The sequence below is a fragment of the Culex pipiens genome, chromosome 3, assembly GCF_016801865.2.
Source record: "Culex pipiens pallens isolate TS chromosome 3, TS_CPP_V2, whole genome shotgun sequence".
NCBI lineage: Eukaryota > Metazoa > Arthropoda > Insecta > Diptera > Culicidae > Culex > Culex pipiens.
In genome coordinates, this window is record NC_068939.1 from 129,517,191 (window position 1) to 129,624,473 (window position 107,283).

Genomic DNA, 107,283 nt, shown 5'->3' on the forward strand with positions numbered 1-107,283 from the left:
ACAGACAAATCTGTGTATCTGGCATCATTGGGTTGGTCACTGTTTCGTTTGACACTTTTTTAGTTTGTACCCCGTTGGTTGGTCAAAGTCAAACTAATCCCGTAAAAAATTTGACAGTTCTCGACCTGACGAAACACCCTACGAAATCGGGTAATCAAAAACAACCAACCAGTTGCCGATTTAGTCGGGATGCGTCAGGAGTAAGATTTTTAGTTGCCCTACGAATAGACCGACTAAATTGGGTTGAGTCAGATTTTCTTTTTTTCACAGACTAAATCGGTAAAAAATCGGTTGTTTTTATAACCGATTCCGTCGGCCGATTTCGACAACCGATTTTCCACCAGACGCTTATGTAAAGATTACACAGAAGTCTGTTGCCCGGTCGGCCGATTCGATGGCCAACGAATCGGCCGAAACCACCCGACTAGACCCGACTAAGTTATGCGAATTGTCGGATTTTTTTTACGGGGAAAAAGTGACGAACTGTCACTTTTTACACGGCGCTCACGCACACTATCAAAACAAACGTTTGGTAGTGTGTGTGAACTCCGTGGGGGGTGTCAAACTAAAAAGTGATCGTCCGTTTGACATAACACGATTAGAAACCATTTCTGACAACTTTTTCCATTTTAATGCAAAAAAAAAAAAAATTGACAAGTCAACATTTTTTCGATGGATCAACTATGGTCCCCTTGGAACGAGCTGTCAAGTAGGATCTGTCAAGAAGGGCCGCGAACTTTTTTTTTTGTAATTGATTCATTTTAAATTCTTTGCGGTCATACTTTATTGTGGATTTAGTTGGTAGTTGGATTTTCTGGCATCTTCTCCCGGTCACTGGAAACGGTAGTGGATAGACCTAGGGGTTCTCAATTGGAGTGAAAAAGTTCAAGATATAGAAAATATATGGCTTAAAATTTTGATTTTTAATCACTTTTCCGACATTAGGAATAATTGTTTGAACATGGGTCGCAAATTTTTTATTCAGTCGGAAAAATATTATTTTTCTTGAATATAGTTTCATTTTTAACCACATGATCACCCCTAATTCTGGCTCGATGCCGCCATCACGCAACCGAGTGCTCCGTTTGTTTGTCAACAAAGCTGCAGCTGGATGGTGAGACGAAGTGAGAGGGGGACAGTTTTTGACATTTTTATGCCCGCATCTGACCCGCCGCCTATTTCGTCGGTCGTTGAACCGACGGTCGTTTCCAACGACCGAGTCTAGCAAGGTACTGATCGTACAATATCTTTATGAACAATAATATCACAAATTCTAGCCTAATTTTTGGACCCAATTGGCATTGGAAACCATGCAGTTTATCAAACTAATGAATGTAACAAAAATGCATTTTCGGTGGGCACTCAGGGGCTTGTTCCTGTTTCGTACAATCAAGCTCATGATTGGGATTTATCTCAGTACGCCCACCGGATCAAGCCCCTCATTGCCCGCCGAAAAGCCATTTGGGAGCGTTCTTTTTTTACGTAAAGCAAAAATTTTGAATTTATTTTTTTGAATTTTAAAGTCAATTCTTATAAAGATTAAAGAAAAGTTTAAAAGGTGTTTTCTCTTGGTATTTTTTTCCCAAATAAATTACAGAGTGGATTCGTCAACTTGAAATTTGCTAACTTTGCTAATTTTGGGAACAAAAGAAGTAAAAATCAGTTGTAAAACTGATAAGACCAAAAAAGCTAAAGACTTTTTCGTGCTTTGACATGCACTACAACTTCTTCATGGCCTACTTTTGGTGAAATATGTTTTTCAAAAAAGTCATCGCAGCAGGAAATGGACCTGTTTTAGACCACCTTTTTCTTAGAGCTTTGTCATCTTCGGCAAAGTTGTAGGGCCTAAAATGTCCACAAACTTTATCCAAGACGTCAGAGCTCTTTGCGTTGAATACGAGTTTTGGGACCTTTTTTACAAACCCCCACCAAAAATAGTTTTTTGTCTAAAGCTATGTTAAATTTTGATTTTAGGCGATTACAATGTTCATAAGAGTTGTCAATTATAACAACAAACTATTTTGTCGAAGACGCCAAAGTGATAGGAGTTGTATGTGATGAGTTATAGCAAGAAATTGTGATAATCCTGGTATTCTTCGTACACTTCTCGTAAAGTGTTACAGCCTAGGAGGATTCTTTTTTTGAGGTTGCCAGGGATTAGAGTTTTGAGGCCACTGAGTTGGCTGGGACGTTTTGAATCTTGGTTTGGAGATTGGTTTCAATAGCTTTTAACCCTCTAACGCCCATGGTTACTCCAGAGCACCACTAATTTTTGTATTCTAAATTAAATTTCTCTGCAACCATGCATTTTTTCAACCTGGTTCAACCTGCATTAGTTTATATAGAATATTAGCTTATAACTATTAAAATTTCATCCAATTTGGTCGATCCAGTTACGAGTAATGGTTAAAAACGTAAAAAATCTCGATTTTGCTCTGGGCGAGAAGGGGTTAAGGATAGGTGCTGTACCTCGCGAAAGTGGTACCGGCGGGGTTGTAATTTTCTGTCTCGATGACCGTTTCTCATATTCAAATTTGGACTTCTACGCATAATGATAAGTCTGTAGTAATCATATTATAAAGGAAATGTAATTTTGAATGCCCTGATTTTTAAAACGCTTAGTTTGGGCTCACATCAACCCTTGATGTTTTTGCCAATTTACATGTAATTTGAACTATCGCCTCACATCAAATATCACTACTATCTCAAGCCTGGCTCTCTATCCCTTAATCACTACTGTTTACTACTATAGTCAGCGCCGTACCTAGGGGTTGGCGCAGTTGGCGACCGCCAAGGGCGCCAGCCCTTGGGGGGCGCCGAAATCGGTGATTGAACTTATTTTTAATGTCAGTTATAACATCCTCATTAGGTATTTAAAAGAGAAAGGGCGCCAAAATATAAAGTATAACTACAAATTCCTAGATAATATGGTTTAACATATAATAAAAAAAATGATGCAGGGGCGCCAAATTAATTGTATGAATATTTCTTCCGAAGTGTTCTTGAAAATTTAAATTTAATGCTAAATTTATTTTGTCATCAAAGAAGGGGCAGGGCACTGAAGTGGCAGAAAGATCAAGGAGTTATAGAAGAGCTTTTCAAAATTAATACAGCGTTAAAGTTTGGACTGTTATACAATGAAGTTTACGCCATACCTTCCAGACTAAAATATTGTCCAACTGTATGTTATTTTCACGTTGTTGTCATATTTTGAACTTCTTTAAAATATGAATTATTTCTAGAATTTTTTTTTAGGTAATCCTATACTGCCCATAATTGAAAATTCGGCTATTATGCCAAATCAAGTATTCCGAGAAAAACGCGTTTTAGTGTTTGACACAAAATCTCTGTCAAGGCAATTTCCCATAAGAGTGGCATATTAGCCGTTTGGTTTTTCGCATCGGCAGCCAAAACTAAACACTATTTTAGTAAAATTCATGTTCCAGAAGATGCGTTGGAACATCCTCTACCACCTGGTGCTAATAAATCGTTTTTGCCAAAAGTGGATATTAGCCGTTTTTTCAATGGTGGGCAGTATAAACAGAATGTAGATTTTTTGCTTTTTGGGTGTTTTTAAAACCGCATTGAATCAGAGGTATTTAGAAACATCCAAAAAGTTAAAAATGAATATTTTGTTTATAGGATAGAACCTTTTAAGCATTGAAACACATAATTCTCGAGATTGAAAAAATGGCATTTGAAATATTTTCAGCACTATTTCCCTTTTATGAGCAACTTCGTGCATTGAAATTTGCCTACGCTTTTTCGAAATACTAGAGTTTTAAAATAGGAAAACTGCTGTAAATTTTCACCAATAATATCAACAATATTTTTTCAAGAAAAAAAATACAGAACACACAAGCTTCTCTGCATCTCATTTTCTATTTTTAGCTTAACCGGTGTTGACAAATTTCTACACACTTAGATTTATCACAATTTATTGATTAATTTTTCTGGCTTTTCAATAGCGTGGCTCACGGTTATATGAAAAGGCAAAAGTATTCAATTTCGAACGCCTCTACTGGAATTTTGAAGCAATATGGCCCCAGAAGCTAGCCTGAATTTTTGAGCGTATTTGGTTAAGGTTTAGTACTTCCACCATTGACCTGAAGTAAGTATGGAACTTCAAAAATTTACTATGGGAATGTCCCACACAGAAAAAAATAATGTAAATTTGGAAGCTTTAATTTTGGAAGGTTGAATATTACCTCTTTTATGATGTAATTTTACCTCAATTTAGACTGAAAAAGTGACATTACACCAGAAAAGTGGTAAAATTACACATTTTCAGAGGTAAAATTACACCTTTTTACTGACATAAAAGATGTACCTCTTCCCAGATGTAATATTACCATGATTTTTTTTCTGTTTTCTGTTTTTCTCTTCAAAAATTCTTCAGGAGTTTGGAAGAGTACTTGAAGAGAGTTTTATCCTACCGCTGCTATGCTGTAGCTATCTTAAAGAGCTTTTGTAGAACTCCTGGAAAAAAAATGTTACTTGGGGTTTCAGTTTCAACCTCTTCTTAGAGAAAGTTTCTCAAAACCTTATCAAACTTTCCTATTCTTAGGTTTCTTACGGATTTTGATCCAAGGAACAACTTTGTAAAACATCGTAAAGCGCTTGAAATTGATCCTGAAAAGATACAGGATATTTGTTGGAGTATGGAACGTGCTCTAAAAATTTGTGATGTTCTACTAAGTTGTTCCTCGGTTCAAAACCTATAAGAAACCTTTAATTTGAGAAAAAAATCATAAGGTATAGGAAAACTTTCTCGAAGATGAGTTAAAAAGTGAAAAATAAATTAATTAAATTTACACAGAAAAAAAATGATGGTTATATTCATCAGGAAATGGTGACAGATTTTTTGGCTAAAAAAATGATGAATTTTACCCTAGAAAATGATGAATTTTCATCAGTTTTTGATGAATATTCATCAGGTTCACATTTTTACACATTTTTTATTTAATATTACTCAAAAAAAGAGGTAATATTCAACCTATCAAATTTTCAACATTCCAAAATTCAACTTTTTTTCTGTGCATTTAAGTTTCATTATAACTTCAGGACTAGACTGGAACAACTAAACATTAACCAAATGCGCTCAAAATTTCAGGATAGTTTCTGAGGTTATACTGCCGTTCTACGCATAATTGTCCCATGTCATTTTTGGTCGATTCTGACATTTTGTCATTTTTGGGTTTAGTTTGACAATTACTTTTCAAAAAACACATAAAATCTAGTACTTTGTTCGGAAACTCATTGAAAACAACACCAAGTCTGTTTGTCCCATCGTTGAACTTCTACGCATAATTGTCCCACGAAGTATTTTCATTCAAGAAATTATCAGTTTTACGACGTATTGTGTCTTGTTCACCTATTGTATAGCAAGAAGATTACAAATAAGAGTGATAAACTGCTAACTGGCATGATTAGGGACTTATGCGTAGAAACACAAAAAACGGACGAAAAATTTCGATCGCGTTTTTCTCAGTTGCACTTTTTTGAACATGGGACAATTATGCGTAGAACGGCAGTATAGTACTTGTAAATTCCATTTTAGGCACTAGAAATTAAATATTTTTGTCTTTTTCATTAATCCGTGAGCCACGCTACTGTTCAAGTGTTATTTCTCCTAAATTTACACATTTACTTTTTTAATCGTCTAAAAAGCTCTGATAATGAGAAACTACGCATAACTTTATATTCAGAAAAAATAGTTTCAGTTAAAACCATACAAATAATATTTTATCAAGGTTAGGAAATATTCATACAGCTTTGTTAAAAACAAACAATTTTCTAGAACATAAAATTTAATTTTATAAATTAAAAATAAATTTAAAAAATATCAATGAAAAATATCAATGAACAACATAATTTTACAAAAAAACATAAAATATATTCCAGACGCCCGAAACGAAACTATTGGCACTACGCCCCCCGGGGCATGGCCTTCCTCTAACGTGGGATTTCTGCTCCAGCGCCTCTGACGAGACAGGAGAAACCGGGACCGACGTTTTACTTCACCATCCGATAGAAGCTCAGTGGATAAGGCGGGAATCGAACCCGCGTCTCATAGCATCATCGGGATCGGCAGCCGAAGCCGCTACCCCTGCGCCACGAGACCCACACCCAGACGCCCAGTATGGGCGAATCTATAAAAAATAATAAAAATTACTTATCTTCATATTTTTCACCAAATATAATGCTATTATTATTATCATCAAAATAAGTTTCATCATGAATTGCGCTAGATTTTGAATGATCATTAATTGATTATGACGGAATTTGGTTCTGCCGCTGCATGTTGAAAAATTATACTTATTATTTTTATAATTTTGAAGAAGGATTTTTCTTTATCTAATTACACCGAAATGAAAACTCATCAGGATTGAGTATTCAATTCTGTGCATTTATCAGAAAAATAAATTAAGAAAAATAAAACCGTGCTATTATTATCGATTTTATGAAATCTGAGAAAATATTCAGCCAACTTAATTCCTCCAATAAATTTTCAATTCAACCTATCTCAAATCAATTTGAAAAACAAAACAATAAAAATACTGTGTTTCTGATTTTAACCATCACAAGGTCTCCAATTGCAATTATACAATCAAAACTCATTGAAGCAATCATTGAAAAATAACATCAGTTTATCAAAATGCTTGTAATTTTGGGTGGGGCGCCAAATTGATGCTTCGCCAAGGGCGCCGTGGAGCCAAGGTACGGCTCTGACTATAGTCTACAAAATCTACAATTGTTGAAAAAACAACAACCCAAACTTAGCCAAAATGAAACAAAATAATCCCACAAATAGCAGTGAGGCCCAGTCTTATGATTATCTGAAAAAAAAAAAAAAACAGATATCCTCTAAAGCAACCCTCGAGAAAAAAACAACTGTAACATAAACTGAATACTGAATTGTGATTTATACAACAACAACAAAAACTACGCTGAATAATGAATTTGTGAATTTTATTTTTGTTTTTATTTTGCTCGTTGCACTACTTAGCCACCCTTCGTAAATATAAAACACAAACACACCAACCAAATCTTAGCAGAGATGCAACTTTCCAGTTTAACATTCTGCATTGAACGTACTGAACAGAAGATGACAACACAAAAACTAGGTGTGCGAACGACAACGTATCCAACAAACGGATCAAATATTTATTAAATTATTTTCTACACTTATATATTGCTAAAGAAAAGAAAGAAATATGGAAAACAGATGACGAATATAAAACAGTTATTTATATTTTAAAGAGAAAGTAGAGGAATAAACAAGATTTTACATTGATTTGGCGGTAATCAAAAAGCTATATATTGTACATTGATCGCGCATAATACATGTAGACAGCAAATAGCGCAAACATGGCCGGAAAAAATACAGATCTGACTGCCGTTCTATCGAATAACATATTGGACTGTGTTAGCGCTAAAATACACACTTTTTAATAAAAAACAAAATCAAATCGACACACACTTATTCCGTAGAACACAAAAGAAATGCCCGCTCTTAAAATTCTACTTTCCCTTTTTGCCCTTTTTGGACGCCTTCGGTGGTTTGGATTTCTTCTTCTTCTTGAACGGCCCCAGTCCCTTGCGGACCATGGTGCCGCGCCACCAGGCCTGAATCTTGATGGCGGACCGGAGCTGCATGTCGGCGAAGGCCATCTGCTTTTCGCGCTCCTTGCGCGACTCGGCGCAGATTTTGATCTCCTTTTCGCGGTGCTTGTACAGAATTACCATCTCCTCGTACTTTACCTGAAAAAAAAATCAGTCGTTCTGCATTTCCAATAGGTTTGAAAAGTTTAAAAAGCACATAAAAAAAATTATTTTGCCTCTAAAGGAGGTATAAGACTGCGGCAAACAAACAAACTCGCACAATTGTACAGTTAGTCTGCGTTGTTTGTTCGCCAACATTTGTTTGCAGAAACGCCAGCTTGCATACATTTTGTCTTGTTTGCGAGTTTAGCGAACTTTCAAGTGCCATAGTCTAATACCTCCTTAACTCAGAGTCATCGGTTCTATCTTTGAACGCCCGCAGTCCCCAAATCTGGCAAAAAACCACGCTCCTTACAAAAAATTGAAATTTTGTATGGAGAAATAACCACGCAAAGGAGGGCCACGTGGTTTATGCACGATCCCTATTATCAAAACATGCAAAAATACCGATTTTCATCCAGACCACCCTCTTTTTTGACTCCGGCCGAAAGTTTCGCTCATTTTTCTGAGTACAATCTTCCTTTGTACGACCGCAAAAGAATTTAAAATGGATTTTTAAATTATTTTTTCAAAATTATCTCCCTTGCCCTTCTTGACAGAAAGCATCCTAGGGTCCTATGGGGACCATGGTTAAAAAAATGTTGTCTTGTATTTTTTTTCCTTGGAATGGAAAAAGTGATCAGAAAAGGTAAATTCTTAAATTCTTAAATTCTTAAATTCTTAAATTCTTAAATTCTTAAATTCTTAAATTCTTAAATTCTTAAATTCTTAAATTCTTAAATTCTTAAATTCTTAAATTCTTAAATTCTTAAATTCTTAAATTCTTAAATTCTTAAATTCTTAAATTCTTAAATTCTTAAATTCTTAAATTCTTAAATTCTTAAATTCTTAAATTCTTAAATTCTTAAATTCTTAAATTCTTAAATTCTTAAATTCTTAAATTCTTAAATTCTTAAATTCTTAAATTCTTAAATTCTTAAATTCTTAAATTCTTAAATTCTTAAATTCTTAAATTCTTAAATTCTTAAATTCTTAAATTCTTAAATTCTTAAATTCTTAAATTCTTAAATTCTTAAATTCTTAAATTCTTAAATTCTTAAATTCTTAAATTCTTAAATTCTTAAATTCTTAAATTCTTAAATTCTTAAATTCTTAAATTCTTAAATTCTTAAATTCTTAAATTCTTAAATTCTTAAATTCTTAAATTCTTAAATTCTTAAATTCTTAAATTCTTAAATTCTTAAATTCTTAAATTCTTAAATTCTTAAATTCTTAAATTCTTAAATTCTTAAATTCTTAAATTCTTAAATTCTTAAATTCTTAAATTCTTAAATTCTTAAATTCTTAAATTCTTAAATTCTTAAATTCTTAAATACTTAAATTCTTAAATTCTTAAATTCTTAAATTCTTAAATTCTTAAATTCTTTAATTTCCTAAATTCTTAAATTCTTAAATTCTTAAATTCTTAAATTCTTAAATTCTTAAATTCTTAAATTCTTAAATTCTTAAATTCTTAAATTCTTAAATTCTTAAATTCTTAAATTCTTAAATTCTTAAATTCCTAAATTCTTAAATTCTTAAATTCTTAAATTCTTAAATTCTTAAATTCTTAAATTTTTAAATTCTTAAATTCTTAAATTCTAAAATTCTTAAATTCTTAAATTCTTAAATTCTTAAATTCTTAAATTCTTAAATTCTTAAATTCTTAAATTCTTAAATTCTTAAATTCTTAAATTCTTAAATTCTTAAATTCTTAAATTCTTAAATTCTTAAATTCTTAAATTCTTAAATTCTTAAATTCTTAAATTCTTAAATTCTTAAATTCTTAAATTCTTAAATTCTTAAATTCTTAAATTTTTAAATTCTTAAATTCTTAAATTCCTAAATTCTTAAATTCTTAAATTCTTAAATTCTTAAATTCTTAAATTCTTAAATTCTTAAATTCTTAAATTCTTAAATTCTTAAATTCTTAAATTCTTAAATTCTTAAATTCTTAAATTCTTAAATTCTTAAATTCTTAAATTCTTAAATTCTTAAATTCTTAAATTCTTAAATTCTTAAATTCTTAAATGCTTAAATTCTTAAATTCTTAAATGCTTAAATTCTTAAATTCTTAAATTCTTAAATGCTTAAATTCTTAAATTCTTTAATGCTTAAATTCTTTAATTCTTTAATTCTTTTTTTTCTTATTTTTTTAATTGTTTTTCGTTTTTAAGTTCTAGAATTTTTAGGGATTTGAGTAATTAAATTTGGGTACTTGAATTTAAATTTATTTAATTTTTTAAATACGTGCATTTTTGAATCAGATTTTTTCTATTAATTAATTTAAAAAATAGAGTTAAACATTTTTTGATTTTTTACTTTAATAATTAAACATTTTGGAATTTTTTAATTACAGTTTTTTTTTCCTTTTTTGAATAATTGTTTTTTTAAATTTTAAGAGTTTTTGAATCTCTAAATTTTTAAAATTTTAAGATTTTCGAAGATTGGAATGTTTTTTTTTGGAATTTCAAAATTTCTTGATATTAGATTTTGTTTTCCACAAATTTAACTGATTATGTTTATGGCTTTTCTCTAAATTTTACTTCATTCTGAGAAACCTTCAAACGCTACTTTCTAAATCTTTGGATAATCGAATCTTTGGTTAAACTCGGAATATGTAATCCAATCTGGTAAAATCATGCCAACAACATTTTGCGATGTATCAACTACAGTCCCCTTGGAAAGAGCTGCCAAACAAAAAAATTAAGAGGCAGTATTTGTAAATATTGCTCGGTTTGTTCTAGAGGTCGTATCGAGGTGCTCCGATTTGGATGAAACTTTCAGCGTTTGTTTGTCTATGCATGAGATGAACTCATGCCAAATATGAGCCCTCTACGACAAAGGGAAGTGGGGTACGGGCTTGGAAGTTTTAGGTCGAAAAAACATAAAAAATCTTAAAATTGCTCGCATTTCCGTAAAACTTCATCAATTTCAACTCTCTTAGATGCATTTGAAAGGTCTTTTGAAGCACTTCAAAATATGCTATAGACATCCAGGATTGGTTTTACTTTTTCTCATAACTTTTGCAAATTACTGTTAAAAATGGATTTTTTTAATACCTTAATATCTTTTTGCAACAGCCTCCAACACCCATACTCCCATAGGTCAAAATATAGGTAATTACATGGACTATAAGCCTACGGAAATAACTTTTTGGCCAATCGCAGTTTTTCTCATAGTTTTTAAATTTTTCTAGAATAAACATTTTATAACGTTAGTTTTTGCCCTGTAGGCAAAGAAGACGGCACTTTTTGGTCTCAATTTTGTTATATTCGGAATCCTTGGACAATTTCACGTAAGTAAGAAGTATTGGAGTTGTAAATTTGATTTAAAAAATAATTAAATAAAACAATTTTTAAAAAAGAAATAGATCTTATTTACCCTGTGATCAATACGTCAAATGCTGTATCAAGTAGGCCAGCGATTCTCAACGGGGGTACCGGGCCTACTTGATTTACATGACAGGGGGTACCAGCCTAGAAGAAGGTTGAGAATCGCTGAAGTAGGCGAATATCTGTTTTACCCCTAATCCGACAAAATGTTAAAAAATATTTTAATTCATTCTAAATGGCATTTTTACCAATCAAATTTACAACTCCAATACTTGTAACTTACGTGAAATTGTCCGAGGATTCCGAATATGACAAAATTAAGACCAAAAAGTGTCGCTATGACGGCCTACAGGACAAAAACTAACGTTGTAAAATGTTTGTTATAGAAAAATCGAAAAACTATGAGAAAAACTGCGATTGGCCAAAAAGTTATTTCCGTAGGCTTATAGTCCATGTAATTACCTATCTTTTGACCTATGGGAGTATTGGTGTTGGAGGCTGTTGCAAAAAGATATTAAGATTTTAATAAAATACATTTTTAACAATAATTTGCAAAAGCTATGAGAACAAGTAAAACCAATCCTGGATGTCTATAGCACATTTTGAAGTGCTTCAAAAGACCTTTCAAATGCATCTAAGAGAGTTGGAATTGATGAAGTTTTACGCAGTTTTAAGATTTTTTATGTTTTTTCGACCTCAAACTTCAAAGCCCGTTTTACCCCACTTCCCTTTGTCGTAGAGGGCTCATATTTGGCATGAGTTCATCTCATGTATAGACAAAGAAACGCTGAAAGTTTCATCCAAATCGGAGCACCTCGATAAGACCTGTTACACATTGGTGAAAAACTCGCTCTTAACTATTCGTGTCTGTACTCAAAACAATAAGTTTTATCGTTGGGTATAATAAAATCATCAATCTTAACATAATTTTAGAAACCAATTATAAACATAAGTTATAAAAATTGTTACCTTGAGTTCAGCAGTATGATCACGATGGCGCGCAATATCCGCATCGAATGCCTTCACCTCCCGCTGATACTTGTCCGTCCAGAACGAGATCTTGTCGTTGATCTGATCGATACAGTAGTTAATGTAAACTGGAAGCAAAGATAATTTTTTTTTAATCGCCATTCGATCATCAGAATTCCAACTCAGACCATCGATTTCACTCTTCAGCCTCAACTCGCGATCAATATCATCCCTCGTCTTTTTCGAACTGCTCAGCAGCCCATTCTCCTTGTTCTCGATCACAAACTGGGCCTGCTCGTGCCGGGTGGCTTCCCACTTTTGCACCAGCCGTGACTTGACGTCGTTTTCCACCTTGGTTTCCTGGGCCCGTGTTTCCAAGTCGAAGATCTCGTCATCCAGCTGCTTCAGCAGACTCCGCTTTTCCTTCGTTTCTCCGTCCAGCCGGGCTTGCAGCACCTTCAGCTTCTTGTCGTTTAGGATGCTGTCCCGGATCAGCTGGTGTTCCTCCTTTTCGCTCTGGATGTCGTTGTCCATGAAGGTTTGCAGCGTTTCGAACGTTCCGTACTCGGCCATCTCCACGTGCGTGTCCGACAGCAGCTTGCGCAGATTTGATCTAAACAGAATTGGGATCGTCAGTCAGAAACTTAAATCAGACTCAGAATACTCACATGTCGTTCTTCAGCTTGACCAGTATCATCATTCCCATCGCGACCACCATCGACTGGTTTTCGTTCTTGTTCTTGTAGCTCGGATCGAACCGCACGTGCATCGGAGGTTTCTTCGCGATCGGCGTACTGCCCTGATCGTCCTCCATGTTGACGATGATCAGCTTGAAGATCGTTTCCTCGATCACCGAGTTGATGATGGCGCTTTCGATCTCGTTAAACTTTGGGCGCGGTCTCGTGCTGGCACAGCTGAACGAATCGTTCGTCGAAGCTGGAATGTGGTTTTAATCATATTTTTTTATAGAGAGCATTTATCAGTTCGGCTTGTAAAAGATGTTACCGATCGTGTACTCGCTGCCATCGTCGCTTTCGGAAGATTCGGATCGTTTTCGCTCGACTTCCAGACCGCTGGACATTTTTTCGCGACAGAAAGATTGAAAACGAGCGTCGTATTAAAAAACGCCGATAAACAAATGTCGGTTTCCAAGGCAAGACATGTGCGTTGAAAAGCGCATGCGGTTAACTATCATTTGGACAGATTTGAAATCGAAATGTGTGTTGAGGCGAGGTTTCTAATGGTTTTGTCGAATTTTTATATTTTATTCGATTAAGGTTAAGGTAATTTAAAAAAAATGTCTCTATAATTATTAGAAATGTTCATTTTTTGGTTTTGGTAGTTCGACTTGTTACAAAAAAATAAAATAAAAATAAAACTATGGGAACATAGCTAATACAGTCCAGACTCGATTATCCGAAGCCTCGTGTATCCGAAGTTTCGATAATTCGAAGTTCGGTTATCCGAAGGTTTGTGTGGGACTTCGAGTAATCGAATCACGAACAATTTTTTTTTCTTGTTTTTTTCATTTTCTTACTTTTAACATCAAATTCGAGTTCTGCGACCCCATTTTAGTCAAATTTGAATGTTTGATTGCTCAATATTTCATCACCGCCATTTTGGCCGCCATCTTGGATTTAAAAATTCTAAATTCTCTCTTCACTTTAGAGAAGTTTAGAGGTAATACAGTCATCCCTCATATTCGGAACAGTTTACAGATCGGCCAATGTTCAAAAAATCAAAGCAAATCGATAATTGGGTCCTAAAATGAAGCTTAGATTGCTGATATTATTGTTTACAGCGATAAAGCTTATTTTTCTGAGTACAATGACCCTTTGTACGACCACAAAGAGTTTAAAATGGATTTTTAAATCAATTTGGAAAAATTTACCTCGCGGTCCTTCTTGACAGAAATGGTCCTACTTGACAGCTCGTTCCAAGGGGACCATAGTTAATCCATCGAAAAAATGTTGTCTTGTCAATTTTTTTTTTTTGCATTAAAATGAAAAAAAAGTGATCAGAAATGGTTTTTAATCGTGTTTTTTACCGTTGTACATAAAAATTGACATAGGGCTTTAGTACCCAATTGAACTCAATGACCCGGTTTTACCTTTATTTGAAAGCTTTTCTTGCGATCTTTCGAATGCTGTATCGAACAACTGCAAGTTTTTCAAGAAAAACTTTGACCCTTGAAATCCACAAATTCGGAACACTTTTTTCTTACGGATGTAAACAAACTTTGGTTCTCTCCATGAGTAAATAATTTTTAAAAAATAATGACTTCAGGCACTGAAACCAACGAAACTCAAGCATAGTTATGTTTTATGAATGGTCTGATAACTTTTTTTGTGAAAATATCAGTTAAATTCAGGTGTTTCACAATTGTGGGAGGCACAATAACATCCCACAATTATGGAACAGGCAATTTGGAGGCAGTGTTTTGCTGCTCTGGATAAAATAGTCTTGAAATGCAGTTTTTTGTTCAAAAAGTACTACTTTTACTAGTGAAATAGCAAGATAATGTCCAAATAAAGGTCCTAAAAATAGTAGGGTCGACAGAAAAGATGCATTTGGCATGCTATTGACAAATTATCACAAAAGTGTTCCGAATTTGTGGGTGTTCCGAATATGTGGGATGACTGTACTAAGATCAGCAATCAAGAATTAGACAACAACAAAAAAAAATCCGTTATTCGATTATCCGAAGTGAATTTTTGCTAAGGCAATTTTATTTATTGGTTTTGTCTCCCCCCCCCTTCAAAGTTGGCCCAAAAAATCCGGGGGCAATTTTTTTTTTAAACCTTCAAAATTTCAATGGAAATTTAAGTGCAATCAGCTGAAATTGATTTAAAATGCATTCCCCTGCGTTTGAAATCATTTTTAGCATGTTTGGGTTGATTTAAACATCTTTTGAATTTTTGAAAATTTTCGATGTTTAGTATCGCAAAAAGTTTTATTTCGTATTTTTTTTGTTTTCGTCAAATCTTACTTTTTTTTGAAAACTAATGATTGCAAAAATCTAAAATCTCTAAAATTCTTTGTGTAAATATGGGTATTCGGCGCCGTCGCTCCGTGCCATACTTTCATACACTTAGGAGCCCAGGGCGGCGAAGTCCTTGTAGACACTAGTGGTTGGTACTAGCAATGGTGGCCGACAGCTATAAAGTCAACTTCGTTTTTTTTAATGATTGCAAAACTTCTGAACTAGTGTAAAATGCATTTTAAAACACTTTTTGCATTCAAATGTTGAGACTATGGCTTGTTATTTCAACTTTTATATTTTTTAATTCCAGGTGATTAAATTAAAATTTAATCAAAATGACATTACAAAATATGCATGGTAAAAAATTAAAAAAAAAGACTACATAAATCCATTCTGAACTAAAGTACCCACCTCGGTACCCACTCTCCACATTCTCCCCTACGTTAATCAACAGACCGGCTGTCATTTTCTTTTATTATTGCTTGCTGCAAGCCAAGCAGTTTATAAACACTCATTGATTCCTCCTGCCAGAACGTGCTGGTTGATGTGATTCTTCCGCAAAATTTCCAATTTCATCAGAAAATTACGCTCTAACAATGGCGCAAATTTTGTTCGAAGTGACCCGCAACGCGGCCGCCACAAAGTTGGAGGAAACCATCGACGGAACCACCATCGGAGATCTGATCAAATCGTTGAAAGCGGCCAAAGAGTCGTCGAATGCGACGCTCACCAAGCTGCTGGAGGACGAGAAAAATGCCCCCCAGAAAGGTATCAATGCGGATTGTTTGGTTCTGTGGATGTTTGGAGTAACGCGGAAATTTCTTTTTTTTAGAAACCGCCACAAAGGATGCCGAAGGTGACGAGGAAGACGATGACGACTAGAACCCGAATCGGAATTCTCATTCCTTGAATCATCTCTCATGCCAAGAAAATTGTTAGCAATACAACTGTTTGTTGTAATTTGTTAAATTTGAATAAATAATATGTTTATATAAATCCGTTTTTCGAAATAAACCAGCATTTTTTCTAAATTCAAAACAATCAATACAGCAAAATATAGTTTTGGCTCCAGAGAGGATCGAACTCACGACCTTCGCGTTATTAGCACGACGCTCTAACCAACTGAGCTATGGGGCCTCTATATTTATAACACGGTTAGTCTAAAGGTTACAGTCGACTCTCTGGTTGTCAATATCCAAGGGACCGTCGAGGAAGAGAAGCATCAGTTTACAGAACGATGCAAAATGAAGACTCGATTGAAATTTGTTTTTTTCTTGCTGACCAGCTATAGGAGAGAATCATGGCAACGTCCAGCAAACAAAAACAAATAAATGTCAAAAACCCTTCAAAGCTTCGTTTCTCAAAGAATAATGTCTATGCAAGCCATGAGAAAGTAAAATTATTGACAACCGGAATAGATATTTAAAGCAAATAGAATCTACCGGGACCGTCGAGGAAGAGATCCTTCAAGCAAGAGAAAATATCGAGGATTAAAGACAATCGAAGTATGCTTTTTTTATTTACCGTTAAATAAAATTTGTTTTATTTTGTCGCCAGTCCAGGGAATTTTTACATTTAAAGGGATTCAGCAAATTTTGCTTTTCAGTCTTAGGTGCGTTGTGGGGCTCAAAATGAACCGGAATGCTCAAGATTTCTCTAGTTTACATGGTGCAAAAAAATTTGCCGAGTGTTAAATTATTAAATAAATATCCTACCTAGCTTAAATCGAAGTATGCAGTTTGAAGGGACTGAAGAATTCATTGGTACATGGAGCATTATTGATATCGAGAAGATCGACAGCCAGAGAGTCGACTGTATTTTTATTGAACTTGAGTGGGAAACTGTTTCTTAAGATCTTCTATCCTGCCGCTCAAAGCAAGTCCGTCCCATATGTTACTTCGTCAATTTTGAGGTAATGATGCAGTTTGGTTAGAAATCATGTAAACTATCAGAAAAACCAGAAAACCGTAGAAAATCCACTTTTTCGTAAAGTTTTAACACGTAGCCCTATTGGTGGGACATATTTGACTTACGTTTTTCTCGGCTTGCTGTTTTTACATATGGGACGGACTCGATTAGAGCGGCAGTATCGGTGGAAATTGATTTTTTTTCTCATTTTGAAGTTTGTATACCAAGTAGGGATATTAAGCCAAAATCATAAAAATGAATCAATCATCTCACTGAAATTAAGATATTTTTTGGAGTAATTGCATCGAAACATCAGTTTGGAGTTTCCTAAACATGTCTCCAATACGCCAAGTCATGTGTTTTCTAAACATTTTTCTAATTCATCTGCAAATATCAATTTCATTGCTGTTTTTTCAAAACTGATTGCATGAATTTGCAGCAAATATCACCTAGAATAAATTAGAAATAAGAGATTTTAATATACATCGAATCTCTGAAAAATTATTCCAGTTCTATTGTACAAAATACTAAACATTTTAAAAATTCTGTAATTCTGTAATTTCGGAATACATTCGTCCGGCTTCAGCTGAAGATTCATGCTGTCCCATGTTGCATGTTCGAGTGTAGACCTACGGAAAACCTTGCCGCGAGGAGAGGTGAGTGAACCTGTACACGAGCCACCTACGACATAATTCCTCGGGCGGCCCAGGTCAACTCGAAGTTACCCCAGGCACCCCCAGTGCAGGACACATTGGGGGTAGAAAGCGGATAGATATTTCAGTGAATACAATAATTATGACAATATAGTTTCATATAATCCTTATTTCTTGATCTTACCTTTTGACACTATCAAACCTAGCAATATTACTATTGCATCTTACCATTCCCTTTTGATAGTGTCAACTTCAAACCTTCATCCATTGTGCAATTAACACATAATTTCCGCTATATTCTTCATGCGGAATCGTCGTCTACTTTCTTCGCCACTTAACCACGACGCGATATTGTTCTCACATTTTTTTGAGCTTCAACGACCGATTGTTATTCACGCACTTATAAAAATACTTGTTCTGTTTCGCGGCTTTGTGAAAAATACACGTGTGTTGGCTGATACAATGACTTTTTCGGTCATCGTATGCTCGCAAGGTACATGAAAGAGAAAAAGAGAAAAAATGGGATAAGTACAATGTAAAATAAAATCGAACATTGAATAACAGACTAACACAGAAAGAAAGAATAAAGAAACCTTATTTTGCAACTAGACAGAACTACCAACTTGTAACGAGAAGTTTTCGAGAAAACAACTGAAGTTGTGAAATATGGGACAAGACAAACAACTTGAATAGTTAACATATATAATAAAACATATTGAACGTACCTTTAATCATATTAATAACAGTTATGCCCAAATTTCTTACCAATTTTTTCAGCAGTTACATTTCTACAATAATGTATTGCGATTCCAAGATTGAAGAATAGAGTACTTAAAGTTTGTGAAGTAAGGGACAAGTTATAGCAATAGCAAAAAATAGATAGATAGATTTTACTAAATTTTATCTTAAAATAATAGGAAAAATCTAGCTTGTTTTGAAAATAGCCAATGCACCAATTGCAAACATACAGCATTTCACGTTCACACCATATGGAGTAAGTGTGATAAACTATATGTCCACATTCGGCGCATCACCTTTTCCAAAATACAGGAAATGATAGAAGGAAGACCCCCTTTTTGTATAGTGGAAAATTTCTGCAACACCTTGGATTCGGACCAGACATTTTGTCTGAAATAAGAGAGAAAGACCAATATTAAATTGTGGTATTATCACTAAATCCTATCATCCTTTCACCCTCCAAGACATGGTCTATCCTTCGTGCCTTCGTGTCTTGGGTGATGGCGAATTCTACCTTCTTCAATGATCTTCGGACCACCTCCAACTAGAATTCACAACAGGACCTCCCTCGGCTCCAGTTTACAACATGACAGCGACGAGAACACAGCCGAATGGGAGTTGACAGTATCAAATGCTATACCCTTTGCTTTGCTGGATACTTACTAATAGCAAAGGGCGAGAGTCCTGCGACTCTCAGCAATCATGAATACTGCCCATTTGCCACCTAAACATTTTAAAAATTCTATACATTTATTTCTTTCTTTCTTGTTATAAACAGCTACTTTCATGATTTCCAGTTCGCCTTATCAAAAATCCTAAAATTCACTTAAAACGCATTTTATTTGTAAAAAAAAGCTGAATTCTTAACTATAGTATGTGAAGATGTGTTGATAAAACCCGCAAAGAAGCGAAAATTTGGATATGGTTAACTAATAATTTTCTATTAAATAACTTTTTATATGTTGTTCGAAAGTATTCTGAAATTACAGAATTACAGACAATAACTTTTACATAGCAATAATTTTGCACAAAAACCCAAATTCCTTTTGAAAAAATAAGCGGGATTTCTTTGATTTTACACTCAACCGCCGGTGGTTGGTCACTTTTTCGTTTGACACATTTTTATATAACGTTGGTTGGTCAAAGTCAAACTAAAAAGTGACGACCTGTCACCTCTTACACGGGACTCAGCTCTAAAATTTCTAAAATTTGATTTTTTTTATTATTGGGATACTAGAATTATGAAAAAAAAAACAAATCTTTTAATTGTCAACTTTTTGAATAATTGATTTTTTTAAATTTTCAAATTGTATTCCTGAGTTCCTAAATTCTTAAAATATTAAATTGTTAAATTCTCCAATACTGCCAGGCATTTTTGGAGTCACATTTTAAGTAAGAAACGATTCCTTGATTTTCAAAGTTCTTGATTTATTGATTTTTTTTTGAAATTTAAGTTTTCTAATTTTTGCAATTGTAGCATTATGAAATGTTTGAATTTGTGAACTATTGAAATTTTCAATTTATAAATTTTTATATTCTATATTTCTGAACCTATGATTTTTTAAATGTTTGAATCTAAGATTTTTTTTAATAATTTGTATATAGAATTTTCAAACTAAGGATTTTCCAAATTTCAAAAAAATCGGAATTTTAAATTTTTTGAGTTTTAAATTTTTTGGATGTTTTTAATTATCTAACTTTTGAATTTTTATTTTTGAATGAATGATTTTTTTTTATTTCTCAATTTTAAAATTGATATTCAATAATTGATTAAATTTATGGTTTTATAAATTTCTATTTAATTTTTTTGAAGTTTTTGATTTTTGTTTCTTTTTTTTTTCTTCCTGAAAATTTAATGAAAATTATTAGGCTGTTCGTTTTGGTAAACTCCATTTTAAGCAAAAAAAAAAAACTAAAACCGAGACCAGGGATGGAATAATCGCAAAAAAATCATTTTCGCTTGCGAACTTTTTTCACCCGCGAAAGAGAGAGGAGGCAAATCACGCAAATAAAAATCGCTCCCGAAATTCTCCAAGAAAATCAATCTGCTGATGATCTTTCGTGAATTTCCTTGCCAGCACCACTTAAAAATATTTATTTCACTTTGTTTACACATATTGCCCATCTACAAAATTTTACAGGTCATTTTTCGACGTGTGACGTTACACTTGCAACTGTAGTAGTGAAAAGATGTTCCGCCGAAAAATCATGATGATGATTTTTTTAGAATCCTTTTACCGATCTTTCGTGCGCAAGAGAGGAGAGCCATGCTCCCTGCGATTTTTTTCTCTTGATGAACGTCCAATGATTTTCTTTTGATGATGATTATTCCATCGCTGACCGAGACTAAATATTTCAACTTTCATTTTATTTTTTTAGGATGAATTTTGATTTCTAGATTAAATTTTCAAAACAACCTATCCCTCATGGGTTTCCTATGCAGATAGGACCTTTTGAAAATTTAATCGAGATTTCACTAATACGCCATCTTTGTAAATTGAATGCGGAATTCATTTAAAAACTAACTTAATCCACCTATGTGGTTGGAGCCTTCCTCACTCATTACCATCAATGGCTGTACACAAATTTCATCTATTTTTTAGATCTGGATTAAAAAAAGAACATAAATATCACTTAAGTGGCCATATCTCGAGACCGGGTTGCCAGATCTTCAATGTTGTGGACTAGATGGAAAGGTCTTTTGATAACCTAACCAACGATGGGTCGGATAATGGACCCGGACATAGTTTACATACATTTAAGTGAGATCCGGCTTCCAAAAAGTACATAAATATCATTTAAGTGGCCATATCTCGAGACAGGGTTGCCAGATCCTCATTGTTTTGGACTCGTTGGAAAGGTCTTTTGATAACCTAACAAACGATGGGTCGGATGGTGGTGTTTACATACATTTTAGTGAGATCCGGCTTCCAAAAAGTACATCAATATCACTTAAGTGGCCATATCTCGAGACAGGGTTGCCAGATCTTCTATGTTTTGGACTCGATGGAAAGGTCTTTTGTTATCTAACCAACGATGGGTCGGATGGTGGATCCGGACATAGTTTACATACATTTAAGTGAGATCCGGATATATGTGAAAACACATTTTTATACATAACTTTTAAACTACTTATCGAAACTTCAATCTGTATAAAACTCGATCTATGGGACCCTAAACCAAGTCGAATGCAACAAGTTCGGGTCAAATCGGTTCAGCCAGTGCCGAGAAACATGAGCTAGTTTGTTGGTCACATACATACATACACACACACATACACACACACATACACACAGACATTTGTTCAGTTTTCGATTCTGAGTCGATATGTATACATGAAGGTGGGTCTTCGACGTTTTTATACAAAGTTCATTTTGAGAGCAGGATTATAGCCTTACCTCAGTGAGGAAGGCAAAATTGGTCACTCTTTTAAAAGTCCATCGGAAAAGTCCAAAATAAAATGCAATAGTTTGTGATATTTTTGAAAGTAAACCCATAACCTGTCGAACCGAAGACACACCCTAGCTGTGTGTGTCGTTTATTTATTTCAATTAATTTCAACTTTGCGAGTCAGTTTTGAACTTAACACGATACGGAGAGGAGCACAAATGTTTTTTTTTTTTTTCAATAAGAAGTTGATCGTAAAAATAAAACATTGAAAAAATGTACACTTTTTGTCATTTCCAAGCACTTACGCACGCGGAAGTGGTTTAAAAAAGTTTAAAGTTTTAGTCAGCTTGTGAAAAGTTGGCCGCTATTCTCATCTGGCGCACCTTCGGCGGCTTGGGACTGGTGCTGGCCTGCTGAAAAAATTACAAAATTCAATCATCTTTGTGTCGAAATTTGTAAAGCTTGAAATGCATACCTTTTGCATACCATCACCCCCGTCGTCCTTTTTCCGCTCCGGCTTATCACACTTTTCGTCCCCGGTCGTAACGACTGCCGCCGCCGCTGCTTCCACGGATTTCCCAGCACCCCCCAGGAAGGACGCAAAGTCCTGCTTGTTCTCCTGCTGCTTCTGCTCGACCTTTTGCCGCAGTTCGGCGTTTTTCTGGGCGAAGCCCGTCGAGTTGGCGTTGCTGCTTCCCGCTTTGTTGCTTTTGTTTCCTCCTCCGTTGGGTCTCGTTTTGGACTTGATGATCGCCTGCAGGGGGACGAAGGCTCCGGTGCCGGCGGGGGTGTTCCGGTTGAAGCTGAGATTTTGCGGGCCGTTTGGGCCACGCTGCCTCGGGTGATGCTGGTTGTTGTTGTTGTTGTTGTTGTTTGGGCCGTTTCCGGGGTAGTATTGGGGCCGGTAGAGTTGCTGCTGGAGCTGCTGGTGATGTTGGTTGAACTGTTGGTACGCCGAGTGGTTGTTGTTTTTGTGGGGCGGCATTGGCATTTGCGGCTGGTAGCGGGGCATTGGTTGGTACTGGTTTGGGAGGAATTGGCCGGGGGGTGGCTGGTATCGGTTCTGCTGGTGGGCCAGCTGGTACGGTTGGAACTGGGCGAACGGTTGGGGCGGCATCGGCATTTGGTGATTTTGCTTTTGCTGGGGTTTGTCCGCGGGGTGTTGTTGCTTTACGGTGTCCTTGGCCGATTTGTGGTCGGAGCGCCAGGAGGACGGCGGTTTTGGCAGGTTCTTTGGCATGGGAATGTTGAGCTGAGGCGGCGTTTGGACGGCTGGCTCCTGGTCAGCACTAATTTTGAGCATTTTCTTCAGCATGTCTGTTGGGTCGCTGGAAGGTGCCGGCGGGTTGGTTGGGACTGGCGCCGATTCCTGCGCGGCAGGAGCCGCATTCGCGAGGAAGCTCTTGATGTCCCGCTCGTCCAGCGTGGTCGTCGTCGTCTGGTTTGGCTCGCGCAGCTTGTTCCACACCTTCTCAAAGTCACACCCGGCCTGGGAGTTTGCACCGTTCTCCTCCAGTGGCTTCCGGTTGGCCATCACGAACGCCTTCATCGGGTTGGGGTTCTTTTCGATGCGCTCGTTCAGACGCTTTTTGATGGATTCGGATTTTGCAGTTGGTTTGGAAGGTTTCACGCGAACCGTCTCGACGGAGCGTGCGGTCGAGGGTTGCTTGCTGGCCAATCCTCCGGGGCAGAATTCCTCCGCCGGAAGCATGATCGGTTGCGCCGGATCGACCTGTTTGTACTCAAAGTCGGCAACGCCGAAAGATATGTTCAGGATGGCGCCCTCGGCCACTCGTACGACCCGATTGCGCGTTTGCTCGATGCCGAAGATGTGCGTTCCGTTGGGGAACTGTTTGTCAAACAGAATGTCAAAATATTTGTCCTCTTTGGAGACGCTCTCCTGCCGAACGGGATTTGGATCCTTGGCCAAGTGGATGCCGATGATGGTGCCTCGATAACCGAGCGGAACCACTTCGGTTTCACGCGCAATGATCACCCGATCCAGCAGCTCGTAATTGGCCATGTAGTCGATGCTTCTTGCCTGCTTCATTCCAGGCTTGTACAGGTCCTTCGGATGAACGAACATGGTCTGCATCGTTGGCAGTTGGCGCACCGATTCAGCCGTAATTTTGACCAACTCCTCCACCGCTGCCGGTTCCAAAATCTTCGTCCCACACGATCGCTTCTCCGCCTTGGCGTGATCCTGAGCCTTTATCCACGCCACCAGCTCCTTCAACCCGGAACCTTCCTCCCTCTTCTCGCCGAATATTTCATCCTCAAACAGCACATCGCGATTTCCAAACGACTCGAGCTTCTCGAACACTTGCGGAACCTTGTCATAATACGCCTTAACCAGCTCGATCGCCTTGTCCGAGTACATCCAATTCTTCGCCATCTTTCTCGTATAGCCAACCGTTTCAATGTCCTGCGACACCAGCCTCAACTGCAGCCCAATGTTCATCTTGCCCTTCTCGTCCACGTTCAGCGACCTCCGCCCACCCGTCACCATGTAGATCGTCGACGACAGCCGACTCAGCAAATTCGCCGAAATCCCAATCGACGAGGCCGCGTCGTACGTTGTTAAGTAGTGACTCCGCGCCTCATCGTCAATCTTCAGCACCGTGTCCAAATTCGGCTCCTCGTAAATCTCAAACCTCGTCTTGATGCGCTTGTGACCGGCCGTCACATCCACGACGTGACCCATACTACCATACCACTGCGTAGCCCGCAAAAACACCACGCAGTTCTCCGGAAACATTTCCTGCACCTCCTGGTAAGGCTTCAGCGTCCTCAACGCCTCCCTCAAATCCGTCACGATCGCCTGCACCGGATACATCGTCTCACCCTGGTTCCACAGCTTGTTCAGCACGTACCGATCGTCCTTCAGCACGTACTCGCTGCCCACGCACGTCTTCACGTGCACCAGCTGCCTAATCTCGCCCAAATCAATCGCCAACCGATTGCAATGACTGAAACAAACAAAACAAATCAACTTCCGACCCCCAAAACTCCCAAAACCTCAACTCACTGCTCCACGATCGCCTTCACGCACGTGCCGAAAAACTTTTCGTTGTTCGGCCGCTCCTCGCGATCCTTCTCGTAGACCGTCTTGGCGTCCGCCACCTTCACCACCTTGGCCTCCGTCAGGTGCGGCCAGCTCACGTACACGATGCTGCCGAGCAGTTCCTGGGCTAACTGGGCGGTTGATTTGTCATCCCCCTCCTTGTCGATGGCCACCACCATGCTGGCGTTGCGGCTCGGAAAGTTGAACACCTTGACGCGGATCTCCTTCAGGATGCCCTGCAGAGTTTTGAGAAGAATTAGAAATCGGCCAAAAGGCTACATTTACGTGTTGAGATCATTGGATCGTCATTTCTCGATCCACCATCGACAAATGGTCGTGATCGTGCTATCATGTCGCACGTCGATTTTGGGTCAAATTGAGTTAAGAACGCCATTTTGTGCAGCTCTAAATGCCTCACCTTCACAGATCCCCATAATTCGATTTCAACTCTAAGATATTCAACAAAAATCGGGGAAAAACTCCATGTTCTCTCCGTAGTCTTGATATGACAGAAGTTCCGATCTAATAGTGCTATTTTGATACACCTTGCAAATTGCTGTAAGTGCGACAACTGGTCAAAGGGATTTTTTGTCAGAACGCGTTTGACACACGTACATGCCCGACTACTGTGAACATAGTTAATTATAACTCAGAACTCCGGCAACCAAATTCAACCAAACTTCGGGACAATGCATCGACAATGTTCGAAGATTGTTTTCTAAAATTCAACAAATTAAAAAAAAAACAATATATGGGTCATTCCATCTGAAGCGGAACAGCATTTGAAAATTACCCTCTCCGATCCTGCTCAAATTTGGCAGAGCTGTTGATACTATCAAAACATGCAAGAATCCCGAATTTCATCCAAATCGGACCACCCCATCCATTTTTGTACCTCCCCAAAAAATCGACTTTTTGGCGATTTTTGGCCAAACCTCCTAGTTTCAAACGGCGATAGCTCAGGAACCACAAATCTCAGAAGGTCGGTCTTAGACTCAATTTTGAAGGAAATTGGACGTAGAATCCATTTCCGTGATCAAAATGTTGATTAATTTATTTTTTCTACCTGCATTGCGCAACTGAAAACTTTAAACGGCCGTATCTCAAAACACCCCAACTAATTTTTTTTTATTTGACCTCACCATCGTGTTCCCCGGCCAATTTTACATAAGAATCACCTATCGACAGAAATGAATATGTTTCGTTCCAGAGATATCGAATTTTAAAGTTTTGTGTTTTCGAGATTACCTGCATCAGCTTCATTCGCCGCATCTGCTAGAAGCACACAGGCGGGCTGATCAATAACTGCTACCTGGCCATTTATTGAAATAATATTTCATCATAAATAATCTTCATCAAATTGAGCAAAAATTAACTGTATAATACTGTAGGAAACTGAAGTTTAATCGCAAATGTTTATCTGCTCAAAAAAATTAATGAAGTGAATTTCTGTGTTAACCCACTGGACAGAGCAATGACGACACACAGTAAAGGGCAGAATTGGATTCCGACGGAGCGAGAGGAAAATGCAATTGGGTACTAAAGCCCTATGCCAATTTTTATGTACAACGGTAAAAAACACGATTAAAAACCATTTCTGATCACTTTTTTTCATTTTAATGCAAACAAAAAATTTGACAAGACAACATTTTTTCGATGGATCAACTATGGTCCCCTTGGAACGAGCTGTCAAGTAGGAGCTTTTCTGTCAAGAAGGACCACGAGGTTAATTTTTCAAAATTGATTTAAAAATCCATTTTAAACTTTTTGTGGTTGTACAAAGGGTCATTGTACTCAGAAAAATAAGCTTTATCGCTGTAAACAATAATATCAGTAATCTAAGCTTCATTTTAGGACCCAATTCTCGGATTAGTTTTCAAAAAGCCGTAAGAGCCATTGTTAAACAAAGTCCTTTTTGCATCGGTATTCGACCTACTTACGAAAAACCAATATCAAAATGCTCGAGATTGTTCATCTACACGTCCTTCAAGTGCCCCAAACTTAAAATTTTCAATTCAATTCGGTTTTATTGGTGAATAATCAAGATACAATAAGTTCTTTTGAGATACATAACAGAGTTTTGGAGTTCCTTTCAGCTGTGTGTTATACAAATCCATTTTGGAACAATTATTACTAGTAAATAAAGGTGTCACCAAGAGTAAGAAAAAATAAGAAAAAACTTACTAAAATTGCAAGGGAAAGGGGATAGAAATAGAGAAAGCTTAAAACTAGATCACAGTTTTTTATCCTTTATAGATGTGCTTGATCATCAGCTCCCCAAGGGCCAGGAATTGATCCGCCTTGTTTCGGCAGGTCCGAAACCGCGTCATCATCTCCCCTGCGAGAGCAAAGAACTCTGGCAGGGTAAAGAGATCTTCCCCGGTAACTTCTTGCTGGGCTGCATTGCCGCTACCGGCAGCGACCACGCTTGCAAACGATCGCCCCCATCCAGGAGGGAACGCTGAGTTGTCCACTGGAACCGTACGATGACCAGCTGCCGGCACGGTTACGCTCGTACTTCGCTGAAGAGGGTGGGATGCTGCTGCTTTCTTCTTCCTCTTTTCCTGCTCCTCGAGGTAGCTTTTCCGTGCGCTGCATCCACGGTAGTTGCTGGTATGGTTACCTCCACAGTTAGCGCACTTGATGCGCGCCTTGGTTTGCTCTGCTTTGTCCCCCAAGTCCGCCTTGCACGGCAGTGCGCACGCCTCCGAGAGGTGTGACTCACCGCACTTCACGCAGCGGGGTGGGAGGTTGCAGTTCCGCGAGCCGTGGCCAAATTTCTGGCAACGGTGGCATTGCGCTGCGTCCGTCGGGTTCTTTAAGTAAAACCGCCAGTTTACCCAAAAACCGTCCAACGCCTTAGTTTTCCGCAGGTCTTGTATTTTGACGGTGCCGCGGTCGAAGTACAACAGGTACAGTGTGTGTGTACCTGTGACTGTTGTCTTCCGCGAGAGGACTTTTATGTCACGCGGCGTAATTCCAGCACCCGAGAGGTCCTTATTGAGGTCGGAGATCGGGCGGTCTTGGTACCCCTGCAAGACGACCTTAACGGCTGTCTTCTGCACGGGGTCGAACGTGTAGAACTTGTAGTTTTTATTCTTCAATTTCTCCACAACCAGGTCGAAGTTCTTGCTGTCAAATGTGTAGACTTGCACTGACGACTTACCGATTTTCAGACAATATCCGAGGCCTTCCAGCAACTCGTCAATATCGTCCGTCAACGTGTCCAAAACATAGATTGGAGGTGGTCTACGTTCTTTTGGAGGATTGTTCGTTTTTGACGTCGACACTTTTTTCCGTGCACGTCCATCGTATTCGTCGTCGTCGGTAGTGCTGCTACCGTCGGTGTTGTTGTTGTTGTTTTCTTCGTCGTCGCTCAGCATCTGGAACTCGTTCCTGATGGGAATGTTGGCGGATGTTGACGTGTTGGTCGTGGCACCGGAAGTACCGGAACGGGTTCGCACTGGTGATCTTGGAACATATCCGGGGTGTAGTAACTTTTTGTCGATTCCATCTGCGCTCACGCTCCCCTGCGCGATGGCGGTCGACACGGCGTTGGTTTGTTTACCTTTTTGCACACGGCCGGTAGACGAACTTCGCGGGTTTTTCGAGGCCGCACTCGAACTGCCACGGCCACGGCCGGCCTTTGGCATGCTGCAGGAGCAAACTCGCGGATAATCACGGTAATTTACGGCGAAAAAATCGAAAAAACGATAGAGCACTGAGCACTTGACTGCTGCCTGCTCTCGTGCTTACACGGAGGTGAAAACTTAAAATAAATGAAATTTTGTTTCATTTTCTAGAAAAACGAAAATTAGTGTCAGAGGTCACAATGGCTCTTACGGCTTTTTAAAAACTCACCCGAGAATTAATCTTGTTAGTAACACTGAAAAATAAGTGCACGATACATTATTGAGTAAAAATATGAATTAAAATGAATAAAATTTGTTGATACGTTGTACTCTAGTGAAGGACGATCACAAGGAGTAGGAAAAGGATTTCTGGAATGTATAAAACTGAAAAATGTAAGAAAATCACAAAGTTTGATCTGCTGCAAAGCGGCTAATCAGGGTGGCCACCTCGGGAAAAAACCGGGAAAACCGGGAAAAACCCGGGAATTTATTCCACCGGGAGAAAACCGGGAAAAACTCGGGAATTCGACTGACAAACCGGGAAAATATTTTAAGTTTAGTTAAAATTCGACAAATTCCTCTTAAATGAATGTATACTTTTCTCTATTAGAATATTATTCAAGTTATTCTTAATGAAGAATTCGGGAAAATAATGTTTAAATTTGTGTAATAGACTCAAGCTACTAGGCTTTGGTTGTTTTTTTTTTTTTTTTTTTTTTTTTCTGTTGAGTATTCCATGATATATTTCTTTGGCGAGGGGTTAACTACAATTACCACTACACCACCGGACCCGGTTTAAAAAACAAATGTTTGATAAGCTGCAATTTTTCCGATCAAGTTCGCGTGTCAATAGAAAATTTACTCAGCGCTATGATTTTTGAAGTCTTATTTCAATAAGTATTGAATTTCATAAGCACAATAAACAATTTATTTTTATTTTATTATTTATTTCAATATCAACTTGAGGGTGCACAGCAGCCAAGGAAGTTGTTGCCATTTTATTCCAAAATTGTCAAACTTACGGATTTAACCCTTCAACAATATGATTGTAAAAAGAGTCAAAATCTGCTTTATTTTTTTTTGTAGACAGTAACTTTAGGGAATAAATAACCGATAGTTCCCATAATTTCGAAGATACTAAAATTTGCGTACCGAAAATCGTGGTGCTAAAAGCTTAGCAGAGAATACAGTTCAGACGCGATTATCCGAAGGCCTCGGAAAAAAATTGAAACAAAAAGCCACAGTTTCAACATTTGCATGAAAAAAGTTTTTTTAAATGCATTTCACACTAGTTCAGTTGTTTTGCAATGTAAAATGTAAGATTTGACGAAAACAAAAATTTTAGCGAAAAAAAAATTAGCATCGAAAATTTTTAAAAATTCAAATGATTTTTAAATCAACCCAAACATGCTAAAAATGATTCTGAACGCAGGTGAATGGATCAAAAATTGATTTCAGTTGATTCCACTTAAATTTTCATTATAATTTTGAAGTTTTTTGAAAAAAAAATTGCCCCCTGATTTTCGGGCCAAAATTTTAAATAAAATTTGTACCAGCCTAAACTACTTTAAATGATTTAGAATTATGAAATCCAAGATGGCGTCCAAAATGGCTGAAATGAAATATTGAAAAAATGCATTTTAAAAATTTAATAGGCAATCAACCACTCAACAGCGACTTAAATTAAGTCGCAGAAATCGAATTTGATGTTAAAAGTAAGAAAATAAAAAAATACGAATTGTTTTTATTGTTCAAACCTTCGGATAATCGAGACGGACTGTTTACAATTTTTACTGTAAAACATTTGGTGGAATTTCAAAAATCTATTTTCAGTAGTATTTTACATCCTTACCAAAAATCATGATTTTCTGAGTTCAATATTCCACTTTTCATACGAATTTTTCAGTTCAACCCATATAACCATTTTTATGGTTGTAGTACCTGAACTCAAAAAATCGTATGAAAAGTGGGATATTGAACTCAGAAAATCATGATTTTTGGTAAGGGTGTATAAGATGATGTTTGGCTTTCTCAGTCAAACAAATTATTAAGGACAAATTGCAATGAACTTTGTGTTTGTGTTTTTAAATCAGATTCGAGTACTTTTGTATAATTTTAAAATGTCGGAAATATTTGGAATTTAAGATATTTTTATATAGTTATTTGAGAATCTTTCAACAGTTAAATGCCTATCAAATTGTGTTCAAATTCAGAACATTTGAAAAAATATCTTTCTTTTAAAATTTATTTTAAAATTGTAATTTAAATTTTAAATAAAATTTTCAGATATTTTAAAATTACAATATTTTCAGAGTTCAACTGCATAATAGTCATTTCAATACAAACAGTCACATTTTATTTTTATTCAAACACAAAAATTTAGTTTTTGTTGGGTTTTATTTAATTCTCATCTGAAAATTCCGTAAAAAAAGATTAACTGAATTTTGACTGTTTCGGTTGTGTTGTTCAGAAAATCGCAGCACGATCAATTGATTTTTTACCATTCTGTGTTACTCAAAAATTTCAAAACATCCAAACATGTTTATTTTTTCTTTTTTCAATAAATTTGGCACGGCTCATACAAAGGATGTATTGAGAATTATGTTTATGTTTGCGCGATCTGGGAGTCGCGATGAGGGGTTGAAGTACAGGCCAACTCAGAGGGTTTTTTTTGGACAGTTACATTTTTTCTAGAAATCGAATCAGCAAAAAAAAATTAAGGTACCGATTGTTTATAAATATATGGCACTCTTTTTCTGGAAGAATCGTTCTTCTTGAACTTAAAAAGCTTTTTCAATGAAAACTGAAGAGTATTTGTATAAATGTTGTTGTCTTTTGCAAATCTTTTCTACCCATACTCATACCCAACATTGTAAATGCTATTTCCTGCTTTCCAGTAATAATTTATGTAATTCTTAAATTTAATACAAAACGATTTTTTATTGATTTTAAGTTAAGAAAAATTGTGGAGCATGGAGATGAAAAATCACAAGCATTATGGAAATTAAGGATTTGGACTAAAAACTGTTAAAAACGGCTTCTTACTTTTTGTACTCAATTTAAAAGCTTTCTTGAGAAATAAAAATATTGAACCAAATGTATACGTTGCGTATGCGTTCAAAAAGAATTTTGATACTAACGTCAATCTATAAAAAAAAACATTGTAATTTGATTTAAAACTATATGGAAAAATTCCTTCTGGCCTCGGGAGAAAACCGGGAAAAAACCGGGAAATTGAAAATCCAAATCTGGTGGCCACCCTGGGCTAATTCTCCAAATTTAGTTGCGATGATTTCGACACCGTCCGAACAACAGTGTTTTTTTTCATCTATCATTCTTGGATTCTTGGAACACAATACGGCTGCTGTCCTCACGTATAAGGATTTTTTTAATTAAATGTACCTTGACCAAAATCATATTTTAATGAAATGGAGCTGGCTCACTATATAAAAATTGATTTAATATGATCAATCTAAACCATAAATCAGAATTATGGTAAAGTGTCAATAATAAACTATAATAATAATAATTATAAAGCAGGTTTTGGGGTTTTTGCTAAATGGCACTATTTTGCTCCACTTCATTAATTTTTTTGAGCAGATAAACATTTGTGATTAAACTTCAGTTTCCTACAGTATTATACAGTTGATTTTTGCTCAATTTGATGAAGATTATTTATGATGAAATATTATTTCAATAAATGGCCAGGTAGCAGTTATTGATCAGCCCGCCTGTGTGCTTCTAGCAGATGCGGCGAATGAAGCTGATGCAGGTAATCTCGAAAACACAAAACTTTAAAATTCGATATCTCTGGAACGAAACATATTCATTTCTGTCGATAGGTGATTCTTATGTAAAATTGGCCGGAGAACACGATGGTGAGGTCAAATAAAAAAAATAAGTTGGGGTGTTTTGAGATACGGCCGTTTAATGTTTTCAATTGCGCAATACAGGTAGAAAAAATAAATTAATCAACATTTTGATCACGGAAATAGATTCTACGTCCGATTTCCTTCAAAATTGAGTCCAAGAACGACCTTCTGAGATTTGTGGTTCCTGAGCTATCGCCGTTTGAAACTAGGAGGTTTGGCCAAAAATCGCCAAAAAGTCAATTTTTTGGGGAGGTACAAAAATGGAGGGGGTGGTCCGATTTGGATGAAATTCGGGATTCTTGCATGTTTTGATAGTATCAACAGCTCAGCCAAATTTGAGCAGGATCGGAGAGGGTAATTTTCAAATTTGCACTTTTTCGTGCACAGTTGAGATGGAATGACCCATATTTAAAAAAAAAATTTCATATTTCAAAAATTTAGGAAATAATTTTAAAGATTAAAAAACAAGATTCTAAAATTAAAAAAAATAATCAAAATTAAAAACATTTTTTTTCTAAATCTATTTTTTTTTTAATTCAATAGATTTAAAAAAAATGAAAATTAAGGGATTTAGAAAAGCTTTTCGTTTCAATTTTTTAAATATTTTTTTATTAAAAAAAACAAATTTCTTAAATGTAAAACTTCTAAAACTTCTGAATATTATTTTTTTTAAAATAAATTTTCCTTTTTTTAAATTTTAGTTGAAGAAAAATCTAAATTTCCTACAATTTTTGAAATAAAAAAAAAAAACAAACAACAAACTAAAATTCAAAATGGGGCATAAGCATTTTGACATTTAGGACTATTTTGCAAATACTAAGCCAACAGATAACTCACGGCGTGTTTTCTAGAACAACCTTATCAAGAAAAAATAGTCATCGCTGTTTTCAAATGTGTCTTATAGGAAATTTTCTCAGCTTTCCAATGCTTCTAAGAGCGAAATGTTTCATCGGGAAATTTCTGAGATATCTTTATTTTAAGTTTTTTTGTTTAAAAATCCTTCATCATTTATAGAAAACTTTTTAAAAACAGTTCAGAAAACTAGTCAAATGACTTGTTTTATGTGTCATTTACTCATCAAAATGGGCAAAATAAAACAAGAAACAAATTTGTAGAATGTTGCAAATCGCTAAACATTTTTAAAATTATATTTTAACTGAATTTTGAACTTGTTGAATTTATTCAGTAATAAGAATTATAAAACCGTATTTAAATGAAATTTTTACTACAATTAATAGATTATTACATTATTTTTGTGAACATATATCACGTGTCTGCTCTGATTCGGCTGATAGTACCAAATTTTTTGTTGTGTGAGATTGTTATTGCATTTTTATAAATAAATATGGTATTTACTTTGTTTAAGGAAATATCACCAGGATTTAACCATTAATCAGGAACATAAATACAAAACATGATTTAAAATCGGAAATGTACTACAAATTACTGTTGCATGCTTCAAAAGTCATATTTTCATAGGTATATATATATATATATATATATACAAGCCTTACCCGAAAAACTTCGTTCTGCCTTTTTTCGTTTGTTGACGTTTTTAGCTCTTTGGCTTTTTCAGCCTTCTGCGATCAAAATTTGATTATACGTAGCTTTTCTCATACAATCGGCAGATTTTCCGGAATCGGTTCCAGAGTGGCCAAAGTTGTAACTTTTTGGCGTAAGAACCTTCTTTGGGCTTATACGAACCCAATGCAACAAAAAGCACCTCGATCCGACGCTCCGTATTGAACTGATTCGCGTTCGAACAAAACCGTCGAAATTTTTTATATATATAGATAGATTATTTTTTATTTTTTTACTATTGAAAGTATCATTATAATTTTGTGTTTCAACTGAGAATGTTGAAAACACCTTATTAATTATAACAAAAATCAAACATAAGCCTTCATTACAAGCTATTTGAACAAAACTCAAGATACTTGTTAAACGTTTTTAAAACAGATAAGACTTCTATAACATTGCTGATTACTTGATCATTTCATACAAAAAAAAAGAAAACAAAAAAAACCTTTCATACTCATGAAAAGTATTTCTCCTGAAACTCTACACAGTAATTTGTAGTTCAATTTCAAGTAAATAACATGTTTTGGTATCCATGCAACTGGTTAATGTTTGGTTAAGGAAATATGATATTTATTCATAAAAATCTAATTACCCTTAAAAATCTCAAACCTGCAAAAAAATCGGTTGTATCAGCTAAATCCAAGCTAAATCAGAGCAGACGGCTGATATTTGTACACAAAAATTTTGTAATAATCTATTAATTCTTGTAAACATATATTTAAATACGGTTTTCTGATTTTAATTTCTGAATAAATCCCGCATATTCAGAAACTCAATTAAAACTTAATTTTTAAAATATTTAGCAATTTGCAACCTTTTACAAAGTTGTTTCTTGTATAATTTTGCACATTTTTATGAGTAAATGACACATAAAACACGTCATTTGACATGTTTCCTTAACTGTTATTAAAAAGTTTCTAATAAATGATGAAGGATTTTCAAACAAAAAACTTAATATAAAGATATCTCAGAAATTTCTCGATGAAACATTTCGCTCTTAGAAGCATTGGAAAGCTGAGAAAATTTCCTATAAGACACATTTGAAAGTAGCGATGACTATTTTTTCTCCTTAAGGTTGCCCAGAAAACACACCGTGTAACTATTTAACAAACCCCGCAGCCTAAAAGGTTTAAAGGTAAAATGCCAGCTAGGTATATACATTCCAAGTTTTGTGAAAATAATACTTATTTTCTCGGAATTTGTTAAATAGTTCCGGCAGTCAGAATGCTTTTCCAATTTTTTTCTCGTGTTGCTCCAAAAATTTCAGAAAATTTCAAAATACAAAAAAAATCAAATATCGAAAATTTCAAGAAATTACAAATTAAAAAAACCTTCGAATTTGTTTTAAATGTCTAAAATTTCAAAAAAATCAAAAATTTCAAAATGTTATAATTTCTAAAATAAAATAAAAACCTAAACTAAACATGAAAATTTAGAATTCTCCAAAAATTTCAAATTCAATAAAATTAAAATTTTCTAGAATTTTTGAATTTTATAGATTAAAAAAATAATTTAAAAATTAAAAACTATATTTTTGTTTCTCAAATTGTAAAATTTTAAAATTTATTCTTTTTTTTATATTTTTAAATTTCCTTTGTTTTGATATTTTAAAACTTCATTTGCTTTGATATTTTTAAATTTTCATATTTTGAACTTTAAGTTTTTTATGTTTTTATTTTCCGATCTCACTAGGTTTTTTGGCCAAATTTTCCCTAGTTTTTGTTTCATTGCATTTGAAGAACCTTCTGTTGCCAAACGGTTATTGAAAAGGAAATAGTTGCAATGAACACCAAATCTCTATGAACCAGTGATTCACACAAGTTGTAAAATTGTTATTTCGGTAAATAAAATGAATTGAATTGAAAAAAAAAATGTTTTTATTCACATTTTTAAGCGAAGATGGCGTTACGAACGGTGCACGCCCAAATTGTAAAAATCCTGCAGTAGTACCAACATTACAAAAAGCAAGTGTGCCATGGCATGACAGCAACACTTTTTTTCTAATGTTGATACCACAACACGATTCTGACATTTCGGGCGTGCACCATTCGTAACGCCATTTTCGCTTCAAAATCTGGATATTTTTAAATGTTATGAATGGCCAAAACCCCAGAGTTTCTAAAATTCCTCAAAATCCTGAACATAAAAAAATGAAAATAGAAAAAATTAAAAAGCTGATTTTATAATTTCTAAAGTTTTAAAAAAATATTAAATAATTTCAAAACTAAAAAAAATAAAAATTAAGAATATAAAAATTAATAAATCTTAAAAGTAAAAAAAAAGTTGCATTGCTAAATTTTAAAATTTGGATGTTTTGAAATTTTTACGCGAACTATTAAAATTTTTATGATTTTAAATTTTGCCAGTGGTGGCCACGCTGTTAAAAAACCAGAACAAAAACAATTGCTTTAAAAAAATAAAAATCAATTGTTTATAATTTCTAAATATTCAAAGATTTAAAAAAAATCAAAATACAAAAATTGGACTATAAAAAATTAAAATAAAAAAATCAAAACTATAAAAAGTTTAAAATTTTTTATATTTTTTTAAATCTCAAATTTCTACACGTTATAAATTAATAAGTTTTAAAAAATTCTAAAAATCTGATTTTCGTGTTTTTTTATTGTTACATTTTTATATTTTAACTTTTAAAATTTTAAGGTTTTTAAATTTTGCCAGTGGCGGTTCAAAAATGTTTGAACATTATAAACATTTCACGGTCGGAAATTGAAAAAAAAAATCTACTTGGTTTAGGGATGGCCCCATATCGAAGCTCCGGATTATCGATGTTTTACTGGATTTATACACGATCCCATATCCGAATCCCGTATCAAAACCCAAGTCATGATTTCTTTTTTTTTTTGTTTCAATAAAAACGAACGCAAAAGTGCTATTATAAATCAGATGGTAGATCAAAATCTTAAAAACTCAATCGTGAGTCGAGAAATTACGATCGAGTACAATGAACACCCCGTTAGAATATAACTTACGTGATACTTGAGGTGCTTCATCGTTGGGAATCCCTTGATGTATCCGTCCAGAATGGCCCCCTTCGACGGACCGAGCACGAGCTTATTCTCCGGCACGTACAACTAGCCAAAAGAAAGAAACCGATCAAAACAGGCGTCACCACGCGGCACAAATTCGTACGTCATCGCGGTAGATTGGAATCTCCTTCACTTTGAGCTCCGCCACGTCGTCCAACCCGTAATTCGCACCCAGGAACGCACTGCCCTGCTCATCGTACTGGAACAGCATCATCGGACCGTGCACGTTCCGCTGCTTTTCCTCGTCGGTCAGGAACGCGTCGCACGGCTCCATCGCCTTCAGCAGACGCTTCTCGTCGATAAAGGGGATCAATACGACCGCCTCCCAGGCCTGCTGCTTGCCGTTCAGATCCGTACCGAAGTTCTCCGGGTAGTAATCGATCACGCAGCTTTCGGGGTCGGTCATCAGCTTGTGGTACGCAGTCGGGAGGTGGTCTTTACTGGCCGCCGGCAGCACACTCAGCAGCTGCTGGAACGGGAGGAACGGTTTGCCCATTTCAAAGTTCAGCTTGAAGTTTTTGAAGTTTTGGACGTCGCTGATGAAGGGCGCGTAGTGATGCGGGTAGTACCAGGCCCAGGAGGACACTCCCCGGTAGTAGTAGAGGAGGGTCCACTGGAGAGCGCGAATGTAGCATTCCGCCTGCTCGGCGCGGGTCTCCCTGAAAAGAAACAACTTGATTTCAGGAACGGCAAAGCAACAGATTTAAACCCCGATCCTCACTCGTTAAATTCGCCGTAGCCCATCTTGGTCATGTAGTAGTTGCGCTTGTACGCGGCAAATTCCTTCTCGAACAGCTCCGGATCGTTCTCGATGTCCTCGGCCGAGTAGCGTTCGCCGCCGCCGCCATCCTCATCGTCATCTAGGAACATGTCCTCCGATGCCTTGATCAGCGCCGACAGGTCCATGTCCATGTCGGCCTTGATTTCCTCGAGTGTCACGTCGAAGGCCTCCGTCTGAAAAGGGATTGTGTTGAATAGGCTGGAGATTCTACCAACGGATAGCTACTCACATCATTGGCGCCCCGCTTTGCCTTAAAGTACTGCAGGTCGGTGTAGTTCTCCAGAAAGATGTCCCGATCGAACCGGGCCAACCGCTCCATCAGCACTTCCAACCGCTCCAGGTTCAGGATGCCTCCCTCGTTGATGTACCCGTCCAGCCCGGGCAGAACGTCCATGTACGCTTGGAACAGCGTCGGCAGCGCGTTCTCGTTGATGTGAAGGTTGGGCAAATGAGGAATGAAATCGTTGCCAACCATGTAACCCATCAAGACCCAGTCGTCGATCAGCTTGTAAGGGTTGAACTCGAACTTTAGTTTGTCTCGCACGGGGGCAAACTCCAGCTCCAGATACTCGCGGAGCAGCGTCAGATGCAACAGATAGAAGCGCGTCTCCTCCACGATCGACGACTTCTTGTCGTTCTTGCCGAATTTGACCTCCTCCCGAAGCAGCGAAAAGTGCCGCTCGTGGGTGCACAGGCCCAGCATGATCAAATCCGCATCCAGCCCGTACAAACAGTGGCGCGTGTTCGAATCAAACCCGGGCGATGCTTTCGCGTGCCGAATGTACTCCATGATTTTGTGCTCGCCCTCCCCTGGCGTCTCGTGGCCACTCAACACCACCTTGCAGTGCTTCCACAGCGGATTCGTGCTGACCTTTACCTTGATAAAGTGCTCCAAGGCGCGCTGCAACCGCACCATAAAGCTCGTCCCTGGCGTGATACAGTTACTGTCGAACCGGGCCTCCAGCGGCAGCACATCGCCCTTCTTCTCCGCCTGCTCAACCTGCTCCTGCGCTTCCCGAGCCGACCGGAACCGCCTTCCCCGCTGCTGGTTCATCTTGGCCCGCGGTGCTACCCCGTCAACCGCGATAAAGAACAACTTCTGCGGACGGATCATCCGGAACAGAAACTCCAAATAGTGAAAGATGTCACTAAAAATCTGCTCCTCCGTGATCCGGAAGAACACGTCCGAATCGTTCGGATGCGAACAGTTGTGAATAATTCCGTTCATGTCCAGATACAAATTGTCAAAGTCCGGCACCTACAATCAAAATGCATCAATTCTACCATCCAACCCAATCCCAATCCAAAAATTACCTGATTCTCTCGAACCAGCTCGCTCAAGCACGGATACCGTTCGCTCATATAGCGAAAAAACTTGGGGACTCCCATCGTGACGCGCTCTTCTGCTTACAATCTGTACAGTCGTCGAGTATATCTCCACTCTAGCTCGTGGTCCAAACCTGTGCGGGAGGGAAATCGATGCAATTTAGTGCCGATAAAAGTAATTTGTTGCGAAATAAACGAATTCAAACAAAGGACACGAACCAAACTTGCTGTAAACACCACGGAAATTAGAAATGGAAATCGCGCAACGGTGACTGACAGCTGTCTGCAGGTGAAAGTTGATTTAGCGCGAAACGTCAACGGTGCACGCTTGGAGATGGATTGCGCAAGATTGGGTTAAGAATATATGTTTTGCTGCTGTGAACTGACAAGAGGGTAAATTTCAAGGAATGCAAAAGTGAGCTCATATCTCGGCTCGGCTGTTCGGACCTTCTAAGGAAGAAACACAATATTTTTCGAAAACAATATTTTAAAAATTTTTGAATCAAGACTAACTTTTCAAAAGGACGTAATATTGAATGTTTGGACGTGTACCTATTTTTCTCAATAGTCTTCAACCGAAAACGCCAAATGGATCAGAAAATTGGGTCCTAAAATTAAGTTTCAATTTGTGATATTATTGTTCACAACGATAAAGCTTGATTTTCTGAGTACAATGACCCTTTGATCGACCTCAAGAATTTAAAATGGATTTTCAATTCAATTTTTAAAAAATAACTTCACGGCCCAATAAAAAACAACTTCAATAGGATTGCCAAGCCTCGTGGCGCGATGGTTAGCGGTTTAGGCTGACGATCTCTAAGTTTCTATGAGGTGCAGGATCGATTCTAGCCTTATCCTCCTGGAGTTTTTCGTTCAAAGTTTGTCCCGTTTAACATTAATATTCAGTCTGCAAAGACGGTGTGACTCGAGGTGTGACTGCCTCTTCTAGTTCAAACTTAAAAAAGAAAAAAAAATACAAAATGTTTACTATTGAAAAACATTTAACATTTAAATAAATTCAAAATTAAAAAACTCAAAAAATTCAGCACTTAAAATAATTTTAAAATAATAAATCAATGATTCTGAAATCTTCAATTTTTAAATTTAGAATAACAAAAATTCAAAAAAAAATCTAAAATTTCATGAATATTAAAGTTTTTAATATTCAAAATTTCAGTTTGGTGCAGCGTGCATAAAAATTTAACATTTATTCATTCGGCATTTTTTTTTCAAAACAATAAGTTGTTATTTAATTAAGAATTTAAGAAACAAAAAAAATTGTTCGTGTATCAATAATCCGAAGTCCCATAATATTAAAATGTCAATAATTCTGTAACCAAAATAAAAAAGAAGGCTGTCGCTAATGCCCATTAGACATTTTTCTTGACCGGTACCATAAAAAAAAAATCAAAAAGTCAAATTGAAAAATTAAACAGCTGAAATAGAAATAAATATAATTTTGAAACTAAAAATTTTAAAATTCCAAACATTAAAAATTCAAAAACAATTTTAGGCAAAAATAATATTGTTTTAAAGGTCCAATAAACAAAATCTATTTATGGGTGTTTCAAAAAACATAAAAAAAACAAAATATGGTTTTTTTCTATTGTATCATTTTAAAAAATATCTTAAATTTAACCCGATTGAACAATCAAAAATAAAAATAAATTAATTAAAATTTAAACGTTCTATAACTCTAAAACCTCAAATTAAAAAAGTTCTTGAACTCTTGATTTTTTAATTTGAGATATAAAAAAAATAACAATGAAGAAAAGTAATCATTTAAACAACTAAAATATGAAAAAAAATAAAAAAAATATATTTTAAAATTTCAAAAGCAAAAAATCTGAAAGTCGATCCATTAACAATTTCAGAAATATATCTTTTCAAGTAACTTGAAAATAGAAAATGCAAAAATTCTAAAACCTTATTTTTGTTTATTTCAAAATGATTATATTTCAAAAATTCCACTATTTCAAAACACAAAAGCTCCAAAACTCTCAGATTTCTTAATTTTTCAAAACTTAAATTTTTTTCGAAACTCAAAAATAAAAAAAAATTGATAATAAAAAAAAACAAATTAAATTCTTCGTTTTAAAATTTGAAAATTAATTTTAGTTTATAAATTAAAAAAAATCCAGAATTTCAAAATTTTAATTATAGATTCTTAAGGTCGTAAAAGGTTTCTTCCACTTTTGGGGCAATGACTGGCGATGATTGTTCTGAATTCAGGGTCCAGAAATACCCCTGACTCAAAGTGGTTTCAAAAACACCCAAAAAGCAAATACTGAAAATTTTGGTTATTGGACCTTTTCAAAAAAAAAACTCCAGATATGTAAAATGCTTCTACAACCAACAAAAGGAAAACCATTTCTTGATTGATACATTCTGAATCAAGATTTGAATGTTTTTCTAAAACAAACATGGCTGCCAAATGGCCGATTGGGAATGATGCCTTCCAGAGCCTTAACATTTAGAAATTTAGGCAACCAAAACCTTTTCAAAAATTATAAGTTTCCTAGTAAAGGCTAGTATGCAGATCGGAAGGAAAGGGGTCAAGAATCAGCTTTACGAACAGCAGAACAAAGGAGAGGGAGCGATTTCTTGGGGCTTTTCTTTACCCTCTCTTACTTGCTTGCGCTGCCGCTGCTGCCCATTTGATTTTTTTCTTGACTCTATTTTACGTTACCGTGTGGGTACACGCAGAAAAATAAGGCATATTTGAACAGGGGGATGCTAAAGGCCACCATCTTGGATGATTGAGATCAATAACGGGCGCAAACTACGCACAGTGAAAACAAAAATATTTTTTTATTAATATTTCATTTTTGTTATAAGAATTACTGTAATAAAAGTCAAAATACACATTAGATAAGTTAAACGTTTCATGTGATAAAAGTACAACTTTAAATGAGGTCATCGGCCCGATGTGTGCTTAATAATCCCAAGTTTATTTTGCAAATAAATTGATAAAAATCACATCAAAAACATACACTAACTTTAAAATGTACATTGCGGTAAAATTTTACATTAAACAATAATTACTTTAATTCCATTTTATGCCTGCAGTTTTTGTATTTTATTTTACAGTGCGCAGTTGCTTTGTATTGGTTCCGTAACGAACAGCTGTTCTTTTGTGCTGGCGCCGAAATTGACAGCTCCCTTTTGTTCTGGTGCCGAAGTTAACAGCTGGTGTTGGCTGCGGGCGAGCTGCCTGTAGTGAGATATAGATGTCGCCCCCCTGTATTTGAATCAAAAAAACGTTTTGTTGATTTGAAAATCAAGATTTTTGTTGAATCAACGCTAAACGTCAAAGCAACTTTTTTCAAAACAAAAATTTTTTTTGTGGAATTGAGAAAATCAAGGTTTGTTTCAACGCAAAATCGGCGTTGATTATATTCAACAAAAATTTTGTTGAGTCAAACCTCGTACATACACGCTTACCAGACGATCGCAATTTTTGAGATCAATGTCGCAAAAAGGAATTCGCTTATGCCATCTCAATTTTGAGATCAGTTTCTTTTGTTTATATTCGCAATTTTGAGTTGGTGGATGTGAACTCATTTTTGCGATGACACTTAGCTGTTTTTTGACATTCTGGACTTAGTCGAATTTACAATTTTCATTCTGACGGTCGGGAGTGTTTTGTCAAACTGCGCAACGTAGCGGATAAATTTTGAAAAAAGCGTCCCCCGAGAAGGCGGAGAAGATTGGAACTGGAAGATAACCTTAGATTTAAAGGAAACGATGGACAAGGAAGTGGCAAAAGAGTTTTCACCGGTCAAACTGTAACTTTTTCTGCAGATTCAATCAACGGAACATCTCTCTCCTCATCCACCGTTTAATCCACATTCATGGTAACCTTCCCGTTCTGATCTTGCCGGGTTTTCCAGGATCTTCCATTGTTTTTTTTTTATATTTTCTTTCAGGTTCTTAAGACAGTAAGATCAAGCGGGCGCTCAGCAAGGACGATGAACTATCGGACGCGGAACTGGACCAAAGCAGTTCCAACGCGAAGACGCCCAAAACAACCACCAAAAAGGGTGGTCGAGGAAAGAACCGAACCCGCACCGAGTCCGAAGTCGAAGCAAGCCTCCTCCAAGAGCGCCAAGGAGCAGGAACCGGACACACCCGTACCTGCCTAGCCGGAACCGCCAGTGAACCAGGACGATTGGTTGTGGTCCGACCGAAAGTACTACGTAAACAAGGTCACAAGGGAGACAACAAGTACATGGTGCTGTTCGAGGACGGTGCCTCGAAGGCCCTCTCCAAGGATGTCATCGTGATCGGATGCGACACATACGAGGCCGGTTTCGTCGTCGAGGTCAAGCGGAACGAAACCACCATCGAAGTTTCGTACGTGGTCCGGATCGGCGAGGGCACTGTCGAGGTGACCGCCTCCGACCTATATCTAAACGAGGAGCAGGTCAAGTTCATCAACCGGGCATGCAAGGCCGCCGAAGGGGGCGCGGACGATCCGATGCAGTCGCCGTCGGCCAACGGCAAGTGAGACAGCGCGACAAACACGTCGATCCTACAGACGCCGGAAGAAGCGTCCGCCGCGGGTGGTGGCGAAAACAATTCGCGGTCGACGCGGAGCAAACGCAGCTACAAAATCCAGGTTAGGGATATCCCACGCTAAACCAACCGTACGGACCGCAGGTCCATGCGCCTCTCGTGCTCCTCCACCACAAACGATTTTTTTTATTTTATCTGTTTTTTTCTCTACCGTTTCCAGCTCGTTCTCCCGGCAGTGGTTGGTGTGCTTTCCAGCCAGCCCGTGTTTTGGCAACTCGTCCGCGTTCCGGAAGGTCACCCTCCCGGCACTGATTAGTGCGCGTCCCAGCAGCAGCCCGCGTTTCCGCAACTTGACCGTGTTCCGGAGGGCCGTAATCACGGCAGTAGACTTGTTTATTTTTTAATGTAAAATGGTAAAAAAAAACGTTTCAAATAAAGAGTAAACTTTTCAATAAAATCAATTTTCATTTATTTTATTATTCCATCAAAAATAGTCCTCCCCGACCCGATATCCGCATTCCCGGCGATTTTCACCCTACCCAACCCATCTCAATTTTGAGATCGCCTTCTGGATCTCAAAATTGAGATCGAGTTGCTCATCTCAACGTTGAGTGGTTTCACTTTTAGCCGGTTTGCGACATCCATCTCAAAATTGAGATCGCCTGGTTAGCGTGTACAGGCTAATTCTACAAAATATTTTTCTGCGTGTAGGTAGATAGTAATTTTAGCTCCATGTGACTCAACTCTTTTAAACGTGTTTTTTCTGTTGACAAAATTGCATTGTTTATCTCTACCGATTTCTGTTGTTATCAGAGTTATCAGCTGTTTGAATATTGAGTTAAATAGATTCCTGATCACAATTTAACTATTTTTATGTTTTCAACACAGCGTTATTCAAAAAACTTGCATAATGGATAGCGCCACAATTTCGAAAAGCTGTTGCAGAATTTGTTTAGCCGCGGAAAAAACGCTGCTCTCACTGCAGACTGAAATAGAACTCGACGGTTGCAAACTTACTTGCCTGGAAATGTTTACCAAATTTACTGGATTGGAGGTATTTTAATCACTTTTTGTTTTTACATATTGAATTATGCTTAAGCTTGAATGATTGCAGGAACCACCGGAGGAAGCATCGCCGGATCTACCGCGGAAGTTGTGCATATCCTGTTTCTCCGAGCTAAACAGTTGCTACAAATTCCAGCGTAAGGCAGTCGATTCCTTTAACCGGATGTACCAAAAGATGAGCGAATCTACTGTTCATGTTGTTGAAGAGGAAGTTGCTCGCGAAAGCAGCCCAAAGCAGGATGCTGCCCCCGAAATTGAGGAAGAGTTGGAAATCTTTATCGAACTTCAGGACGATAATCTGAAAATTGAATCAACTTCACTGGATTTGGTTGAGGAACCCGTACACGAAGGCGAAGATCAAACTGATGCAAAGTTGATAAATTCTGCTGAAGAATGTGAAGAAGAATTCTTGGAGGTCTACGAATGTGACGATAAGGGCCTTGTGGAGTTAAAAGGATGTGTGAGAGACATGGAAGATGCTTCTCCCAGTCAGAATGAGGAAGAAGTTGTTGCGATCGAAATCAATCTGCAAAATGAACAGGAATTACAAACGCAACCAATCGATGAAAGCAGTGAGCAAACTTTAGAAGGGTCCTTCACTTGTGCGGTCTGCAACAAACAGTTTGCCTCTCGGAAAACGCTCCGCCAACACAGTCGAATCCACGAGGACAGCAGCGCGAAACGTTTTCAGTGCTCACACTGCTCAAAATCGTTCAACTACAGCCATCACTTGAAAATTCACGAACGGACTCACACTCGGGAGACCCCGTTCGCGTGCAGCGCCTGTGATAAGGAATTTGCCACGAAAGATCGGCTTAAAAACCACGAACTTCAGCACAAGGACCGCTTCGAGCACGGATGTGCGCTGTGCGAGTGTTCCTTTCGAACGAAGAAGGCCCTCAAAATGCACACAATTCTAAAGCATGATGCCGCGGTAGGACAGTTTGAACCGATTGTTTGCGCAAAGTGCGGCAAGGATCTGTTCTCGCAATCGGCGGCCAGTGCGCACTTTAAGGCCGAGTGTGGTCAGAAACGGATAACGGAGGATAATCTTAAGAAGAAATCCAAACAGAAGCAGCAAAAGCCAGTGGATTGTATCGACTGCTTGGAAAAATTTCCCAGTCGAACTGAACTATTAGAACATCGAGCAGATGTCCACGAAAATCGAAGTCATACTTGTGAAGTCTGCGGCAAACGTTTTCTTCAGGCGATCGTTCTGAGCAGGCACATGAAAACGTAAGATTAACTCAATTTAAATTTAGTACAGCTAAATTCTAAAAATCGCCCCCTTCTTACAGACACACGGGTGAAAAGTCGTACTCGTGCGATCAATGCACGAAGAGCTTTGCCCAGCTGGCCACTCTCCAAAATCACATGAGGACTCACTCCGGCAGTCAGCAGTACGAGTGCACGGTGTGTTCAAAGCGGTACAAGTTTTTGGCCTCGCTGCGAAATCACGTCAAGGCGAGTCACGGCGAGGGAGAGGCGTAGCGTTAGATAGGCTGATTTGAATTGTATAGTTGTTTTTGTTTATTTTTTAAGCTTAAAAAACATTTAATAAAGAAGACAAATCATTCGAAATCCCCGTCCAGATTTCTCTTAATTATCACATTTTTGAAATGAGAATTTCTCGGGGACTTCAGCAAATGAGTATTCTTTTTATTTTTCTGTTTGGTCATATTTTGCCCAAAGAAGCATTCAAATTTGTTCTCATTATCCATTCGTCATACAAAAATGTTTAGCAAAACTGAGCAAAGCAGGGCTTGAAAAAGGATCGGCCACTGACAGAAACTGGCTGATATTTGACTAAGCTGGTCAGCTTTCATCATCAACTATATCGCTGAATGTTCACTGACAGCGCCAGCCGCGATGATCGTCATTTGGATGCATCCGTCAGTTGACACACACGAAGCTGACACGAAAGAATGCCGAGCTCAACACACTAACAGCCGGGCGACACGACTGCACATGCTTTCTTTTTCTCACTTTTGTTATCTCTTTCGTGCTTATGTGGTGACAGCAATCAATTGAATGCAGTCATGAGAATTCAAACTATTTAACGTGAAGACTTCCATCATTGTCATGATTTTTCGTTCAAAGATATAAATCTTGCGTCGCTTTCAATATTTTGACAAAATTCCTTCAACAAGTTGTTCAGAATAGTGCTCTACACATGCTGATTCCTTTTGGTAACGATTATCCCATTCCTTGTAAAGTTATGGAAATCGGCATTAATCAATGATTGCCAACTAGGACGTCAATGACTGTGCCACAAAATTATATAAATTTTGAAGCACATTTGATTTAGATCAAAAATTCTTTCAGTGGTTTCAAGAAGGCAACAACCGGCACATGCTGATTCCTTTTGGTAGTGAAATTCGTTAAATTGAATTTAATACAGAACATTTTATAGTGATGATCAATTTTCTTCGAAAATGATCAACGGCTTCACCTTAAACAAAAGAGCTCTTCGCTAACGAGAGAGGTGGCGGGAGTCAAATCTGACTGTGTGAGTGACTTTGCGTTGCGTTCATTCATTCGGCTGTGTACGAGCGAGAGCAGGGTATCAAAATCAGACGAACGTAGCGAATTTGATGGACGGGCTGTGTCAACTTTCACAAAAATGTCGATTGATAAGAATTCATGCTGTAGGTTAAGGTAAGGTTCAATTCAGGATAAAATGAGTACTCAAAAAGCTAAGTATATTATGAGACATTTTCCGAGGAATCCGATAAAAATATTTTTAGACATAAGCTTTTTGGTCCAGGCACCAGAGTGACCAATCGAATCGGGAAATCGGGAAAAAAAAGTCTGGAATTCGCCAAAATTAGCAAAACATCGGGAAAAGTCTGGAATCCCAAGCATGCTCGTTTGAAAGTAATTGTCTATCTTTTTAATAATTTTGTGATATTTTGTTCAATTTTCAATTCAATTACACTCAATTGGTTTCGAACAATTAAACAAATTTGAGGTTCCTTTCACTATTTTTTTATCTATTAATTTTGGTTTGGTTTATTTGAATACAGAATCAGTTTATAGATAGATTGAGATATAGATTTTCAAAGTGGAGCATCACCACTTCCCTTCTTCCAAATCCTTTTCCTTGTCCCTGGTGCGCGGTGGAGATGAGAGCGGCCGGCAATGGACGGCTGCTATGGTGGTGTGTATCTGGTTCAGGTGAAATTGGTTCTATTCCCAATTATCGATACCTAGGCAACTTGGGCTTAGACAATCATCTCATCACATGGCGAAAATACAGTATGCAATCCGCTAAAATCACCGTCTCCAAGCGAAGCGATTGAGAAATAGATTTTCAAATTTGGCCCGCCATTCAAAAATTTTGGGTCCCCCATGGTTTTTTAATGAGTTTGAGTTAAAAATGTAAATAAAGGTTGATTTAAATTTTTCGGAAAAACTTGAATAGCACACGAAATCCAAACCTTGACTTTTTTTTGATAAGGTCCTATAAACAAATGTAAACATTGAGTGTATCCCGCTTACTCCGATGGACTTTGACATAAGGTGTGAAAGGGATACACTCAATGTTTACATATGTTTATAGGACCTAATCAAAAAAAAGTCAAGAAACGTTTCTCGTGTTCAATGAAAAAAAATGCAAAAACTTTTTTGCTTTTTGAAAATATCAAACAAATATTGAAATTGCAAGAATGAAAAAAAAAACATTCAAGAAGTTTTTTACTTAGTTGCTTTAAAAATGTCGCATAAAAGTAGAAAAAAAGTTCTTACTGAACTGAATTTGAAACTTGATTTTAAAAAATCCTTTTAATTTAAAAAAAGCTCTTCGATATTTCGTTTTTTTTAAATAAAGTTGTCCTCAGGCGTTTCGTTAAAAAAATTAATGATCAAATTGAAAATACAGTTTTTTTGATTTTTTGTCATTCTTATTTCTTTTCCTTTTGAAACCAAGGAATAAAAACTCAATGGTTATAATACATCTTATGTATATTTCAACTCATATTTGTTTAAAATTTTGATTGTTTAAGTTTTTTTCTTTTATTTATATTGCGAGTGCTTCCAAGCCCAAAATAATTCGATTTATTTTTAAATTTATTTTGAAATTAATTTTAATGGTGGTAGATATTCACTTTTTTATAAACCGTTATCATTTTTTGAGTAAAAAAAAAAGGTGCAGGTGGTTATGTTACACATGACCAGTATGACAAAGAACTTTGCAAGATGATTGTTGAAATTTCGATTAGAATGTCCGGTCCAAATTTCCCCATGATTCCCTTATAATTAACGTCCTATCGAACTAAGGGGACGGAAATTGCAAGTGGAGCTTAAATAGAAATCGAGGTGAAATCCATTGACTTTCCTTCACCACTCGAAAGTTACCAAGATGCGGGAATGTTTTTGCAAGGCTGTTGCAAGCAATCGGCGACAGTAAAGGAAATTTGAACAGCAGACATTAAAACTGCCCTTTACAGGGCTCTAATTGATTACGAGATAGTTATTCTAAAATTCCAGAACAGATTTTCGCAGAGGCACAAAAAAAATGTGCGTCGCAGTAATCTATTTATTACTTCCTGCCTAATAAGCAATTTATTTTAACTGCTTAACTTCAGATAATGGCCAAATGCAACTTTTTATGTCCAGTATCAAAAATCATAAAGTTTGATACCCATATTGCCCCAATACTTACGGTCCGGCAAATGTCCCCTCATCGGAACATCCGCGGGGCCTCCGGCCACTCTGGATTGTGGCCACTACTGTCAAAATGTCAAATTTCATGTCCAGTATCAAAAACCATAAAGTTTGATACCCATATTGCCCCAACTCTTACGGTTCGGCAAATGTCCCCCCATCGGAACATCCCTGGGGCCTCCGGCCACTACGGATTGTAGCCACTACTGCCGAAATGTCAAATTTCATGTCCATTATCAAAAACCATAAAGTTTGATACCCATATTGCCCTAACTCTTACGGTCCGGCAAATGTCCCCCCATCGGAACATCCGCGGGGCCTCCGGCCACTCCGGATTGTAGCCACTACTGCCGAAATGTCAAATTTCATGTCCAGTATCAAAAATCATAAAGTTTGATACCCATATTGCCCCAACTCTTACGGTCCGGCAAATGTCCCCCCATCGGAACATCCGTGGGGCCTCCGGCCACTCCGGATTGTGGCCACTACTGCCGAAATGTCAAATTTCATGCCCAGTATCAAAAACCATAAAGTTTGATACCCATATTGCCCTAACTCTTACGGTTCGGCAAATGTTCCCCCATCGGAACATCCGCGGGGCCTCCGGGCACTCCGGATTGTAGCCACTACTGCCGAAATGACAAATTTCATGTCCAGTATCAAAAATCATAAAGTTTGATACCCATATTGCCCTAACTCTTACGGTCCGGCAAATGTCCCCCCATCGGAACATCCGCGGGGCCTCCGGCCACTCTGGATTGTGGACACAACTGCCGAAATGTCAAATTTCATGTCCAGTATCAAAAACCATAAAGTTTGATACCCATATTGCCCTAACTCTTACGGTCCGGCAAATGTCCCCCCATCGGAACATCCGCGGGGCCTCCGGGCACTCCGGATTGTAGCCACTACTGCCGAAATGACAAATTTCATGTCCAGTATCAAAAATCATAAAGTTTGATACCCATATTGCCCCAACTCTTACGGTCCGGCAAATGTCCCCCCATCGGAACATCCGCGGGGCCTCCGGCCACTCCGGATTTTAGCCACTACTGCCGAAATGTCAAATTTCATGTCCAGTATCAAAAACCATAAAGTTTGATACCCATATTGCCCCAACTCTTACGGTCCGGCAAATGTCCCCCCATCGGAACATCCGTGGGGCCTCCGGCCTCTCCGGATTGTAGCCACTACTGCCGAAATGTCAAATTTCATGTCCAGTATCAAAAATCATAAAGTTTGATACCCATATTGCCCTAACTCTTACGGTCCGGCAAATGTCCCCCCATCGGAACATCCGCGGGGCCTCCGGCCACTCCGGATTGTAGCCACTACTGCCGAAATGTCAAATTTCATGTCCAGTATCAAAAATCATAAAGTTTGATACCCATATTGCCCTAACTCTTACGGTCCGGCAAATGTCCCCCCATCGGAACATCCGCGGGGCCTCCGGCCACTCCGGATTGTGGCCACTACTGCCGAAATGTCAAATTTCATGTCCAGTATCAAAAACCATAAAGTTTGATACCCATATTGCCCTAACTCTTACGGTCCGGCAAATGTCCCCCCATCGGAACATCCGCGGGGCCTCCGGCCACTCCGGATTGTAGCCACTACTGCCGAAATGTCAAATTTCATGTCCAGTATCAAAAACCATAAAGTTTGATACCCATATTGCCCTAACTCTTACGGTCCGGCAAATGTCCCCCCATCGGAACATCCGCGGGGCCTCCGGCCACTCCGGATTGTAGCCACTACTGCCGAAATGTCAAATTTCATGTCCAGTATCAAAAATCATAAAGTTTGATACCCATATTGCCCTAACTCTTACGGTCCGGCAAATGTCCCCCCATCGGAACATCCGCGGGGCCTCCGGCCACTCCGGATTGTGGACACTACTGCCGAAATGTCAAATTTCATGTCCAGTATCAAAAACCATAAAGTTTGATACCCATATTGCCCTAACTCTTACGGTCCGGCAAATGTCCCCCCATTGGAACATCCGCGGGGCCTCCGGCCACTCTGGATTGTGGCCACTTCTGCCGAAATGTCAAATTGCATGTCCAGTATCAAAAATCATAAAGTTTGATACCCATATTGCCCTAACTCTTACGGTCCGGCAAATGTCCCCCCTTCGGAACATCCGCGGGGCCTCCGGCCACTCCGGATTGTGGCCACTACTGCCGAAATGTCAAATTTCATGTCCAGTATCAAAAACCATAAAGTTTGATACCCATATTGCCCCAACTCTTACGGTTCGGCAAATGTCCCCCCATCGGAACATCCGCGGGGCCTCCGGCCTCTCCGGATTGTGGCCACTACTGCCGAAATGTCAAATTTCATGTCCATTATCAAAAACCCTAAAGTTTGATACCCATATTGCCCTAACTCTTACAGTCCGGCAAATGTCCCCCCATCGGAACATCCGCGGGGCCTCCGGCCACTCCGGATTGTGGACACTACTGCCGAAATGTCAAATTTCATGTCCAGTATCAAAAACCATAAAGTTTGATACCCATATTGCCCTAACTCTTACGGTCCGGCAAATGTCCCCCCATCGGAACATCCGCGGGGCCTCCGGCCACTCCGGATTGTGGACACTACTGCCGAAATGTCAAATTTCATGTCCAGTATCAAAAACCATAAAGTTTGATACCCATATTGCCCTAACTCTTACGGTCCGGCAAATGTCCCCCCATTGGAACATCCGCGGGGCCTCCGGCCACTCTGGATTGTGGCCACTTCTGCCGAAATGTCAAATTGCATGTCCAGTATCAAAAATCATAAAGTTTGATACCCATATTGCCCTAACTCTTACGGTCCGGCAAATGTCCCCCCTTCGGAACATCCGCGGGGCCTCCGGCCACTCCGGATTGTGGCCACTACTGCCGAAATGTCAAATTTCATGTCCAGTATCAAAAACCATAAAGTTTGATACCCATATTGCCCCAACTCTTACGGTTCGGCAAATGTCCCCCCATCGGAACATCCGCGGGGCCTCCGGCCTCTCCGGATTGTGGCCACTACTGCCGAAATGTCAAATTTCATGTCCATTATCAAAAACCCTAAAGTTTGATACCCATATTGCCCTAACTCTTACAGTCCGGCAAATGTCCCCCCATCGGAACATCCGCGGGGCCTCCGGCCACTCCGGATTGTGGCCACTAATGCCGAAATGTCAAATTTCATGTCCATTATCAAAAACCCTAAAGTTTGATACCCATTTTGCCCTAACTCTTTCGGTCCGGCAAATGTCCCCCCATCGGAACATCCCCGGGGCCTCCGGCCACTCCAGTCCAGGTGGTGGCCAGTTCCAATGATCGACTCCCGCGACTGGCATGTCTTAGCTGGTCCTTGCCTCCAAGCCATCTGCTCCCGGACCTCCAGGCCGTCTGCTAACGGGCCGCCAGGCCATCTGCTTCTGATGTGTTCTCGTCGACGTCCAGCAATAGAATAAATTTTCGGGACCGACCGAGCCGAGTTTTGTTGGCTCGTCGACGATCCGAAAATTATGAGGTGGAGTGGGGGTGATTTTAGATACATCAATCTCACGTCTCTCGATTGACTGATTGGGAAACGTTCGCTCATCCAACCAGCGTGCACCAAAAAGAGGGGAAATTTGCCGAGAGGGGAATTCGTCACGTAACGTTTTCGCTTCGCGAAAATTTTGGATTGACACCACGTATAGAAACCTTAGGACAAAGTTCTTTGTCAAAATTCCAGAAGTTATTTTTCAAGTTTCACTCTAGGCTTTGACAAAATTCCAATTAGGTCGTTTTTTTAATTATCAAAGTTTATGTTCCCCCCCCCCCCCCCGCCCTCCCGAGGTTTAATTCGAGGGACATAAACTTCAAAAAATATTAGCAACGGCCTTATTTAGATTAAAAATATCAATGCCCGTTTTACCGTTTGTAGTAGATGGCTCGTATTTGGCATGAGTTCATTTCACGTATAGATAAACAAACGCTGAAAACAGAGCAAAGTCTACAAAAAATGACTGTTAAAAATTAATTCTTTATAATTAAATTTTCTGTGTCAAAAAGTCAAATCTCCAATGAGCAATTCTTCACCAAAACCGGATAAAGATTTTATATTATATTTATATTTTTAGATTTTTTCAAGCTTTGTGGGGTCTTTCCTTATGACCAAAGAGGCAATTTTGTGTCATTGGTCAAGGGCCAAACATTCGATATTACGCCCATTTGAAATGTTAGTATTGATTTTAAAATATCTAAATATTTTTTCGAAAAGGTCATCAAGTTTCATAAATATTTCATTTTTTAAACCTTGAAAATGTGTGTCTATACTTCTCCCTTCCCTAAAATTTCAAAAAAAATATCAAAATATAATATGTAAAAAAAAAAATAAATGTCCCTGTACCTATTTTTGCCGAAGACACCAAAAGACACCTTCAAAAGTTACAGCACAGAGAAGGTGAAGGTGGTTACAGTTTTTCGAATATTTACGCACCATTGTTGCATGAAAAGCTGCCAACATTGTATGGAGACTTATCTGGGTGAACCAATGATACAAAATGGCTTCTTTGGTAATAGGGAAGGCCTCGACAAAGTTTGAACCAAATAAAAAAAAAAAAAAAACAAAAAAAAAATGGTCGAAATCGGCTGATTTCGTAGAGAATTGCTCCAAAATAAAAATAGGATTTTTTTTTTACCAACAGATAATTTTGAATGGTAAGGGGTTGAGGACAATTCTTTCAGATCCAATTACGTCCATTGTTTCAAATTGCCATTGCTAGTGGTCGTTACGCTTGCTTAGGGCGAATCCTAGATTTTTTCAGGAATTGACTTTCGGAACATTAAAAATTAAGAACAAAACGCTTCTATAAATTAACGTTTATTCCTGCAGCTATTATTACATATTTCTCTCTGCTCAAACCGTTTTTTTCCTTCTCTATCAGAGAACCTTGCCCGTTGCAGTTTATTTTTTCGAACTGAAGTTTTGCTTTTATTTGTTGCGTACTGCGCGCGTTGTTAGAGCATCCTTAGTTTTCTGTCTGCAAACGTGTGATAGCATTGCGGTTCTTTTTGTTTTGTCTCGAGGTTGTTGTATAATACTTAAAAGGAAGATTAGGATCATTGTTTGTCTGCTCGTAATATAGTTTAGTTTTATTCTGCATTTATTTTTCTCTCTCTCTCTCTGAGTAGTTGTGCTGCCTTACTCTCTCGTTCTCTTTTCTGTGTGGTTTGATAAAGTTGTTTTACGATTTAAAGTTTCTTACTCGTTACAGATTTATAAGTGAGCACCCTCGTTAGTTCTTTACAATAGGTTTTGTTTGTTTGTTTGCACGCGTTTTGTTTTTTTTGTCGAATAAATTTTGTGTCAACTGTTGCGATGGTACAGAGGAAAATCAACGTCACCCTTTTGTTTGTCTAACGTTCTGGTTAAAGCATCTTGCTGTTTGTCAACTTAAAGTTTTTGTTTTATATAATAGCATCATCAATCATGATTACCGCCTGGATTCAATATTTTGTTATGTTATACAGTTGTTTTTAGTCAACTACTGACTTATTGGTAATTTTTTTTACGATATTTTTGACCCTTTACTGTGTCATATTTGTGTTGCAATTATATATATTTCTCCTCTACACTCTGGTACTGTGCCTTTCACGGTGTGGTACACTTCTACGTTTTCTTTTTGTTTATTCTTTCTCTTATCTAAGGCAGTGATATATATCAGATTTTGCGTATGAATTCATTAAAATAAACATTGCTGCGGAATTATTTGATTCCGCATAGATTTTGTTTGCTTTGCTGCTGTTTGTGTTGAGTTATTTTCAAATTTATCGTCAATCGATTTATGAAAAAAAAATACAAAAAGTATTAAAACAACAACTAAAAAAAATCAATAAAAAACTCGTTTAAATCAATCAAAATAAGTCTTGCTCCAATTTATTTGTGACAACGGTCGTATCGCCTGCCTTGGGCGAATCCCGAAACTATTGCCCAATTTTTCAAACTTAAAATAATTTTGAATTTTTGTTTGCAAGAGAAAACTTTTAGGAACTGACAAAAAATATTTAATCAACTTTTTACAGTGATTATTTTTTTAGTTAAATACATCGTTATTTCTTCACAATTTATGTACTTGTCAATCATCTCCAAAGTCGAAATCACTTCCAATCAAACACTTTTATGCCTATGATCGTTTCGCTTGCTTAGGGCGAATCCTGAGCTTTTAACCAACCGACAAAAAAGGTCCAGGTGGTTATGTAACAGACATGACCGTTACGACAAAGAACGTTGTTAGAATGTTAAATTACATAAATGTCTGTATCGAGTGTCGATAACCACGAATTTAGCCAAAATTCGCATGGTTCCGTAAATGTTCCCCCCCATCCAGGGTTGCGAATGAGCGAGCGCTCACGGAAAGCGTGCTCGCTCCAGCTGGAGCGTGAGTTTTTATCAGGTAGCTCGTGCTCGCTCACGCTCACTGGAGCGTTTTGCGCTCACGTGAGCTGGTGAGCCAAAGTAGGTAGTTGTTTTCCCCTGTTGAAGCATCTGCCTGTTTGAAACGAAGTTTCTAGAACTATCTCAGAACAGGCAGCAAAAACAAACAAGAAAGTGGTCAAACGAACAAAAGTAAGCAATGAAATGGATTTAGTCGGCGAACTGAAATATACGTTCTATTTTAAATTCAGAATTAGCCAAGGGGCAGAATGATTCACTTTTGAGTGAGCTAACAAAAAGCTAACTCATTCTTAATGTAAAAATTCATTGACGTGAAGAGATGCATTGATATGTACAAACAATTGAATTAATTGACAAATTATGTTTATTTTAAGTTTCTAGAATGTGGAGTTTTGACTCAAGGCGGTTTTAAAAACACAAAAAAAACTGTTTATAAAAAAGCAGTAAGCTTTATAAAAGTTATAATCATCTCTCATATTTGGAACATTTTACAGAATGTCCATATTAAAAAAAATCATTTATTGAATCTATAAATGAACATTTTCAGGGGCTTGGTAGCGGAAGTGTTAAATATAATTAACTTGGGGGAAGAGGAGCCACCCTTTATGTGGTAAAACAAAATAATGACAATTTATATTATTTCATTCAAATGGATTATTTCAAACACTAGCAATTTGGAGGCTTTAATGTAAAAAGAAAACTGATTCAACAATTTTACCTCATTTTCTAAAATGAGAAAGAGAAAGATTAACTTTATAAATATTATCGGCCGTTTCCAAGCACTGAACGATTTATGAAACGGAATGATTTTATTAATGGCTGCTCATTCTGACCCGCACGCTGGAAAAGTAGTCAACAAACTGTTTAGGTACATAAAACAGTTTAATGTTATATTTTAATAAACAAAGCACATGAAATTGAATCGAGCTTACCAAGTTTTTCTAAGGGTTTCAGTCCTTTTTGTTTACGCGCTCATACCCTTGCCCCAGCAATTGTCTCTGCTTACCTTAACTATTTTAAAGGTAAGCCCGATTAATTCGAAAATATTTAAATTTTCAACTCTGACTGTAGGTCTCCAATATGATTTGACCCTTGCGAATCCAATTTATTATTCAAAAACATAGTCAATGAAAATAAGCTATTTCAATTAATATATAAAAAAAATGATCCTAAGTGATGTTTCCACTGACATGCTCATGCTGCGTCTTAAGCAAAAAATCTAACTAGGATTGAAGAACAAAAACTTTCTCAAAAACGTAAAACGATTCGCGATACTTCCAAAGTGAGCGCTCCGTGAGCGAAAAATGAGCGCGAGCGCGAGCGTGGGGCAAACGCGAGCTGAAAAAAATCGGAGCAAACGTGAGCGCGGGCAAACGTGAGCTAGCTCACGCAGCGCTCCTCCTCACGAATGAGCGAAAAATGAGCGCTCACGAGCGCGTGAGCGCGTGAGGATCGCAACACTGCCCCCATCGGAACATCCCTGAGGGTACCAGTCGATCTGTGACTAGCTCCGTTACGGGTGAAGCTTTGACTTATTTTTGTTTGACTATTCGCGATTAAAAGCTCAATAATTCCACCAGATGGCGCGAAGCATCGAAGTATGACGATTAAAATTTTCCCTGTGTGGTGACATAGGAATGAAAACTTTAAATTTATTTTTTTAGCTCTTAGAACAATTTTTGAGAAAAAATTCAAGTGGTACGAGTGTAAACTTTTTGCCCTCTATAAATTCACGCAATAAAAAAGACATAAAAAATTGGCTCTTAAACGCCAATTTTTGCCTTTGAGGTTATGTATGCGAATTCTGTTCTGTTAAATTCCAGCGTTCAAAACAACTTTTGAGCAAAAATTCGAGCTGATACTGTGTAAACTCTTGATGCTCTATAATTTTACCTATTTTTTCTTTAATTTTTTTTTCAAAATCTTTTTTATTGCGTTAATTTTTAGAGGGCAAAAAGTTTACACTCGTACTACTTGAATTTTTTTTCAAAATTTTGTTCTAAGAGCTGTAAATTAAATTTTAAGTTTTCATTCCTATGGGAAAATTTGAATCGTCATACTTCGATGATTCGCGCCATCTGGTGGAATTAAGAAGCTTTTAATCGCGAATTGAAGTAAAAATATTTGGTTCCTATTCTCTGCCCAGTTAGTGAACAAGTAGGGGAAATTCTCGTATGTTTGGAAGGTTAAGCAATCGTTCCTAACTCCATCCAATTTGCGTATTTTCACTATTTAAACAACTAATTTTGCAAAACTTTTGATAGAAACTTCCTTGCTCACTTCTTATTGAGCTATTTATCACTCCATTTCAGTTGAAAACGCTTTCAATTAGCTTTAATTGAATGTCAAAGTTCTGACCTGCCAACATTAGAGGCACGCTGGAATTTGATGCTGTTCCCCTACTGTCACCAAAAACATTTGTTTTAAAATCGAAATGTCGCTCTTCAGCTCATTTATGTGAATGATCGTATCGCTTACTTGGGGCAGATCTTGCAACTTTTACCCAGTCTTACTTTGCATTTCTGCTGTTTTTAAAGTTAAACTTGGTAAATTATTGCAAAACAAAACCGTCAAAATATCTCCAAACAAATCTAAGAAATTCTACTTGAAAATTTTTAAAATAACTTGGCTTTTTCAAGTCAAAATTAAAACTTGGTTCAAAGTCCAACCAACTCCGTTTCAAACTTATTTATGCCAACAGTCGTACATCATGTTCTGTTTTGCAAGGAGCGCGTCCAGTCTGAGGATAACTTGCCGGAGATCCGCGTCGTACATTTTCCTGTGCGGCTTAAGTTGACAAAAATCTTTGAGAAAGTTCCAGGAAATTTTCTTCTCCTCGTCACCGAATGTTGTGGCCGTTGCTAGGCTACAAGAAAAAAAAAAACAGAAGGTTGGCTTCCGACGTGGTGCATAGCATAGCCTACTAGACTTTACTTCCGTACTTTTTTGAAGATAAATATTTTTTTCGAAATCAATTGATAAAAAAATTAAATTGTCAAAAATAGTCAAAAAAAAAATGTTCTGATTTTGGGGGTTCAATACTTACAACAGCAACAAACAATTCAAACGAAACAATAACATTTAATGATAAATTTCAGCGTTTTCCGCTTGTTTTTTTTTTTTAATTTGGCTGTTTGGCGAAATCCAAAAACATATAAATGGGGTTGTGTCTTTTTTCAGTAATTTTGTGGGCCAGCAAATTTTGAAATCCGTCTATTTTGAGTTATCAGTAAGTTTTTTTTTTACCTCACATTTTTGTTTTATTTTATCCACTATCGGCTAGATTTAAACTAAACGCTACATGTTTTGGGGGGGTACTTTATTTGCTCTGCAAGTTACACCTCCTTTTTATTTATTTTTAACTTTATTTCTCGGGCATTTGTTTATGGTTAATCCGCGCGCACTTGCTTGCATCTGATTGGTTAAACTTTTTTTTTTAGTTTTATCACAGTTCGATCTTTTACCTTAGTTTCATGTTTTTGTTGTGTTTTTCTTTCCTCGCGTTATAATTACTCCTTAAACTTATTATAAATTTTAGCATTCATGGTTGAAAAAGGAAGAGCCATTTTTGTTTTTAGTTTTAAATTGCAGGGGAGGTTGTGAACGGTTTTCGCTTCTTATCTGCTACAATATTTTTTTTCTGTTTGACTATTTTGTTGTGGTTGTGAATGTGGATAGTTGTATGAAAAAAAAAACGTAAAAAAAGTGGGAATGGAATATTTTGTCTGTTTCTGCTGCTTTTGGTTGGGCTATTGCTTGTGTCTTAAGGTGGGACACCTGTTGCGATTGCTCCTGTTTTTTTTTGTTTTGTGTGTCAGCGTTACCTGAAGTTAACCGGTCTATTGCTGGGCGAAAGGTTTCTACGCTGGCGAGGGACACGCCCCTTTCCAGAACGCCCCCCTCGCCACACGCGCTTCAACTAAATATTGTTTCTGCTCCTTCTCATGCTGCTGCTGCTGCTGCTGGTTTTCGAATCAAAACGAAATGTGTCGTCGAACCGAACCACGCGCACCACCCTTTTGGGGGGAGGTGGTGACTTAGTTCATTCCGGAAACACTGCCGCAAACGAAAAGCTGTTGCCGATCTCCGGAGAGTTGTCCGGTACCTGCTCTCTGCTGGGGGGTCCTTTGCGCGAGTCTGCTCACTGCATCGACACGTAGCTGTTGGGGTTGTTCATGAACGACGGCGTGTTCAGGGTGGATGCCATGTCCTGGTAGCTGAACTGTGGGGCAGAGGAAAAGGAGCAAAAAAAAGGAATAAGAACATTGAAGTTGAACTATTTAAAAAAAAATAAACCAAGCAAACTGTCAAAAAGTGCGAGTTTGTTTGCTTGCCGTAGTGTAATAGCTCCTTTAGTACACCATAGGCTCGCAGAAATGCCGATTGGGCTGTATCGCTCTAAGGCCGTATCCACGGCTGGGGTGCAAATCAAAGTTCCTCTAGTCTTATGAATACTATAATCAAATTCGCCACCTTAAAAAGAAACTCCGTTTTTACCACAGATCTAAAAATTCATAAATTCTGGAATTGCAAAAAATGAAAAATTCAGACATTGTTAAATTTAAAAAAAATCAGGTATTCAAGAATTCTACAGTTTAAAAATTTAAAATTCAAGAATTTAAAAATTATAAAATTTGAGGTTTTTAGAGTTTTTGTGTATTTGATTATATTTTATGAAATGATAGATTTTTTTTTATCTGTTTTGTTGAAGATTATTTTCGAAATGATTTAGATATTTATGATTCCTTTTGATTTTGAATTTCTTTTATTTTCAAAATTCTTCTTTATTTTTAAGATACTCCTCATGAAAAAAAAATTAGCATTTGCTTATTTTTTGAATTTTATTTTTTAATTTTGTTAAATTTTTTTAAACTCTTTTAAAAATTTATATTTTTTTTAATCCTTCTAATTTTTTTTTAGAATCTGTTTTTAAATTTTCGATTTGTTAAGATTTGTGACATTCTTGGAATTTTTGTTTTGTTTTTATTTTAATTTTATTTTATTTTTGAAAATATTTAAATTTATGGGGTACCAAAAGTTGCGTATTTTAATTACGAAAATTTTGATACCCAAACATGTATAGGTCATCGCTAAATTTTAAAGTTATCGCAGTTTTAGTGAAAAAAGTAGATTTTTTCGCATTTCGTCATTTTCCTGTTGTAGCGCGCGGCGCGTCGAAAAACCCAGATTTTATTTTCAAAAAATCATATCTCGGCATCCTGTTAATGAACCTCGCCCATGTTTTCATATGTTATGTAAAATTGTCCGAGGAATCCGTAAAAAACATTTTCAGATATAGGATATTTGGTCCAGACACCAAACCGGCTCCGTGGCTTAATGGTTACGGCTTCTGCCTCACAAGCAGAAGGTTCAGGGATCAAATCCCAGTCGGTACCTTTGAAATTTGGAATCAGGAATTTGAACAAAAATACGAAATTGAATCAGGTGGGATTCGAACTCACACCTTTGGATTGGTGGTCTGGGACGCTAAGCAGTCGGCCATCAGAAGGTTTACAGTCTAATAGTGAATTGGTCCGTACTGTTGAAACATGTTATCTTCTCATATTAAATACGCGCTGATCCCTGATTTGCCTGAGGGGATTGGAAGTCTAAATATAGATCGAGTTTCCTTCAGATGCTTGCTTCTATGTTTAGGCGGGGCCGAACAATGCCCAGCGACCTCGGAATTGGACCGCAAGGAGCTCTGTCATTCTGAAACGGGTCGTTGGAAGCAGCGCGAGGGCTATCACCACCTAATACCCGGGACTGAGATAAGTTGTATCAGCATTCGGCATATACAAAGTCTGATACAGATTATACTTTCCCATTAGGTTTTACACCGTGACGTCATTTGACAGCTCGTGTGCACTATTTACATGGTCTTCGTCGATTGTCGACAAATTTCCCCGAACAAAATCGACGACCGCATCGAACTGTGCTAAGTCCATGTAAACAGTGCACTCCTTTCTAACCTCCAAATCGAGTCGGCGTAAAACCTAATAATATCGCTACCGGCTAGCGGGTATTGGATTGGACCACACACACACACACAGGATATTTGGTCCAGACACCGTCAAAATTGCATTTGAACTTTTCATAAGACTTTTTCAAATGTTAGGCTAGATTTTAGAAATTCCAAACTATTTTTTCTTAAAAGTCAAACTTATCATCTTTCATTTCATCGACGAAAATGGCAATTTTTTTGGACCATTCTAACACGGCGTAGGCCACCCTAATGGCCATACAAAAAAAAATACGGGTCTGATTATTTTGGCCAAGGAACCCCCAGAAAAAATTTGAGCCAAATCGAATCTTTAACTTTCACATGGAACTGCTGTATATTTATTCGATTTTTCCCGTGCATCATTCATCCGTGAAATCCCGATGAACTGGGAGCACTGGGAGCTAATTTGCTATCGCGACAGGTACCGCGGTGGGCCTGCCCTCGGGTGCAAATTTGATTTGCTCCGATGTTTGCCCCAGCCGTGGAGACGGCCTAAGCTGATTCACAATAGGCTACAATCGACTTTTTTTTCTAATTCCTTAAAACCAATTTTATCAAAAACAAAAAAAATGTAAAAGTTCCTCTTAATTATACCTTCAACTTCGTCGAACACACTAACTCGATCAGTAATTTCATTCTCGATTTATAGATTTTTAAATATTCAAAAACCATTTTTGTATGACCACTAGGCTGCCGTCTTACGCATAATTGTCCCATGTCATTTTTTAACGATTTTGACTTTATGACAGTTTTGAGTTTATTGACCTGTACTTTGAGAAAAACACATAAAATCAGGTACTTTGTTTGGAAACTCATTAAAAACAACACCAAGTCTGTTTGTCCCATCGTTAAACTTCTACGCATAATTGTCCCACCAAGTATTTTCTTACACGGAATCATTAGTTTTACGAAGCATTATGTCTTGTTTACCTGTTGTATATCAAGAGGATCATAAATAAGTGTAATAAATTAATAATTGGGGCGATTAGGGACGAAAACAAAAACGAAACTATTGGCACTACGCCCCCCGGGGCATGGCCTTCCTCTAACGTGGGATTTCTGCTCCAGCGCCTCTGACGAGACAGGAGAAACCGGGACCGACGTTTTTTACTTCACCATCCGATAGAAGCTCAGTGGATAAGGCGGGAATCGATTAGGGCGATTAGGGACACATAGAGTGAATAGAGACCCCCGGGACTATTATGCGTAGAAACACAGAAATCGATCGAAAAATTTCAATCGCGTTTTTCTCAGTTGCACTTTAGGGTGGTCCTAATCCGGGCAACTATTTTAGTTTTATACCTGTGGAGGGGGTAATAGGAGTCCGATCCTTATCTTTCTCGGAACTTTGCAGGCAAAAATCTTTAAAATATGGGGTCTTCGAGAAAGTTGTTCCAAATTTAATAAAGATCTTACATCCGAGTGATGATAAGGATCGGACATCTATTACGCCCTCCACCAGGGGTGCCAGGTTGCCAGATAAATCTGGCATTGCCAGATTTTTTGCGAGCCAATTTAAAAAAAAATAATTTTCTGTTTCTTCCATTCATTGTTTTATTGACGTGTTTTTTTTATTTTGTGAAGCTATAATGTATAAAAAGTGTAAATACACTGTTTTTTGAACACAAAATTGCTTATTACTTTGAGAAAAGTGGCTTGCCAGATTTTTCCCAGTTTTTTTGCCAGATTTTTTTCTCTTCAGACCTGGTAACCCTGCCCTCCACAGAAAATAACTTAAACAGTTGCATTTTTATATAGAAAACATGAAAACAAAGTTTTATCCAAACCAAAAAATATAAATACTATCATTCACCGAAACCTCAGAAAATTGCTCAGCTGCAAGTATAAAATTATTTTAATAATTTAAATCAAACCGCAAGAATTAATGGCAAACAGGGATGTTGCTAAATCGGACATTTAAAAAAAAATTACTAAAAAAACGTGCAAGGGGTTATGTTACACATGACCAATATGACGAAGAACTTTGTAAAATGCTCTTAAAATTTAATAACTTTTTCCATTTGGCTATTGCCTATTACGGATTAGATTGCTACTTGTTCTCCAAGCCATTTGCAGGTTCGAAACAATATTCAATAAATTTAATGGATGTTTTCTTACAATTAATCTTTGTTACCTGTGAAAAATGCGGCTCCTCCTGGATGGCCCCTAACGGTCCATTATTATCCGGTGGCGTCAACTCTACACTCTCGCCAGTAAACTCCGAATCGAAGTAGCGCGTATCGGTGTCGGACGTTACCAGCGGTTTGAACGGCGGCGGAATACGCTTCTGGTACAGCTCGGTCCAGTTGATGCTGGAGAAGAACGGATGTACCATAATTTCCTTCGCGTCCGTTGGTCCTCCACCCAACCGATCCTTCGGCTGTTTCATCAACAGTCCAGTCAACAGATCGCGCGCATTTGCGGTGATATTCCGCGGGAACTTGACCTCCTCCATCAGGATCAACGTGAACAGGATGTCGTGATCACGGTTGTAGAACGGCAACCGGCCGCACATCATCTCGTACATTACGACTCCGGTGCCCCACCAGTCTACGGCCAGCCCGTAATCGTTGTCCTCGAGCACCTCCGGGGCCAGATATTCCGGCGTGCCGCAGAAGGTCTTCGTGGTGCGACCGTACGTGATCTGCTCCTTGCACAGGCCAAAGTCGGCGATCTTGATGTGGCCGTCCTTGTCCAGCAGCAGGTTCTCCAGCTTCAGATCCCGGTACACGATCTCGTGCGAGTGCAAATATCTGTGTGTGGAGAAGTGAAAAGAGCGAACAAAAACAAAATCATTAGCACGTGTGTGCACGCGTTCGTTCTTCAATGAATAACGAAGTGCCGTTACGGATGGGATATTGAGTCATTCTTAATGCACTGCGCAACTCCAAATAAGCAAGTTGCTAATTTTTAGGTCAACTAACTATACGTATCCGCCTATACTTGAACGTAAACAAATTAGTCATCGGGGCGAAATTCGGCTTAAAGTGCACGGAAATGCGACTCACTTTTATGCGGCGCACGTTTTTTGGCAATGGATTTTATGGACGTTTGTTTATCAAATAAACAGAAAATTGTGTTGTCCCAAGCAGGAACGTGAAATGTGCCCTGTCACGATGGTAAATTTGGAGATTGAATTTTATTTGCTAGATCAAGCCAATAGAAGTGCGTTGTTTCAAATGAGGTAAATTGAATCAATTATTTTCGTACCTAATAGAAATAATTTGAACGCTTTATATAGTGTTGAACACTTTTCAAATATAAAATTTAAATATATTGAGTCAACATCAAATGCATACATTTCAAATGCATTTCTCAACGTAGTTTTCCATTTTAAAATTAATGGCATATATGTTTTGTCTTCTTAAAAAAAAAAAAAAAAAAAAAAAAAAAAAGTGCAAATATCACCCAGATGTACACAATCAATTTCAAGAAAGTGCATGTACAATATTTATCAAAAATTTAAATGTTGGAACTTTTTAACAAATTTCTCAAAATTCAAATGACTTGTTGTGCTTCAATTTCCGGACACTGAATAATTGCTGATATGAAATCTGGAAACTCGTTTTGGCTTCAATTTTACTCAAATTTGAACTAAACTGTTAGTGAGCGGCATTATTGAGGCCTCAAATAAGCTGTTAACAACAAAACAAACGATATTTTGTGCATACAGTCCAGACTCGATTATCTGATTATCCGAAATTCGATTATCCGAAGGTTTGTATGGAACATTGGATAATTGAATGATTAACATAAAAACAAAAAATGTTTTTTAATTTTCTTAGTTTTAGTTTCAGTTTTAGTTTTAGGATTCAAAAATCCTTAATCACATTATCATAGTTTAGGGGACTCGACAATTAAAAATAAGAAAAGAAAACATTTTTTTGTGATTCGATTATCCGAAGATTAGATATCCGATGTGATTATTTTTCATGTTTTCTCATGTCATTTCGGTGAAAAGTTGGCGTGGATTGACACTTCTTCGCCAAATGTTAGCCTGACATGTGTCATTAAATTTGCGCGATGAAATGATTCCAAGAAATCCAATTGTAAAGGACGTATCAGACTACAGGGACTACAGTCCAGACTCGATTATCCGAAGGGCTTGTCAAAATTTCGCTTCGGATAATCGAACCACGAATTTTTTTTTGTTGTCTTATTTTTTATTGTTGAGCTTTACTATGACCCCTTAACTACTCAAAAGTGATTTAGAAATTTTAAATCCAAGATGGCGGACAAAATGGCGGTGATGAAATATTGAAAAAAAATGCTTGTTAAAAATGTTTGTAATTTTATAGGCAATCAACCGTTAAAATTTTACTAAAATGGGGTTGCAGAACTCAAATTTGATGTTGAAAGTAAAAAATAAAAAAATACGAAAAACATTTTTTTCCGTTTTCCGTTCGATTATCCGAAGTCCCATACAAACCTTCGGATAATTGAACTTCTGATAATCGAAACTTCGGATAATCGAGGCTTCGGATAACCGAGTCTGGACTGTATGACAATCAAACAAACTCGCACTTTTTCGTGTTTGACAGTTTTCCAAACTCGCAAACTTGTTTGCGGTAAAATCGCAAACAAGGCAAAATGTATGCAGGATGACGTTTCTGCAAACAAATGCCATACGTTTTTTTTGCTTTTCCGTTGCTCTGGACGTTTATGAAAAGTTTCAGTGAAATGTTTCACATTTTAGGCACACTCATATATTTAAGGAGGAATTAGACTATGACAAACAAACAAACTCGCAATTTTTGACAGCTTTGTTTGTTTGCCTGCATTTGCTTGCAGAAACGTCAGCCTGCATATGTACATTTTGCCCTGTTTGCGAGTTTGCCGCAAACCAGTTTGCGAGTTTGGCACAAAACACAAAATAGTGCTAGTTTGTTTGTTTGTTTGTTTTTCATAGTCTAATGCCTCCTTCAGCCTGCATACGTTTTGCTTTGTTTACGAGTTTGCCGCAAACTGTCAAACACGAATAAATGCGAGTTTGTTTGTCATAGACTAATACCTTCTTTATTTAATTTTTTTTGCGTTTATTTCAACCTCTCAACACATTTTAAATGAAAGTTGATTTTAAAATACATCAAATCTGAAGTAATTTTACAAAAGGACGTAACCTTGCTTGAAAACGCCGAAGGTAACGTCCTATAACGTTTTGATATTTATTATGAAAAAAATAATTGATAAACTAATATGAGGGTTCTGGATTCCGAATCGTCCAGGATTTCGAAGCATTGTATCACCATCACTCTAAACTCGTTTAAAAGGTGTCCGATAAATAGAACACCTATCTTTTCATTGACAACACAGATTTACAAAATGTACAAAGCGTTTTGAAGGTGAGATGTTTCTCTTCAAAACCTATCCACCAATAAGCTCAGGTTTGTTACAAATGTGAACAAAACCAGGGTTGTTACGGACGGCGCGGATCGCGCGGATGGCGCGTTTCGCGCGGATAGCGCGGATCTGGCGCGGATTTGCTGGGTAATTTTGCTCAGGCGCGGATTTCGCGCGGATGGCAATTTTGATAAATAAATTTATTGAGAGATAGAATTACTTTCAAGTTATTAAGAAAAATATTATCAGGAATTACGATCATTTGTTTTTTCCTTTGAGTGCAAGAATTTCATATTTTTTATTAATTGAATTTTCTTTTGAAAATGTTTGTTTGTATTTTCTTAGTACGAAATGTCGAAAAATTAAGATGAAGATTATGTAGAAATTATGTTTCTATTCATTTCATAACATCTCCGGCTCTGAATATTTAATTTCTTTTGAGTTTAGAGTAATGATTTTTAACCTTATTTATTTTTAATTTTATACTGGATTTATTAAATTTTATATGTTGTAAATCAAATATTACAAACTTTTCCCGAAGATATATTAGACATTAGAATGTTTAACAAAAACTATAATTGGGGCTTTTTATGGTGGGCGCCAAATATGAGCTTGATTGAACATAACAGAAGCTGGCCTCCACTTTCGAATTTTATATGGAATTTAATCGTAGAAATATTTTTTTTCTAAATTTAAACATTCTTGGCGAAAATAAAAACATCAGAACATTCCAAATTCAAAGCTTAAGAAATTCATAAATTCGAAACTTTTTTTTTTTGTTTTAACAGTTTTTATTAACGAAAAAAATCAAAATTAATATTAATTTTAAATTAATTTTAAAAATCTGAAATTTCTAAATCCAAAATTTAAGAAATCTGAAAAAATACCAAAAATTTTAAGATTAAAAAAAATCTAAATTAAAAAGTCAAAATTTAAAAACTAAAAACTAAATTCAAAACAATATGGAAAACAACAAAAAATATTTCTCAAATCTTAAATAATTTTAGTTAAGCTTTTAAATTATTAAATTCCAAAATTTTATAATGCTTAAATTCTTAAATTCTTAAGTTCTTAAATTCTTAAATTCTTAAATTCTTAAACTCTTGAATGCCACAATTTTTGAAGTCATATTTTATGTTAGAGATTTAAAAAAAAATTAAATATTGGAAATTAAATTTCTTTCGTAGTGAAATTTTAGATGAGGATTCTGGATTAAAAACTGTATAAAAATTGGCAGATTTTGAATTTTTGGACTCTCGAAATTTAAAATTTTATCATATTAAAAATTTAGATTTTGTTTATTTTCGAGCTTATATTTTTGATGTAAAATTAAAAAAAATGTATTTTCTATTTTGAAGATTTTTTTTCATGACCCTTGCCTTGACCGTCTCTTGAGGTATTTTTAAAAATGGATTTATTGCTTTCATTCTTTTGGAGCGTTTAAACATAAAACGAGTTTTTTTTTATCAAATATTTTCTGTATAAGTTTTTCTTCATTAAAAAATAAAATTTCTTAAATGTTGGTCGCGATATTTTTTTATATGGCGCGAATTTCGCGCGTTTTCGGATTTTAGGTCGGCGCGGATTTGGCGCGGATTTTTTTTCGACTCTCCCGTAACAACCCTGCAAAACATATAAAATTCAAAAATCTAAATTTAAGCGATAGATTATTTTGGAACAATTTTTTTCTTAAAAAGACTTAAAATTGATACCTTTAGCGGAAAAAGCCCAGAGGCTTGTTCTCGATTTATAATTTTCCGTACCCATAGCATTGTAACTTGGGAGGCACGTCGAAGAATATTGGAGAATAAGTTCAATCCATCCAACTTTCTTTAGTTGTCTCTCAAGAAAAACAAGAGATTTCAAATCATTTTTAAAAAAAAAATTGTTGAAATGTGCATGTCTAATATTATGTTTTCTTTCGTAAACATAGAACGCGGAGCAGTAATTCAAAAAATATCTAAATGTATTTAATTCTTGGCCTAAAACATTGTAACATTTTCAAGATTTTACATTTTCTGGATATGTAAGATTTTGAAGAACTAGACTGCCGTTCTACGCATAACTGTCCCATGTTCAAAAAAGTGAAATTGAGAAAAATGCGATTGAAATTATTCGACCGATTTCTGTGTTTCTACGCATAATTGTCCCGTGGGTTCCTATTCGCCCTATGTGTCCCTAATCGCCCCAGTTAGCAGTTTATCACCCTTATTTGTTATCCTCTTGCTATACAACAGGTAAACAAGGCATAATGCTTAGTAAAACTAATGATTCCGTGTAAGAAAATACTTGGTGGGACAATTATGCGTAGAAGTTCAACGATGGGACAAACAGACTTGGTGTTGTTTTTGATGAGTTTCCGAACAAAGTACCAGATTTTATGTGTTTTTCTTAAAGTACACATCAGACTTAACTTAAAAATGGCATAAAGTCAAAATCGTCAAAAACTGACATGGGACAATTATGCGTAGAACGGCAGTAAGAATTTAATAAAAAAAAACTTGAGCTTTCATGTGATAGCAATTTGACTAGATTCTACCTAAAAATTAATCAGAAAAAAATTACAAAATAATATTTTTTGCAATTCCGTCGTGAAACTACTTACTTTTCCTGTCATTCTTGAACGACGAAATAGCCTACTTTTCTGTACCAAAAATAACAGAATCGAATAGCAACACTTTTCAAAATAAATGCTGAAAAGTTCTACTTTTCAGCACTGAAATGGGTGCTGAAAAGTTGAACTTTTCAGCACTTGTTTTGAAAAGTAACACTTTTCAACATTTTTTTGATTTAAACGATTTATTGACAAAATACATGAAAATTCGACTTAAAATTTCACTCAATGGGTGTTTTTCGAAATTGCAAAAAATGTTGTATGGAACTCGTTGCAAAACTTGATTTTTTCAGCACTCGTCGTATTTATCCAACTCGGTGAACCTCGTTGGATAAATGTACGACTCGTGCTGAAAAAATCCTCTTTTTGCAACTGGTTGCATAAACTACTATTGTGTTATCAATAGCATTTTTCAACTACGCGAGCAAGATAGCCCGATCAAAGCTCAGCTAGCTAAAACCGCAACAACAAAGAGAAACCAAACACAGAGTTTCAATAAAAACGACAAACATGACATTTTTACTGCAAATAGCAAAGTCAATTCCACGAAATCCTCCTCAGCCACATCGATTGCGCTGACCAGTGCACTCTTCCGCCGATGATGGGCGAAGGAATTCCACAAAATCAACAACAAGTGTGCGACAAAAAATAACTCAAGACTGCACACACAAAAAAAAAAAAGTTCAACAACATCGCATCTATATTTTATGTCGCGCTTCTTCAGCCTGGTGGTCGTCGTCGCGAGCTAATAATAAATGTTTGTTTATTTTGGCCGCACGCGGTTAATTCCGACCACTGCTGGACTGGGTTTTTCCCCGCCGCCGAATGCATAAGGTTCACCTGAGTCACATGTTATTGCGCCCGGATTCGGCACATGACTTCTTTTACTTGTTCACACTAATATGAATCATCATTTTTTTCAAAGAAAACTTACCCTAACGCAGAGATGATTTCGGCCCCGTAGAACCGGGTTCGATCCTCGGAGAAGACCCGCTCGCGACTCAGGTGGAAAAACAGCTCACCGCCGTTGACGTACTGCATCACGAAGCACAATCGGTCCACGGTTTGAAACGAATATTTGAGAGACTGCAAGGAAAAACAAATTACAAATTAGATTCCTTAACATAAAATTACTTAAGTCAGAACTCACAATCAGGAAGGGATGGTTGGTGCGCTTGAGGACGCGGTTCTCGGCCATCGTGTGCGCCACCTCGTCCTTTTGCACGATCACCTCCTTTTTGAGGATCTTGATCGCGTACAGCTTGGCGGTCGTCTTCTCGCGGCACAGGATCACCTTGCCGAACGTGCCCTTGCCGAGGACCTTCAAGAACTCGAAGTTTTCCAGCGTCTGGGGGAGGGAAAAGATAAAATTAACAAGGATTTTATGATACTTTGATGTTGGGAACAGGAGAAATCTGTTTTGAACATTTATTTTAATATTTTGTAGAAAGAAATTATTTTTTCCAAACCGATTTGGTGATCTAAAACATATCCAAAAATAACAAAAAAAAATGTTTTGCGCCAGTTGAAAATAATACTATTTATGCCCTTTTAAAATGTAAGTCACGATTTTAAAAATCTGAAGATATTTTCCAAGGAGTTTCAATTTCACACGAGTTTCCGATGAATGGTTTCCAAGATCGATTGAAAATTAAGGGTAAATAGGGTCCTAAAGCCCTGTGCCAATTATTACGTCCAACGGTAAAACAAAACGATTACAAACCTGGAGTTTTTTTTTTTTTTGAAAAGGTCCAATAAACCAAATTTCCAGTTTTTGCTTTTTGGGTGTTTTTGAAACCGCCTTGAGTCAGGAGTATTATTTTAAAATTTGGTTTATGGACCTTTTTTTAAAAAAAAACTCCAGAAACCATTTCTGATTGTATAAATAAATTGGAAAGACAGCATTTTACGATGGAACTATAGAGCTATCTAAGCCCGATCTCACACGCACTAGCACACCATTTGTTTTGCTGGCTGGTACAAAATTTAACCTCAATCTATTTCGTGTACATACACGCAATACATGCGCACGCAGATAACTCTATGATTCCCTTGGAACGAGCTGTCAACTTAGATGCTTTCTGTCAAGAAGGGCCGCGAAGTTAATCAAAAGTTATTTCTTCAAAATTGAACAAAAAAAAACATTTTAAATCCTTTGCGGTCGTACAAAAAGGTAATTTTACTCAGAAAACGTTGTGTTGTGTCGTTGGGAACATTAATATCACAAATTTATGCTTAATTTGAGGACCCAGTTGGGTAAAATTTAAAAAAAAAACTATTTTTTGGTAATTTATATCCTTTGCAAAACCATATCTTAGTAACCAAAGGAGGAATCAACAATGTCAAAAAAAAAAAAAAAAACAAATTGTAGAGAATTTTCTTGATTAAGTTTGATTAAAAACGCCAATTCTGTTGAATAATATACCCAAAACTCAAAAAACGGTGCAATTTATCAAAATTTTACAGAAGGACTTTTCGATTAAGAATTAAATTTTACATCGCACATAAAATTTGAAAAGTATTTGCAACAGCCTAAATTTCTATTTCCATTAAAATTTTCAAGTTTTTTGAAAAAAAAAAACTGCTCCTATGATTTTTCGACATTAACTTTCTTATGAATTCGCAATTCGCAATTTTCAGTGTAAGAACGGGCCTTGACCGATCTTATGCACCAGGTTCCCGACGAACACGCACTGCCCTTACACCTACATCTCACCCTTGCTCTGAGTCAGTACGAGCAGCACGCTAGAACACGCTTTGAGTGTTCGTGCCAGGCATGCACACCTTCTTTTCCGGTTACGCATTTTAACTCGGCCGGGGGTGGTACATTACGTAGGGTTTGATGTAAGTATAAGCGCCTAACCATTTATAGTGTGCCTATCAACTTTCAACAAAGCAAAAACTGTTTTATTTTAGTTTGAATTCAAAAACTAATTGTTATTTACTGTGTAATGTTTCCTCCTGAAATCTTCCCTAATGTTGAATCGTGTTAATCTGTTGCTATTTCTTCTGTCGCGGTGTTTTGTTACAATGTTTTGGACCTAAGCATGTTATTCAAAAGTTTACCAAAAGTACAATAATTTTATGTGTGTGATCATTCAATATATTAAGTAAGGACTCGAACCATACTGAAAGAATAAACTGATCGATACTGAAAGAATAATTGTAGTTTGAAGGAAAGAAGAGTAGGAGCCGATGAAAATTACATTTTAATAAATAAATAAGAAAATGGGTAAAGAAAGATCAATGATAAAAAGAAGTTAAAATCGTTCGCATATTAAGGAAAAATGTTTTTGTTAGGGAAAACACGTTTCAGTATTTATCAGGAAATGAGAGCAGAAGAGTAGAAAGATGAGTGAAGCAAAATTAAAGTACAGTACTTGTTCGATAACTAAACTTGTTTGACTGGACTACTTGGGCTGTAGCCCACTTAAAAAGCAGACAAACGTAAAATAACCAAACAAACCGGAATGATGAGGGGCCAGTGGATGCAAAAGCAAGTTCAGCAAATTAGAAATCATATTTAAGTTTTAATGAAATGTTAAGTCAAAATTAAAGGTGAGCTCTGAAAGAAATTTAAGCAACCATCATTTTACATTTGTAGAGAAAATGTTATGCATCGGTCCCCTCGTCATTTTTCGTTCAGCCCAGTTTGCGAGCAGCATTCGGTAACTGTGCTACATTCTCAGCCAAGTTACCGAACAAGTACTGTTGTTGGAAATGTGCAGAAGAAAAACCCCGTGCTGCGATGTTCTAGGTACATCCACAACAGTTCGTTCAACATGCTGTGAATCAAAACAATACCTTCTACAATCACAAATGACTTCCCTTTCCCACATTGCCGCTTTGTTATTGTTGTCCATGCTCTGCAAAGAAAGGGATGTTAATAAAATATAAAAACTATAAAATAACGACACAAATACTTTCCCGAACCTGAGAGCCATCAGGTTGTTGTTGTTACTGTTGTTTCCAATGTGATAGATATCACACCGGAGACGTCTTGATTCGGTTGTCCTGGTGCGACCGTCCTCCAGTCGTAGGCCCAGGCATGACATGAAAATGAAGACAAAATAAGATGCATTAATACATGATCTTCTAACTCACGAATAACCCAATCCCACCCAAAACAACACAGCTAATCTAGGTATGCACCCAAACCAACTGCGTTGTTCCGTGCCCTCCTCATTCGGCTATTTCAATATGATTGTCCTGGAGAATCCTCCCTAAGGATCGTTAAATTCCGGAGTAACTTCCCAAAAGGGCGCAACTCCTGTTGCAAACAAACAGTTCACTTTGAATGTGACTGGATTAGGCTGCCTGCTCACACCCATGGCTACGCTCGATTGAAAAATCACAACGGAACTCCCTAGTGATGGCCGTCCACGCAATCATACTTCGTCATGATAGTGCTACTCTGTCACTCGCCTATACGTCAGTTACGTAAATACATGTGACAAGACAGGGCAATCACCACGATTCGAAACATGGACATCATCAACCGCCAGCTAGACAGATGTTCAAGTCATCATCTAACATACGGGGAGGCATGAGGATAGGGAACTGGTGCAGGACCAGAGCTATACTGTTCAGACTCTCATAACCAGGAATACTAACAACCAACATTCGGCGGATCGCTTCCCTGATTACGACAGTCGCGAACAGGACTGCCGGTACAGTCAGTTCCGCTCCTTCCAGGATGTCCTGCACCTGGGCATCCCTAGTATCCATAGGCATTAAAACATAGTTCAAACTAGCAGGACTAAGAACTTTATTTATTGCACTGTGGATACTTGGAATCTTGCAGCCCTTGGCCGACATTAACTTTCTTATGAACTAAACTTTCTTATGAACTAAACTTTTTGCAAATGAGCAATTCTTTACGAAATTGGGCGATCCCGATTTTTTTTTTGTAATTGGGATTTGGCTCAAACTTTGCGGGGGCTTTCCCTATGACCAAAGAAGCCATTTTGTGGTATTGGTTCACCCATACAAATCTCCATACATTTTTGGCAGCTGTCCATACAAAAACGGTACGTAAAAATTCAAAAATCTGTATTACTTTTGAAAGAATTTTCTGATAAGTTGTTTGCATTGATAGGGACTATTTAGAATGGGTTCCCAAAACTATTTTTTTATATCTTTATTTTTTATTTTTTTTATGTTTTAGGGGACAAAAACGCATTTTTGAGCTATAGGGAAAAAACGGACAAAAAATTTACTTTTTTGAGAAAAAATAGAAATCTTAGTCACAAAAAAATATCATCAAAAAATCAAATAAATCAATCATTTATCAAAAAATCTGTTAAGTATTTTTCGATTGCAAATTGAATTTAGCATTAATTTTTGTCCATTTCTTTCTATAGCTCAAAAGTTGTATAAATGACCAGGTAACCAAAATAGTGAACCTGATTTTTTTTTGAAGATACCCAAAGTTCTAACAATACAAAAAATAATAAAGTAAAATTCAATAACAAAAAATAATAACAAATTTGTTGAAATTGTTTTTAAAAAGATCGACGCCGTCGTGCTAACTTGTCGTACGTCGCTTTTTGACGTTTCGAGATAAACGCGTTTTTTATGTTTGACCTTGAATAAACAAAAACGAGAGCACGCAATGCAAACAATAACAAACACGTTTTGTTTGGTTGACCATTCTGTGCATTGCCCCGAAGTTTGGTTGAATTTGGTTGCCGGAGTCCCGAGTTATAATTGAAAATGTTTACGGTATTCAGGAGCTCGACTATCTCTGTGTGTCAAACGCGTTCTGACCTGAAATCCCTTTGGCCAATTGTCGCACTTACATCAATTTTCAGGCTGTGTCAAGATAGCACGACAAGATTGAAACTTCTTTCATATGAAAAGTGACAACAATGCACGGAGTTTTTTCGGTTTTTATTGAATATCTCAGGATTGAAATCGAATTTTGGGGATCTGTGAAAGTCAAAAGGTGAGGCATTGTGAGCTGCACAAAATGGCGTTCTTAACTCGATTTGGCCCAAAATGCACGTACGACAAGTTAGCAAGACGGCGACGAGATGGAATATCACATGAACAATGCGATCAATGACTGAATGATATTCTATGTGCCATTTTCCCTAATGACGAAAACTTTCTTTTTTTTTCGCGAAAATAAACCTTGACCAATTTTGAAAACGAATGCTTCCATTGGAAAGGAAAAAAAAAGGTTATTTTGTTCTAGTTATTGATCTAATACCCCCTAGGGAAATTTTTATAACAGGATAACAAATTTTGGTATTTTGTGGTATATCATGGGACAATTTTGTCCAATTTGGACAAGGTCATTAATTTTGCATCAAAAATACGTTCCAAAACGAATGCTTCCATTGGAAATGATAAACCTCAAATTTTTATTTTTTATTTTTATTACAGGAAATTTGTAAAATGGTTGAAATTTTCTCTAGGTCAGGAAACCTAGTGTTGGTATTTTTGTGGTATTTTAGTTTTTTATCGCATATCTCTGAAACTTTGGGAAAATTTTTACTTTGAGAAACTTTTAGTGATCTTGTACCAAGCTTGATTTTCCTGTTGCATGAAAAACTTTGCTGGACAAAAAAACGGCATGAAAACATCAAATTTTGGTATTACTTGTGCAAATAACAGCGACCAATATGTGCCCTTGGTTTCCCAGTAATAGATGGTAAAATATCATGGAATCATAACAGAATCATGTATCTGGAAGTCCACAGCAATACCAAAATCTGATATTCCAAGGGCATGGGAATACCAAAAAATAAAATCATGTGAATATTCAAGTTTTCGTATTAAAGCAATGTCCTAAAATCCAGAAAATCTCAACCTGGTATTGAAATAGTTTTAATTTTTGGTTTTCTTTTGATTTTAAGTTTCAGTAATTTGCCCAAGTAATACAATTTTTGGTATTCTCATGTTATTCTCCCCTGCTCGGTATAGGCAAGGACAGTCCTCCGCAGAGAACAGTACAACACATTTTACAGGTGTTATCAGTTGCAACAAAATATCATCATCACCCAGAGAGTACTCACCACTTTCTTCCTGCCGCTGATCTTGCCGGTGGACGTGCCCTGCACCGAGAACTTCTCCGTCAGCAGCTCGTCCTCGGCGATGGACGCCATCTCGACGTCCTCGTTCGACTCGCCCGGACCCGCTCCGCCCTGGTACGCTTCGGCCTCCGTAAGCCGATTCGCCACACTCCGGATGGCCTCGACCCACTCTTGGCGCTCTTTCTCCTCCTCCACGTGGAACATCCGCTCGATGACGGTGGTCCACTGGAGGCCACGGATGATGAAGGTAAAGGGCCGTGGCCGATCGACGGACATGATCTGGCAGCCGCGCACGGTAAAGTTGTTGGATGGTTCCGCCTGGAAGGACGCGTCCGGACGGTTCTTGTACCCGACCAGGGTGCCGTCGTCCTTCAGGACAAAATAGCGCGAGCGCCAGTTCTTGATGTGTTCACCGCGCTTGTACAGCCAGCCCTCCTTGATGATCGTGGCTGGTGGCGGCTGGGTGACCCGGGTGGGCTGTGAAATGGGCACTGAAGCCGCAGCCGTGGCCGGGGCCATTGTCGGCTGCTGCTGCTGGCTGTTGTTGGTGGCGTCGGACGATGACATTCTGACGGGGGCTCTGTTGAACGATCAATTCGCGATCGCGATCGTGACGACGTGTTACTTTCTCGCTCGTGTGCTGGTGGGCAATTTGCGCCACGGCAATAAGACGACTGCCGCCTCGCAGCTTAGCTCAATCAACCGATGCTGCTGCTGGTGCTGCTTGCAGGTTCAGCTTCAGCTGGCGTTGTTATTTCAAATCTATAAAGTAAATATTGAATATTGTTTATTGAATCATCGTTTGACGCGGATGAAAAAAGGAGAGAGAAAAAAACCTGCCAAAGGAAAAGAAGGTTTATTGAACACAACAAAACCGGATTAGTACGTAAGCGGGTTGGCAAATACAAAACAAAAACCCGCCCAACCAATAATATCTGGGCTTTGGATGATGGTGTGGAGGCCGCTGAGCTCACAGGGGCTGCGGCTTAGCTCAAGTGCTGCCGGGTGTGCAGTACGTACGACAGCACCGGTGAACAAAGTCTCAATCGATCGCGTTGCGACTTGATTAAATGGCTCAATTCAGAAGAGAGTGAGCACGTGCGAGTAAATCTAGTGATTGTTTGAAAATGATTAAACACGATTTTATTCTCAAAACAAATAAGCAAAATGGAATCGCTAGGTTAACTCACAACCAGGGATGGAATAATCACAAAAAAAAACAAATTTCGCTTGCGAACTTTCTTCACCCGCTAAAGAGAGAGGAGGCAAATCACGGAAAAGAAAATCGCTCCCGAACTTCTCCAAGAAAATCAATCTGCTGATGATTTTTTGTGAATTTCCTTGTCAGCACCACTTAAAATTTATTTCACTTTATTTACACACATTGCACATCTACAAAATGTGACAGGTCATATTTTGACGTGTGACGTTACACTTGCTGCTGTAGTAGTGAAAAAGATATTCCGCCGAACAATCAAGATGATTTTTTTTTGGGTTCTATCCCATTTCCCAGAATCCCAATCCCCAGAATTCCATTCCCAAGAATGCCATTCTCCAGAAATCCATTCTCCAGAATGACCCATTCCCCAGAATGACCCATTCCCCAGAAAAGCTTTATTTTTATTATGAATGTACACAGCAAAAAATCCGATGGTAAAATCGCATGCAAAAGCATGCACATCACCTTCGTCAAAATGAACACAAGTTTAAGTTAAGTTTAATATTACACACTGCATGTACATTTTTCGCAAACACGAAAAAAAAGTTGCAACCGACGGGATTCAAACCCAGCACCAACAGTAAGGACTGGCGCCTTAGCCCACTCGGCCATCAGACCGATGAAAAATGGAAAGGATAAACGCATATATGAGCTTGACATTTCGGTCAAGTAGGTTTCCCATAGGGACGTGGCGTTACATCGTGCTGCCACCTGGTTTTTTTTAAGTGCAAAAGTGGAAAAGTGCTGAGTCATCGTCTAAAAATAGACGGCGTCCTATCTCGCCCAGCAAAATGAAGTCGATAAAGTAGTCGGTTTCGATGAGAAAAAGTGGAAAACGTGGTCTAAAAATAGCGACGCCATCCCCCTATACTGATGGGCTACATATTTCAGGGTGTAAAATCACATAAAATTGCATAAAATAATGCAATATTTATTTTACAACCAGGCCTTCTACACGCATCTGGATTACTACTTGTTTAAGCTGTGTATCGTTCTTTTGCGACAATCCTCCGCCTCCCGGGTCTCCTAAGTGTGAAGGTATGGCACGGGGAGAGGGCACCGAATACCTTTATTTAAATTTATTAACACTTAGAATTATTTGTGTCTGCCTCGGGATTCGAACCGGCGACCTCTAGATTGTGAGTCCAGTGCGCGGTCCGATTGATCCACACAAGCAGACAACAGGGTCCTTAAGCCCTATGTTAATATTCGCATACAGTGTTAAAAGGCTTGCCAGAGAACAATTTCTTATCACTTTTTTTTTAAGTTTCATGCAAGATCTAAAATAAATAAATAATAATAATAACAACTGTAAAGAATACAAAAAAAAAACTCAATATCACTAAATTATGTTAAATCAAACCCACCGACAAACCACTAACCAGCTGCTAGCTAAATCGTCCAACATATCCCCACACTTATCACCGGACGAAAAGCCGCGGGAATTTCGCGACTTGTGGTGACGACGACGGACCGAACCGGACGCGCGGACAATCGCACACAAACTAGAAGCACGACGACGACGTACGGTTACACGTTGTTCACGTGAATGCCGAATGGCGCTTATATTTGCGTCTTGAAGTAAACAACTTTTACGCCACCACGTCACCACCACCTTGAGGTTCCCCGTCGCAATCTCAAGCCCACCTCGGAAGTGGAAGAGTCGTTGGAGGATGATTCTGACAATTTTGAGAGTTTTGAACATGTAATAGGGTAATTCTCCGCCAACTCACATAGCAGTCGTCCCGCCTCTTCGATTTGCGTGAAATTTGGTCCCTGATCATGAATCGGTGATTTTTCGATATCTCGTGACGGAGGGGCGGTACGACCCCTTCCATTTTTGAATATTCGAAAAAAAGTGTTTGCAGCCTGAAATGGTGATGAGTATAGGAAATTTGGTGCCAAAAGGTCTTTTATGTAAAATGCATTCGAATTAGCAGACATTCGAAGTAGCGAAATTCGAATTAAAGAATCCGCTCTGTACCCGACTTTTCCAGAATCTCCAATAATTACATTTCTTACCCAAAAAATGATTTCTTACCCTGTCTATAAAAAAAAATCAATACAAACCATCAAGAGCAAGGTTGAAAAAATATCAAACTATCAGCTCTCAGCGACTATCGAGAATTTAAAAGTGAGAGTGTGTGCGTGCAACATGGAGTTAAACTTTTCAAAGTGCCATGGTAACCTTCACAGCAAGTTCACAGAAAGTTTAACTCCATGTTGCACACACTCTCACTTTTAATTTCTCGATACAATTATCAAGCCTGAATACTCACACCCCAAACACAGCTGCTCTTTTTCCGTTTTGAAACTCTCAGCGCCGAACACGTTTCTGTGTTTACACACTCGCATTTGACAGTCTCCTTTTCTCTCTCATGCCCGCTTTTACGATCATCACCGCAATAGCGTTTAACCACAAAAGCCGCCACAAAACCAAATTTGCAAGCGCAGTTTTGCGGGACGTTATGCGTGGTCGTCTCCTAATCACCGTCTCGCGTTCTTTCATTGCAGTTTGCGGAGAGATTGAGAGACTCAGCGGTGAGAGCGCATAGTCGAGGAAAATGGGAGGAATGATAGAGAGAGAATGCCATCGCTGGGAATCACGAGACACAAAAAGAGATCTCGCAAGCTATACACAGCAAATTCTGATGTTCGTTTTCAGTTAATATTTACTGAAAACTGCACTACTGAAATTTTCAATTAGTTTTTCGCTGAACTTCAGTTAAAATTTGTATGGAGCTGTCAAAATTTGCTGAAATTTCAGCAATTTTTCATTTACTGAAAATTAACTGAATTCAGTAATGAGGGATAGGCAATCAAACGTCAAAATTACCCCCCACTAGAGGGCGCTGAAACTTGGGGTGATGTTTTCATTATAACCTACAGCGAGTAAGTTGGTTTGAAATTTGAAATTGTTTTATTTCATCATAAAATCGACATTAATAGCAAATTATACCATTTTCAGGTAAGAAATAAATAGCTTAATTAATATGAACGAAAATATTTTTATGATGGCCGATTTAACCTGTTCATTATCTGATTCAAAATAAAAGAATGTTTTAATCAACCAAAACCTAACTAATCAATTGAGAATGTAGATTATTCAAACGGACAAATATTTTTTAAAGTCACTTCTACCATAAAAGCAAAGATCTGCTTGAAAAATGATAATTGGAATGATTTTCAAAATTAGCAATCTAACCTCATTCTCGCGTTTTCAATCCGGATCTCAGAATTTTCAATGAAAAAGGCAACTTAACAAAAAAATCAAAAAGTCAGTCGATAGAACTTTTTATTTCTTACCTCCTGTTAACTTTATTTTATTCCAAAAGATCAATTTTCTTTTAAAAAACCTTAAAATAGTTTTCACTCCCCTTTGCACTTATCGCGCAAAAACGTAAACGTAACCTTGCACCAAAGTTCTCCTACTCGAATGTAGGTGGCGAATCGAATTTTTAGCTTTGGTTTTGGGGGCCTATTGGTGTAGTGACGGTCGCTATTGAGAGATTCGACAGAAACGTGCACGCATCCTGGTGGCGAGTAGAAGCACTACGCAACGATGTTCGGAATGACAGCGTGCTTGGAAATATTATTTTTTTTGCAGTTTTTGATTTTTATTTCCTTCAAATATTTTTTAACGTCGATGAAAGTTATTGTAAAGTGTGGCAATCGCATAAACGAATCGAATGATGTATAAATCATAGGGGCTGAGTTAATTTTTCATGTTTTTTCCTCAAATTTACCAAAAAGATCTTTTGAAAAATTGATTTAAATATGATTTATTTGATTGATAATGCTCCTTATGTGTGTATTATTGATAGAACAAACTATAAGAGTCATATTACAGCATAATTACAATAATTTTCTCAAAAAATTGCCAGTTATTCGAATTTTTCCAAAAAATTCCAAAAAATCAATCAATATTTTGGTCAAAGGGGAAGAAAAGTAAAGTTTGAACACTTTTACATAACATTTCATCATTACTTTTAACTTTTGCAAAATTTAACTCAATTTATCCAAAATATCGATCATCTTTTTAGAAAAATCGTTTAAATAAAATACCAGTCACAATTAATCACTACAAATCACAGCGCATTATGATCGTTAGCGAAATTGCCACACTTTGCAATACCCCACTTTTCTGAAAATGCTTGATTTTTCATCATAAACGCGATTTTTCCCTAAAAACTGCTCAAACTGTATGGGGGCTGTCATTCCGAACACCGCTGGAACAACAGCGAACCTAGCGGAAAAAACGTCGTCGAATTCTTCAATACTCGCTGATGTTTTGGCGCATAGGTTATCAAATCTAGAGTTTTTTTTTAAAAAGGTCCGGAGGGGGGGGGGGGCGGAGGTAAAAAAAATTAACAAATATAAAGATTGGAATAACAAGCCATAGTTTAAACATTTGCATAAAAAAAGGGTTTTAAAATCAAAAACTTGGAATAAAATTTGTACCAGTCTTACTGGAATCCAAAAAAATGGTATAAAATATTTAAAATGACTTAATGAACTATGTTCATCATTTTAAAATATTTACTACAAACAAACTAATTGCCAAACTCGATTTGTAATCGCTTTCAGAATAATAACTTTACGCTAGTCATAATTGTTGAAAATAAGCTCTGTTTTCAGCTCTGTTGTTGATAGAAAATCGTAGAAAATATTCTAAGATTATTCAAGCTCAACAAAGTAATTTTCAAACAAATTTCATATTCCCGACTTTATCGCAATTTTTGCGGATTCTAGTGAATTCTCGACATTTTCCCGATTTGAGTGGTCGCCCTGAAGTTTTTAGGGATTCCATGTAACACTCCACGCGATGACCACAAAGTCACACTAACAAACGCGGGAATAACCTCTCCTGGATCGTGTAAAGTGTTATCACAGTTCAAACGCAACCGTAAACATCCTGCCATGTCTAAACCGAACGACAATAACAAATCGATGCACGTGCGCCCTCACGCCCCGGTCTTGAAGTACCGGACCACTTGTTATGAAACTGTGAATTTACCTTGTCAAGGGTACCTTAGAACTGAATTGAACTGACCTGAGCCTAAGATTGTCACGCGCTCCTCCTGTCCAAGCTGACGATGGCGATAAGACAGCGAGTTTGACCGCAAGTGACTTAAAGTCACATGTTTGCTGATGATACAGCACAGTATTGTTGTTTTGCAAAACCTTGTTCAAATTCGCAATTTCTAGCTGAAACTGCAACTTCATAGTATTGTTGCTCGGATGGCACGTCGTCGGCTAGCGTCAACTAAAACTTGTTAAATTCCAACCTAAATATCTAAAAAGTTCAGCCTTCAAAGGGTTGTGCCCCGTTGCAAAACACTTGGTTTACCTACTTGGCGCCGGTTCGCAACAGCAAATTGTCCACACTTTGCAGAATTTGACCTATTACTAATGCAAACAGAGAGTGGCGGCGTCGCCGGTCGCCGTGTCGAGCGCCGGCCAAAGAAAACACACTTTTGCCGTCGCGCACAGAACGAAAACATTACGTCGGTCGCCGGTCGTCTGCAGAGGCGCCAGGTTTCTAATTTTGTTTTGCATGTGTACAGAGTTGAGGTACCTATACAGTATATCAGGTACTCGCGATTCTGCACATTCGGTCGCGGTATTTGGAATACGGTGAAGAGAGGAAGAAAAAGAGGCTACCTTGCACCGCAAGTGAAAAGCTTATTTTTGTGATGGCCGGCCAAGTTTATTTTCGCGACAAACCGCGACTTTAGGGTACTCCGTGTGTAAAGAGGGTCGATTTGTGCTACTATGTAAAATGATTCACAAATTTGAATCTACCTTTATTGATTTTTTTCGGTACCTATTACATGTTATTTAGTTTTTCTTTTAAATCTATTTTGTGCACCAAAGGTCATGGTTTTAAAACATAATGCTTTTCACGCAGAAAAATATTTTGTACGATCAGCCTGTACGAGGTTTGATTCAACAAATTTTTTGTTGAATATAATCAACGCCGATTTTGCGTTGAAACAAACCTTGATTTTTTCAATTCCACAAAAATCTTTTGTTGTTTTGAAAAAGTTGCTTTGACGTTTAGCGTTGATTCAACAAAAATCTTGATTTTCAAATCAACAAAATGTTTTTTTGATTCAAATATGCCTTATTTTTCTGCGTGTTTATCTTAGACAGGATGACCGATCAAATCCCATTTTAAAATTCCCGATTTTTTCCCGACTTTTTCCGAATCTCAAATGATAGGCATTTCTTAACGAAAGTAAGATTTCAAATCAAATACTGTTTATAAAAATAGTCAATATCAGCCATTGAAAAAAAAAAATCTAAATAAATTCAACTACAGTGTAAACCCAATTATCCGAAGCCTCGAATATCCAAAGTTTTGATAACTCGAAGTTCGATTATCCGAAAGTTTGTATGAGATAATCGAATCATGACAAAACAACGTGCTTTTACCGTTGAATATAAAAATCGACATAGGGCTTTAGGACCCTATAGAAGTACAAAATAAAAAGAGGATAGAGGATTTGCAGCAAAGCAGAAAGACACATGTCGCCACCTATGAACAAATAGCGTAAACCTATGATTTTTTGAAAAAAATGTGTTTTTTCCTTCATAATCAACATTTTTATAAAACTTATGCCGGATTCGGATGAGAAAAATCATTTCCAACAATTTGGTGTACAACTTTCCAATATTTGTTTGATTTTTCTATGAGAAAACTGTAAATTTAGAAAAAAGATGGTAATTTGGACTTTTGGCAAGAAAGTCTGTCAAAAATCAATGAAAATTGTTGAATATACGTTAACCCATCTGTTATCAACTATATAACTGTTTATTTCATTGATACATACGGGGAAACTCATTTTTTCGTGTACCAAAACATGTTTTTTAAAGAAAAAGGTCACAAATTTTTGCGCGCTCAAAAAATGATGTTCATTATTTTAAAGCAAAACAAAAATCTTGTCTTTTGCAACCAGTTTCATTAAGATTGATGCAGGGAATCATGAGAAATAAGCGATTTTGTTCGTCAATCCAGCAGAAAGGGATACGATTTTTGGCAAGTAACCTAATTTTTGCGCCACCTACATTTGAAAAAAAGTCGAACATTGAAAAAAAAAAACGCGGCGGGTACCCCATTTTATTCTTTATTTATTTACATGTCTTACATGTGATTGCAGTATTTTCTATGTTTTTAAAACGTGAAAAAGTTATTACATTTTTCGTTCAGAACGGATTGGATTGGATTTTATTCAAGTTTTTCTGATAAATGAGAATCAAGCTTTTTCTACAGTAATTAATCCATACTCACAATACGTTTAAAGGAATTAAACATTAGGAAACAAATGTTTGAAATGACTTAATTCATTCAGTCTAACCAACCATACTCAAGACTAAATCGTTTTTTTTTTCAGGTATTTAAGCAATGTCATAATCGCTGCAATTCAGCTTTTTTATATTGGTTTTCATTAGCTTTGTTTTGGTTTGAAGTTAGACGTTAACTCTTGTTTGATAAACCTAGCCAAAAAAAAAAATATTCATAAAAAAATACTAATAAAACATGTGGCAAATGCATGACATAATCATCAATATTTATTAGGATTGTTAGTTTCTAAAATAATTTCAAAAAAACTTTAAAGGGGAAAGGAACTTTACATTTAATGTTTTGGGCTAAAAACGAATTGAGTGAAATAAAAATGGTACAAAATTTAAAAAATATCAGCAAATAATTTTTAATCAAGTATGCTTGGGATTCCCGGCTTTTCCAGACTTTTTGACAAAAACTCTCAAATTCCCGACTTTTCGCGGAATTTGGCGAAAAGTTTAACGGAGAGGGTTAACAAAGCGGTCTTTTAATCCATCTATGTTTTACAATATTTAATTTAAATGCGTTAGTTTGCAATCAAAACAGCAACCCAGGGTTTACAAAGTGGTGCACGAGGCGCCAGTGTAAATATTTTATAACGTGTGCGGTGTGAAATCAAAAGTCACACTGCATTGGCCATTGAGCTTAGCTCGGGCTGATTAGAGCCGCAACAGTAAATAGCTCTTAGAAAATAAATCTCGCTCAACTCGTGACAGTTCCACTTTATAACATTGTTTATTGACGTTTGTTTCGTTTCTTTCACATTTTTTTATGTTCAATAAACCCCCAATTTCTGCGCCATTAACATTGTTGATTTACAACTTTGCTTCCAACTAGTTTCACCTTTTCAACGATGATGCACCTGCCTGTTCCCCCTCCCCTCACCCAATGGCACTATTTTTAACAATTAACACACACGTGCGGGTAATTATAGCACCTGTTTGTTTACAACTTCTCGACTAACTGGTTCGAAATCCGAAACCGCGACCACTCGCGCCGTCTTCTTGTGTCCCATCCAGAGGGATGTTTTCAATTGGGGCAGCCCTTCCCTGCTTTGCCCCTTAGTAGGCTGGGCTCCACGTGGCGATGATGACGGCGCGGAAGAGAAATTTATTGGACGCGTGCTGATCATAAATTCTTTATCGAATCCTAGTTGGCCGGCCAAACATTGTTGCGGAGCGAGCTGCACACTGCAGTTTGCGTGGTTTCAAAAAGAAAGGTTTCTTTAAATAATTATTTTTTACATTTTTTTTTTGTTCGAATTTATTTGCATAATTTCAATATGATATAAATATGAAATTGCCGGTACTTTGAAAAATCGTAAATACTCAACTCAAAAATTGTAACTAAATCTCTGTATACCAATAAAATCTGACTACAATGTAACCGTCTCAAGTAGTAATTCACAAGATGCAAGTTCTCCAGCTGTCTTATCACATTAGTTGGATCATCTACCAGTGGGAGATTTGTTAATAATTTAGCCGATTTAATTGATATTGTGATGTCGTATGGACCAGTGAAGCGATACCATTTGAAATGTTTGCCACGACCCAGAAGAATTTATACAACTTTCTTGATTTTTTTAGAAGATTGTTGTAATTCACACCTGAAACCGACCGAATAATTGAATTTTAATGGTATGATTTGGCTTAAGCTTCCTTGTAACAAAAAAGGCAAATTAGGAGAAGGTGGGTCAAGTGTAACAAGCTAAGGAAATACTCGTAAAAACCCATTAAAATCGTAAATAAATCAGTCTGATTTTTTGATAATCATCTTATTTCAGGTCTTGAGCAAGTTTGAAAAAAAAATTGTTTTGTACCATAAAAAATGATTTTAAAATTATTGATTGTCCGTAGGTTCTACTCAACTAGTGGGGCAAGACAAACAAACCGTTTGGGCAAGAGGAACAATGCATGAAACAACATGTTGATTTGCTATCAATTAAACTGTTATTTCTTAGACATAGAGCGTCCAATTTCCCGGGGTTACAAAATTCCCGGAAAATGGGGAATTTTTAACAAATTTCCCGGGAAATTTGAAATTAATTGAAAATTGTTCTGATCCTAGTTCTGATTTTTTTTGCAACAAAAATGTATAGAAAGCAACTTAAATGGTTAAAATCAGTGTGAGGATCAATTAATGCCTTGACTGCTTGTAAAAAACATACAACTTCAGGAAAATATAAAAAAAATCTAAATTTATAAGCTGCCTTCCAATTTGTACAAAATATCAAGAAAAAATGATAAGTATTTTTTTTTGTTAAGAAGTATGTATTATTTTTTTTTAATCACAGTGTTTGGACAGTAAGTAGAATGAATCCATGCTTCAAAACCTCGAAATTGATTTTAAATTTGTCTCTGTGACCAGTTTGAGAAAATATGATAAAGAATAATATTGATGATTAAGCTGAAATGAAAAAAAAAATGCAGAAAATATGTTTTTAATGGCAAATATTTTTTTCCAGAATTATTCTTAGTGGTTTGAGCTAATGAATAAATAGATAAGCAATGAATTTATCTTAAAAATCCGCTTTTTCACTTGAAATACCATTTTTATGCAATAACAACTCAAAGTTATTGGAGCGAGTTTTTGAAATAGGTTTGCATTTTTTCAAAGCAGATTTTTAAATGATTTTTAAGTCATAGCAATATCAGTATTATAGTAATTTCATACTAATCCTTTTGCATCCATGGTAGCTCTGGTACTTTACAAATTTTCAACTTTAGACTTTAATTTCTCAGACACTTTTGAACAAATTAACCTCATTTTCTTGCACAACCCTCTTTGAGACATTTAACCAATTAAATTTTCATCCAATTTGGTTAAAGAAAACAAAAACTGAAAAAAAACTCAATTTTGATCTTAGCGGGAAGAGGTACAGCATGTAAAAAAAGTATTTACACCCCTTGGGCACTATGCACATTTTGTGATGAAACATGTAAAAATTTTAAAGTTTGACAGGAACCTAGTACACTCAACCCCCGGTGGTTGGTCACTTTTTCGTTTGACACTTTTTTAGTTTGTACCCCGTTGGTTGGTCAAAGTCAAACTAAAAAGTGACGAACTGTCACTTTTTACACGGCGCTCACGCATACTATCAAAACCAACGTTTGGTAGTGAGTGTGAACTCCGTGTAAAAGGGGTGTCAAACTAAAAAGTGACCCCGTTCGTTTGACAACAGTTGGTGTCAAACCATCGGGGTTTGAGTGTACTACGTTTTGTTCAGAAACTCATGCCGAACATTTTGCTACAAAAAGCTCATGAAAAGATGATTTCTATAAAAAGTTATATAACAAATACTATTACAAAAATAAAAAAAGGTGCAAAAAAAGTTTGTACACCTTTCGAAAAATTAACATAAACAAAGTTATTTGTTGACAAATCACCATGAATCCAGTCTTCCAACTCCAAATAGGCATCCTTGACTGATTAAAAAAATAATTTGGATTGAATATAAAGTTTACTAACTACTTAGTATAAAAGTTTATATAACTCTGGAAATTTTATATAAAACTTATCTTAACTTAATTTTGCAAACTTTTAATTTAACTAAATGTCAATATATTACCATAGAATTGCTAAATAAACATTTTGGAGTGGGTATAACACCGTTTTGGGGGTCTTTGTATCGATAGAATAGATTTTTCGTTGGAATTTCGTACCAACCCGGAATTACGTCGTCGGGAAATCCGCCGGCATCCGAACCGGTCCACGATTCACAAGTCAACCTATGTGGCATCGGAAAGGGCATAAAATTTCCGATCTTTTGATACCCAAACATCTAGGTTTTCTATAAAATCCACGTTCCAGTTTAAAAATTGAATTTACGAGCCATGGTTTTAACATTTGAATGAAAAAAGTGTTTTAAAATGCATTATACACCTGTCCAGTTGTTTTGCAATCATTAGTTTCAAAAATATCTAAGTATTGACGAAAATTTTATTTTTTGCGAAAAAAAAAGTTTTTGCGATGCTGTGCACTGGAATTTCACAAAAAATCAAAATATTTTTAATCCGGTCTACTTAGACACATCAGATTAGAATGTATATGAAACGTTAGTTTCACTTTTAGATGAAATAATAATATTTTACTAATGTTTTGATCTGTTTTACGAAAAAAAAAATACTTGGAATAGTAAATTATCATAATATCACTATATTTTGTATGGATTTTTTTTAAATAAAATTTGTACCGGCCTTAATCAACTTTAAAACATTTTGAGACACATTTTGTTCATGTAGGATTTTTTTTCAATTCAAAATATCGGGTTTTTTGTAGCTTTGCAGGGTTTTTGTTTATTAAGTGTTTTAATGTTATACAAATTTGTAGGACAGAAAGTTAAAACAAAAATGTATAAACATGACAGGTTTGCTTGCAACCATCACGAGTTTTCGCGTTTTCACGAAACAAAGTTTTGAAAAACAAACGCCTTATGTTAAAGCATTTTTGTGTATCTGTTTGTTCAGCAACTTTGTAGAACATTCATACACTCGTCAAAATAATTCTATAAAATGATAAAAAAACACTTTTAAATGAAATATTTTGTTCTAAATGATAAAAAACAAGTTTGTACATGGTTCGATCACCCGAAGTCTCATAAAAACCTCCGAATAATCGAGACTTCAGATAATCGAGTCTGTACTGTGATTGATTAAAAATAGACTTGTTTTTCTAAAATTATCCAAAATATTCAATCTCGACATTGTTAAATAAATAATTTTACCTAGTTTTCTTTCTAATTCTAACTTATTGTGAGTAAAACGATAACAAATCCTGATAATTCACAACACGCGTACGGCAGTTTCATGTGTGTTTTAATCTTTCAAATTTAGCTTAAAAAAAAGAGTGTGTGTTGTGCTGCCGTTGTAGCAGAGAGTGGCAAACGGACGTGTGCGTTTTCGCTGATCGGTTTTGGCGACGACCGGCAACAGCAGGCGGTGGTGGCGTGGCGAGGTCAGTCAAGAGACTGCCGCGCCGCCGAAGGTTGTCTGGCTGCTGCTGGTGTACGGCCGGTAGGGTAGTTGGTTGTTTGTGTGGTCGTGGCACCACCACCATCACACACATCGCACAGCGTCTTCTTCTTCTTCCTTTTCATTTTCGTAACAAAACGCTCGTTGGTCGAGCATGAAATTGAATTTTTGATGATTATGGTTTCCTGACTTCTACAACTTGTGGTTTAGTTATTGTGTATTTTTTTGGTAACAGTAAAAGGCCGTCGCAAATATTTTTTTGAAGTTTATGTCCCGGCGACATAAACTTTGAAAAATATTTGCAACGACCTAAGTCTTCATTTAAAAAAAAATGTTAGCGTAATGTTTTGAACAAGCAGAATATCACACAACTTACATTATTTTGCTTGATTTTCTGTTCGATTTGTTGTATTCGGCAAAGCGAGTCACATATGCGTGGCCGATTGAAGATTTAGTATAATTTTAAATGCTCAAATCCCGTATATTTGAAGTTTGTAAATATGTTTGTATTTTTTGTGGGATCCAATGTATTTTTTTTTCTTTAAGTTTCTGCCTCTCTTCTAAATTTTCCCAAAAAATCTGGGGGAAAAACAATTTAGGTCGATGCAAATATTTTTCAAAGTTTTTGTCGGTCGACTCTGGTCGAGATATAAAAAATTATATCACAAGCGAGAATTTGAATTTGAAAATGCATTATATATCCATAGAAATCACATACATGCACATCATCAGCTTAAAAAAAATCGGTTTTGTACATCGTAAATTACGAAAATTCACAACATTTTTTATACTAACCCGGGGCACCTAATCTGGGGGGAGGGGGGGGGGGCACGGTACTTTTTGCCCCCCTAAAAATTGGGCTAGGGGGGAAGCCCATACAATGTGACCCGATGACCTATCTTTGTACACAATTTTTCACAATTGTTTGAATTTTTAAGCAAATGCTTTTGAAATCGACAAAATTGTAAATGATTTTTAAGGGGAAATTTCGTCAAAATAGATTTTACGGATAAATAAAAATCTCAAAAATCTGTTCATTTTATGTGAGGTTTTTGTCCAACCTTCAAAATTTCACTGAACAAATCAGAGAAAAAATAATAATTATTTTTAAAAAAAGAAAAAAAAACTTCAACAGCCGCTTTAATGGTTTGTGCAAACTTGATTTTTAAGCTCAAAGAAACGGAAGATTTTTATTTTTTTATTTTAGCATGTGTTTGGAAGTAGCATAACTGCCATAATGCATGATCTATTCTAAGATACTTTTTGTACATTTTTTTTGAAGGATGTGCTTGAAATTTAGTTTTTTATTTTCCTTTCTCCTCGTAGGGTGACCACTCAAATCCCATTTTCAAATTCCCGACTTTTTTCGGCCTTTTCCAGAAACTGAAATAATAGCCATTTCTTATCTTAAAAATGATTCTCTGAGGTTCCTCTTTATAAAAATTTAATATCAACAATTAATGTGAAAAATCTAAATAAATTTTAAAAAAGTTGAAACTATTGACAATTTTTGAAAAATGCAGAAACTTGAAAATTTTAGCTTGGTTACATGCATGTAGAAAATCACAAAATTTCATATTACAGAAAATTTATTAAATCCACTTTCAATCACTCCTGAATTTCAATCACTCCTGAATGTTTCATGAAGATATTTCATGATTTAACTGAGTAAGAGACGATTTAAGCTCAGAATTTTCCCATGCACAAAACGAACTGTCAAACTCTCTGAGCATTTTTCTCAAAACACTGAGTTGATTTACGGGTGCCACGATATCTCGAGATGGGGCGGACCAAATTGGCTGAAATTTTGGATGAAGACTCCCAAGACATATCCCATGTGCATGACGAAGCCCGATTTTGAAATTTTAAATTTTCAAAAAATACAAAAATCAAAAAGTGGCGTTTTTTTTATATGAAAAACACAAAAATGTTTCTATCTTTTTTTTAAATAGACTTTTGAAAATCGGCAATGTCAATATGTTTTTCATGTTTTCAAAACGTAAAACAGTTTTCTATTTATTTTTTTTCATTCAAAACGTAAACAACGATTGGTTTTTATTCGATAATTAAGTTTTCCAATGACTGAAAATCAAGATTTATCTATAGTAATTTACCCAATCTCTGATACATTACAAAATAAAATCTAAAAGTTGCCTCCATTTTGGCCGCCATCTTAGATTACAGATAACTTAGGAACATTTCAAGAGTTTTTTAGCATTTTATTTTTCTGGGAATTAAAAAAAAAACTCTTGATTTTTGGCGTCATATTTTGCGTCAGAGATCGAAATTTGGATTAAAATTTTTAACAAAAATTTCGTGAATCGATTTTCTGAAGCAAAATTTTGGGGTAAATGTAAAAACAGTGAAATTTTTAAATTGTTAGAAATAATTTTTTTGCGACGGACTCATTAAATCAGGGAGATTTCAAGTTATCACCGCATACTTTCCCGATCACATGTTTCTCTCGCGCTAACCCAGACCACATAACAGCAGAGGAAAGAAATCCCGACCAACAGGCAACACTGAACGTGTTACGCGAGGCTTACATTCATATTTATTACTTCTTTCCCATTGAACCTTTCCTACATAGCACTGCTTTCGTGAATCCGGATCTAGCAGCCAAGACATGGTGTCGATCCAAATCCCAAAATAAAATTCCCTGACTTTTCCCTGACCTCTCCAGACCACCTTTTTTTATTTTCTATTTTTTACTAATATATTGTTTGGAGCGTTATTATGGTTTCATGCATTTTCCTTTTTGAATATTGGAAATTTAAGATATTGAAAAACTTCAATGACTTTTTTATTTTATTTTTTTAGTGATGGATTCTGCAAAAACTTAAAAACTTTTTTTATTTTGTGAATCATTTTTTTCTTATCGAACATCCAAAATGAGCAACCATAAAATTGTCCTATGTTTATATCAGGTGATGCCATTTTAAATGTTGCCTTTACCAAAAAATCTAGAGTTTTTTTTTTTTTTGAATGTGTCCTATAAACATATGAAACACAATAGCTTACAGGACCTTCTAAAAAAACCCTAGAAAAAATAAATAATTACAATTGTTGCATATTTTAAATTGCGATTAGTTGTTTCACTTCATTTCCTAAAGAAAATTTAAAGTTAAAAATTAAAAAAAAAATCAATTGAAAATTTGTATCAAAGTAAGAAGTCATGTTTAATTTTAAAATTGTTGCCTTTTGCCGAATTTTAAAACGAATTCCTCCTTCTTAAATAATTTAAATAATCTTACAAAATTTATGTTTGCTATAAAATAAAAAAAAATGTTCCTACCTTGACCAGAGCCTACAGACGATCATTCACACGATCAATACATTTTATAAAAATAAAAAGAAAATACAACCTGTTCGATTTTTTCAAAAAGTCATTATTTAACAAACTTAGATATTTGGGTGTTTTGGAATAGATTCCAAATTTAAGCTCGATATGACCACGGGAACTCCTCCTTGTAACCCCTTGAATGTAGTTTGGGAAAAATATGTAAAATGTAGTTGTACAATCCCTATGAAATCTCGGATGCAGATTTGTTACGGGAAAGTCGAAAAAAATCCGTGCCGAATCCGCGCCGACCGAAACCCCAATCCGCGCGAAATCCGCCCCATATAAAAAAAATCGCGACCAACATTCAAGAAATGTTATTTCCGAAGAAAAAACTAACACAGAAAGTATTGGATAAAAAAAATGAAACTCGTTTTATGTTTGAAGGAATGAATGCAAAAAATCCTGTTAAAAAATACCTCAAGAGACATCAAGAAAAGTGTCACAAAAAAACAATATTTTTGCAAATCAAAGGGACTTAACAATAATTTTGATTTGACCAACATAAACAAAATAGAAAATTAGAAACCAATATAAACAAAATTTAATTTAACTTCAAAAATATAAGCTTAAAAAACCAAAATCTCAAATTTTAATATGATTAAATTTTAGATTTCGAAATTCCAAAAATTCAAAATCTATGAATTTTAGTACTGATTGTATTCCAAATTCCTCACTTAAATTTCATTCCAAAACAAATTGCATTTCCAATATTTGAAATACTTTGTTCTATTAAAGGATGTAAGAATTTAAGAATTCAAGAATTAAAGAATTAAAGAATTAAAGAATTAAAGAATTAAAGAATTAAAGAATTAAAGAATTAAAGAATTAAAGAATTAAAGAATTAAAGAATTAAAGAATTAAAGAATTAAAGAATTAAAGAATTAAAGAATTAAAGAATTAAAGAATTAAAGAATTAAAGAATTAAAGAATTAAAGAATTAAAGAATTAAAGAATTAAAGAATTAAAGAATTAAAGAATTAAAGAATTAAAGAATTAAAGAATTAAAGAATTAAAAAATTAAAGAATTAAAGAATTAAAGAATTAAAGAATTAAAGAATTAAAGAATTAAAGAATTAAAGAATTTAAGAATTTAAGAATTAAAGAATTTAAGAATTTAAGAATTTAAGAATTTAAGAATTTAAGAATTTAAGAATTTAAGAATTTAAGAATTTAAGAATTTAAGAATTTAAGAATTTAAGAATTTAAGAATTTAAGAATTTAAGAATTTAAGAATTTAAGAATTTAAGAATTTAAGAATTTAAGAATTTAAGAATTTAAGAATTTAAGAATTTAAGAATTTAAGAATTTAAGAATTTAAGAATTTAAGAATTTAAGAATTTAAGAATTTAAGAATTTAAGAATTTAAGAATTTAAGAATTTAAGAATTTAAGAATGTAAGAATTTAAGAATTTAAGAATTTAAGAATTTAAGAATTTAAGAATTTAAGAATTTAAGAATTTAAGAATTTAAGAATTTAAGAATTTAAGAATTTAAGAATTTAAGAATTTAAGAATTTAAGAATTTAAGAATTTAAGAATTTAAGAATTTAAGGATTTAAGAATTTAAGAATTTAAGAATTTAAGAATTTAAGAATTTAAGAATTTAAGAATTTAAGAATTTAAGAATTTAAGAATTTAAGAATTTAAGAATTTAAGAATTTAAGAATTTAAGAATTTAAGAATTTAAGAATTTAAGAATTTAAGAATTTAAGAATTTAAGAATTTGAGAATTTAAGAATTTAAGAATTTAAGAATTTAAGAATTTAAGAATTTAAGAATTTAAGAATTTAAGAATTTAAGAATTTAAGAATTTAAGAATTTAAGAATTTAAGAATTTAAGAATTTAAGAATTTAAGAATTTAAGAATTTAAGAATTTAAGAATTTAGGAATTTAAGAATTTAAGAATTTAAGAATTTAAGAATTTAAGAATTTAAGAATTTAAGAATTTAATAATAAATTTTTTGTGTTGTTTTAGAATATTGATATTGATTTTTTTAATTTTTATTTTATAAATCTTTTCATTTCTTTATTAATATAATTTTTTTTTGTTTTTTCAATAGTATTTTTCCTAATTTTATTTCCTAATTTCTGAATAATCCAATTTTAAATGTTGGAGCTGTAATTTTTTTATATACAGTCGACTCTCTGGTTGTCAATATCCAAGGGACCGTCGAGGAAGAGAAGCATCAGTTTACAGAACGATGCAAAATGAAACTCGATTGAAATTGTTTTTTTCTTGCTAGCCAGCTATGGGAGAGAATCATGGCAACGTCCAGCAAATAAAAACAAAGAAATGTCAAACAACCTTCAAAGCTTCGTTTCTCAAAGCAAAATTTCTATGCAAGCCATGAGAAAATGAAATTATTGACAACCGGAATAGATTTTTAGAGCAAATAGAATCCAACGGACCGTCGAGGAAGAGATCCTTCAAGCAAGAGAAAATATCGAGGAATAAAGACAATCGAAGTATGCAGTTTGAAGGGACTGAAGAATTCATCGGTACATGGAGCAATATTGATATCGAGAAGATCGACACATGGTGTCGATCCAAATCCCAAAATAAAATTCCCTGACTTTTCCCTGACCTCTCCAGACCACCTTTTTTTATTTTCTATTTTTTACTAATATATTGTTTGGAGCGTTATTATGGTTTCATGCATTTTTCTTTTTGAATATTGGAAATTTAAGATATTGAAAAACTTCAATGACTTTTTTATTTTATTTTTTTAGTGATGGATTCTGCAAAAACATAAAAACCTTTTTTTATTTTGTCAATAATTTTTTTCTTATCGAACATCGAACAAATGAGCAACCATAAAATTGTCCTATGTTTATATCAGGTGATGCCATTTTAAATGTTGCCTTTACCAAAAAATCTAGAGTTTTTTTTTTTTTTGAATGTGTCCTATAAACATATGAAACACAATAGCTTACAGGACCTTCTAAAAAAACCCTAGAAAAAATAAATAATTACAATTGTTGCATATTTTAAATTGCGATTAGTTGTTTCACTTCATTTCCTAAAGAAAATTTAAAGTTAAAAATTAAAAAAAAAATCAATTGAAAATTTGTATCAAAGTAAGAAGTCATGTTTAATTTTAAAATTGTTGCCTTTTGCCGAATTTTAAAACGAATTCCTCCTTCTTAAATAATTTAAATAATCTTACAAAATTTATGTTTGCTATAAAATAAAAAAAAATGTTCCTACCTTGACCAGAGCCTACAGACGATCATTCACACGATCAATACATTTTATAAAAATAAAAAGAAAATACAACCTGTTCGATTTTTTCAAAAAGTCATTATTTAACAAACTTAGATATTTGGGTGTTTTGGAATAGATTCCAAATTTAAGCTCGATATGACCACGGGAACTCCTCCTTGTAACCCCTTGAATGTAGTTTGGGAAAAATATGTAAAATGTAGTTGTACAATCCCTATGAAATCTCGGATGCAGATTTGTTACGGGAAAGTCGAAAAAAATCCGTGCCGAATCCGCGCCGACCGAAACCCCAATCCGCGCGAAATCCGCCCCATATAAAAAAAATCGCGACCAACATTCAAGAAATGTTATTTCCGAAGAAAAAACTAACACAGAAAGTATTGGATAAAAAAAATGAAACTCGTTTTATGTTTGAAGGAATGAATGCAAAAAATCCTGTTAAAAAATACCTCAAGAGACATCAAGAAAAGTGTCACAAAAAAACAATATTTTTGCAAATCAAAGGGACTTAACAATAATTTTGATTTGACCAACATAAACAAAATAGAAAATTAGAAACCAATATAAACAAAATTTAATTTAACTTCAAAAATATAAGCTTAAAAAACCAAAATCTCAAATTTTAATATGATTAAATTTTAGATTTCGAAATTCCAAAAATTCAAAATCTATGAATTTTAGTACTGATTGTATTCCAAATTCCTCACTTAAATTTCATTCCAAAACAAATTGCATTTCCAATATTTGAAATACTTTGTTCTATTAAAGGATGTAAGAATTTAAGAATTCAAGAATTAAAGAATTAAAGAATTAAAGAATTAAAGAATTAAAGAATTAAAGAATTAAAGAATTAAAGAATTAAAGAATTAAAGAATTAAAGAATTAAAGAATTAAAGAATTAAAGAATTAAAGAATTAAAGAATTAAAGAATTAAAGAATTAAAGAATTAAAGAATTAAAGAATTAAAGAATTAAAGAATTAAAGAATTAAAGAATTAAAGAATTAAAGAATTAAAGAATTAAAGAATTAAAGAATTAAAGAATTAAAGAATTAAAAAATTAAAGAATTAAAGAATTAAAGAATTAAAGAATTAAAGAATTAAAGAATTAAAGAATTTAAGAATTTAAGAATTAAAGAATTTAAGAATTTAAGAATTTAAGAATTTAAGAATTTAAGAATTTAAGAATTTAAGAATTTAAGAATTTAAGAATTTAAGAATTTAAGAATTTAAGAATTTAAGAATTTAAGAATTTAAGAATTTAAGAATTTAAGAATTTAAGAATTTAAGAATTTAAGAATTTAAGAATTTAAGAATTTAAGAATTTAAGAATTTAAGAATTTAAGAATTTAAGAATTTAAGAATTTAAGAATTTAAGAATTTAAGAATTTAAGAATTTAAGAATTTAAGAATTTAAGAATGTAAGAATTTAAGAATTTAAGAATTTAAGAATTTAAGAATTTAAGAATTTAAGAATTTAAGAATTTAAGAATTTAAGAATTTAAGAATTTAAGAATTTAAGAATTTAAGAATTTAAGAATTTAAGAATTTAAGAATTTAAGAATTTAAGAATTTAAGGATTTAAGAATTTAAGAATTTAAGAATTTAAGAATTTAAGAATTTAAGAATTTAAGAATTTAAGAATTTAAGAATTTAAGAATTTAAGAATTTAAGAATTTAAGAATTTAAGAATTTAAGAATTTAAGAATTTAAGAATTTAAGAATTTAAGAATTTAAGAATTTAAGAATTTGAGAATTTAAGAATTTAAGAATTTAAGAATTTAAGAATTTAAGAATTTAAGAATTTAAGAATTTAAGAATTTAAGAATTTAAGAATTTAAGAATTTAAGAATTTAAGAATTTAAGAATTTAAGAATTTAAGAATTTAAGAATTTAAGAATTTAAGAATTTAGGAATTTAAGAATTTAAGAATTTAAGAATTTAAGAATTTAAGAATTTAAGAATTTAAGAATTTAAGAATTTAATAATAAATTTTTTGTGTTGTTTTAGAATATTGATATTGATTTTTTTAATTTTTATTTTATAAATCTTTTCATTTCTTTATTAATATAATTTTTTTTTGTTTTTTCAATAGTATTTTTCCTAATTTTATTTCCTAATTTCTGAATAATCCAATTTTAAATGTTGGAGCTGTAATTTTTTTATATACAGTCGACTCTCTGGTTGTCAATATCCAAGGGACCGTCGAGGAAGAGAAGCATCAGTTTACAGAACGATGCAAAATGAAACTCGATTGAAATTGTTTTTTTCTTGCTAGCCAGCTATGGGAGAGAATCATGGCAACGTCCAGCAAATAAAAACAAAGAAATGTCAAACAACCTTCAAAGCTTCGTTTCTCAAAGCAAAATTTCTATGCAAGCCATGAGAAAATGAAATTATTGACAACCGGAATAGATTTTTAGAGCAAATAGAATCCAACGGACCGTCGAGGAAGAGATCCTTCAAGCAAGAGAAAATATCGAGGAATAAAGACAATCGAAGTATGCAGTTTGAAGGGACTGAAGAATTCATCGGTACATGGAGCAATATTGATATCGAGAAGATCGACAGCCAGAGAGTCGACTGTATTTTTTTATTTTTTTCAAGAATGTTCAAATTAAAAAAAATATTTCTACTGGTTGAATCCCATCTAAAATTCAAAAGCGGAGAGGCTTCTGTTACGTCCAATCAAGCTCATATTTGGGATAGAAGCACAGTACACCCACTGGAACATGCCCAATAATAATTTTTGTTTCATCCAAATGTCTGTATCTTCAGGAATAGTTTGAAATATGATTAAGATTCACAAGATTAAAATTGAATGTATCCAGTATAAAAGAACACTAAATGAGGATAAAAAAAAAATACTCAAAACTTTAAAGAAATTAAATATTCATAGTCAGTATGTTTAAAAATTAGTTGAGTGTAGTAATACATTTATTTAGGAAATCCTCAACAACACATTTAAAAAATATCTCTTCATAATCTTCATCTTTCGACGTTTCTTATTGAGAAAATACAAACAAAATTTTTCGGATTCAATTAATAATAATCGAAGTTTTTGCACTCAACGAAAAAAAAAAAAACAAATTATCCTAATTCTTGATGATATTTTTCTTTATAAGTTGAAAGTAATTTTATCTCTCTCAATGTTTTTTTTAATTAAAATTGCTACCGCGCGAAATTCGCGCCGTCCTTAACAACCCTGTTTATTCCATATTTTTTTGTTTTATTTCTTTAATTCTTGAATTTATTTCTTTAATTTTAAATTCCATTCAATATTTTGCTTACATTTTAGATTACACAAAATTAGATTACTTCGTGAAAGAAAATACTTGGTGGGACAATTATGCGTAGGAGTGTAACGATGGGACAAACAGACTTGATGTTGTTTTTGATGAGTTTCCGAACAAAGTACTATTTTTATGAGTTTTTCGAAAAGTATACGACAAACTAAACTTTAAAAAGTCAAAAGATCAAAATCGTCAAAAAATGACATGGGACAATCATGCGTAGAACGGCAGAAGACTAAAGTAAAATTTTGGAAAATTTTCTTACCTTGTGCGCTAGTAGGGGAAATTCTCGTATGTTTGGCAGGTTAAGCACTCGCTCCTAACTTCATCCAATTTGCTGATTTTCACTATTTAAACAACTAATTTTGCAAAACTTTTGATAGAAACTTGCTTGCTCACTTCTTATTGAGCTATTTATCACTCGATTTCAGTTGAAAACGCTTTTTATTAATTTTAATTGAATGTCAAAGTTCTGACCTGCCAACATTAGAGTCACGCTGGAATTAGAAGCTTTTCCCCTAATTTGTAATTTTCAGTTGAACGCAAATTCAAATTATTTGATTTTTAAACATAAATATATTGCAAACAAGCCACGCGCATTTCATCGTGACCCTTTTCTTAATCATTTTTTAATATGGAGTTTTGCGTTTCTTCCGGACTGACCAATATAAAAAATTAAATATTATCAATGCTGCAAAGTTTGGCCTGGAAGACATTCAAATACATCATCTAGGGCGAATTTTCAAAAAGAAATGAAATTTTGTAGTCATATTTTTAAGATCATCGAAATTCCCTGACCCTGCTTAAAATTCCCTGACTTTCCCTGACTTTTCCAGGTCAAATAAAATTCCCTGACAATTCCAGGTTTTCCCTGACTTTTCCAGAAATCGACACCATGTCGACAGCCAGAGAGTCGACTGTATTTTTTTATTTTTTTCAAGAATGTTCAAATTAAAAAAAATATTTCTACTGGTTGAATCCCATCTAAAATTCAAAAGCGGAGAGGCTTCTGTTACGTCCAATCAAGCTCATATTTGGGATAGAAGCACAGTACACCCACTGGAACATGCCCAATAATAATTTTTGTTTCATCCAAATGTCTGTATCTTCAGGAATAGTTTGAAATATGATTAAGATTCACAAGATTAAAATTGAATGTATCCAGTATAAAAGAACACTAAATGAGGATAAAAAAAAAATACTCAAAACTTTAAAGAAATTAAATATTCATAGTCAGTATGTTTAAAAATTAGTTGAGTGTAGTAATACATTTATTTAGGAAATCCTCAACAACACATTTAAAAAATATCTCTTCATAATCTTCATCTTTCGACGTTTCTTATTGAGAAAATACAAACAAAATTTTTCGGATTCAATTAATAATAATCGAAGTTTTTGCACTCAACGAAAAAAAAAAAAAACAAATTATCCTAATTCTTGATGATATTTTTCTTTATAAGTTGAAAGTAATTTTATCTCTCTCAATGTTTTTTTTAATTAAAATTGCTACCGCGCGAAATTCGCGCCGTCCTTAACAACCCTGTTTATTCCATATTTTTTTGTTTTATTTCTTTAATTCTTGAATTTATTTCTTTAATTTTAAATTCCATTCAATATTTTGCTTACATTTTAGATTACACAAAATTAGATTACTTCGTGAAAGAAAATACTTGGTGGGACAATTATGCGTAGGAGTGTAACGATGGGACAAACAGACTTGATGTTGTTTTTGATGAGTTTCCGAACAAAGTACTATTTTTATGAGTTTTTCGAAAAGTATACGACAAACTAAACTTTAAAAAGTCAAAAGATCAAAATCGTCAAAAAATGACATGGGACAATCATGCGTAGAACGGCAGAAGACTAAAGTAAAATTTTGGAAAATTTTCTTACCTTGTGCGCTAGTAGGGGAAATTCTCGTATGTTTGGCAGGTTAAGCACTCGCTCCTAACTTCATCCAATTTGCTGATTTTCACTATTTAAACAACTAATTTTGCAAAACTTTTGATAGAAACTTGCTTGCTCACTTCTTATTGAGCTATTTATCACTCGATTTCAGTTGAAAACGCTTTTTATTAATTTTAATTGAATGTCAAAGTTCTGACCTGCCAACATTAGAGTCACGCTGGAATTAGAAGCTTTTCCCCTAATTTGTAATTTTCAGTTGAACGCAAATTCAAATTATTTGATTTTTAAACATAAATATATTGCAAACAAGCCACGCGCATTTCATCGTGACCCTTTTCTTAATCATTTTTTAATATGGAGTTTTGCGTTTCTTCCGGACTGACCAATATAAAAAATTAAATATTATCAATGCTGCAAAGTTTGGCCTGGAAGACATTCAAATACATCATCTAGGGCGAATTTTCAAAAAGAAATGAAATTTTGTAGTCATATTTTTAAGATCATCGAAATTCCCTGACCCTGCTTAAAATTCCCTGACTTTCCCTGACTTTTCCAGGTCAAATAAAATTCCCTGACAATTCCAGGTTTTCCCTGACTTTTCCAGAAATCGACACCATGCAAGATGGGATATGATGGTCTAGGAACGGGAATCTAATGATTTGATGGGATTTCCTAGAAGAGCTTGGGTACACCATAGATCATAGTTTGTGTTTTGATTTGCCACCCAGAGGGTTAGTATTCATGAATGTACACGAAAGTTTTAAAAATTTACCGTAAGGAATTTCGCCTTCATTCATGGATTGCTCCACCTCAAGTGTGTGAGAGATAGACGATGATGATGCTGATTCTGCTCTCGTTGTCGAGTTGTTCTTCTAGCTCGGGGTTTTTTTTCGGATGTAAGATCAATTTTTAGTATTATTATTTCTCAAGTAATCCACGGGGCAATCTGGTCACAGAACACAGACACTGAAACGTATATTTTGGGCTATTTTTTCCTTCACTTTCTAGTGCACAGCGTAATAAACTTTTTGCTCCCAAAACGACGACGAAGACGACGACGGCCAAGACGGTGACGACATTATCTTTCTCGAGCAATAATGTTGAATGTTATTCTTTTTGGTTTTGTTGTTGTTATTCATCACACACCACAAAGGAACACGAAAGTATCAGGCAAAGGAAACGAGAATGTAAAAATCACACCAACACGCACATTATTTCAGTGTAGGACAGACAAGCAAGACAGACACAGAGTATAACCCTGAGTTTTTTTTTTTCGTTTTTCTTTTAAAATTAATTTAAGAAACGCACTTTTTTTCCTTGAACACGACGTAGTAGGCAATGATCCTGCGGGATTATGAAACGTCTCCCCTAATCAATCCTCTAATGATCAATTTGACCCTATCCCGTGGTAGGCCATGAATTCTCTTCCTCCAAGACACGCGGATTGCTTGGACAGGTCTGCCTGCCAGACAGACAGATACCGCAATTCTGATGCGTATTTTTCCTTCCTTCTATCCGACCTTTACACCGACGAAGCTTTAATTTGGCCACCTTTCAGCACTAACGCAGTGCTCACAAATCCCGTCACTAAGCTTGTCTATCTTCGATTGAATCGCGAATTCGCGTGGTCACCACCGACGATTAAATTGTTGGACTTCTTTCGCCCCGTCGACGGAACGTACAGCTAATCACGACGATGTTGGTTGGACTGTGGTCTGAAAAAAGTTTTGACTTTTGCGTGGTTCCCCACAAATGGACGACGGCGAGACAGCGTTGCCAGTCGGAATGGTTTTTTTTTCGGTCTGAGCTGTGAATACGTCTACGCGACAGGCACTAAAGCATGCTTGAGGCGTATCCACGCGAGAACGAAGTGTTGGTTTTCGAGGTGAGGTTGGAACGTTCAATCGATTTTTTGTTAGGCCCTCTGGAAATTGTTGTTGCTTATCTTTTTTCAATGTAAATAGTCAAAAATATTCGGAATAATTTTATTTTACCCAAAAAAAATTCTATTTTTTTTTGCTTCTTTATTTTATTGGTTAAAATAATTAAAATCTACATCTTGTAATCAAATTCTAGCATATTATTCAATTCTTTTTTAGTAAAAAAATAAATTCAAGACCTATAAAAAAATAAGCATTCAAATATTTAAAATTTCTAAAATTTCTCAATTTCTTGTTTCAAAAACTAAAAAATTCAAAAGTCATAAATTCCATAATTCATTAAAAGCAATCAATAATTAAAAAAATCAAACAAGATAATTTTTTAAATTTTAAGATCCAGAAATTCGAACATTCTTAATTTTAAAATTGATTACTCCAAAATAAAAAGATTTTATTTTTTTTTTATTTTTTTTTTTATTTTATTTTATTTTTTTTTATTTTATTTTTTTTTTTTTTGGGATGGTGATCCAGCCGCACATCGTTGATGTCGAAACCTCTAAACTGGGCCCTCGTCCTGTCACGTCCGTCAGTAGTCTTGTCGTACATTACAACTAGAATCAGATCTGCCAATGAATTAGTACACTTCGACCAAATAAACACTGACGCTGTATGGATCTGACTCTAGAATAAATGCACAGTTGTGTGTTATTCATAAGTCCAAAATGTTCAATTATTCATATAAGTCCAAATATTCATTTGCGGATAACTACCTAACTTGAATTGAATACAAGATTTAAAGCAACCTATCCGAAAGCTACTCTTAACTCAAATCCCCGACATTTTAATTATTAACCAAAAAAAAACGTTTCTTTTAAAACCTGTCTGGCTTCTTTTAAAAAACAAAAAAACAAATAACAGTTGATATTTTACAAGTCGTGAATTGAAAAAGAGACAACCATTTGATCGTCAGAATTCCAGAAGATCCTCGATTCGCAACAATGGTCGATACAATCATAATCCGACAACCGTTAGTTCAACAGATCAACGAATTTAGTCCGATATCATTTCACTATTGATTGATCGAGACTCTATGGAAATTTTGACAAATCAGAATGGTTTTTATGCTACTGATTCTGATAGAATTACTAGATTCACTGTTACTAATTTTGTCCCTAAATAACTAAAGGCAAAGTATAAAAAGTTGATATTTATAGTTAAAATCCTAAATTCTACAAACACTATTTTTTTAAACCCGCATCCTAACCTGACACCCACATTAAGATAGGGAAAAATCACATATGTAGCGGTTCATTGTACAAATGTGATATTTCCACTATCAGAGAACCTCCTTGTCTCGATGACAGCTTACCGGCCATCGATTAAGCCCTGAGACTACGCCAAAGTGGGTTCTCGCAGCATGAAGTGGTGTCCATGTGTAAAAATGGAAGCTTCAGCAATATACTGAACACTTCGATTTTAATTCCACATCGAATCAAATCATACTCTTTGCCAAACAAGCATCAAACCTGTGACATTCATTATGACAAAGCCCAGGGATTACTCCAAAATAAAAAGATTGAAAATAAAACAAAAAATAAAGAAATTAAAATTTGAAAAATATACAATTGGGATTTAATAAGTTTAGGTTTAACGTCAAAAGCGTGTAAAATTTAAAGGTTGAAAATAAAACTAAAAATAAAGTAATTACAGTCCAGACTCAATTATCCGAAGCCTCGATTATCCGAAGTTTCGATTATTCGAAGCTCGATTATCCGAAGGTTTGTATGGGACTTCGGATAATCGAATCACGAACAAAAAAAAGTGTTCGTGTTGACTGGAATTGGGTCGCAGAACTCGAAATTGATGTTTAAAACAAGAAAAAGAAAAAAGTTTTTTCTTTTTCTTGTTTTAAACATCAATTTCGAGTTCTGCGACCCAATTCCAGTAAAATTTAATAGTTTATTGCTTTTTAATTAATAGAATGCATTTTTCAATATTTCGTCACCGCCATATTGGCGGCCATCTTGGAATTAAAAATTCTATATAACTTTAGCGTAGTTCAACAACGAAAAAAAAGAAAAAAAATTGTCGTGATTCGATTATCCGAAGTGAAATTTTTCCGAGGCCTTCGGAAAATCGAGTCTGGACTGTAAAATTTTAAAAAATAAGTTAAACGTGTAAAGCAACGCACAGAGAGCTTCCAAAAGCGTTTTGTAAGTCTCAACAAAACCTACAAATTGCTTTTAAAAGATAGCAAAAATTTTGCGTCGTTCCAGATAAATTGACAAATTAGAAAAATGTTACACACCGCGTGAAAAGAGATTTCTTTGTATTTGGCGTATCTTCGTACTCGATTTTTCGAAGTTCTCGTCAAAATTTCACTCGGATAATCGAATTCAGAAATGATTATTAAAATTATGACTCTAAAAGTTTAAGAATTTAATAATTTAAGAATAAAAGAATAAAAGAATAAAAGAATAGAAGAATAAAAGAATAAAAGAATAAAAGAATAAAAGAATAAAAGAATTTAAGAATAAAAGAATAAAAGAATAAAAGAATAAAAGAATAAAAGAATAAAAGAATAAAAGAATAAAAGAACAAAAGAATAAAAGAATAAAAGAATAAAAGAATAAAAGAATAAAAGAATAAAAGAATAAAAGAATAAAAGAATAAAAGAATAAAAGAATAAAAGAATAAAAGAATAAAAGAATAAAAGAATAAAAGAATAAAAGAATAAAAGAATAAAAGAATAAAAGAATAAAAGAATTTAAGAATTTAAGAATTTAGGAATTTAATAATAAAAGAATAAAAGAATAAAAGAATAAAAGAATAAAAGAATAAAAGAATAAAAGAATAAAAGAATAAAAGAATAAAAGAATAAAAGAATAAAAAAATAAAAGAATAAAAGAATAAAAGAATAAAAGAATAAAAGAATAAAAGAATAAAAGAATAAAAGAATAAAAGAATAAAAGAATAAAAGAATAAAAGAATAAAAGAATAAAAGAATAAAAGAATAAAAGAATAAAAGAATAAAAGAATAAAAGAATAAAAGAATAAAAGAATAAAAGAATAAAAGAATAAAAGAATAAAAGAATAAAAGAATAAAAGAATAAAAGAATAAAAGAATAAAAGAATAAAAGAATTTAAGAATTTAAGAATTTAAGAATAAAAGAATAAAAGAATAAAAGAATAAAAGAATAAAAGAATAAAAGAATAAAAGAATAAAAGAATAAAAGAATAAAAGAATAAAAGAATAAAAGAATAAAAGAATAAAAGAATAAAAGAATAAAAGAATAAAAGAATAAAAGAATAAAAGAATAAAAGAATAAAAGAATAAAAGAATAAAAGAATAAAAGAATAAAAGAATAAAAGAATAAAAGAAT

At 35.6% G+C, this 107,283-nt stretch overlaps 5 protein-coding genes and 1 non-coding gene across 9 annotated transcripts; 2 read left to right on the forward strand and 4 right to left on the reverse strand.

The window, feature by feature from the left end:
- Positions 1-5,825: 5,825 nt before the first annotated feature.
- On the reverse strand, positions 5,826-13,531 carry LOC120414847 (dynein regulatory complex protein 9-like). Its single transcript, XM_039576172.2, has 5 exons — positions 13,074-13,531; positions 12,737-13,004; positions 12,257-12,681; positions 12,069-12,196; positions 5,826-7,764 (listed from the first exon to the last, which is right to left on the reverse strand). Exons 1-5 carry the CDS (start codon positions 13,147-13,149, stop codon positions 7,525-7,527), a joined length of 1,137 nt encoding a protein of 378 aa, XP_039432106.1. The 5' UTR covers positions 13,150-13,531; the 3' UTR covers positions 5,826-7,524.
- A 2,583-nt stretch (positions 13,532-16,114) lies between these two features.
- Trnai-aau (transfer RNA isoleucine (anticodon AAU)) lies at positions 16,115-16,188 on the reverse strand. Its single transcript has one exon. It is a non-coding gene; the product is annotated as a tRNA-Ile (tRNA).
- Positions 16,189-21,945: 5,757 nt separating this feature from the next.
- LOC120414807 (5'-3' exoribonuclease 1) lies at positions 21,946-39,189 on the reverse strand. 2 transcript variants are annotated; one of them, XM_039576126.2, is made up of 8 exons: positions 39,032-39,189; positions 37,947-38,975; positions 37,658-37,890; positions 37,040-37,595; positions 36,880-36,981; positions 24,769-25,040; positions 22,216-24,709; positions 21,946-22,150 (listed from the first exon to the last, which is right to left on the reverse strand). In XM_039576126.2, exons 1-8 carry the CDS (start codon positions 39,104-39,106, stop codon positions 22,079-22,081), a joined length of 4,833 nt encoding a protein of 1,610 aa, XP_039432060.1. In that variant the 5' UTR covers positions 39,107-39,189; the 3' UTR covers positions 21,946-22,078. The 2 variants fall into 2 exon arrangements, with proteins under 2 accessions (XP_039432060.1, XP_039432059.1); XM_039576125.2 differs by having other exon boundaries at positions 21,946-22,153.
- A 3,601-nt stretch (positions 39,190-42,790) lies between these two features.
- LOC128093393 (uncharacterized) lies at positions 42,791-44,233 on the forward strand. The gene is made up of 3 exons (XM_052709970.1): positions 42,791-42,831; positions 42,986-43,664; positions 43,782-44,233. Exons 1-2 carry the CDS (start codon positions 42,791-42,793, stop codon positions 43,551-43,553), a joined length of 609 nt encoding a protein of 202 aa, XP_052565930.1. The 3' UTR covers positions 43,554-43,664; positions 43,782-44,233.
- Positions 44,234-44,356: 123 nt separating this feature from the next.
- On the forward strand, positions 44,357-46,167 carry LOC120414820 (zinc finger protein OZF-like). Its single transcript, XM_039576146.2, has 3 exons — positions 44,357-44,615; positions 44,676-45,862; positions 45,925-46,167. The coding sequence occupies exons 1-3, from the start codon at positions 44,472-44,474 to the stop codon at positions 46,115-46,117; spliced, it is 1,524 nt and encodes a 507-aa protein (XP_039432080.2). The 5' UTR covers positions 44,357-44,471; the 3' UTR covers positions 46,118-46,167.
- A 7,962-nt stretch (positions 46,168-54,129) lies between these two features.
- LOC120414803 (RAC serine/threonine-protein kinase) lies at positions 54,130-103,763 on the reverse strand. Of its 3 annotated transcripts, none has more exons than XM_039576119.2 (6): positions 102,793-103,763; positions 76,701-77,480; positions 70,829-71,026; positions 70,613-70,764; positions 63,859-64,477; positions 54,130-59,942 (listed from the first exon to the last, which is right to left on the reverse strand). In XM_039576119.2, exons 2-6 carry the CDS (start codon positions 77,283-77,285, stop codon positions 59,862-59,864), a joined length of 1,635 nt encoding a protein of 544 aa, XP_039432053.1. In that variant the 5' UTR covers positions 77,286-77,480; positions 102,793-103,763; the 3' UTR covers positions 54,130-59,861. The 3 variants fall into 3 exon arrangements, with proteins under 3 accessions (XP_039432053.1, XP_052565460.1, XP_039432054.1); XM_052709500.1 differs by lacking the exon at positions 102,793-103,763 and adding an exon at positions 79,320-79,465; XM_039576120.2 differs by lacking the exon at positions 102,793-103,763 and adding an exon at positions 79,305-79,460.
- Positions 103,764-107,283: the final 3,520 nt, after the last annotated feature.

Bases quoted from the DNA above. Each gene is read 5' to 3' on its own strand.
- LOC120414847 (XM_039576172.2), bottom strand. From the start codon at position 13,149: ATGTCCAGCGGTCTGGAAGTCGAGCGAAAACGATCCGAATCTTCCGAA. The intron at 12,682-12,736 runs GTGAGTATTCTG...AATTCTGTTTAG, and splicing joins GTCAAGCTGAAGAACGACAT to ATCAAATCTGCGCAAGCTGC. The intron at 7,765-12,068 runs GTAACAATTTTT...TTTTTTTTTCAG, and splicing joins ATCATACTGCTGAACTCAAG to GTAAAGTACGAGGAGATGGT.
- LOC120414807 (XM_039576125.2), bottom strand. From the start codon at position 39,106: ATGGGAGTCCCCAAGTTTTTTCGCTATATGAGCGAACGGTATCCGTGC. The intron at 38,976-39,031 runs GTAATTTTTGGA...TTTTGATTGTAG, and splicing joins AGCTGGTTCGAGAGAATCAG to GTGCCGGACTTTGACAATTT. The intron at 25,041-36,879 runs GTAAGTTATATT...AAAACTCTGCAG, and splicing joins TGAAGCACCTCAAGTATCAC to GGCATCCTGAAGGAGATCCG.
- LOC128093393 (XM_052709970.1), top strand. From the start codon at position 42,791: ATGGACAAGGAAGTGGCAAAAGAGTTTTCACCGGTCAAACT. The intron at 42,832-42,985 runs GTAACTTTTTCT...TTCTTAAGACAG, and splicing joins GAGTTTTCACCGGTCAAACT to TAAGATCAAGCGGGCGCTCA.
- LOC120414820 (XM_039576146.2), top strand. From the start codon at position 44,472: ATGGATAGCGCCACAATTTCGAAAAGCTGTTGCAGAATTTGTTTAGCC. The intron at 44,616-44,675 runs GTATTTTAATCA...GAATGATTGCAG, and splicing joins CCAAATTTACTGGATTGGAG to GAACCACCGGAGGAAGCATC. The intron at 45,863-45,924 runs GTAAGATTAACT...CCCTTCTTACAG, and splicing joins CTGAGCAGGCACATGAAAAC to ACACACGGGTGAAAAGTCGT.
- LOC120414803 (XM_039576119.2), bottom strand. From the start codon at position 77,285: ATGTCATCGTCCGACGCCACCAACAACAGCCAGCAGCAGCAGCCGACA. The intron at 70,765-70,828 runs GTGAGTTCTGAC...TTTTCCTTGCAG, and splicing joins CCAACCATCCCTTCCTGATT to TCTCTCAAATATTCGTTTCA. The intron at 64,478-70,612 runs GTAAGTTTTCTT...CTCCACACACAG, and splicing joins GAAATCATCTCTGCGTTAGG to ATATTTGCACTCGCACGAGA.